Here is a 144,179-nt window from a genome sequence, read left to right as displayed (position 1 = left end):
GTGACGTCACGCGGAAGGGGAGGGGTGCGGGGGGGGGTCCGTGACGTCACACGGTTGCCCGCAACCACTCTCCCGCACCGTGACGTCACGCGTGTCTCATCCCCCCCCACCGTGACGTCACGAGCGCAGCTGCAGGGTGACGTCACCGAGCGTGTGGATTGCTGTGAGGTAAAAACAACACAAAACTATATATTTTTTTCTATATCTCACATTAAACACTTCGGGGTTCATATCAAGCAGAGGGCTGTTATTTTACGTTGCCGAGTAGTTTGATTATAAATACAATTTTACACGTCTTTTTTTTTAAGACTTTGGAGTTGCTACGTCTGAGGGGGTTTTTTTGTTCTTAATTTTTTTTCTCACCCCTTGAAGGTCACGAAACAAGCGATAAAAAGTGCGGGAATCCGAGTGTTTATAAACTACAAAAACAATATTACACGCTGGGGGGGAGGGGTTAACAGGTCCCTGCAGGGTGGGCTGGTAGGAACATTGGAATTTTGTCAAGTCTCTGCGCTGTCTATTGCTGATTTTACACCCCAACAGCACGAGATTTCACTTCGTTAAAGTATTGAAAGGGGACGGACGGACGGACACATTCATCTATTGCAGGCTGGTACACTCAGTTTACAATCTTCGCTACTACCAGTATAAAGGATGTCAGTGACAAGAGAGTGACTCTCAATGACGTCACTCACGTGGTTAAACAAAGGATGACAGTGACAAGAGAGTGACTCTCAATGACGTCACTCACGTGGTTAAATAAAGGATGACAGTCACACGAGATTTCACTTCGTTAGAGTATTGAAAGGGGACGGACGGACGGACACATTAATCTATTGCAGGCTGGTACACTCAGTTTACAATCTTCCTTCCTACCAGTAAAAGTCGCCTCATAGTAGTGATGAGACACCACGTCTGAGGGTTACCCTCAGACGTGGTGTCTCACTAAACACAAACAATAAAAAAAGCGCGGGAAACCCTCAAAAAGTTGTGAGGCGATGGATTTAATTCATTTATTTTATTTTTTATTTGGTATCGCCCTGTGAGCCACGACCCAGCGTCGCTTTCGTGAGGGCGAAACTTTCATCAGCCTCATGGGGTCCACAACATTTTACTTTGCTTGGAAATACGACGTTTTACACCCCCCCCTCCCATCCCCAGCGATTCGATTGCTGTGCAGGGTTTGGAATGTGCTAGGAGATGTTAACTACCTCGCCTGTTATCATCACGGTGACTAGGAGATGTTAACTACCTCGCCTGTCATCATCACGGTGACTAGGAGATGTTAACTACCTCGCCTGTCATCATCACGGTGACTAGGAGATGTTAACTACCTCGCCTGTCATCATCACAGTGACTAGGAGATGTTAACTACCTCGCCTGTCATCATCACGGTGACTAGGAGATGTTAACTACCTCGCCTGTTGTCATCACGGTGACTAGGAGATGTTAACTACCTCGCCCGTTATCATCACGGTGACTAAGATATGTTAACTACAACACCTGTTATCATCACGGTGACTAGGAGATGTTAACTACCTCGCCTGTCATAATCACGGTGACTAAGAGATGTTAACTACCTCGCCTGTTATCATCACGGTGACTAGGAGATGTTAACTACCTCGCCTGTCATCATCACGGTGACTAGGAGATGTTAACTACCTCACCTGTCATAATCACGGTGACTAGGAGATGTTAACTACCTCGCCTGTTATCATCACGGTAACTAGGAGATGTTAACTACCTCACCTGTTGTCATCAAGGTGACTAGGAGATGTTAACTACCTCGCCTGTCATCACGGTGACTAGGAGATGTTAACTACCTCGCCTGTTATCATCACGGTGACTAGGAGATGTTAACTACCTCGCCTGTTGTCATCAAGGTGACTAGGAGATGTTAACTACCTCGCCTGTTGTCATCACGGTGACTAGGAGATGTTAAATACCTCGCCTGTTATCATCATGGTGACTAGGAGATGTTATCTACCTCGCCTGTTGTCATCACGGTGACTAGGAGATGTTAACTACCTCGCCTGTTATCCTCACGGTGACTAGGAGATGTTAACTACCTCGCCCGTTATCATCACGGTGACTGGGAGATGTTAACTACCTCGCCTGTTGTCATCAAGGTGACTAGGAGATGTTAACTACCTCGCCTGTTATCATCACGGTGACTAGGAGATGTTACCTACCTCGCCTGTTATCATCACGGTGACTAGATGTTAACATCCTCGCCTGGCCTACAGGAGATCGTCGGTTCGCGCCCAGGCCCTGACCACGCTTGCTCCTGCTGCTGTATATTTGGAGTCTGCGTCTCTCTCCCCATGTTGATTGCGTGGATTTGTCTCAGGGTCCTCCGATTTTTCCCGATACGGGGCCATCCATTTAGTTCGTTGTCATGGAGGGGGATACCCAAAATGCGTACGCTTGCATATGGGGGGGTCTACTCACAATGTACGCATAGGAAATGGGGGGGGGGGGTTGAAGCCTCGATAATAATGCAGCCGGCGGTGGACTATCTGTTTGCTTAAACACGTTAATATTAATAATTGATCGTTTCTGCATGGATTACATATCGGCCGTTCTACAGGATTCTAGGGGGTGGGGGGGTGATGCGTCAGGCGAATGTACGTAGGCAGGTGGGGGGGGGTGTTTAAAAAGTCCGCGTGCGTACGGGGTCAGGTTTTGACAGATTTTTGCGTACGCACAAAAGGGATGGCCCCTACACATTTAGATACTGTACAGCACTGTACACGGAGTGATCCCAGCTGTCCGGCAATGGTTTGTGTGATCACTCTCTGTACTACAGAGTGGCATGTGTGTGATCTCCATTGGTTTCCTCCGAGTTTCCCTCCCATAGCTAAACCCACAAACAGAGTGAAACTGGTACTTGCCAGAACCACATCCCAAAGCTAACAGATTACCTGGAAATGACTCAGTGGGGGGATCACAGCAACATCGCCCCCTCTTGTGCAAACTTGGCAGGACCCCTCCTGAAGAAGAGTTGAGACTCAGTGGGGCTTTCCTGAGCAGCAGGCGTATTCATACATTAACAATACGGATGAATACAGACGGCACATTGAGTGTGGCATGCAGTCATTATCCTCTGCCATTGTCAATCGACTTCTGGAACGAAAGCCTCCCCAATTCGTCCCAATCTCAAGTGGTGAGGACTCAACACAGCCAGTCAGCCACTGACAAGCTCACTCACCCATTAACTCACTCACCCACCACACTGCAGGTCACAGCAGCACATTCGCGCAGCTAGTCAGCCACTGGCAAGCTCCCTCACCCACTAACTCACTCATCCAACCACCCACTCATCACATTGAAGGTTACGACAGCACGCTAAGCCAGCCAGCCACTGACAGGCTCACTCACCCACTAATTCACTTGCACCCACTCACCAAACTGCAAGCACAACAAGACACTCACTGAGCCAACCAGCCACTGACAAGTTCACTCACTCACCCACACACGCATCCACTTACCCACTCACCACATTGCAGGTCACGACAGCACTCTAAAGCCGGTCGGCCACTCACAGGCTCACTCACCCACTAACTCACCCACCCACTCACCAAACTGCAGGCACAACAAGACACTCACTGAACCAGTCAGCCACTGACAAGTTCACTCACCCAGAAACCCATCCACTCACCCCACCACCCTGCAGGTCACAACACACTCACCCTCGCAGAGGTTTTTGGGCAAGCGTTGCGCACTTTCAGATGCGCTTCTGCGTCCGTCTGGAACCATTTTCCTTCCGCTATTAGGAATCCACTGAAACTGTGCATTTTAAAATCATCTAGATTGAAAACTAATTTCTTTTGCACTGGTCTTTGTGTTTAGTTTCTTGTCCTCTACCCGTACCTCCGATTAGCACGGTTCGCTCTGTACGGTGTGAAATAAGTTCAACGTGCATACACCCAGCCCATCAGCCACTTACAAGTTCGCTCACTCACCCACAAACTCATCCACCCACTCACCAAACCGCAGGTCAGAACACTCCCCCTGCTCAGCAATTTAGCCTCTAAAACCGTCGCTCTCCCAACTGATTTCTGTTTGCTTCGCCATCGTACTTTACCTCACTTGCTTCCGTCATTACGCTGACCAAGATCTCTCGCCGCCCTTAACGAACGAGCACGCACCCCGGCGCTCTCTCTGGAGCTCTCAGCCGGTCAGTAAACGGCAGGAGCTCGCAAAAAAAAAAACGCGAACGCATTTCGCGCGCTCCATGCGAAAACGTGTTTCACCCGCGATTCGTTTCCCTCAACCAGAACGGCGGCGACTGGGAACAGAAGAACTGGCGGCCCCCCCGGGGCCAGTGGTCAGGCGGGGAGGAAATGTCGGCGCACGAAGAAATTCTGCTGTGCAACTTGAGGAAGTGCCGGCGCATTGTTGGCGACTTTGCCTGGGTCACCTCCTGCTCGCACCTCTTTTGCGACGAGGACGGCGAACGCGAGTTCAAGATGGGGGCGGCCGCCTGCCCGGCGTGCGGCGCCTTGCCGCGCGGCATCCTGGACATGGTGCGGGTCTGCTTGAACCCCCCCGAGGAGCACAAGTCCATGGTGCTGGCGGGCCTAGGGCCGGACGTCATCCAGGAGATATGTTCGCGGGCGCTTTCATTCTGGATTTTTCAGGTATCGGCGACGGATCGGTGACTTTTTAAAAATAAAAATTATTTTTAAAAAGTAACAAACTGAAATGTTTTATATTTTAGCGGATAAAGTCCCACTGAGCTACGTAACCTCTTTTTTTTGCAGAAGCGACCTGGCCATCACGAATGATAGCCAAACCCAAGCGGCTGTTATCATCACGTGGAAATTTACAGCAGTCAAATACTCTAAAACGCGTTAGATGTCGTTTCTAAACATTGGGAGGGAAAAACCAGAGGACCTGGAGAAAATCCACACGGCCACTGGGAGAACGTGCAAACTCCAAACATAAGTAGTGACTAACTCGGAGACAAAAAGACTTGGAGCCACTTCTTTATTTAGCGAGCACCATTGGAATGACGCAGTTAATATTTAGTCCGTCTATTATCGGTGGCACTACTTAGAACATGTACAGCGTTTAAGATGTCACTCTTGAATTAATTTGCGTGATTTATGAATATTTTTCTCCTGCTGGGTTCTTTCGGTAAAGTCACGTAGAATGGAGATAAAATAATAAAAATAATAACAGAATTTATTATGTTATTATTATTTTAATTTTTATTACAGAATAAATTCTGTTATTTTTTTATCTCAATTCTACGTGGTGACTTTACCGAAATAACCCAGAACATGAATCCCTGCAGTCACGAAAGCTTTAAATTGAAAATTATGAATATTTGTTTTTCATTCTTTCGATTTTTTTTTGGAGCTTCGTCATTCCCAGAGGCTTCGCTAACCGAGTTATTCTTCTACATGTAAGTCCCCTTGCGCGTATGGCTCTTTAACCGATTAAAAATACGTTTAATCAAATTTTCCATCTCGCAGGTGCACCAGGAGAGACTGTATCAGGAACACTTGGCCGCGAAATCAAAGAGGCTCAGGGTGCAGTCTGAGGACCGCTTCAAGCAGGAGATCCAGAACAAGGTCACGGAGGTTGCCACTCTGAAGCGGCAGTTCTCGCTTGCCAAGAGCGAGCTGGCCAAGTTCAAGAAGAGGTACAACGAGGCTGCCGAGAGAAACTGCTGGAGAGGGACCGGGAGCAGAAGAAACTGCAGGTCTCGTACGATCGCCTGCGCCTGCGATCCTCCGCTATCGACGAGGGGAGACGCGCTGAGGAGGAGGAGGCTCCGAACGGCGCGGCGTCCTCGCCATTCATAGTGAGATTCGGTAGGGCCGTTTGAACTTTAGTAATAGGTTTTTACCCTTTTAGCTGGCACAAAAACTGACACCTTTATTCAAGGCATCATGTTTGCAATAACCACAACACAAGCAGTCAAAATGCAAACAAAAGAGACAACTCTGATAATAATATGCACTGTCCTTGAATTTGATTGGTCCACACCCGAGATGGCTTTTCTTAGAGCCTAGTCTCCACTGGTGTTGGACCAGAAGACGCCAAAAGGCGTACAACTCAAAAACAGCGCACCATCAGGGAGTATTGAGGGCACGGGGTAAGCCTTTACATTATGAGACCTCCTTTGCCCAGTAACAAGATATAGGAATAGGTTTTTACCCTTTTGGCTGGCACAACAAAAACTGACACCTTTATACATGGGATCATGTTTGCAATAACCACAACACAAGCAGTCAAAAATGCAAACGAAAAGAAACAACTCTGATAATGATATGTTCGACCAAGCAGGGAAAATGGGGATAGGTTCATACGGTGACGTTTTGTACGTAATGTAATTTTTTCCCCCACCCCCCCCCCCCCCCCTGGTAGCAGCGACGTCGACCCCGCGAACGTCGCAAGGCGCGGAGGGAAACGCGTGGAGCTGGATGATGAAAACGCCTCCGCGTTGCCGCCCCGAGGAGGCGGAGTTTGCGCCGAGGCCGTTGTTTTTCAACGGCAGCCCCCCGGGCAGGTCGCCGCACTCCGACGGCTTCCTCCGCTTCCCCTTCCCCGCCAAAGCCGCGGTAACCGGAGCCAGGAAGTGACCTCCCCCCGGTAACAACGCGAGAGTCCTTCCCTTCGCGCCCGCCTCCCCGCCCTCCAATGCGGTCGCAAGGGGTTCCCCAAAAAAAAAACTCGTGGGGAAAAAAAACGACGCAGAAAGGACCTCGCCCACTGGCCTCACCGCGCATCAGATTCCTGTGGTCTTAACGCTGCCCGCAGGTCATCTGCCTACTCCCTGTGGCGCTTGGCAGGAGCCTCTCGTCGTTACCGCCAGTCGATTGCCTCCTCTGAGCGCAAACGGAATCCGAATCGGAAATATTTATTTACGCTGGAGGTAGGAATCCGACAAGCTGTGAAGCTCTTTTCCCACAGACTTGTGGTCGGGGGCACCGGGGTAAAAACGTTACAGCAACAAACAAATGCAAAAAAACCGCGTCGTGCACAAGCGTCACGGGGTCCACGCGTGCGAGCGCGTGGCTCATCGCCCCCGTCAGTTGTGTTCGGAGAGCCGCTCGCTGGAGATTTTCACGCACGACGACAACGCCGCGTCATTGAGCCATCGTTTGTGACGGCCGGTTCGCTTGTGAAAATAGCTGCGTAGGTCGGTGGGTCCTCGCCTGGTAAAATGAAAAATAAATTTGTTGAGTTTAATAGTTTCAATTCGTTACTACTTTAGCGCACACCAATTGTGTTCTGGGAGAGCAAACCCACAACGTTGACAGTGGAGTTTGACGTCCCGCTTGGTGATCACCACCAGCGGCAGTAACTAAACGACCGCACTCCGTTCAAGTGACAAACGTCTCCCATTGGCCGTGCCGGGTGGGGCTCACAGGGTTACGTCACTTTCACATCCATCAGAAACTTTTGTCTGTACTGGAGGAATCCGTGCAGCCCTACAGGAGGTTGTAGGTGCGATCCCAATTCTGACAGCTGCTGCCGTATATTTGGAGCTTGCGTCTCTCACTCTCTCATCATCATCATCACCACAGTGGCTATGAGATGTTAACTACCTCGCCTGGTCTACAGGAGGTCGTGGGTTCGATCCTGACTCTGACAGCTGCTGCTATAAACCGTGGCCGATGAGCGACCGCTTTCGACCCCGCCGCTTTGCGTGCTGGAGAGTAAACCCACGACATTTACCGCTTGAGCACCGTGAATTTTTTTCCGGCGGGTAGGTTGCCGGGTGTCGTCGTTGGCGTTCGGGGGAGGGGGGACAGGCCGGTGGTGGCGGCGCTCGTGACGGCACAGAGGGGTTTGCCGTTTAGAATCTCGCTGCGGCCGACCCGGGAGTTACCGTGGTGCGCGTTTTTTCTCGATGCTGTGTTGGAGTAAGTGCTGTTCACAAGAGGGAACCTGTTCCATTTGTTTTTCATTAAAAAGTTTAGGACTTTGCAGCCGCCAACAACCCTTCCTTTACATTACACAGACCACCCATACAGGTCGACACAACAACCGCCATTCGCCACTAAGTGGCAGTGACCTCACCACGTCGCTTGTGCCAGGCTATGTGCATGTTGAGGCCACGTGAAGTGTCGAAGGCCCGCTGGTAGGAGGTTATGGGGCAGACCCAGGTGCCAGGGGTCCACTGACTGAAATGAATGGCCGATGCACCACCTGTGCCCCGTACTGTGCCAACTTGCTGTGCTTCAGCCACCCAACTGCCCAGCAGCAGCATTCACGAGCCTCCTCCAATTAGGCTGATCTAGACACCACTGGTACCAGTCCACTCAGCTCCACATCCTCTTGTACCACATCACTCCATCTCTTCTCTAGCTCGTGCCGTGCTCGTTTAGCCCCCTCTATCTGGCCGAACAAAAGCTGTTTAGGCATGTGGGCTACATGACCCAACTAATGCAACCTTGCCTGCCAGAGGAGCTCACCGATGGGATTTTGTCCAGATCTTTCAAAGATCTGTGAGCTCCTCACACAATCCAGCCTGGTTAAACCCAGGATGGATCTTAGGCAGGCCAGCCTAAATGTTTCTAACCAGGGAAGATTTACCATTCGGGGGGTTTACATTTTGCAAGCGTAGAGAAGGGAGGGCATGACTGTGGCCGAGAAGACCCGAAGCTTCATGTGGAGTGACAGACCAGGTAGCTTTACGCAACTGATGAAAAGTTAATGCCGCTTGACTGATTCGGAATGAGACCTCTGTTGTCAAACCGGAGCTGGTCATGAGCACACTGCCCAGGAATGGAAAACTCTTCACTCTCTCCACAAACACAAAGATCCCCATATAGCCTTAACAGGCCGGCATGGCACATGAAGGGGTGAGTGGCATACACAATGCCACGTCAGAATTGGGTATTACAGATAGATAGCCTGCCGCCAACAAAAGAATAGCTCCAGCAGAATTGCTTCATTATTTAGTTCTATCCATGGCTGGGTGAGCACGTCCCTACTTATCAAGCATTGTGCTCACCATTGTACCGAGTCACTTAAACGCAGGCGAGCTGCTGCTTCTCTACTGCATGAAAGTAACATGGCATGTTATCTTGAAACACCTCTATAGGCTTATCTTCCAAAGCCTCCAATTGGTGTGGAAGCTTTAACCCGCATTACATCACCAATACTGACTAAAATAGCGCCTTCATCTACTAGCAGAAATTTAGTAACACGCTTTTCAACATGATTACAAATCAGAACCTCTGAGTGTGTGTGATCCAGCCACCGTTTAACGCACTAAAACATCACCTATTGATCATACTCATGTTTAGTTTCATATCGCATCATCATTCATTGCAAATTGCATCTCACCATCACTGAGGAACCTCAGGCATACAGGCTGTGAGCCAACACCAACAATTAGCCAAGCTCTGCAGTCCTCTGCAAATTAAGTTAATGAGTGTTGATACCTCCAATTAGCACAATTGGCTCCGTACCGTGCAAAAGAAGTTCAACATTCACGCATACAGAAGGGACCTACAATATTTAGTCTGCACTTTGCTGTACTGCCTTCTTCCGGCGTGCCGGGGAGTGGCACCTCCTCGACGTCCATGGGAAGGGATTTTCGCAAAACGTGTGCGGGTCCAGCCACCCTCACTGCCTCTGCGGTGCTGGATTAGAGGCTACGTACAGCATAGCCATCACCACCACGCTATCTGTGATCCCCGAGATGCCTTTGTCCGTCTCCGAATTACACGCACTTTGCCCGTCTGTTGTATATATAGGTGTTATGAAAATTGATGAAAATAATGAAAATTAAATGAAATTTGCATAATTTATCCGAAATTATGTTAATCAGTGTAATTATGCCCATAAATTATGCTGATTCGAGAAATAATCGTATTAATTTATGCGAGTGGGCGTGGTTATGATAATGCAGGTCGTTATGGATTATCAGGTCGAGCCTCGGTGACGAGGATTGTGTTATGAATTGGAATGACGCAATTAATCGTATGCAGTGACGCAGGCGTTGTGAGCGTGAATGAGAGTCGATTCGACTCTGCTCTTTAATTCCGTATTATCGATAAGGATACGATTACTCTCGATTGAACATTATGAATTATGTGTGTTATGGATTATGTGTGGTGATAGTGTGCTTATGATAGGTCCCCAGGATTCAGATCTCATACGCAGAACAATATTATGCAGAATTTCAGGAAGAATCACACACAAACCTTCTGCTTTAATCAATTTTATTTTCTAGCTAATTTAAATTTTTGGATAATATGAAAACTCAATCTCGGGATGTTGGAATTTCAACACAGCGTTAACATGATACCATCACGATTGCGTTGTTTCACCCCGATAGCGGCACCTGTGGTTAATCCCCGACGCGTAACGCAATCGATCGGTTGTTGAGAGAGGGATTAAAAACAAGCGAACTATTCTATCAAAACCTTAACCTTATAATATGCAAACTCGTATTCTTGAATGATTACACAACACGGCACTCGGTCTTTGATTTGTATCCAATCCTTAACACATTCTGATATGCGAAATTATTATGCTTGAAATCGTCAGCACAGTACCACGGCGATGTTCGTTCATTGATTCATCAACGATTATGCAATTAAAGTGTTCGACTGAAATAATTCTGATTGCCTCATCAACGTAACTCAATGGGTGGCGATGTTTTCGATATCAGCTAATAGTTGACGCAGTTATCATGAGTCTTGTATGTTTAATGGGAGGGTTGTTGATTTCTTGCGTTGAGCAAAAGCCTAGGTTGATTTCATTGTCAAAAAAAAAATGTTTGTTCGTTGTGTAGCGGTGGGGGAGTGAGGAGGGAGTGTGGGGGAGGGGCATACGAACGACTGCCAGTTTCTGTCCACTGCTGGCTGGAAGAGTCAGCACGACGCTCGCCGTCGTCGCGCCGATGGGTGTTGAGTGCGGGGCCGCTTCCCTCTCAGCCCTGGTGACGCGAAGTTGTGCGCTGTAGCACGCTGGGGGCACGCTGTTGGCACGCGCTGGTGCTGGTGGCACGCTGGTGGCGCGCTGTTGGCACGCGCTGGTGCTGATGCTGGTGCTGATGGCACGTTGCTGGCCGCGCTCTTTCTCCTTGAAGGTGCGCGAACGCGCCCGTGCTGGTTCGCTGATAGCAGTTTCTCTCTACTGCTGGCTGAGCTGCTGCACGCTCTTGCTTGGCGTTGCTGGCCACGCTCTTTCTCCTTGAAGATGCGCGAACGCGCCCGTGCTGGTTCGCTGACAGCAGGTTTCCTCCACTGCTGTATGACTCACTTTTGTTGATACATCGCGACTCGGCGATCCTCGCTACTCAGCGAGGCTCGGAGCCAGCCGCTCCATGCGACTGCTCGTCCTGTGGACGTCTTGACTCGCTGATCTGTCTTGACTCGCTGCTTCACTTTACTGACTTTTGAAAATGCGGCTGACCGTTATATTCAAAGACAATTCTCTCTGCGCAGTGGAAAAGGGGGGGGGGGTCTGTGTGTGTGAGTTCGTGTGTGTACAGATGGCTCCTGCGATAACGATCTGTTTGCCCTGGCGTGAAATTCCTCTCTCGCGCTCTTCGGGAGAGACAAAGGTGGTCGGGAGTACCTATCTCTTTATACTTTCGACTTTATATTTCTCAAATACAATTTGGTCCCATGTTCGCCAAGACTCGTGTTTGTAACTACGTCCTCCCGACACCCCTCTCGGGTTACCGAGGTTCGCATTGATATGATGGAGTTATTAGAAAGAAAAATAATTTTCATCCTGAGTTTAAGAGGTCCGTTTCCAGATTGTTGGAATCCATATCCCTTGGTTCTGTAAGGTTCTATAATGGAATATCGTTTAAGGTTAACACGTTATTATTAATGTTATATTGCAATTTTCTTTAAAACTTTGTTTGCCTGGTTGCCGTGTGTGGGGTGGGGTGTGTCCCCTCATCAAACGCGGCTGGCTTTTCCAGATGGCCCCTTGTGATAAGGTGTAATTCCTGCTTCTCCGCGCTGTGAGAGAGACAAAGGTGGTCGGGGTTGCTTGGGATATTGTTTAAACTCTTTCGTAAGTTTGCCTGTTCGCCTCATTCCTTCTCGATAACCTTTGATGTGACTCGGTATTTTGTCTCCAAGCTTTGTTTTAACAGTAAAAGTATTAAAGGTGAAAATCATTTGATAGCGAATTAATTTCGATTTAAAGCTTTCGTGACTGCAATGATTCATCTTCTTTGGTTCTTTCGGTAAAGTCACGTAGAATGAGAATAAAATAATAAATTGATAAAATTAAATAACACAATAATATTCTCACGACGTTTCGGCCACAACACAAGCGGCCTTCATCAGGTGAAGGGACGAGACTGTCTGGTAGGACAGCACTGGAGTGAAAGAGCCACGTTCAGATCACGGCCTTTAAACTGTGTGAGAGGAACAAAGCGCCTTGACAAAGGAATTAGCATATAATTTAGCATTTAAATGGCTGAATGATTAGTTTGTGACTGGTCACAGAAATAGCTATGTTAAAAGTTAAAGCATACACATCCGCAGAGGCACCCCTTGTTAAAGGAATTAGCATAGAATTTAGCATTGAAATAGCTAAGTTAAAGCATACACATCCGCAGAGGCACCCCTTGACAATGGAATTAGCATAGAATTTAGCATTGAAATAGCTGAGTGATTAGCTTGTAACTGCTCACAGAAATAGCTACGTTAAAGTCAGAGCATACACATTCACCGAGGCACTTAGTACAAATCAAACAGGAGAATTTAGCATTGAAATAACTAGGCGAATTTAGCACTGAAATAACTGAGTGATTAGCTAGTGACTGGTCACAGAAATGACTATGTTGAAGTCAAGGCCTACACATCTGAGCTATTCACAGTACTATATAGTGAACCAATAAAAAACTAAAATATAAATTACCTTAATGTTATCAATAAACTCTATATTCTCCAATCAGCTAAGCTACCAACAATAAGTCGTTATATATCACAATGCTATATGGCGAAAAAATGGGTGGATTCTTACCCTCAACTTTAGCACCACGGATAGCTACGGGCCCCGTTCAGACGGACGAGTTCGTTCATGGTCGGAACAGAGGAGAGGGAGAGAGACAGCTTAGAGTCGCGGCATCTCTTCAGAAAGGTAAGAGACTCGATTAGTTGAGCCTTCTTATCCCGGAGTCTGTTGAATGATCTTAAGGATGTGTGGAATCCCTCCCCGTAGAGGCGGTTAAATTTCGATTTAAAGCTTTCGTGACTGCAATGATTCATCTTCTTTGGTTCTTTCGGTAAAGTCACGTAGAATGAGAAAATAATAAATTGATAAAATAACACAAGCTAATCATTCAGCCATTTCAATGCTAAATTATATGCTAATTCCTTTGTCAAGGCGCTTTGTTCCTCTCACACAGCTTAAAGGCCGTGATCTGAACGTGGCTCTTTCACTCCAGCGCTGTCCTACCAGACAGTCTCATCCCTTCACCTGATGAAGGCCGCTTGTGTTGTGGCTGAAACGTCGTGAGAATATTATTGTGTTATTTTATTTTATCAATTTATTATTTTATTCTCATTCTACGTGACTTTACCGAAAGAACCAAAGAAAGCGAATTAATTATTGGATAATAATTCACTGATGTATCTGGTGGCCTGGTCTTGATTGGAGTGAGCGCGAGGACTGCTAACTTTAGCTTATTCTTGTTATTGCATTTTAAATTTGAACCGTTGTTTTAATGACAAAGGAAAAAATATATATGGTTTAACCCGTGGGTGTCCTCGTTTCTGGCTTGCGGAGGGCTTCCCTCTGCGTGACCTCCCTTAGGGCACATCAAACTCTTGTTCATCTGGAGATCTTCGCAGATAGCTGCTAACATCCTCGCCTCGAGAGTTTTATTATTTCTTTATTTTTTAATGGTCTGTTTATGATCGACATCTGGTTTTTCGTGTGCCTGGCTTACGAGTTTTATTGATTATTTTTTTTGTTTGTTAAAAAAAATATTATATATAACGCAAATATTTTTTTTTTATTTAAAGCTTTCGTGACTGCAGTAATTCATATTCTTAGTTTTTTTCGGTAAAGTCACGTTGAAGAGAAACAACAAAATAATAAAATATATATAAAACAATAAAAAATTCTCACGACGTTTCGACCATAACTCAAACGGTCATCTTCAGGTGTGTTGGTTTGCAACTAAGAATATGCAAATATTATTGTTAATATCAATTTTTGAAAAGGCTCAACACCAGGCAGCGCTCACAAGCAATGCAAAGTTACATTGTTTCCTCATAGGTTCATGTCATAAAGTTTATAATAAAAACAACAATGATAATTATTACATAATGCATTGGATTGATCCTAACTCTTAACAGAGTTAGTCTGTTGGCAGCAGTCAGTGTCCAGTGCAGTCCTGGCATCTGCTGCTCAGTTTCCTTCCCCGGCTGCGGTCCCAGTGGCACCTCCATCACCCCAACTGTGCGGTCGACCGGCCGCAACCAAACAGCATCATGCTGCGGAAGAGCGCGCGGATCGCGTTCGCCACACGAGCCAGGCCCTTTCGTTCCTGCACTACCACCGCCTCCTGCCACTCTGTCTCCTCCTCTGTCTCATCCTCTGTCTCCTTCCCCGTCGCCTCCTCTGTCTCCTCCGTCTTCTCTTTCTCCGTCTTTTCAACCTCCTGCATCACCATCTCTTCCACCAACACCACCACCATCTTCTCCTTTTCCTCCTCCACAGCCATCTTCTCCTCCATCTCCTTGTCGTCCTCTTTGTCCTCCACCGCTATCTCCTCATGTCTTCTCCAACTCCCTCTCCACCTCCATTTCCTCTTTCACCTCCTCCTTCACTTCCTCTTTCATCTTGTTCTCCACAACCTCTCTCTCCTCTTCAACGGCCTGCGAGGATTGCTGCGCTGGCTCCGCTCTGTGAAGAGACGCGCATGACACCGTTCAACCTTCCTGCTACGGCAGACATCGCAGTCGTCTCCTTACAATCTGTAGGTGGACTGTGTGGCGGATTAATTCGAATTTAATAACCACACAAAACATCACAATCAGTGAGTACGCTTGGCATTGCAGCTGTCATTCTCTCAATGCAAGGCAGCACGAAGAAAGGTGCTGCTGAATCTAACACAGACTGTTGTAGTTTCACAGTAGTGGCTGGCATTGCTGTGTAAATCCAATCGAATAACTTGCAGTGACATTTGTATATGTGTATTATAATTGATCCCTGGCACACAATGGCATACTCATTTCCAATGACATCAGGGGAGATTTTTAACGTCTGCTACGAAGGAGAGGGTGTGCGTGTCTTTGTGGTTTACGCAGCAGCAGTAATACCCAGGGCAGGACACCAGAGCTGAACTGTAAGCAGTGAGTGATGAACCCGCTATCGCTGGCCCGCTTCACGCATGCACGATTGTGGAAAAAATATCTATGGTGATTCGTGGTCGACTAAGTTGCCCCCTTTGACTTTGATGTCATCTCAGAGCGCTTTACAGGTGATGAGCCACTCACATCTTGCATTTCTCGTCTCAATGCATTTGAAAGGGGGCACCCCCCTCCTCCCAATGGCAGCTATCCTTGTGCAGTAAAAATACACTTGGTAGTTGGCCAGGAAGCGGGCATTAGTCTGGCAACAATATAGTGGATGTAGGGTTACATGGTGAATGTATGACCGCATTGTTACGTGGTCTCACCCAGAAACCAATTATGGAGAACATTTCTATCGCCGAATGTACATGTGGGGTTTGCATTGTCTGTGTGTTTGTGCGGGTGGCAGAGCTGGAACATCTTTGCCTCATAACTAGAGGGATCTGGGTTCGATTCCCAACTTGGGCCACTTTCTCTGTGCGGAGTTTGTTCTCTCCCCCTAGTTCTGGGTGGGCTCTGCAGCTTTCTCCCCATAACTGAACCCACATAAGCAATGCAAATCACTCAATTGGGATCGCAAACAACAGTCATTTTTATATTCTTAGTCCTTTCGGTAAAGTCACGTTGAAGGGAAACAACAACAAAATAATAAAATATATATAAAACAATAAAAATTCTCACGACGTTTCGACCATAACACAAACGGTCGTCTTCAGGTGTGTTGGTTTGCATAAATGTATTTTTAAACGGTGCATTTATTTATTTATAAAAAAAACGTTAGCGCCACGCGCAGCGATTTGGCAGTTTATTTAGGACTAGTCCATCTATGTTCTGAAAAGAGGAGGGGGGAGACGATTTTTTTTATTGTTTTATATATATTTTATTATTTTTTGTTGTTTCCCTTCAACATGACTTTACCGAAAGAACTAAGAATATGAATTACTGCAGTCACGAAAGCTTTAAATCAAAACAGTCATTTTGTTCCCGATTACTAACAAAACTTGGCAGGACCCTGCTGAAAAAAGGTCTTGAGACTCAGTGATGCTTATCCTGCGTAAACAATAATAATAAAAATAAATATACACAGGACACACGCAGCTGGTGGTGGTGCTGGTGGTGGTGCTGGCGGTGGTGCTGGCGGTGGTGCTGGCGGTGGTGCTGGCGGTGGTGCTGGCGGTGGTGCTGGTGGCGGTGCTGGTGGTGGTGCTGGTGGCGGTGCTGGTGGTGGTGCTGGTGGTGGTGCTGGTGGCCGTGGTCCAGAGGCAGTGGTGCTTCAATTTGGTGATGCGCTTCTCCTCCTCGAGACGTTTCACTTCCATGAAATGCTTTAACTGATCGAGGCGCTTCTCCATGAGGTGGTTCACATCTTTGAGGCGCTTTTCCACTAAGCGCTTCACTTCCTCGAGCCGCTCCTCTGCAAGCCGCTTCTCCTCTGCAAGCTGCTTCTCCTCTGCAAGGTGCTTCTCCTCTGCAAGGTGCTTCTCCTCTGCAAGGTGCTTCTCCTCTGCAAGGTGCTTCTCCTCTGCAAGGTGCTTCTCCTCTGCAAGGTGCTTCTCTTCCTCGAGACGCTTCACCTCGCCGAGGTTATTCACCTCCCGAATGCTCCTCTGGTTCTTGGGGCGCCTACACTTGAGCTGCTTCTATTCGTACATATGCGCAACGATAAGCACAAGAACATTCAGACATGCACACACATGCACAAAATCATACTCACACGCACGCAAACATGCATTTCCACCCATACACAAATGCATACTCACACACCTATGCATGGACGCAAATATGCATATTGACTCATGCAAATATGCTGAGCACACACATACATATACACAATCACCCGATGTTAAAACAAACCTTTACCAATCAGTAGTTTTGAACACAGAATTAATGTAGCCCTAACCCCTAATTCACCTAAACCCTACAAACTAATGATACATGTTACACCCTCATATATTCCCACAGACACCTATCGACCCCACAGACCTCATGAACCCCATTGAGGCCTTGATCAACTGCGATAATTTAATGGCGATTGTTATCAACATTCATCACGGGCAATAGGTGCCAGAGAATGTTCCATTGTAAGGATCTAGCTGCCCATAAGCTAGAAAAATCTAAAAGCAGCGCTCAGTGGGCAACTGGAATAGCACCTTCCAATGAGCTCACAGACTGAGGTCGCGTCACTGCCTGAAAAAAAGGCCAATTTATGTGCATGCACAAGTGGAATATGGCATGACATGGTGGCAAGATGGGGTGATGTCAGGAGATGATGTGGTGGTATTTAGATGTGATGTGTTGGAATTTTATGGAGAGATGGTGTCATGTGATGGTGTAGACTCATGGTGAGGTTCTATGATGGGTTATTGACTAGATGTTGGGGTGGTATGATGGGAAAGGTGGTGTGGAGAAATGGCTTGATGTGATGTGTAGTCATGTTGTAGTTTGATCGTGTGGTGGCATGGTGTGCTATCATGTAGAGACGGTGTCTTTGACCCTCACCGATCACATACACACCTTTTGGTCGCCATTGTTGTCACCTTGGTTCGGGAAAGGGTCAACTCTGTCCATAATGTCCCCCCACGTAGTCGTTTGGAGCTGCGACTTCCGGGCTACGGAGCACAGACATTTCATTCAAAGGATGAGTAATGGATTAGAGAACGAAGCACATGGAGATTTCACAGAACTCATTCTGAGATCCCTCTAGTTACCTCTTATCACACTACAGGCCCTGCTATTGAGAAATATTCATCACATGGCATTAACACTTTACATGTCATATTTTTGTGAGCATGTTGAGATCATTCATTCCATAAACTTGAGACCCTAGTATAATTATAGGTTGCTGAAACCCAGAGCTTAATCAACATTCTCTGCCATGCTGGATCAGTGTCTAATCCCTTACCCACCAAGCCAGTTCTACTGAATGTCATTATTAGGGAGTTCTCCTCTGCATTTCGTAGTAATTTGTGAAAAGTAAGTTTATAGCTCATCAGAATCCTCCAGAATATATAAATATTCTGATTCTAACAAACTATTTTATGTAGGTATATGTAACTTACTCTCATAGTGCTCCAAGATATCAGCCCACTTAAGTTGTCTGTCCATGGTGTCGGTGTTGTGTCTGTTTCATGGTGGTGGCCTGGAGGGGTTGGAACAAGGATCAAATTTATCAACTCAACGAATCACTCATCCTCTCAATGATTACCATTTCCCACTCACAGTACCAGTTCACTCGCTCTTGTGCATGTTGATTTACAAGCACCTTCATTTACTTGCTTACTGCCAACTCACTCACTTGTGCACCCGCTCACTCACTCATTCACTGACCCACTCACACATGTTTATTCCAATCCACTATTCCATTGAACATAATCATCAGACTTAACCATGTTCATGTAGAACCCATTTGTATTAATCCACTGGCTGATAAAGGCCTCTCAATGCCTCATGGATGATGAGGGTTATGTAACCATACTTTAAAACGCTGGTAAGTGTGGGTTGGTGAAGGTCGGGGAGACTGCAAAAGAAAATATATTTCTACACTGCCCTCCAATGCTCACAATGGCTATTACACCATTTATAGCACGTGGTGGCCACCCAATGCTAGGACATCCAATCACTCCCCAAGCTAGACCCTGCTTAGCTTCTGAGACCTGATGAAATCAGGAGCATAACGGGTACTCTATTCATAGGTCAACCAATCATAGTTCATAGTTTATAGTTCATTTATTTGGTATAGCCCTGTGAGCCATTCGGCTCTTGAATCGGGTGCAACCGCAACAAACAAAAAACATGAACAAGAAAACATCTTAAAGTGATTATGTGACTGTGCAAACAGAAAATACAGGAAAAAATATCAAAATATTCCTGAAATAGCACCGTACACCAACGCTGTGTGCAATCGAATAACCTGAGCAATATCCCTCGCCCAAACATCAAAATACTATTACTCAAGCATAACCCGAACACCTGATAGGCAACCCTAACCCGTCATACCGAACACTAACCCTTAATACACAAACCCTAATACACAACCGTAACTCTAACTCCTAAACCGTAACTGTATCACACTTGCCCGTATGGCAAACTCCAACCTGTAATTATAACTGTGAACTCTAACCCTTCACTCTATAAAGAAGACCTGTACCACCGTCGTCGCCTTGCTCTGCAGATGCACACGGACACAACGCACACACACATACACGGGGAAAGGTGATGCAAAAGTATACTGCACTGCAAGCAAGAACTAAAATTATTCGTATATTTGGTATTTTTTACCATTTGTTAGAAAGTAATGCTATCACCAAGGTGCACAAGACACGTGAAGGGATGGCAGCCAATGGTCAAGGATTGGAAAGCATCCTAGAGATGTTCAGAGATGGAGTGATTAAATCAGCTCGCGTACAGGTGCTCGGTGGATTTGTACGTTACGGGACCACGAGCGAGTTACGGGACCATGAGCGATTGCAATAGTTTGGCGAGGCCCTCAGCAGTGTGTTTGTATTAAATCTTTGCATATCCACAATTAGTCACAATGCAGCAATAAATTGGCCAAACAAAATCGTTTGGATGATTGTCTCAATTCTTGGCAACCGGAAACAGCAAACATTGTATAAAGATGCCAGGTTTTTTGTGCCAGCTAAAAGGGTAAAAACCTATTACTATGTCATGTTACTGTCAAAGGAGGTCTCATGATGTAAAGGCTTACCCCGAGCTCTCAATACTCTGATGGTGCGCTGTTTTTGAGTTGTACGCCTTATGGTGTCATCTGGTCCAACACCAGTGGAGACTAGGCTCTAAGAAAAGCCGTCTCGGCTGTGGACCAATCAAATTCAAGGACAGTGCCAATATTATTATCGGAGTTGTCTCTTTTTTGTTTGCATTTTGACTGCTTGTGTTGTGGTCATTGCAAACATGATGCCTTGAATAAAGGTGTCAGTTTTTGTGCCAGCCAAAAGGGTAAAAACCTATTACTATATCTTGTTACTGGCAAAGGTCTCATGATGTAAAGGCTTACCCCGAGTTCTCAATACTCCCTGATGGTGCGCTGTTTTTGAGTTGTACGCCTTATGGTGTCATCTGGTCCAACACCAGTGGAGACTAGGCTATAAGAAAAGCCGTCTCGGCTGTGGACCAATCAAATTCAAGGACAGTGCCAATATCATTATCAGAGTTGTTTCTTTTTGTTTGCATTTTTGACTGCTTGTGTTGTGGTTATTGCAAACATGATCCCTTGTATAAAGGTGTCAGATTTTTTGTGCCAGCTAAAAGGGTAAAAACCTATTACTATTGGTAAGTTAACTTATTATCGGAAAAAAGCAATATTTGACAATAAGTGAATGGGGGTTCAAAGCAAGTTGCTCAATGGTGAAAGTGTATGCAACTAAGAGAGGCCGCTCTCTCTACTTAGTGTTCACTCAAGTGGTACTCGTGTGATTGTTTCATTGATCCCAGGGGGATGACAAACTAAGTCTAGCGTCAACTGGAAAATTAAGTCACGACTTTCCATTTTGAATTGAGTGACCTATCACACAGTACCCTCCTCCCTGGCTGGATGCTCCATTATTAGGTATCGTTATTACTGAACACCCATGCCTGTTCTTATTTGGAAAAGGTCAATTGCAGCTCTGATGCTAAATTATAAACATGATGATAGCAGCAAGGCTTTGATATGCCAAGTAGGAAGGATTGCCGCCTGGTACTGTTGTTCATCTTGGATTGAACCTGTTCATGTTTTAATTCAAAACTGCTACAGTTTAAAATCATTGTAATTCCAATTTAAAGCCCCTGATAATCCTCATGCCTTTCTTACATGTAAGGGTCTCCAAGACAAAATAAATATCAATTGGACGTTCTAACTTCTGATGCTATTTCATTGAAAAGTTACGTTAACTTATAATACGTTTTAAATATATAAAGTTACCACTATTGAAATACAGCAATGTATGCCAAAATCCAACATGGTGGATAATTCAATCATCATCATCATATGTGAGACACCCAGCTGAACTTAAAACCCAGTGTACACCCAGTATTTTGTTTACTTTTATGTATGGGTATTTAAGTGTTACCTGCTGGTATAGGCAAAGTTTATCCCTGTACTCAGATTTCTTCTCACAAACAAACCTACAAGATGAGGAAATGGCCAAACATAAAATGTCTTCTTGAGATCTTGAGACTCGGTGAGACTTGTTTAGATAAATGAAGTGTTATACTGGTAGGAACGAAGTTGTAAACTGAGTGTACCAGCCTGCAATAGATTAATGTGTCCGTCCGTCCCCTTTCAATACTTTAACGAAGTGAAATCTCGTGCTGTTGGGTGTAAAAAAAATTCCAATGTTCCTACCAGCCCACCCTGCAAGGACCTGTTTGTTATAACTTGAATAATATACTTTTGAGTGTATTAGGGTACATGTATTATCATTGTCGTTACTATATAATGCACCTAAACTGACTTAACAATGTATTTGCATGAGATTTTGCAAAGGAGCAAAACATTTCTACACCATATATTTATTTTATTACAGGCGTAGTAACATCACGGATGTCACTGTGTGGTGCCGGCCCTAGCGAGGCACGGCGTGCGATGCATCGTCATCGCGAACACCCCGTAGGTGGGTGTAGTACCAGCCCTAGGGGGGCACGGCGTGCGATGCATCGTCATCGCGAACACCCCGTAGGTGGGTGTAGTACCAGCCCTAGGGGGGGCACGGCGTGCGATGCATCGTCATCGCGAACACCCCGTAGGTGGGTGTAGTACCAGCCCTAGGGGGGCACGGCGTGCGATGCATCGTCATCGCGAACACCCCGTAGGTGGGTGTAGTACCAGCCCTAGGGGGGCTAGGTGAGCGCTGGAATAGCGCAGTAGCACCACACGTGGCGCGCAGTGCTGACTCCTACAGGAGGGAGTGTGGGAGTGTCAGCCATGGGATGAGGTTACCCTCGGCCATGGCACTCTGGTTGACCCCGGAAGGCACGTGGCGGGTAAGATCTACACAGGGGCCTCAGGAGGGGGCTTGGGGGTGGTCACGTGTCAGGGTAAGCTCCTAGGGAAGGGCCGAGAAACAACAAGAGGTTTCTCGAAGGTGGTCTTGGCCAGCCGCGACCCAGCAGCATATAAACTGGGTCCGCACAGGGACCGAGGTTCAGCGTTGCTACCGTCATCTGAAGATCTACGTCCAAGAAGAAGTCACCAACACGTGGACGAGGACCCCAGCTAGGGAGGGTCCTGTCCGTTGTAGCTACTCCCGGTAACTAGCGTAGTTAGCCTGGTGGTCCACCACCATAGGTTATCTGGTAAAGGGACAGTAACCCCTTGTGTTATGTGTTGGTGTTAATAAATATGTTGCCTCCACGAAGAATATCTGCGACTCAGTTGAATCCACTACACAGGTATTACAAACTGAAAAGGCTCGGTAATAACTAAAAAACGCAATACATTGTATACACTCGAATGTAGCTGTATAATACTCAGGGAAAGGCTGGTAGAATGGTGCTCGAGAAATTATGTAAAATTAAAGCCGTACAAACAATTGCTATTAGGTTAACTGTCTAGAGTATCGGTCATTTTGTAATGACATTAATGTTTTTTTTTGTTACAGGCAGCGTAGAGAATTATGAAAATCTGGTTGCATGCAGGAGTCCTTGATGTGAATGACAATAACTTAGAGAGAAAGTATCACAATAGTCAACCCCCCTCACATGTTGTTATAAGCTGCAGTAACGACGACAGGGTGGGCAGCAGTTAGCAGTTTTGGCAAAAACCCAATGTTGTAATGTCTATGCTCTTCCATCTTTGCTCCATGCTTCCACCAGCCGACACTGAGCAGCAAGGTGCAAGGTTAAACAAAAACTCGGTGACCCGCAGTGTCAGAAGGCCCTTGTCCAGCAGTGTATTAAATTAGGGCTGTACACGTTTATCCTATCATTACATAACAGCCTTTACCTGTCCCACCGTATTTTCATCTTGACATTTAATCGTAAGAATGCGACTTGCTTACATTATCACAATACTATAGAAAAAAATATATATGTATTGCTGTGTTTAAAAGTTCATCCAGTTCCTTCTGACACATGCATTATATGGTGCCTCTAGGCGAGTTTAATTTCAAGCATAAAGTGTTATTTTAGTTACTGTTCAGGCATACGGCTCATCTGATCAACAACAAATGAGTCAACACCGATATAAACAAACCTGTTCACTGTATATTGGAATAAAGATTATGTGGCTGGTATTTTACAACAACTTTGTAGCGTGGTTATTTGCATGCAAAGCAACTATGCCTCACATTTAAATATTGACAGTCTCAAGCCAAGCAAAGTTACATCAGGAATTAAAAAAAAAAACTATATAGTATCTTTGACAAGCATGACAATGTTGCAGTACCAAAAACAGACTTATCACAGAGAAAATGTATAGTTAGACCAGTGGTTCTTAACCTTGTTGGAGGTACCGAACCCCACCAGTTTCATATGCGCATTCACCGAACCCCTCTTTAGTGAAAAATAAAATGTGATTTTTTTCAAATTCAAGACATAGATATGTTTTTTACTGGTACACAAAATGAGCCGTGCATGAACATTACCTTGTTCAAAGAATAAAACCAACACAATGCATAAACTCACAACAAATTACATACCTGGAAATCAATGTGACTTCTGCTGTTGCCTTTGAGAGATCAGTTCAGATATGCGTGGCTTCACCTTGGCAAGTGCCACTCTCATGTCATTTTCACAGCAAAGTCTGTTCCTTTTCTTCGTTTTTATGTACAGCATCCTCGAAAAGGATTGCTCACAAAGATATGTTGTAACAAATGGTATAAAAAAATCCAGGGCTTTCTTAGCAATAACTGGATACTTGTTCATTTGTCGACACCAAAACGTTGAGAGCGTTGTTGTTCTGAAGAGTTGCTGTTGAACCTGGCTCTGCTGAATTTCAATGATTTCGTCGAGGAATTCATCATTGACATCTGCTGTTTCAACAGCAAACGTGAACGGCTGTCTCACCCATGCTGGATATGACTCTCTTGTAGGGAAATATCTGTCGAGAGACTTTGTAAGCTCATCTAAGTGCGTGGCAATTGTTTGCTTCAGTTCCGTGGATACAGAAATATCTCCGATTCCAGACACATCTTCGATCTTACTTGCACAGTCGTCCAGAAGCGGGAAGTTTGCGAAGTTATTGTTCTCTGTTCGTCGTTTCCATAACGGTAGCTTTTTTTTAAAAGCCTTCAGGTGTTCTTCCGCTTCCATGATATTGACTCCACCACCCTGCATCTGCTGATTAAGATGATTGAGAGCTGCGAATATATCAGCCATGTACGCTAAAATTAGAATGAACTCAGGGTTTTTGAAGCAATCTGTATGTCAGTGTTGGTGCTCTTGCAAAAACAGGGCTAATTCCACACGCATGGCAAAAACACGATTCAGCACCTGTCCCCGGGATAACCACCGAATATTAGAATGGAGCAGAAGTACCTCAAATTCAGAGCCCATTTCTTTACACAGCTCACTGAAGATGCGGTGCCTCAGAGCACTTTTTCGCACATAGTTCACACATTCCACCACAGTTTTTAATACTTCTGCCATTTTTGGAGGTAAGGTTTTTGTTGCCAACGCATGCCTGTGCAGAATACAATGCGTCACAATGATGTGTGGTGCATCGGCCTTTACTAGCGCACCAAAACCAGACTTTCTTCCCAGCATGACTGGAGCTCCGTCCGTACAAACTGCAGAAACCATATCCCATGAAAGATTGTTGTCTCTGAAGAAGTCATCCACAAGCTTCTTCACATCGGCTGCCTTCGTTGTTGTTGTAAGAGGCTTACAAAATAAAAACTCTTCTTTTATCATGTCGTCTTTCACATAGCGTACAAAAACAGCAAGCTGGCTTAGATCAGAAACGTCTGTGGTTTCGTCGAGTTGAAGGCTGAATTTTGCCGGGCTTGAAATCAGATCCGCGACTACTTGAGCCAAGATGTCTTTACTCATGTCTTCTATTCTGTCACTGACGGTGTCATTTGAAAGGGGAATTTGGGATAATTTACCTTCGGCCGCTGTTCCGAGTATCAGATTCGCCATCTTTAATGCAGCTGGTTTCACAAGTGTTTCACCAATGGTGTGTGGCTTGCCCTGCTTTGCGATCAGGTAAGCAACTTCGTACGATGCTGTCAGGATCGGTTTGTTAACAGGTACAAATCCAAGAGCAGGCAGAGTGGCCCTTTCATCGAATCTGGCTCTCTTCACCCTGAATTCAGCAAGTGTTGTGTTCTTGTATTCCCCGTCTCCATGCAGCTTCAAGAAGTGTTCCTTTAGTTTTGCCGGTGCAAGACTAGAGTTGCTCAACTTGGCGTTGCAAATCATGCAGATAGGACGCTCACTCCCATCACGTTCCGTGATACATGAGAATCCATGTTGTACATATTCGTCCGACCACTTTCTTCTTTTGCCCGACATAGTTAGTATGGATAAAATATTAAAGAAATCACACGACGTACGACAACAACAGTCACACGTTGACTACTGAGTACGCACTAAATTCCCCGCAGCGCTGATTGGCCAAGCAGTGTAGCATGATCATCTGCAGCCAGTGATGGCCAAGCGGGCCGTGTGTGTCATCACAAATTTACACAATAATTCAAGTGTGTCCGGACCTCCGTGGCGGGGGCTCTGCCGAACCCCTGAGATCGACTCACCGAACCCCTGGGGTTCAATCGAACCCAGGTTAAGAACCACTGAGTTAGACAATTAGTATTCACATTTGATATATACTTAGCAAAGAGAACCAGTGGACGTTTTTAATGACACACAACCAACGCTGAATGTAAAGAATAACAATTACTAAATACACAAGTCCCCTTTCAGTTAAAATCGTTCAAATCAAACCACGCTACATCAAAGCACGGACCGGCGCTGCCCCCGGCCGGGGCTCGTCCCAGGGCGGCCTTCCGGCAGGGGCTAGGAAAGAGGGGTAAAGCCTCCGGCCTAATCACCAACTCACCGGACACCTGCGGCCCAGCACGTTGAAGATGATCTCATTCTCGCGCGGGGTGAGCACGGCCGGAGCCGGCACACGGCTGCTGCCGATTTTGCTGCCTTCCCGGCTGCGTAGGCATCGTCGTCAAGAGCGTGGGCCCGCATCGGCCGTGCGGGCACGCGGCCTCTCGGCGGAGTCTGAAGCCGCCTCGGGAGCCGCGTCCCAGCGCCGTCACCGCCGAGCAAAACTTCAATGACGTCACACACCCAGGGGGAGGAGGGGGGGAGGGGTCAGACACTTGTGTGACGATTTGAATTAGAAAGGGCAATATTTAACAATTTTAAATTAAACAGCGTGGTGTTTACACCATTGGAAACCTCATTTGCCAGTAACAAAATATGATAGTTGTTTTTTTTTTACCCTTTAATCTGGCAACAAAACATCGATATATCGGTGTGGTGTTTCTCTGTCGTGTTGCATTTCTCTCAATTAGTTTATTTAGAATTGTGACAATGTTGATTTCTGTATACTACACTGCTTTGAGTAGAGCTGTGGCTACGACTCCAGAGGACATGAGCTCGATTCCCGGCGACGGCTTAACGTCAGTGGCGAGTGACATCTGAACCGATACAGGCTCCTCTCTATCAACCCGCAATGTGCCTGTGTGTACCAGTGTAACTTCCAATTAAATGCTCCTATAAAATGACAAATTCCCCAGTACAAACAGAAAATCACAAGAAACAAGTTGTTGACAGTAGAACTCTGAAGCCCATACAAATGAAAAGAAAAAAATAATTGCCAAAAAAATTAAATAAACCGAAAAAGTTATCTATGTTGTGTTAAATAATTGGCAGAGTAAGAAGGCACTACGTTATATTGTCTGTACAAGATCTGCATTCAACCAAATTAATTTTAAATGTCTGTCCTACGGGCAGACTTGTTCACACAATGTGAATGTTGAATTTCCATCACGAGCTCAGGGCTGGTGACAGAGATGGGCACTGATCAACATTTTTTTGAGAAGTGAGGCCAATTGAAATGTATGTTAACAATGCGGCTATAGCTAAGGGCATTTTCTCCAACATCCCTATAAGGCTGTACAGGGGGGGGATCTTTATTTTGACGCGTGTGACTTGCATCCCACTGGGATTTTTGCACACAGCGTTGGTGTACGGTGTTTTTTCAAGGAACATTTTGATGTTTTTTTCCTGGATTTTCTGTTTGCACAGTCACACAAAGTCACTTTAAGATGTTTTTCTCGTTCGTGTTTTTGTTTTTTTAGTTTGTTGCGGTTGCACCCGATTCAAGAGCCGAATGGCTCACAGGGGGCTATACACCAAATTAATGGAACTGAAACTGAACGAGGGAATCCCGACGCAGGGCTACGTGGCTGCCGCCTCGTGGACGGCCTGAGTATCGCGCGTGAATTCCCTCGCACCGGCAGTCCCCGGCGGCAGCTTCCCCAACAGCCACGAGCCGCGTGCTGAGGTCACTCTGAGCAGAGCAGCGCTCAAGCTGCATTCTGGGCGATGTTGTCGGAGCCCTCAACGCAGCCGGGCAATTTACCTGCAGAACAGAACAGTCCGTTGCAATTATATACACAGAATGTAAACCTTTGACTCTAAACTTTTGTGACCGCAGAAACATTCAAATTCTTTTGTTTCTTTCGGTAAAGTCGCGTAGATAGAAACTATTAAAGTTTTTTTTCTTCACTTTATTTTTTTTTCTATCTACGTGACTTTACCGAAAGAACCAAATAATAAGAATGTAGTTGAATTAACGCTTAGGAGGCTTTCACGACCAATATCATCCACAACAGAGGTGTTTTTGTGGGTTAGAACGCGTAAATATACAAATGTGTCGTTAAACCCGCCACCACCCGACACAGCCAACCAGTAAGGGTGGTCACGTAAACAGAACGTGGCCAATTCGTGTATAGTACAGCACTAGTGTGTAGTGTGTAGTAGTGTATAGTGTAGTGTATATTGTAGTGTATAGTAGTGTATAGTGTAGTGTATAGTAGTGTATAGTGTAGTGTATAGTAGTGTATAGTGTAGTGTATAGTGTAGTGTCTAGTGTAGTGTATAGTGTATTGCATAGTAGTGTATAATGTAATGCATAGTAGTATAGTGCAGTGTAGTGTATAGTAGTGTATAGTGTAGTGTATAGTAATGTATAGTGTATAATGTAGTGTATAGTGTAGTGTATAGTGCAGTGTATAGTGTAGTGTATAGTGTAGTATACTAGTACAGCACACCAGTGTGTTGGAGAGCCAAGCCACAACATTTACAGTCTGAGTACCGTGACGTTTCGCCAGTAATTACAATTAGCTTCATCAGGCGACATCCAGATTTGGTGAAATATGCCAATTTTATTTTTGAGTCCACACACCAAGGCTATTTATTCAGTCAACAGAGGAGCTGCGCAGTGAGCTGCTGCCAAACGCATTCAGGTTCATCAGACCATTGCCCTGACACCAGTGTTGACTTGGTCGCTGTCAATAAGTATGATGGCAAGTCTTAATATGACTGCTGCTTGCACTGAAAAAAGTTTAACTTCTTAGTTTTCAAAACATAGGCGATGTGTGCGTCTTTTTTTGTCACCGTAAATCTAATATTGCATCTGTTCTCCCACAACAGAATTGTCTGGGCAAACGATTAGCAGCATGTGCCATTACCGGCAAATTGGACAGAGATTGATTCATCTGTCATCGCCTTTCCGAAAATGTCCATCGAGCAACGTGCAACGCAGCTATGGTCAGCACTCCACGCTATTTGTGGTTCCCCACCACTTATGTCATCCACCCGTGGTGCACTGTGTCTACCACGGGGTCAAACCGAGTGCTGGTCAGTCATCATTCGCCTCCTGTGGTCACGATGTTCACACGAATCCTCATCAGAGCACATCGTAAGGTCCAGCAGCTGCTGTAGTTAAAGTAGCTCTGACCATCGTGCTCATCTCTGACCTCTTGTGCAGTTCATTACGAATGTATCAACTAAGGTAATACCGATCACATTTAGACTCGCATCTGCCGCTGTCACTTCTCGTAAGCTAGCCTATCGCTAATATCAGAGAGGATAAGACTGCTCCGTTTTGAACTTGATAATTTAGACAAATGTCTCTTACAATCACACTTAGCATTAACAGATAAAATGTCCACATCTGATTGGGACCTTGTAGATAACATGACTGTTTTTTTTTTCTGCCGCGACAATGTCAACCAAATGTAAAGTTAACCTGATTGCTAAAGACAATGCACTATCAAAATAATGAGTGCATTGTCTTTGAGCTGTACGCCTTTTGGCATCATCTGGTCGAGCACCAATTGGGTCGAGGCTCAAAAGAAAGCCGTCCCTTGGTGTGGACCAATCAGTTTCAAGGACAATGCATATATTATCATAGTAGGTTTTTTGTTTGCATTTTGACTGCAGGTATTGCGGTTAATGCAGACATGAATCCTCGTAAAAAGGTTTCAGTTTTGTTGCCAGAAAAAAGGGGAAAAACCCTATCATTACATTTTGGTACTGGCAAAGGAGGTCTAATGATGAATAATAGCTTTCAAACACTGCACAAAATTAATGCAGAACTCCAGGTTATCCACTGTTGGCATAGCCAACACCTTAAACGCCTTTTGTTTTGTCAATATAAATCGGAGCAGGCTGTTACGGTATAATAACGACGTGCCCGCTAAACTCGGGCCCTCTTGTCCACTGATGAGTGAGGAAGTTTAACAAAAAATGACAACAGAAATTCACGCAAATTAAGAAGTAAGCTAAAGTAACAAAAATATTTGGGTTTCTTTAATCAAAACATACCTCCATATTGATTACAAACCCTCACGCAAACATTCCCCCCAACTCGTGCGTTTATACGTTGGCCGAATGCGAAAGCCACGATGTCACACAAAACGCGTTCTAAGGAGATTTGAACTCTAAATGCTCTGGGTTACAAACCCAGCGCCGTATCACCCGAGCCACGAGGCTGGGTGCTGGCGTGCCCCCCGTGCCGTCGCGAGCGCGTTAGCGGGGTGCCCGCGCTCTGCCGCTCGAATCTTAAAAGCGCAAACGGTCGCCTCCGATTGAATCTTGACGGAAGAATGTCAAGAAAACCTCCAAAGTCGAGACGATCAAAACGGCAGCGGGGCATTGGGGGGCCGAGTAAATGGAACGTGGGATGGCAAAAAGCGATTTGAGCGATAACCTACGCCCGAGAGTAAAACTATCCCGCTAAATCAAGACGTGCAGGTCGTGGGGCGCGTCCACGCCGTGGGAGGCGCCGCCAGCGGCGTCGCCCCCAGCTCCGTCTGAAGCTCCTTCAACTCGTCACGGAGCTGCCACAATTCCGATGGTGACGTCGCTCTGGGACCCGCCGTGGACTCCGGCTCGACAGCATCTGCCACCCTAGAAACGAGTCGAATTTCAATAAGAGTATTTTCATTAACAAAATATATATATACACTCTCCATGATAGAGGGTTTTTTGGTTATATCGCATGTATAGTGCAGTGTATAGTGTAGTATAAAGTGCAGTGTATAGTGTAATGTATAGTAGTATAAAGTGCAGTGTATAGTGTAGTGTATAGTAGTGTATAGTGTAGTGTATAGTGTAGTGTATAGCGTAGTGTATAGTAGTGTATAGTGCAGTGTATAGTGTAGTGTATAGTGTAGTGTATAGTGCAGTGTATAGTGTAGTGTATAGTGTAGTGTATAGTGCAGTGCATAATGTAGTGTATAGTGCAGTGGAAAGTAGTGTATAGTGTAGTGTATAGTTTACTGTAGTGTGTAGTGTAGTGTATAGTGTAGTGTATAGTGTAGTGTATAGTGCAATGTATAGTGCAGTGCATAGTGTAGTGTATAGTGCAGTGGATAGTAGTGTATAGTGTAGTTTATAGTGTACTGTAGTGTGTAGTGTAGTGTATAGTGTAGTGTATAGTGTAGTGTATAGCGCAGTGTATAGTGCAGTGTATAGTGTAGTGAATAGTGCAGTGTATAGTGTAGTGTATAGTGCAGTGTATAGTGTAGTGTATAGTGCAGTGCATAGTGCAGTGGATAGTGCAGTGTATAGTGCAGTGTATAGTGCAGTGTATTGTAGTGTATAGTGTAGTGTATAGTGCAGTGTATAGTGCAGTGTATAGTGTAGTGTATAGTGCAGTGTATAGTGCAGTGTATAGTGCACACAACATCTATATACATATTCTTAGCTCTTTCGGTAAAGTCACGTTGAAGGGAAACAATAAAATAATAAAATATATATAAAACAATAAAACCGGATTCCCACCACCATCCATCACAGAAGAATTATCTCATCAAGACTCTGTACCATACAGCCCAATGCATATCCGACCAGGAACACATAGTCAGTGAACTCAAGCACGTACACCAAGTTCTTAAGGCTAATGGTTACTCCAACTATACAATCCGCAAAGCTATCACTCAAACCATGAAGGACCCTCTTGAGGAGCCTTTCAAAACCATCACTTTACTCTACATTGCGGGGATCACAAAAAAGATCTCTAAAATCTTGAATAAACACAAGATCCAGGTCCGTTTCAACACATTACATAAAATCCGTGATCTGGTTCCGTCTGTAAAAGAAGTGATTCCGGACATACAGTACCCTGGTGTCTACAAACTAAGTTGCCTCTGTGGTAGTAGTTACATTGGAGAAACCAAACGCCACGTCTCGGACCGCATCCGTGAACACAAAGCAGACCTTAAACACGGTAGGACCAACACCTCGGCCGTGGCAGATCATTGTTATAATTCAGTAGGCTCACATGACATTGACTTTTCCAAGACAGAGGTTCTTTGTAAGCCATCTGGCTACCATGAGAGATTCGTTCATGAGGCTATCCACATATACAAGCACAGAGACAATTCCAACCGAGAAGATGGATTCTGGCTTAGCAATCATTGGAAAGATTTGATTAACCATTTCAGGTCTTAATTGATTGTTCACGCTTACAGTGGCTTTCAGACAGCATACATTAATTTTTCGTCTCCCCCCTCCTCTTTTCAGAACATAGATGGACTCGTCCTTCTAAATAAACTGCCAAATCGCTGCGCGTGGCGCTGACGTTTTTTAAAAATAAATAAAGACACCGTTTAAAAATAAATAAATTGATGCAAACCAACACACCTGATGACGACCGTTTGTGTTACGGTCGAAACGTCGTGAGAATTTTTATTGTTTTATATATATTTTATTATTTTATTGTTTCCCTTCAACGTGACTTTACCGAAAGAGCTAAGAATATTAATTACTGCAGTCACGAAAGCTTTAAATCAAAATCTATATACATAGCTATCAACACATACACTACACACACAACATCGATATACATAGCTATCAACACATATACTACACTATAAAATATACACAACATATATATAGCTATCAACACGTACACTACACTATACACTACAAACACAACATCTATATCCATAGCTATCAACACATACACTACATTGTACACTACACTATAAACTACACACAACATCTATATACATAGCTATCAACACATACACTACACTATACAGTATACACTACACACACAACAGCTATATACATAGCTATCAACACATACACTACACTACACACACATCTATATACATAGCTATCAACACATACACTACACTATACACAACATCTATATATATAACTATCAACACATACACTACATTATACACTATACTATAAACTATACACAACATCTATATACATAGCTATCAACACATACACTACACTATACACTACACACAACATCTATACATAGCTATCAACACATACACTACACTATAAACTACACACATCTATATACATCGCTATCAACACATACACTACACTATACATTACAAACACAACATCTATATACATAGCTATCAACACATACACTACACTATACACTACAAACACAACATCTATATACATACTATTAACACATACACTACATTGTACACTACACTATAAACTACCCACAACAGCTATATACATAGCTATCAAAACATACACTACGCTATACAGTATACACTACACACACAACATCTATATACATAGCTATCAACACATACACTATACACTACACACAACATATATATAGCTATCAACACATACACTACATTATACACTACACTATAAACTATACACAACATCTATATACATAGCTATCAACACATACACTACATTATACACTACACTATAAACTATACACAACATCTATATACATAGCTATCAACACATACACTACATTATACACTACACTATACAATACACACAACATCTATATACATAGCTATCAACACATACACTACATTATACACTATACACTACACACAACATCTATATACATAGCTATCAACACATACACTACATTATACACTACACTATAAACTATACACAACATCTATATACATAGCTATCAACACATACACTACATTATACACTACACTATAAACTATACACAACATCTATATATATAGCGGTTGGGAAGCTGACGGAACCGTTATTATTTCCCTTCCACGTGACTTTACCGAAAGAACCAAGAATAAGAGACAGCTTTGTTTAGAGCCTAGTCTCAAACAGTGTTAGATGAGAGGACAATGCCACTATGAAGACATTGACAGCTCGGGGTGAGACACACGAGGCTCTAAAGAAAGCTGTCTCTGGTGTCGAACAATCAGTTTCAAAGACAATGCATCATCATCATCTCGTAGACTACCAGAGCATGTTTTTTTTCTGTTTGCATGTTCATTACAAGTACCGTGTGCGTGGCCAATGCAGTGAGATGATTCCTTGCAAGAGGTTTACGTTTGGTGTTATCATGTTCACACAGCTGTTTTATTACTAGAAAGGGTAAAACCAATTCTTATATTTTGTTACTGGCAAGGGAGGTCCCATGATGTTTTTTTGCTGTTGTCATCATCGGCGAAACGTCACGGAAACTCGAATTGTCGGCGTAGTTGGGGGTCGCTCTCTGACACACAGCCGGCGAGTGTCGAGCCGGTAGCGACCCGGCACGTTTAGTTTACGTGACGCAATGCCAACCGCGCCGGCGAGGCTCCCCACCTGCTCCGTGGCCGGTGCCTCCCGCTCAGCGAGTCGTGGATGGCGCCCAGCCCCAGGTAGGCAATCTCGGACAGTTCGAGCAGGAGGCTGAGACCGGCGACTGCGTACATGACCAGAAGGAAGACGGTCTTCTCTGTGGGGCGCGACACAAAGCAGTCGACGCTATTCGGGCAGGGGTCACGGACGCACTTGAAGCGCGGGGCCACCTCCACGCCATACATCAGGTACTGCCCCACCAGGAAGCCAACCTCGGCCAGCGTGCGGGCCAGCAGCTGGAGGGTGTAGGCCACCATCAGGCCGTCCGTCTTGATCCTCCACCGCTCGTTGTGCTGCTTCCCCTCGCCGTCTTCTTCACCCTCCTCCTCCACCTCCTCTTCCACCTCCACCTCCTCCTCTTTCTCCGTGCATTCAATCACGCGGTCGGGGCTGCCGGTTCGCTTGGCTCGCTTGGTTTGTTCGTCTCGCTTGTACTCGATCCTACCACGACAGAGAGCGGCGGCGGCGTCGAAGTTTCACCCCTCGCTACGAGCGAGCCACCGTCGGGACTCGAGGTAAGTGAAAATATTTACCTTCCTTTAAAATTTGACGCTTTATTTACTACTAAGCGGGAAGCACCCGGCGTTGTCCGGGGGAAAACATATATTGAAACACTTCTCAAAACTTAAAAACATAACATATACAAGTGGAAAAAAAACTTTGATCATTGCCTCATTCGTAAAAACTAAAATGAAACCCAACGCGCGGCGTAAAAAAACGTACGCTCGCGCGCCAAGATTCGATTCTTTAGATCGCGCAAAGGAATCGAAGGTTGTAGATTTCTTTAGAATCAGCCTATTCCTGTTTAATCGATACCACAAAGCTCACCAGATATCGATTCTCGCCACACTTCATCGTCATTTCCCCACCCCCCCCCCAAAAAAAACAAGTGTATTTTTATGTTTGCATGGTGTACAGTATGGAAAGTACCCACATGGCAAATTTCAAGTTTGTTGCATGTCGGGAAGTACGCTAAACATTTTGAACAGACACATACTCACAACTTTGCCTTTTATACATATGCAATTATAATATCGCATGCAAATGTATATTTCTTATTGTTGAAGAGTTTAACAATGCTTCCCTTTTTGCTGTTGAATCGCAGAATATTTTACGACGCTGACCGTGTGCGTGTTTAAACACAGCGCACATTCGCCCTCCCGAACTGAACTAGCCGTTCGGACGTACCGACGGGGGGGCTCGGGAACGGAACTCCGTTCCTAAGTCAAGGGGAAACCTTGCCGGCACTTTCACCATTCAAACTCGTGACCAAATCGATGGCGCAACCTAATTAAAAAACAAATTAAAACATTTCCAACTGCGGGCAGCCATTCAAATTTCCACCGTAGCCCCCCCCCCCCCCACTGTGAAAACTCCCTCCGAGAACCTCGGTACCTGGTGATGCGATGCACTGCGAAGCCAAGGTACAGGATGGTGGGCGTGGCGACCGCGATGATCTGGAACACCCAGAAGCGGACGTGGGAGAGCGGGGCGAAGCTGTCGTAGCAGACGTTCTCGCAACCGGGCTGCGCCGTGTTGCACGAGAAGCGGCCCTGCTCGTCGTAGTAGATGGACTCGCCGGCGACCGTCGTGAGAACGACGCGAAAGATGACGAAGGTGGTGATCCACAGCTTGCTCAGGAAGGTGGAGTGCCGATGAACCTCCTCCAGCAGATGTGTGAGGTAGCCCCAGCTCATCGTGGCCGCCGGTCTAATTCAGCGACGCCGCTGCGGGGAAACGTTCACCCGTGTTTGTACAGGCACTACTCTGCTTACAAACATTCAACTTCAGGACTTTTAGAGATAATAAAAAAAAACCTATCCCGTTTGTCCAGTTGCCCATTTGGAATGAGAGTCGTAAGTTCAACCTCCACGCACAATAAATGGCAGTGGTGGCATCTACATTGGCAGAATGTGAAGAACCAGTGGCATCTACATCTGCAGAACATGAAGAACCGGTGGCATCTACATCTGCAGAACGTGAAGAACCAGTGGCATCTACATCTGCAGAATGTGAAGAACCAGTGGCATCTACATCTGTAGAACGTGAAGAACCAGTGGCATCTACATCTGCAGAACGAGAAGAACCAGTGGCATCTACATCTACAGAACGTGAAGAACCAGTGGCATCTACATCTGCAGAACGTGAAGAACCAGTGGCATCTACATCGACAGAACATGAAGAACCAGTGGCATCTACATCTGCAGAACGTGAAGAACCAGTGGCATCTACATCGACAGAACGTGAAGAACCAATGGCATCTACATCTGCAGAACGTGAAGAACCAGTGGCATCTACATCTACAGAAAGTGAAGAACCAGTGGCATCTACATCGACAGAACGTGAAGAACCAGTGGCATCTACATCTACAGAACGTGAAGAACGAGTGGCATCTACGTCTACAGAACGTGAAGAACCAATGGCATCTACATCTCCAGAACGTGAAGAACCAGTGGCATCTACATCTACAGAAAGTGAAGAACCTGTGGCATCTACATCGACAGAACGTGAAGAACCAGTGGCATCTACATCTACAGAACGTGAAGAACCAGTGGCATCTACATCTACAGCGCTGGTAGCGGCCATCGGCAAGTCCAATCAAGTTTCAAGTTTCATTTATTAGGTGTATAGCCCTGTGAGTCATGCGGCTCTTGAGTTCGGGTGCAACCGCAACAAACAAAATATGAACAGAGAAACATCTTAAAGCGACGACGCGTAACGGAAACATCCTGTGATAAAACAGCAAATCTTCCAGAAAAGAAAAAAACTTATTACAACTCTGTGTGCAAAAATCTCACAAACCCCTTCATGAATAAGAGCCTTGAGACTTGGCGAGGAATTCCCCCCCGGGTGAACTGAATCACATCGTTATTATCACTACTGCCCTCTGTTCGAACAGCGTTCATCTATTTTCGTTGTAAAATGTCAATCGGTCACTTGTTCGGAGGTCATGTCCATGAGGACGCATTTCCTAAGAAGGCCACGGCAGTTGCGTTGGTTCCTCGCGCGCTGCCGAGAGACGAGTTCTCGGTGGCACTCGAGAAAAAACAAACGCGCATCCGTCCCGTGCCCTCCTGGATAGCATCATCAATTGCGGTGTATAAGGGAGCAAAGATGCCGCCCTAATCGATTGCGGTGTATAAGGGAGCAAAGATGCCGCCCGAGAAGACGATTCGTAATTTGTTTTTTTTGGGATCAAGATCTCTTGTGGACGTGCGCGTGTGTGTGCGTTCGGGCCCTCCTCCACCCGACACAGCCAATCAATAAAATGTTGACTCCCTCGCCTGGTATACAGGAGGTCGTGGATTCGATCCCGAACCCGACGCCTGCTGTGTACTCCATCTCTTCTCTAGCTGTTTAGGCATCCGCTTGCACACAACAACAACCGCCATTCGCCACTAAGTGGCGGTGATGTCACCACGACGCTTGTACCAGGCTATGTGCACCCTGAGGCCACGTGAAGTGTCGAACGCCCGCTAGCAGGAGGTCACGGGGCAGACCCAGGCGCCACGGGTCGACTGACTGAGATGACTGGCTGATGCACCACCTGTGCCCCCTACTGTGCCAACCTGCTGTGCTTTAGCCACCCGGCGCTCCGCTCGTTGTTGTGAGCGTCGCTCCTCCGCCCTCCGTTGTTGTTGGAGGGCGACTGCCTCCAACTGCCCAGTAGCGTCCTTCACGAGCCTCCTCCACAGAGGCCGATCTTGACACCGCTGGTACCAGTCATCGGCAAGTCCACTCAGCTCCACGTCCTCCTGTACCACATCACTCCATCTCTTCTCTAGCCCGTGCCGCGCCCGTTTAGCCCCCTCGATCCGGCCGAACAAAAGCTGTTTCGGCATGCGGTGGCTGGGCATGCGGGCTACATGACCCAGCCAACGCAGCCTTGCCTGCCGGAGGAGCTCACCGATGGGACCTTGCCCAGATCTTTCAAGGATTTGTGAGCTCCTCACACAAACCAGTCTGGTTAAACCCAGGATGGATCGTAGGCAGGCCAGCCTAAATGTTTCTAACCGGTGAAGATGTTCCATTAGGGGGGTCCACGTTTCGCAAGCGTAGAGAAGTGAGGGAATGACTGTGGTCGAGAAGACCTGAAGCTTAGTGCGGAGCCACAGACCAGGTAGCTTCCACACAGCGTTACGCAACCGATGAAAAGATATTGCCGCTCGACTGATTCGGAGTGAGACCTCTGCTGTTAAACTGGAGCTGGTCATAAGCACACTGCCCAGGCATGGGAAACTCTCCACTCGCTCCACAACTGCCCCATCACCGATTGGCAGTTGTGGGGGTGTAGTGTCCGATGGTACAAAATACCCAGGCAGGTGCTTAGTTTTGGTGGGGCTGATGGTAAGGCCCCACCTCTTAGTGGCACGCTCCAGTCTCAGCAGCAGCGTCGACAACTCCTCCTCTGAATGAGCAGCTATTACCAAATCATCAGCATACATAACGTGGTTGAGCAATAGGGAGCCATCCCTTGACCGCACCCGGGCATCGATCAGCCTCCCATTATATCTGTACCATATGGAGATTCCCCCGGTACAGCTATTGAAGGCTTCACGAACTACGTGGTCAAAATAGATGTTAAATAATGTGGGAGCCAGAGGACATCCCTGTCGCACCCCAAGGTGTACAGGGAATGGCTCTGACTCCCGACCACATAGTTTTACCTGGGCCCGCTCACCATCATGAAGGTCCTTAATGATCGTGAGCAGAGGGTCAGGTACTCCAAAAGCACGAAGAACAACCCAGAGCCCTGGCCTATTGATGGTATCATATGCCTTGACCAGGTCAATAAAGCAGAGATGTAGGTCTTGTTGGAATTCCCTACACCTCTGCTGTAGCAGACGGACAGAAAATATGGCATCTGTGCAGGACCGCCCTTTCCTGAAACCGCATTGGGGCTCCGCAAGCCTCTCCTCAGCGTGCCTGGCAAGGCGATGCTGAATAATCCTTGCCAGGACCTTTCCCGGCACACTGAGTGAGATGCCCCTGTAGTTGTTACAGTCTGTGCGGTCCCCCTTCATAAAAAGGGGGACCACCATCATAAAAAGGGGGACCACCAGGGCATCCTTCCAATCCTGCGGAACCCGTCCAGTGGTCCAGACTGTTGTTATGATGTCATATAGGGCAGTCTGTGCACAAACGCCATCCTCCCTCAGCATTTCGCTTGGGAGATCATCTCTGCCCGCTGCCTTTCCTGATCTCAGACTCCTGATCGCCTTCAATACTTCCTCAACAAATGGCACCTCAGCCAGCCACTCACAGGGGGTGACTTCTTCCAATATTTGAGGCACCGCAGCCTCAGCAGGGTCATCCTCACTTTGTGCCACGATGTTTTCCTGGCTGAGGGATTTTCCCTCCCCCAGGACCTCACAGAAATGCTCAGCAAATCTGCAAACCTGTTCCTGGGGGTCGGAGATTGGATCACCGTTTTTTCTCCTAATGATTGTAATAGGTGTGGCGCTGCAGGTTACTTTTTGATGGAGTTAAATAGAGATTTGTGATCACGGGCCACTGAGGCAGCATCTATCTCCTCAGCAACCCGCGACCACCACCCATCCTTGCAGCGCCTCACGGCCCTCCGAACCTCCGAGCGAAGGCTGCGGTAAGCCTCCTCATTCTCTGACGTGGGATTCTGTAGCCGATGACAGTGGGCCTGTCGCTTTTTCTCAACCATCCTGAACACCTCCTCTGTCAGCCAGGGTCTCTGGGGAGGTCTGGACCGCATACCCAAAGCAGCCATTGCAGCTGCATGAGTCACAGTCCTAAACCTCGCCCATTTACCCTCGACATCAGGAGGAGTCGGGGACGATGCCAATCCCAGCCGCAAGCGATGATGAAATTCTCGCTTGCAACTTTCATCAGATAACTGAGACCAGGAAACTTTAGGTTGGAATGGGTCCTGGGTGTACACCCACCACCGGAGTGGAAGAATGGCAGGCGCATCTTACAGATGACAAGTCGCTGGTCAGAGGGCAGATCAGCTCCACGGTAGGTCCTGGTGTCAAGGACATGGGCTCGCATCCGCTGGTCCGTCACTATGTAGTCCAGCAGATGTTCTTGCTTGGACCCGGCATGCATCCATGATGTTGTGTGGATGTGCCGATGCCAGAACAGCGTGTTGGTAATTACAAGCCCATGGGCTGCACAAAATCTAGCAGCCTCCTACCGTTGTTATTGAGCTGATCTGGCCCATGCCCTCCAATCACTCCAGACCAGGTGCCAGCATCATGACCAACTCGGGCATTGAAGTCACCCAACATGATGACTCTTTTCCGAGGGGCCAATTTAGCCAGCACCTGTGACAGGAGGTCATAGAAGGCATCTGACTCATCGGCTTTGCCTGCATCCCTCCATGGATGTTCATCTTCGGTGGGGGCATAAGTAACCACGACCACCATTCCTCGCCTCCGGTTGATGGGAAGGCGAGCCCAAAGTAGCCTGGGGCTTACAGCTTCCCACACCTCACCGCCACGCTCCCACGCCCCCTTCATTCTTTTGTTCAAAAGAAGAGCCACACCCTGTTGTTTGGCAGTCTGCTGCCCCGAGTAGAGGACTGTCCACCCCTCATGGTGGCAGGAGCCAGAACCGGTCCACCGGACACACACACAGACACACACACAGACACACACACAGACACACACAGACACACACACACAGACACACACACACACTGACACAAACACAGACACACACACAGACACACACACAGACACACAACAACAACAACAACAACCGCCATTCGCCACTAAGTGGCGGTGACGTCACCACGACGCTTGTGCCAGGCTATGTGCACCCTGAGGCCACGTGAAGTGTCGAACGCCCGCTGGCAGGAGGTCACGGGGCAGACCCAGGTGCCACGGGTCGACTGACTGAGATGACTGGCTGATGCACCACCTGTGCCCCCTACTGTGCCAACCTGCTGTGCTTTAGCCACCCGGCGCTCCGCTCGCTGTTGTGAGCGTCGCTCCTCCGCCCTCCGTTGTTGTTGGAGGGCGACTGCCTCCAACTGCCCAGTAGCATCCTTCACGAGCCTCCTCCACAGAGGCCGATCTTGACACCGCTGGTACCAGTCATCGGCAAGTCCACTCAGCTCCACGTCCTCCTGTACCACATCACTCCATCTCTTCTCTAGCCCGTGCCGCGCCCGCTTAGCCCCCTCAATCCGGCCAAACAAAAGCTGTTTCGGCATGCGGTGGCTGGGCATGCGGGCTACATGACCCAGCCATCGCAGCCTTGCCTGCCGGAGGAGCTCACCGATGGGACCCTGCCCAGATCTTTCAAGGATTTGTGAGCTCCTCACACAATCCAGTCTGGTTAAACCCAGGATGGATCGTAGGCAGGCCAGCCTAAATGTTTCTAACCGGCGAAGATGTTCCATTAGGGGGGTCCACGTTTCGCAAGCATAGAGAAGGGAGGGAATGACCGTGGCCGAGAAGACCTGAAGCTTAGTGCGGAGCGACAGACCAGGTAGCTTCCACACAGCGTTACGCAACCGATGAAAAGATATTGCCGCTCGACTGATTCGGAGTGAGACCTCTGCTGTTAAACTGGAGCCAGTCATAAGCACACTGCCCAGGTATGGGAAACTCTCCACTCTCTCCACAACTGCCCCATCACCGATTGGGAGTTGTGGGGGTGGAGTGTCCGATGGTACAAAATACCCAGGCAGGTGCTTAGTTTTGGTGGGGCTGATGGTAAGGCCCCACCTCTTAGTGGCATGCTCCAGTCTCAGCAGCAGCGTCTCCAACTCCTCCTCTGACTGAGCAGCTATTACCAAGTCATCAGCATACATAACGTGGTTGAGCAATAGGGAGCCATCCCTTGACCGCACCCGGGCATCGATTAGCCTCCCATTATATCTGTACCATATGGAGATTCCCCCGGTACAGCTATTGAAGGCTTCACGAACTACGTGGTCAAAATAGATGTTAAATAATGTGGGAGCCAAAGGACATCCCTGTCGCACCCCAAGGTGTACAGGGAATGGCTCTGACTCCCGGCCACGTAGTTTTACCCGGGCCCGCTCACCATCATGAAGGTCCTTAATGATCGTGAGCAGAGGGTCAGGTACTCCAAAAGCACGAAGAACGACCCAGAGCCCAGGCCTACTGATGGTATCATAGGCCTTGACCAGGTCAATAAAGCAGAGATGTAGGTCTTGTTGGAATTCCCTACACCTCTGCTGTAGCAGACGGACAGAAAATATGGCATCTGTGCAGGACCGCCCTTTCCTGAAACCGCATTGGGGCTCCGCAAGCCTCTCCTCAGCGTGCCTGGCAAGGCGATGCTGAATAATCCTTGCCAGGACCTTTCCCGGCACACTGAGGAGTGAGATGCCCCTGTAGTTGTTACAGTCTGTGCGGTCCCCCTTCTTAAAAAGGGGGACCACCAGGGCATCCTTCCAATCCTGCGGAACCCGTCCAGTGGTCCAGACTGTTGTTATGATGTCATATAGGGCAGTCTGTGCACAAACGCCACCCTCCCTCAGCATTTCGCTAGGGAGATCATCTCTGCCCGCTGCCTTTCCTGGTCTCAGACTCCGGATCGCCTTCAATACTTCCTCAGCAGATGGCACCTCAGCCAGCCACTCACAGGGGGTGACTTCATCCAATATTTGAGGCACCGCAGCCTCAGCAGGGTCATCCTCACTTTGTGCCGCGATGTTTTCCTGGCTGAGGGATTTTCCCTCCCCCAGGACCTCACAGAAATGCTCAGCAAATCTGCGAACCTGTTCCTGGGGGTCGGAAATTGGATCACCGTTTTTTCCCCTAATGATGGTAATAGGTGTGGCGCTGCAGGTTACTTTTTTGATGGAGTTAAATAGAGATTTGTGATCACGGGCCACTGAGGCAGACTCCATCTCCTCAGCAACCCGCGACCACCACCCATCCTTGCAGTGCCTCACGGCTCTCCGAACCTCCGAGCGAAGGCTGCGGTAAGCCTCCTCATTCTCTGACGTGGGATTCTGTAGCCGATGACAGTGGGCCTGTCGCTTTTTCTCAACCATCCTGAACAACTCCTCTGTCATCCAGGGTGTCTGGGGAGGTCTGGACCGTGTACCCAAAGCAGCCATTGCAGCTGCATGAGTCACAGTCCTAAACCTCGCCCATTTACCCTCGACATCAGGAGGAGTCGGGGACGATGCCAATCCCAGCCGCAAGCGATGATGAAATTCTCGCTTGCAACTTTCATCAGATAACTGAGACCAGGCCACTTTAGGTTGGAATGGGGTCCTGGGTGTACACCCACCACCGGAGTGGAAGAATGGCAGGCGCATCTTACAGATGACTAGTCGATGGTCAGAGGGCAGATCAGCTCCACGGTAGGTCCTGGTGTCAAGGACATGGGCTCGCATTCGCTGGTCCGTCACTATGTAGTCCAGCAGATGTTCTTGCTTGGACCCGGCATGCATCCATGATGTTGTGTGGATGCGCCGATGCCGGAACAGCGTGTTGGTAATTACAAGCCCATGGGCTGCACAAAAATCTAGCAGCCTCCTACCGTTGTTATTGAGCTGATCTGGCCCATGCCCTCCAATCACTCCAGACCAGGTGCCAGTATCATGACCAACTCGGGCATTGAAGTCACAGACACACACACACACAGATACACACACAGACACACACACAGATACACACACAGACACACAGACACACACACAGACACAAACACACAGACACACACACAGACACACACACTGACACAAACACACACAGACACACACAGACACACACAGACAGACACACACAGACACACACACACACAGACACACACACAGGCACACACACTGACACAAACACAAACACACACAGACACACACAGACAGACACACACAGACACACACACACACAGACACACACACAGACACACACACTGACACAAACACACACAGACACACACAGACAGACACACACAGACACACACAGACACACACACTGACACAAACACAGACACACACACAGACACACACACAGACACACACACACAGATACACACACAGACACACACACACAGACACACACAGACAGACACACACAGACACACACACAGACACACACAGACACACAGACACACACACTGACACAAACACAGACACACACACAGACACACACAGACAGACACACACAGACACACACACAGACACACACAGACACACACACTGACACAAACACAGACACACACACAGACACATACACAGACACACACACGCAGATACACACACAGACACACACACACAGACACACACAGACAGACACACACAGACACACACACAGACACACACAGACACACAGACACACACACTGACACAAACACAGACACACACACAGACACACACACAGACACACACACACACAGATACACACACAGACACACACACACAGACACACACAGACACACACACAGACACACAGACACACACACTGACACAAACACACACACAGACACACACACAGACACACACACAGATACACACACAGACACACAGACACACACACAGACACAAACACACAGACACACACACAGACACACACACTGACACAAACACACACAGACACACACAGACACACACAGACAGACACACACAGACACACACACACACAGACACACACACAGACACACACACTGACACAAACACAAACACACACAGACACACACAGACAGACACACACAGACACACACACAGACACACACAGACACACACACTGACACAAACACAGACACACACACAGACACACACACAGACACACACACACAGATACACACACAGACACACACACACAGACACACACAGACAGACACACACAGACACACACACAGACACACACAGACACACACACACTGACACAAACACAGACACACACACAGACACACACAGACACACACACTGACACACACACACAGACACACAGACAGACACAGACACACACACAGACACACACTGACACAGATCTCGGGGCCGTGGCCACAGCAGCAAGGGGAGACAAAGACGGCAGCGGCTGCGTGGGAGACAGCGCAGAGAGAGAGGGAAGGAGGAGGAGGGTGGTGGAGTGGTGGAGTCAGACCTCTGTTGGAGCGCCCGGGAGCCCAGGAGACGTCCCGAGCAGCTGGGAGATGACGCAGAGAGATGAGAGACAGGGACAGCACCTGGCTAGGACGCCACCTTCCAGCCCCTCCCCCTCACTTCCAGCCCTTCCCCCTCACTTCACCCCCTCCACATCCGCCCCTCCTCCACATCCGGCCCCCCTCCACATCCGCCCCTCCCCCACATCCGGCCCCCCTCCACATCCGGCCCCTCTTTCGTCCTCTCTTTGGACCCTCCCCCCGGGCCCTCCCCTCACTTATGCCCCTCCCCCCTCGCTTCCGCCCTTCCCACCCTCCCCCCCTCGCTTCCGGCCCTCCTCTCCCCCGTCACCTCCCTCACCTCCGCCCCCCCCTCGCCCCTCACTTCAGACCCCGCCCCCCCTCACTTCCGGCTCCTCCCTTCTCATTCCCCTCCCTTCCCCCCCTGTTGTGGGCGAGGGGTTCGCACCATGAGTTGGAGAACCAAACAACCCGCAGACTGCCTGCTGCTGGATCTCCTCTCTGTTTCAAAGAACACATTTGAACAAATTTTGACCTCGTGTCTTTGCTCATCTACCAGCTTCACATTCCCTATTGCCCGTACAAAAACCCGGAGGAAGGGCCTTTGCTATTGATGCCCCCAGGGTCTGGAATGCTATTGCCAATAAACTGCAACTTGAATGGCTACCTATGAGATATTCACTCAAAACTGCTCTAGAGGAGTTGTACACCGCTAGCTTGCCACTGCTATTCAGTGGCCTAAAATAAAATAAAATGTTTCGCTCCGGATGACCGCTGCAAAGTATTATCTGTTTTGTGATTTAGCATGCTGATCTTAAAGGTGCATTGAAAAATTTGATACTCCGACCGATGCTCCTGTTGTTTGTGGAGTAACTCATGCAGCCAGCTGTGGCTCTAGGGTTTGGTGTTACATGGTTGTTTATGTAGTTTATTGTTAAAAATTCGGTCACAGTTCCTATGATCACTGTTACATTGCATTTATGGCTTTATTTTGGCGATTTCTAAAAGTTTTTTGGTTTGACCATGTTTTTGTTTATTGTTGTACGGAGTTAGACTGATGGCCTTAATACTCTTTGGTTCTATTCGGTAAAGTCACGTAGGTAAATAATAAAACAACAATTTACCTACGTGACTTTACCGAATAGAACCAAAGAGTATGGATCCTTGCAGTCACGAAAGCTTTAAATCTAGAATTGATGGCCTTAATCTTAGTTTTCTTGTTGTTGTTTGACTTGCATCCCAATGGGATTTTTGCACACAGCGTTGGTGTACGGTGCTATTTCAGGAATATTTTGATGTTTTTTCCCTGGATTTTCTGTTTGCACATGCACAAAGTCACTTTAAGATGTTTTCTTGTTCATGTTTTTTTGTTTGTTTGCGTTGCACCCGATTCAAGAGCCGAATGGCTCACAGGGCTATACCATATAAATGAAACTATGAAACTATGAGAAGGGATGGACTGATGCGGCACAGGAGTATTTGGAGCTGAGTGGACTTGCCGACCAGCGGTGCCAAGCTTGGCCTCTGTGGAGGAGTTTCCTGAAGAACGCTACTGGGCAGTAGAGGCAGTCGCCCTCCCAACAACAGCAGTGGTTGGAGAAGCGACGCTCACAACAACGAGCGTTGCACTGGGCGGATAAAATACAGCGAGTTGGCACAATGGGGAGCACAGGTGGTGAAACAGCCAGTCATCTCGGTCAGTCTGTCCCGTGACCGGCTCGCAGAGAGCCTTCGATACTTCACGTGGCCTCAAAGTGTGCACTTTAAGTGCACCTAACCTGGCACAAGCACTGTGGTCACGTCACCGCCACTTTATGGCAGTTCTGCATGGGTGCTAAAGAATCAACTAATGTCACCTGCTGGGTCTGTCCCGTGACCTCCTGCACCTAGTCTGGCACAGTGGTGCATCTGCCAGTCATCTCGGTGAGTCAACTAATGTCACCTGCTGGGTATATCCCGTGACCTCCTGCACCTAGCCTGGCACAGTGGTGCATCTGCCAGTCATCTCGGTCAGTAAACTAATGCCACCTGCTGGGCCTGTCCCGTGACCTCCTGCACCTAGCCTGGCACAGTGGTGCATCTGCCAGTCATCTCGGTGAGTCAACTAATGTCACCTGCTGGGTCTGTCCCGTGACCTCCTGCACCTAGCCTGGCACAGGTTCCAACGCGTTCTACCCTCCCGTCAATCCCCGCAGCTGCTACCGCTGCTGCTGCACAACAGCGACCTCTCTCAGATCTGCGTCACAGTCTCCCACCATGTGGCCTCGTCTCCTCTTCCCCTAGATCGCTGGAGAAACTCTCCATCCCATACAGGAGCTGTGTCCACAGTCCCCCCTCCCCGCCGCCTCCGCTATCACAGAAGGATTTTCTTTGTCCTTCCGCTGGCTAAAAACCTTTCAGAGGCGTCGTTCGGCGCTCAAAAGTATTTTGAAACTTTGACTTTATTTTCACAACTGTGGAACATTACATCTCTTGACCATTTACTGAAACTGGTAATACGATCAGAGGATTAGATATGCAACACCAACCGTGAAATGTTTTTATTAGATAAACTACATTATAAAAAAAAAACATTAACTTATACAAGTTGTGTTGCAGGCAAGGAAATTGCTGTTATGATGAAGACCATCCGTAAAGAATATAAGTGACGCAATTTTGCTAGAACACCTCGGTCAGACGTTTCAAAATCAATTTACCAACTCAGAAAATCCCTCTAAATATTTTCAGAAAGTTCTTCATAGCATCCTCAGCGTCCTCCGTTTGTTGTACGCTAAAATGTCGAACAACAACGACCAGCATTACAATTAGTGCGTCAATTTTAAAAAACCCTCACAGTAGGCCATATTATTCACCATATAGACTATAGTCACTATACTTATTAACCCAGGAAAACATCGGTCAAAAAATACATCACTCCAATAGGGGGCGCCAATTGCTATGAATACAGTAGAAAGGTTTTTGTTTGGGTTAGATCGCATAAATGTGTCGTTATCCCACCACCACCCAACACAGCCAATTAGTAAGGTTTGTCACGTAAACAAGACGTGCCAATTAGTTCATACTTAAGCCCACCGGTGTGTTGCAGAGTAAATGCACAGATCTGGCCGTCCGCCTGATGATGCTGGTTGTAATCACTGGCGAAACGTCGTGCTCAGATTAAAAATGTTGTGGATTTGCTCTCCGTTACATCAACGTGCTGTACTAGTAAGGTTTTTTTGGAGGGGGGGTTATATCACGCAAATATAAATGTGTGGTTAAACCCGCCACCACCCGACATAGCTGTGGCTCTAGGGTTTGGTGTTACATGTTATTTATGTAGTTTATTGTTAAAAATTCGGTCACAGTTCCTATGATCACTGTTACATTGCATTTATGGCTTTATTTTGGTGATTTCTAAAAGTTTTTGGGTTTGGTAATGTTTTTGTTTATTGTAGTACGGAGTTAGACTGATGCCCTAATCTAAGTTTTCTTGTTTTTGTTTGACTTGCATCCCACTGGGATTTTTGCACACAGCGTTGGTGTGCAGTGCTATTTCAGGAATATTTTTATGTTTTTTCCTGGATTTTCTGTTTGCACATGCACAAAATCACTTCAAGATGTTTTCTTGTTCATGTTTTTTGTTTGTTGCGGTTGCACCCGATTCAAGAGCCGAATGGCTCACAGGGCTATACCAAATAATGAAATTATGAAACTATGAAAACTATGACATCTGAACAGAACATGCCAACTCGTTACCTGCACAGCACACCGGGTGTGTTGTGGAGTAAACCCACAACATTTACAAACTGAGTACAACGTTTCGCCAGTAATTACAAACAGCATCATCAGGCGATAGCCAGATTTGTGGAGACAGGAGGACAGAACAAATCTGGCTGTCGCCTGATGATGCTGGTCGCGAACACTGGCGAAACGTCGTACTCAGATTGTTAATGTTGTGGATTTGCTCTGCAACACACCGGCGTGCTGTACTAGTAACGAATTGGCACGTTCTGTTTACATGACAAACCTTACTAGTTGGCTGTGTCGGGTGGTGGCGGGTTTAACGACACATTTACATTTTTGCGATCTAACCCAAGAAACCCATACCATTGATAAATGCACAACATTTACAAATTGCGTACTGTGACGCTTCGCTGGTAATTACACCCAGCTTCATGACTGGACTTGTGAGGGTTGCTCATGTTTAATATGGGAGGGTGGGTTGTTCTGATTCATTTTCTCTCACGTGCAATTCCCTCAATATTTTTTTTATAGGGCACCAACGCGGACGGATTCTTTAAACATGCTTCACGACGACAGACAGAAGGACGGTAACCCGATCTAGAATACAATAAATCCTAACATTTGGAATGTATAAACTATGCCTTGATTCCCTTCCTCACTATTGACACATTGCACAAGGTCACGAACCGACTGTGGCGGATGGCAATTTCTTGACAACCGAGTACAATCACTGTCTGAAGATTCAATGAACTCCCTGTTACACACTCGTAACAACAGCACCGTCACTAAGCGTTTCACTTCTTACCCCCACGGGAAATTCAACCTTTCAATATACGGCGTACAATAGTGCAGGACTGTCATTTGCAAATTTGACTCCGGCACGCAATGGCCAACTCATCTTAAAACAATGCCACGGGCTCTTCTAGCATCCTCTTCGAAGCAGACGGCGTGTCGTACTTAGCAGTTCATTGCCTGGCAGTAATATCCAGGACAGTCTGCTAGATTCTAACCCCGGGACCTTTACAACAAGCGGGGGAAAAAACCCACTACCGCTGGGGCAGGCACTGTATAAGAACGTTAAATACGATAATACTGCACCGGTGTTTGGGCCCGTTGTTTAAAGCACTGGTTTGTCTCACCTAGTGGAACTTGGAGAAAAAAACATGCGACTTTTGGAATCACCGTAGGATTTCACACCGCATGCCACCTGAGATGTCAAAAAAGAGTAAGCACTTAAACATCGCCCTCCAATCACAATCGTGTCAAAACACAAGATGTCATCGTGGCGACAGCCGTTGATACCACGAGACTTCTACAAGCGAGGGAAGAAGAAAGAAGCAAAGAGGGAGTTGTTGTGGTTAGCGCATGCAGAGCGTGGATGAGATGAAACAGTCCGGTAAACCGAGCGCTCAACATGTGTGTAGAGCATCTACATCCTTAGACTTCCTTTGCCAGTACCAAAATATAATAATAGGGTTTTTCCTCTTTTTTCTGGCAACAAAACTGAAACCTTTTTACGAGGATTCATGTCTGCATTAACCACAATACCTGCAGTCAAAATGCAAACAAAACACATACTATGATAATATATGCATTGTCCTTGAAACTGATTGGTCCACACCAAGGGACGGCTTTCTTTTGAGCCTTTTGATGTCATCTGGTCGAGCACCAATTGGGTAGAGGCTCAAAAGAAAGCCGTCCCCTGGTGTGGACCAATCAGTTTCAAGGACAATGCATCATATTATCATAGTATGTGTTTTGTTTGCATTTTGACTGCAAGTATTGTGGTTAATGCAGTAGACATGAATCCTTGTAAAAAGGTTTCAGTTTTGTTGCCAGAAAAAAGGGGGAAAACCCTATTATTATTATATGTGTAGAGTTCAATGGGTGAGGTTCAAGCGAAGAGTAGTCACAGCAGATACAGAACAGTGATAAGGAGGTAACTGTTGTTAAATTCTATGAATAATCATAATTGCATTGCTTTCTTTGGAACTAAACCTTAAACCGCGCGTGCGATCGTGGTTTATCATATTCTTACCAAACGTGCATATTAAATGTAGTATTTACATTTTCACGTTAAGTCTGTGATGCAATTTTACCTGCTCAGGATGTGCTGGCAAGGGTTGGTTGGCTTGTGTGACACACGGGGGAACAGCTGGATCACGCTGCTCCTGGTGACTCCACTGCCCATCCAGTCCTGAGCATCTGTCATAAGGTCTCTTCCTATGGTTGCCATGCCTCTTGTCGACTCTGCACAACCAGAATGTGGCCTATTTAGCAGTATTGGCAATCTACCTTTGTACTATTAACTATCACCAATTAATTTGTTTATATAACACGAATGATGTTATATAAATATCCAAATGGCCCTTGGCAGATAAAAAGGTTCCCCACCCCTGCCGTAGACCATGAAACCAGCTGGCCAGTAATGCCATTGAAATGTACTCCATAGGCATCGGCATCGCTGTGATCGTCAAGGAGGCTAAAATTCAACATTTCATTTGCGATTCCACCAGGCCGGCCACACCCAATGGGCCCTCCCATCTTGCCTGAATGCCACACTGTAATCAGGATGAAGTCAGGCTAATTATGTGAACTGTTTAAATAGGTATTCTAGTCCATACCTGTCATCTGGTATCGACTTGATACTAGTAAACCAGTATCAACCAGAATATTCTGATTGGCTGTTGCTTATTTCGACCCATAACTTGCATTACTCTCTTAAAGATCAAGCTATTTAATTTTCCAGGAAAACCTCACTGACTACTAAGACTGTGCTTCCAGAAGATCTTGGTTTGGGATGTTTGGCCATTTCCATTCATGAGAAAGTTAGCATGTTGTAGAAAACTGGAAAACTCGGAGACAACCCAGATCATAGTCCAAGCTATCAACATCTGGCATGTCCCGATGACCACCCATTGAATGCTTAATCAGACTTAAACCTGATTAGCTTTGGACTGGTAAGACCTGGTGGTGCATTTTGGATGATTTCGCTGAATAACGTTTGCATGTTGAATGTGTGTTGTGTGAAAGGTGATCTGGGAGACAGACCCACTGTCGTCTTGATTTCGAAATGCTGGAGCTGGAACATCAGTGACGCTCACGGGAGATCGGAGTTTGGCCACTCCACTTGGTAACTCTGTTGACCCCGACGTGCGATGATCCACAATCTTGTCACCAGCAAACACAGCTGCACACACCACGTTTCATAGAGAGCGGTATTACAAAGCTTCTTGATGTATATTGTTGCATGTTAAATGTTTGTCCCTATCCAGAGTGCATAAATATACAGTAGCAGCCCAAAAGTAAGGGCACAAAGAGTTATTATACTTATTTTTTACAAACCACATCGGGTTATTTGATTTATTTTAACAAACGTTCAAACTGACTCCCATTGACATTAATGGATGCTTGAATTCTCTTTTGAAATTCATTAAGGACTCTTTTGACTGCAGGTGTAATCTTTGAACATTCATCAATTATTTTGTCTCAATTCAATTCGGGTTCTTTGTCGAGGTGACCCCAGGGGCAGAAGAAAATAGGTATTAATAATAATAGATAAAATATTACCTTAAAGAATAAACACATTTTTTTAATGCCAGTGTTACATTAAATGAAATTACTCTAACTTTTGGGATACCCTGTATGTCGGAAACAGCTTTATATGCTTGGCCTTGTACTTTTGACATTTTTTAATCTGGAAAAGAAATCAAGGAATTACATTTTAATTGATTTTATCATCTATTATAATACATTCCCAAGCGAATTATGTTGAGCTCTTTTTAGAGTCTATGGCCGCATTTTAAAGCTATCCGACGTTGTGGCTCAGCACGAGATCGAATGCTTGCAAATTGGAAGATTACAAATTTAAATCCTCATTTGGGATTGACTCTGCCCATCAACCCTGCGTGGTCTGTAAGTACCAGTGTGTGTGAGAACAATTAATCTGTGGTTGTCCTATGCATAGGGTCTGCCCCTGCCGTCGGAAAGGTGAAATCCCACCGCTGGATCAGGGCTATAAACAGCAGTGTGTAACAATGCTCATTTGAGCAAGACAATTATTCTGACTTTTTTGACGACGGTATTTTAAGCCTCCATCTTTTCTTATCTCCTTTAATTTGCTTCCAGGTTTGCACAATTAAAATGTAGGGTTATAAACATATAAATACAACAGTGCCTTATTATTGTTCTGTATCGCAAGGTGAAAAAAGATGCATGATTACAAGAAAATCAGGGTGGCCTTTGATACTCCAAGATTTTACACTTTGGAAGCGGAAGGGACAGAGAGATAGATAAGACATGAAGGGCATGATGAAGCATGTCTCGTGGGACAGACACTCGACCAAAGGGCCCAGAGAGAGATAGGCAAAGAGACACATAGTCTCTCCTGCATCGCTTATTTTAAAATCAAACGTTGCAGTTAATTGTAGTCATTGCATTAGGAGGTTAAGAGCTCAGACGACACAGAGTTATCAAAATGACAAGTGTAGCATTTTAAGTTGAGCATATAGCTATTATCTACAGACATAACCAAATTACCCAACTGGCCTTGTGGGGACAGGAGCTCAGAAGGGCCACTGCATCTGCAATAAGACAAACACGTTTAAAATATCAAGCTTTGCCATGGCTATACAAGTACAACACACCTTAACACGGTATGACTCAGCATAATTAATGTATTAATCACCATATTCTTGGTTCTTTCGGTAAAGTCACCACGTAGAAGGGGAACAATTAAAAAATAAAAATATAAAACAATAACATTCTCACGACGTTTTGACTGCAACACAAGCAATCATCATCAGGTGTGAAAACCACAAATCTGTGGTTTTCACACCTGATGATGATTGCTGTGGTTTTCACACCTGATGATGATTGCTTGTGTTGCAGTCGAAACGTCGTGAAACAATAGGAGAGCAATAAAATAATAAAAATATTAAACAATCAAATGACTTTACCTAAATAACCAAAAATATGAATCCCTGCAGTCACGAAAGCTTTAAATCAAAAGTATTCATCACTGTTGCATTTTTAATTTTCAGCACACTTAATTTACCGTCAAACGTACCTATCATCATGCAGTCCACACTGAGGCTTAGGGACGTGAGCAAACTTGGATAAATTCACTGCGATTCCCCCCTTTACAGAGCAAACCTATGATGAATGTACTCAACACAAGACACGACAGGATGCTCACAACATGCTTAAGGTATATCAAGGGTTGACAATTATCGTGCTGAACGCAAATACAATCTGAAACGTTTTGTTTCGTATAACATGACAATTATTATAACAATGGCCTGTTACTAATGAAATCAAGTCAATAATGCCACGTTTAATCCTGATGCACTTTTAAATCTAAATTGAAAACTAATTATTTTTTAAACTGATTTTCGTGTTTAGTTTGTTGTCCTTCCCCCGCACCTCCGATATGGCACGGTTGGCTACGTACAGTGAGGGGAAAAAGTATTTGATCCCCTGCTGATTTTGTACGTTTGCCCACTTACAAAGAAATGATCAGTCGATAATTTTAATGGTAGGTTTGCTTGAACAGTGAGAGAAAGAATAACAAGAAAATCCAGAAAAACGCATGTCAAAAATGTTATAAATTGATTTGCATTTTAATGAGGGAAATAAGTATTTGACCCCCTCTCAGTCAGAAAGATTTCTGGCTCCCAGGTGTCTTTAATACAGGTAACGAGCTGAGATTAGGAGCACACTCTTAAAGGGAGTGCTCCTAATCTCAGCTTGTTACCTGTATAAAAGACACCTGTCCACAGAAGCAATCAATCAATCAGATTCCAAACTCTCCACCATGGCCAAGACCAAAGAGCTCTCCAAGGATGTCAGGGACAAGATTGTAGACCTACACAAGGCTGGAATGGGCTACAAGACCATTGCCAAGCAACTTGGTGAGAAGGTGACAACAGTTGGTGCGATTATTCGCAAATGGAAGAAACACAAAAGAACTGTCAATCTCCCTCGGTCTGGGGCTCCGTGCAAGATATCACCTCGTGGAGTTGCAATGATCATGAGAACGGTGAGGAATCAGCCCAGAACTACACGGGAGGATATAGTAATAGGTTTTACCCTTTTTAACTGGCATCAATGATCTCAAGGCAGCTGGGACCATAGTCACCAAGAAAACAATTGGTAACACACTATGCCGTGAAGGACTAAAATCCTGCAGCGCCCGCAAGGTCCCCCTGCTCAAGAAAGCACATATACATGCCCGTGTGAAGTTTGCCAATGAACATCTGAATGATTCAGAGGACAACTGGGTGAAAGTGTTGTGGTCAGATGAGACCAAAATGGAGCTCTTTGGCATCAACTCAACTCGCCGTGTTTGGAGGTGGAATGCTGCCTATGACCCCAAGAACACCATCCCCACCGTCAAACATGGAGGTGGAAACATTATTCTTTGGGGGTGTTTTTCTGATAAGGGGACCGGACAACTTCACCGCATCAAAGGGACGATGGACGGGGCCATGTACCGTCAAATCTTGGGTGAGAACCTCCTTCCCTCAGCCAGGGCATTGAAAATGGGTCGTTGATGGGTATTCCAGCATGACAATGACCCAAAACACACGGCCAAGGCAACAAAGGAGTGGCTCAAGAAGAAGCACATTAAGGTCCTGGAGTGGCCTAGCCAGTCTCCAGACCTTAATCCCATAGAAAATCTGTGGAGGGAGCTGAAGGTTCGAGTTGACAAACGTCAGCCTCGAAACCTTAATGACTTGGAGAAGATCTGCCAAGAGGAGTGGGACAAAATCCCTCCTGAGATGTGGCAAACCTGGTGGCCAACTACAAGAAACGTCTGACCTCTGTGATTGCCAACAAGGGTTTTGCCACCAAGTACTAAGTCGTGTTTTGCAGAGGGGTCAAATACTTATTTCCCTCATTAAAATGCAAATCAATTTATAAAAATTTTGACATGCGTTTTTCTGGATTTTGTTGTTGTTATTCTATCTCTCACTGTTCAAATAAACCTACCATTAAAATTATAGACTGATCATTTCTTTGTCAGTGGGCAAACGTACAAAATCAGCAGGGGATCAAATACTTTTTTTTCCCTCGCTGTACGGTGTGAAAGAACCTCAACATACATACATACAAATGCATCTCAGAATATTTCACAAAGCATGGGTGCTTATTGATACATGGGTGCTTATATTTTAAAATGTAGCAAAGGCTACAAAGAAACGCATTCAGACAAGGGCTGTGGTAATCCGTCACCATCCCTAGAGAGAAAACCGCAATGGGCACACTTCAGTTTCAGTTTCATTTATTAGGATTGACCCTGTGAGCCAATCGGCTATTGGTTTGGGTGCAACCGCCGCAACAAACAATAAAATTACAAGCTACACCTAAAATTAATTGTACACATATCTAAACATCACCACGTACATAATCAATAAAATCCTACAGAAAAAGCACTGCCCCGTTCATGCTGCGTACAAAAAGTGCAAAAAAAATCCGTTTCGATGTTTGATCCCAATAACAATCATAATACAATACAGATAAAACAAATTTAAGTATAAATCGATACTAAATAAAAAAAATCGGGCCAAACCAAGCCCCTCTAAAACTTACTGAAACAATGCTACCTAAACAACGTAACAGTTCTCCCAACAAATGTGATTAAAAGGTTACAATAGCGACACACACACACACAACACGCATCACTAAACCTAGCGTCCTTCGCTAGCTGCATAAGTCATAACAGCCGGATGAACAATAGCAGTAGTAGCGCACTATAATCAACATACAAAATAAGTTCATACGTCGGTCATCTAAAGCTAAATTTTTAAATTCAGGCCACAGGGGAGCAGTGGCAGCTTTGGTTGTGCGACTCCCCTAGAGCACTCTCGCTCCCAGAGCCACTTCAACATGAGACAATGCACAACTCTTACAGCATCTCGAGTGCAGTCCACATAGTGGAGCGGTGTGCACCACTGCATTGTGTATTCATTTGTACGTTGACAGGGTGCGGTACTCATTGTACAACACTCTGTCCGTTCTAAATGTTTGCATGCGTGTTTGCTACGCGCGTGCCAATTTACACAAAACAAAACGAGGTACAGTATGAACACAGGTGCGGTGACAGATATGAGGGCTGTCAAAATGTGTGATGTTTAACCGTGACATTTTCACTCATACCTTGAGCCTTTTGTGACTCGGAAAGCCTGTTACACTTACGGTCTTGCTTTTTAGTTCACTCAGGAAGCTACGCACGTCAGCGCTCGGGGTGCTGGGTGTTAGCGGCATTGACCTGGCCATATTCCCTTTGCCTACAAGTTAAAACAACAACGCAGGCGCTTAGACCTGAGTGACAACACTGCATTCATCAGGTGCTTTCGCCTTGCGGGTTCAGATCCTAGTGGGGGGGTTGGCTCAGCCTACATTCTCCAGGGTCAGTAAAATTTGTATCATATTGTGGGGAAGACAACAGAATCAAACTCCTGTGATTCACTCACCCCACCACAGGAATGCAGAATTAGCACCACTGGACTATGGCTGTCATCAGGAAATGAGTATCGCCAAATGCTCATTTGAGCGGCAAAACAAAGACTATACGAGTTATTTATTTAGCAGGCCTATGATGCGTGCAACCAATTGTGCATGAGAATGATCGATGACTGATGAAAATTATATGCAAATGTATCATTTTGGCTAACGTTCAAAATGAGACCGCACAAGACAGAATCTACGAGGCAGACCATACGAATGAGACAGAAGAAGCTTGATAACAAAAAATAATGCAGTCTTGAATGGAATCGTGTCAAATCACATTATTTTACACATTCCATTACCAGCCTGTAAACAAAATAAATACGCGCACAGCACGCATTCCACGTCTGTCCCTCCACATGAACATTAAAGTAATTGTATACATCCCATCTGTCAAACCTCCATTCTGGGAGTGCATAATTGCAGCAAAATGTGTTTAATACAATAAAACGCTGCACCAGTTTTGGAATTCAGTGTCTCATCAGCAATGTCAGATTTGCTTGGATCAACGCTGGTGAATGGCCAGAAGTGTATCGGTCTTCGTTTGATGAAATACGATATGATACCCAACCCAAAATAATCACAATTGCTCGTAGTAATAACTTTGTAAATACGTTGAATCACGATGAAGGTACTCACAGCACTCGTGTCCACACATTTGTTTATTTTTACAGTTGTGAAGACAGCTTCTCTTGGAATCTTCCAAGCCAGCAGAGTAACCTTCAGAAACAAACGAGAGCTCTGTGGAGAAGTCTTTTTCACTGTAAACGTGTTTTATAATGACACATTACACATCACGTGACAAATACAATCAAACGCTGAATGTTTATGAACATTACTTTCAGCATATTGTAGGTCGAGCGAAGAGTCGAGATGTGTAAGCCACTCTAGTGTGCAGAAGCATGTCTTAAAACGTTCCAAGGAGGGTGGGGGAGACAGTCCTGAAGATTTAATTAGATCCCTAAAGTCGTGATTTAAAGATTTCGTGACTGCAGTGATTCGTATTCTTGGTTCTTTCGGTAAAGTCACGTTGAAGGGAAACAATAAAATAAATATAAAACAATACAATTCTTACGACGTTTCGACTGCAACACAAGCAGCCATCATCAGGTGTGATGACTGCTTTGTGTTGCAGTCGAAACGTCGTGAGAATTTTATTGTTTTATATATTTTTTTTATTTTATTGTTTCCCTTCAACGTGACTTTACCGAAAGAACCAAGAATATATATCCCTAAAGTCGTATAAAATATATACAGTTCATGTATTTTCTCTGAGAATAAAATATTAATTTTCGGGGTCTCAAGGAAGAGGGGAGGGAGGGGTCCATCACCGCTGTGTCAGTTTGGAACTCTTGAGCACAAGAGAGATGATCTTTGCAGTAAAGTTGTATATGTACAGGTCAACTTCACAACAAAATATAATGCACCACACCTAACGTCCCCTATGTATATTGCCACATACTTGTCACAGCATGAGTTGGTGGGAACAATTGCACAATTTAAGGATTATATGAGTGTTGTAGATATGAAGATGCTGCATTCTAAATTGCTTCCATGGGATCAAATGCATAGAGTCTAAATAAACCAATTGATATAAAATGCATGTAGAAATGAGGCGACACAAACCATTGCCGGCTGCTTGTGCCGCTGCTGAGGCAAACGCCTTTGGTTTCTCACAGGTAGTAGCATGCAGGGATTGGGCCTGCTGATGTCTCCCATTCCCGTAGAGCCCAGAGGTGCGAGGGCTAGAGTAGAATGGTGTGAAGTTCTCATGGATGTCCATACCAACTGGGAAATGCATTAGAACCACATTTTTACCACGATAGCTTTAATCATCTTCACCACATTTTTTGTTCTGCCACATACACAGAGAGTGTGAGAAACCTTTCAGTTGTAATTGATCCTGAGCACGAGTTATCTCTCTACTGTCAACTCTGGAGAACCTCATACCTCCACCTGCACATTTTCCACGCCCACCATTTCCTTACCCCAGCTGCCATCCACACTTTCACATCTCCTCACATCCTCAAACTCCAGATGATGCAAGATGCCCCTGACAGGCTTCTCGTCCACATCCGTAAACAAAACATCACCATAATACTGAGATCCCTCCACTGGCTCTCAATGTAATCCCAGATCAATTTAAAAATAGCACTCACCGTCCTAAAGATACTCCATTGACTCGCCCATGCCTAAATCTCTCCTCTCATCTCACTCTACTCCCCTCCACATATTCTTCACTCCAGCAACCAAGGTTTTCTGTCAAATTCCCCCTGTAAACCTCGGTTCACTGGGAAGTTGCTAACTCTCGTTTGCTGCCCCCATAATCTGGACCTCCCTCCTCCCAGTCATAAGTTCTGTCGACGCCTTTCTCCTTGTATAAATGCAGCATCAATAGCTTCCTTTTTCCTCTGCCTATGGCCGACTGCCTCTCTAAAAATAATTTTTTGAAAATATGCCTTCTGATTTAAAGCTTTCGTGACTGCAGGGATTCATATTCTTGGTTCTATTCGGTAAAGTCACGTAGAAGGGAAACAATAAATTAATAAAAATATAAAACAATAAAATTCTCACGATGTTTCGACTGCAACACAAGCAATCATCATCTTGCTGTGGTTTTCACACCTGATGATGATTGCTTGTGTTGCAGTCGAAACGTCGTGATAATTTTATAGTTTTATATTTTTATTATTTTATTGTTTCCCTTCTACGTGACTTTACCGAAAGAACCAAGAATATAATATGCCTTCTGTTTGTGTACGGTGTCTTGAGATGCTGTCGCATTTAGATGTCATACGAATCCACATTGTATTGCAACCTTTGATAAATAACAAGTAAAATTGGACGAGAGGCTACATGGATGAAATAAAGTTTGTGTGTAACGTGTGCAAGATTGGCACTTGTTCGGGAATTGACATCTGTGCTCGGGTACCAGTAATTTATTTTTTACCTAGACCTGGTACCAGTATTGAGTTGAAATTTATTCCAGGACACTGCACAGTTTCGTTAGACCTTGCCCAGGGGTTGGCAACCAAAATAACAATAAGAGCCTTTTTTTCGAATTCGGTACAAAACTTGATATTTCAACAGCTGCCATACTTGTGAATACTGTACGTACATACATTACATCATGAAGCAGTCTGTATGAAGCTGAACGCGGCTCCGAAGCTGACTCCTGACCAAGGCTGACTGAGAAATATGTCCTGATGTAGTCTGTGGACAAGGTGGCAACCCTGAGACTTACCATATGTAGAGCTGAGGAGGTAAACGTTGAGCTCGTCACTCTTTTCCGGCCGAACAACTTCAATCTTCTTCATGAAACTCCCTGTTTTCAGCAGCATGTAATCTCTGTGAAGGTCATATCGGTTGTATATGTAGTTTCCGCAACTTACTATTACTGCAGGTGTCTTAATAATTAAATATGTGCGCTATGTTGCACTGACGTTAAAGATTTTTGACATTCAAAACGAGTAGACCAGTTCGACTCGTTGACAAATACGAATACAGAAATACGTAAAAAATTACTAAATTGGAATTACACACAGCAACCATCGCCCCCTACTGGCAACCTTATGCCCAATTGCAGGCCAGGTGCTAAATCTCCTTGTGTCCACAGGGACAGTTGTCACTGGGGGTGCCCATTTAAATGTTTCTGAGACGTGGTGTAAGTCGCTTATTGCGCGTCAAGCGCTCATAGACACCCCAGAGTAAAAGGCCCTATCAAAAACAGGTGATTATTATAAAAAAAAATTCCAGTAACAAGTGCATTTAAAATGTTGTTACATTTGTTTTTAGGAACAATGTTGTTTACATATAGGAAGGAGGCGTAATGCCTGCCTATTTATTTTGTTACATTTACTTCTATATGATGCTAATTATCATGCTCTATTCCTTTATATTGCTGTATGTTCAGGGGCTGAATGCCAATGTCGAGATCTGATAAACCACGAGAGCTTCAGGAGCGAGTTTGTGTCGTTTTTATACTGCTCGGTTGAAGGAGAGCAGAGACCACAGTGGTTTACTGTCTGGTCCATAGTTTGGGTTGCATGGCCACTGATCGCACTGCAGGAGACGTGCGCGTTGGCCTGTTTGATGTTGTGATGTGGTCGATGGTTCACCGGTGTCTTTGAGGTATGTCAAAGCAAGGAGGTGCGATGTCTGGGTCTCTAATTATCAGGCAAAACGATTATTTTGTTCGATTCAACATAGAAAAAAAACACGTGGCCTTGTCACAATTGCTGCGATGTGTAATTTAAGCGCACGTGATGATTTGCCGATGGACGAGGTTGTTGTCGGCGTTGCCCAGTAGTAGCGTGCAGCAGTGGTTGTTTGGAGCTGTGCGGTGAGACTGTAGGTCCGCACAGTTCTTTAGTATCACTGTAATTATCACCTCAGCCACACCTTTGTAGTACCGGTTACCCTGGAAAAAAAGCAACCAGTGTCATTCTGAATTGATGATATGCAAAGCTTACCAAGCCATTAATTTAAATTGAATATTACTAAGGTGAAGATAAACGTTAAATAGTCGATTCCTTCATTTAAAACCTAGTGAAAAAACATTTAACAAATGACAGCAACGGCCACTTGCCCCACTGTTGTCACCACGTCTATACCAAGATACTGGGTGGCATTACAAGTACTCTTTCTTTCTCAAATGAGCATTGAGGTGGTGACCATCTCTCATTTACAACCCCTGAGACAGTGGTGGAAACAATGCGTCTCTATATAACCCATCAAACAATCGCTGTTGACTTCCCCACAAATCGGTGCCTATTTTATCTACCACAGAGGGATGATGGAGTGAGTCAACTCCCAGCTACGACTTGAACTCGCAAACATTCCGATGGCGGGTCGCTCACTCCACTGCTGAGCCACATGGATAGTTTCACAGGTGCAGTATTATCAAAACACTAATTAATGTTTGTCTTCAGACTCATGCTGTTTCGAGTTCCGTATTTTCCCGCATATAACCCGCGGGTTATACCACTTTTTACAAAACAAAACAAGACCCCGTGGGGTATATGCAGATGCGGGCTGTCCCTAAAATATTTTACACGTGTGACATGTCATAACTCGTTTAATTTTTTCACTGCGCAACACTTCCAGTACCTTTGACTAAAGCACTGCTGAATAAACCACTCGCACTAAAATTGCACGCGTTAACATGTTTGAAATGATTCGAATTGCTTGCACAATGAAACGACAATGTTTCAAGTGGGCGCACTTTGTTTAACCGGGGTACATGCGTCTGCGGGTTATATGCGTATGCGGGCTATAGGCGGGGAAATTGAGCCACATAGATGGATGGTTTCACAGGTATTTGGCAAAGTCCTGATTGACGTTTGCCTTTGAAAGCCTGCTGCTTTGAGTACGTTGAAAGTAGCAACGCACTTAAAGGGAAATTGATTTTCACCCGAGCCATGTGACTGTGCATTAGTTTCTAGATTTGAAGCTTTCGTGACTGCAAGGATCCATACTTTTTGGTTCTATTCGGTGAAGTCACGTAGGTAAAAAAATAAAACAGCAAAAATCACAACGTTTCAACCACAACACAAGCGGCCTTCATCAGGTGAAGAAAAAAAAGGCCGCTTGTATTGTTGCCGAAACGTCGTGATTTTTGTTGTTTTATTTTTTACCTTCGTGACTTTACCGAATAGAACCAAAGAGTATGTGCATTAGTTGTTTTTAGCAATGTGAAATCTTTGATTGGAGTCGGGGTTCCGTCTCATGCACCTGCTCCACTCTGACTTGGTACTTGGGCAGATGCTGCACGGCTTCTTTGATCTGGTTCCCAAACGGAGGGTGTCTGTTCACTATCTGCACAACGGAGGAATGCACCGCCAGCAAAACGTCATTCGGTTTTGTTGCAATGTTGTTTACAAACAAGAAATACGCTCATCATTGGCGGGTGTTCCTATTATTAAGGAAGGGTGACGATTGTAATGTGTTTCCCAATTGAGCAATTTGCAAGTTACTTTTTACATTTTGCTAATTTGGACAATCACGCCGGTACACAACGGTCTTCTTGGCATGCCATCATGGGGGTCTGTGACGTCCATTTTGAAGAAGATGGCGTCGAGCATTTTACGGTGAATAAATCCGCAGTATAATTAACCAGAGCGGTCTGCCAGATTCGAACTGCGAGCTTCTGGAACAAGCGCTGCCACTGGGCCAATGTCATTTACGGTGTAGCTACCGTATAATTGTACTGGGAAGTGCGCTAAACACCGGCACAAACATAGGTACATGTTGTGGAGATTAACACTACACCCATTATCTCACCAACTCAATTTCCCGTCCATGAGTGTTTGCAATTTTCTCAAAAGATGTCAATCCAGCGTTGACCAGTGCGCTGGACATTGAGAAGCCTACAGCAGAAACACTGAGGTTAAGTAATGTTTAATTGAAGGGTCTTCTGAAAAGAATGCGTGGTTGTAAATAATTTGTATGTGTTGCTCTTATACCTGAAAGAGATTATAATTACCGATTTTTTCAAGTTGTTTCAAAACGGAAGGTGAATTTTCCCAAAGCTTTGCATGAAAACATTTAGCGAGGTGGACAGCATTCAGCACGGCCTGGAAATTATTCTGCTTATCCTTTTGCTGCAAAAATTCGGCAAGACCTACAACCACAAAACGGAGATATAACGGATGTAAATACTGTCATGCATTTAAACGTTAACTTCAGAAACAATGTACATTCGTTTAAATAGTGCAGTTTAAACTTACATTTTGTAAGACGGATTCCAGTCCTGAAGATTTTGGCAGTGTCCTGCATCAATGCAAAATCTTGCACCAGTACACATCCCAGCTGAGCTTGAATGAGACTACAAACAACGCGTCATTTCAATTATATTCTTAGCTCTTTTGGTAAAGTCACGTTGAAGGGAAACAATAAAATAATAATAATATATATAAAACAATGTTTTATATTCTTAGCTCTTTCGGTAAAGTCACGTTGAAGGGGAACAATAAAATAATAATATATATAAAACAATGTTTTATATTCTTAGCTCTTTCGGTAAAGTCACGTTGAAGGGGAACAATAAAATAATAATATATATAAAACAATGTTTTATAATCTTAGCTCTTTCGGTAAAGTCACGTTGAAGGGGAACAATTAAATAATAATAATATATAAAGCATTGTTTTATATTCTTAGCTCTTTCGGTAAAGTCACGTTGAAGGGGAACAATAAAATAATATATATAAAACAATGTTTTATATTCTTAGCTCTTTCGGTAAAGTCACGTTGAAGGGAAACAATAAAACAATAAAATACATATAAAACAATAAACATTCTCACGACGTTTCGACCATAACACAAACGGTCGTCATTAGGTGTGTCGGTTTGTAAATGAGTGTCAATACAAACCTACACACCTGATGACGACCGTTTGTGTTATGGTCGAAACGTCGTGAGAATTTGTATTGTTTATATATATTTTATTGTTTCCCTTCAACGTGACTTTACCGAAAGAGCTAAAAATATGAATTACTGCAGTCACGAAAGCTTTAAATCAAAATCATTTCAATTGTGTAGCAAAAGCTTAATTATCCACTTGAACAAACTGTTTTTGCAATATAGATGCAGTTTCGAGTGTTAAAATGAGTGTCATCTGTATGGTGATATCAAATGGATAATAATCTGCAAATGTGTAGAATATTAAAACCCTAAACACGAAGTTGCGTTGCTAACTATAAAGAAAGTTCATAACCAACTCCAAATGTACGTATGTGTCATCTTAACAGGAGCATTGAAATCATAGCTGTACTTACCAGTTTATTTTCATTTCACTGGTTTTTATTTTACCGGATATTGGAAATCTGAAATGACAGAAGCATTCAGATTCACTCATAATGGTTTGTCCAAATAACTAATACACACTGAATATACAATATACACTTAAAATGTGCTAATACAGACTTAAACCCCATTCGTTTATCCATACAATATTTTTAAATACGTAATACATTCACAACTACTATTGTCTCAAATATGTAAATGTTTTCACACTTGATGTTTCACTATCCGAGAAACCTTTTAAATTAGATAATTAGAATCAAAATTTTAGACCGATAAAAAATTTGATATGAAACTTTCAAGATTATTCCAGTGTAGGTTCTGGATTTTTATTCCAAAAAATGTAATGACATTAACACAGGATCTTAAAAAAAATACCTAACATTCTTCAAACTGGCCAAATATACCATGTAAAATTGCAATTAATTGTAATGTAACTTTACCAATACACAGTATGCATAATTGTATATTTACATATGGCAATTCACCTACATTGGTTTAAACAAAAGTGACTGCTGATGAGACACGGAATGTCAAAACCAGTCCAGAGTTTGGTTGTGTGATACCAAGTCTGCTGAAATGATGCACTCCCATAATTCCACGTGGTTGATAGGATGTGTAAAATATATAGATTATTTTATGTGGATGGACAGATATGTGAAGGAGGCATATTGTACGCTTATTATTTTTTTCTTCCATTTTTTACGACGATGCTAATGGTTATTTGGTGACGTGTCACTGATTGTTACCGTATCGTGTGCTTTTTGGCCAAGTTCAATGTGTTCAGGGTTTTCTTCTCATTAACGCGGAGCGTGATGTCTTTATACTCTCGACAGCTTGAGATAAGAGTCACCTGTAAAGAAGGTCAAAGATCAAGATGTCATCATCATGGCCAAAATCATTGATGCTACTACTACACAGAATTAAAAAGAATTCCACCCTCCGTCAGAATCCCGCAGCTGCTGCACAATAGACACACGGTGAGCTCCCAAATCTGCCCTGACACTAAACCCACATCCATTACGGGAACAAATCGGTATTTAACGGCAATTACAAACCTCCAAAACGTTTACAATACAAGGTGTCCTAAACCGAAAATGTGTTCAAAGAGATCAGGAGCAAAATGTATCAATTCAGCTAATTGCTAATCGCAAAAATACTCTCTTGTAAAATACACGCGGGAGTTATAACCTGGTGGCTCAACTAGTGTAAGTGAGTGGCTCACAGACGGCAGGCTCCAAGTTCAAATACTGCTGGTGAGTTGACTCAACCCACCTTCCCTCCGAGTTTGATAACATGAGCAGCACTCTGTTAGTAAGTCAACGGTGGTTGCGCTGCAGAGAGACCCCTGTCATAGGATTGTGGATTCTCCACGATAGTCTCAGGGCTGTCAACGGTAGATGGATAACCTCAGTGCTTATTTGGGCAGGAAATCACTTTGACTTGGTTCTGAATGCCGCTGTACAATGCATTGATTATGTCTTAAAACGTAGGTGTTAGTTGAACCTTGTGCCAGATGCACACCGATTGATAGAATTGTCAGCAACGATGTATGCAGTAATAAACTAAAAGTCTGTCTTTGTAAGTAAAACTAAAATGAGACGGTATCCTTACTCCAATAAGGTGCACTGTATAGATACAAACGATGATGATCGCCAAACATGGCTAAAAACTGCTCAATTATCTGCACAATTGTAAGTCCGCTTATTAATTTGTTTCTTACAAAATAATTCACGGCCTATTGTCAAACATCCAAAATGATAATTTACAGCCGCTTGTCAAATCCGCTGCTGTGAGTCGTTGTGGTTGTTTGCTATGTGTCACATAAACACACATATCCTTATCTGTTAACATCATTACAGTCACCACCTGTAATGCGTTGTCACGAACCCTTTCAGGGGTCTCGACCGTCTGCTAAGTAAGGGGACATTGCCGCAGCAAGCCTTGTTAACGTAAGTTGATGGTGATGTGGAACAATGAGAAACCAACCCTGTGACCTCACTTACCAGGTCTTGCACGGCTTCCGAGCCCTGTATTGTGCCAAACAGCTTGATGGTATCAAATGCCACGTAGTAGTAAGCCATCAATCTACCAACATCTGGACAATATCAAACCATTTTTTGTTAAAATAGCAAAACACATGAAAGCAAAGGCAAAGGAGGTCCCATGATATGTTAAAATAAACTGTAATTAAATGCCAGGGTGCTGGTGGCGGCTATACATCGTGCCTGTAATGCAGGGTTGTTGGATCAAACACAAATTGGTAAAACTCCCTTCCCAAGGTTGCCAAGATCGCCATATTCTCGGCTTGCCAGGGGTATGGCGGGAGAGCAAATTCATTATATCCGTACGCACGGATATTGAGTTACCACCCCTTGCACAGGTGGGGGTTTTTCCATGCACAGACACTCATCAATTAATGGAGTTGGCGACACATCCCAAAATAAGCAGCTCCAAGGCTCGGGCAATAGTTGGCGAAGGTTCTCACTGCCCCCCATTCTTGTCTGGGGGTCCCCCCCCCACCGTGCCTCCGTTAGGAACCTGCGCACGTGACAAATTCTACAGCACGTTCTGAAATGCCGATTTGCATTGACGACTGGACGCTACACACAACATGAAAATGCGAAATGACATTATGTTTTTTCGTCACAAATACAGCGAACAAACACGTCATGATATGCTGTTTCAGCAGAAGGATTATTTACCTGTTGGCTTAATATCCCCATTCTGCATACAAATTAGCTTGTAAGCTGCCAGCGAGTTCAAACTCTCTAAGCATAGTTCTGAAATAAATAATGCAAAAGAAACATGAACGTCGTTGTGGACAAGACAACAAATTAACTAAGCAGGTATTATGCCTTCCCATATTTGTCTCTCCACTAAAATCAAAAATCTGCTTGAAACATTCATAGCTAACAGAGTAGATCATTGCCTATTCATGTCTGGCAGGTCACGAGTATTGCTTCAAACAAGCCTGACTGCTTATACATTGAATGTCGAAACCGGTCCAGATTGTTTGTTGCTGCTGAAAATATTCACTCCCAGAAGGCCGTGTGGCTGATTGGATATGTTAAAAAACAATGATTCTACTTTTTATGCGGAGAGACAGCTATGGGAAGAAGGCATATTGTCAGCTTAATTATTTTGACATAACGATCGTTAAATCAATACAATTAAAGAAAAATCAATGCGTCTCATACTCATTGGTTCTTTCGGTGAAGTCACGTAGGCAGAAAAATTTAATTAAACTGACAAATAATAAATCACGAAGTTTCGATCGCAACACAACAAGCGGTCGCCCTCAGGTGGAAAAAAATCCTCCATCAGTGAAACAGCTGAACCAGCGAGAGAGCTGCGAGAGAGCTCATCTGATTGGTTCTTTCGGCAAAGTCACCACGTAGAATGGAAATACAATAACAAAAATAAAACATAATACAATAAAATTCTTGCGACGTTTCGGCCACAACACAAGTAGCCTTCCTGAGTCACGAAAGCTCTCTCGCTGGTTCAGCTGTTCACACTGCTGAATTATTATTTTTTACGCCCGAGGACGACCGCTTGTTGTGTTGCGATCGAAACGTCGTGATATTTATGATGTTTTGTTTTATTTTATTTTGTCTACTGAGTCTGGATTCCTGCAGTCACGAAAGCTTCAAATCAACGTTTAATTTGTCTCAATTTTAAATCATTGAAAATCATGCTGCTTGTAGTGGAAACACAAGGAACAACTTGAATTGACCAACTGGCTCTTTCAGAGGCTGCGTATATGGGTTTTATTCTCAGTGTTTCATCTTCTAACAAGTAGACAGGTTTCTTGAATTGAGCAAGGTTGTAAGAGCTTGAGAAGTGAGACCGTGGGAGGGAATTCACAAGGACTGGAAAGCATCAGTACCAGGGGGAAGAATCAAAGACAGAAGTGTGTTGACCTGTCGCGTGGTGGCTGAAGACAGTAACGTACGAAAAACACAAGCAAACAGTTGTATTTCTCTCAGTTTCAAATTGTCTACTATTATTCCAGTAAAATTACAGTTTGATGTTAGATTATGTTAATATCACTATACCTTGCAGAAGTTGCTTCTCAATGTCCTCTTTGTTCAGACCAGCGGCAAATTCTGTATCAGTGATTCGTACAGAGTACATTTATTTTTCAGTATGCTGCCTTTTTATGCATCGCTTGAGATGTACTTAAAATGGCTTTAACAGTTGAATATCTTGTCATAGTCAAAGTCAAAACTACGTAAACACTTGATGTCAATGAACAAACTCTAAATTGTCAGAATGTTTAATATTCACTCCTTACAAATATACCGTAATTGTGTCCTTTGTACTTAAGAACATTCAAACGTGTTATTTCCTCCAGTCAGCTCATAATATTTTTGAAAGCCCCAAACGTGAAATGTAATTACAGCTAAAATTACTGTTTTATATTACAATAGCTGATCTATGCAAAGGCATAATGGCTCAAAATACCCAAAGATGGTTTCACACAATGTTTTAGTGCATTGGTTCAACACAAGCAAAACTGTGGACCGGTTTTGCAATTCAGTGTCAAGTCAGGATTGTGTGAGCCAATGCAGGTGAACTGCCAGATCCATAATATAGTTTTTTTGGGTGAGATCGCGTAAATATAGAAATGTTGTGTCGTTAAAACCCGCCACCACCCGACACAGTCAACTAGTAAGGGTTGCCACGTAAACAGAACGTGCCAATTCATCACTAGTACAGCACTAGTGTGTAGTGTATAGTGTAGTGTATAGTAGTGTATAGTGTAGTGTATAGTAGTATATAGTGTAGTGTATAGTGTAGTGTATAGTGTAGTGTGTAGTGTGTAGTGTAGTGTATAGTGTAGTGTATAGTGTAGTGTATAGTAGTATATACTGTAGTGTATAGTGTAGTGTATAGTAGTGTAGTGTATAGTAGTGTATAGTAGTGCAGTGTATAGTGTAGTGTATAGTGTAGTGTATAATGTAGTATATAGTGTAGTGTATAGTGTAGTGTATAGTGTAGTGTATAGTAGTGTAGTGTATAGTAGTGTATAGTGTAGTGTATAGTAGTGTATAGTGTAGTGCATAGTGTAGTATATAATGTAGTGTATAGTGTAGTATACTAGTACAGCACACCGATGTGTTGCAGAGCCACAACATTTACAAACTGAGTACGACTTTTCGCCAGTAATTACAACTAGCTTCATCAGGGTGGTGGTGGGTTTATCAACACATTTATATACAGTATTAAAACAACTATTATGGATGATATTGGTCCCGAAAGCCTACGTGTTAAACGAACTGCCAGGTGTTTACAGGCAAGGGCCCTCTCTGTCTGATATGGGTCTTCGCTCAACACAAACCTACATAATGTACATCACGTTATTTTGTGTTTCATTCGAAAATTAATAGGACACGCATGTATATACATCCTTCCAAAATACCTACACGACTCAAGAACACATGTATGTTCTTGATAATTTTCTGAAATAAATGCTCGAATAGGTAACTCAACCTTTTCCAATACACCTACTCATGTTTATTGTTATTCCTTTTATATGCATCATTGTAACCTAGTGATTATACTATCGCACACATTGCGATAGTATAATCACGCGAATATTGTACGTTTTAATTTTGAATTGTAAATGCATTTCTTACTGTAATACTTTGGGTTTTTGAGTGCCCGAATGTACAGGAATGTGGATCGGATCCAATCCAATGCCACGTTGACATCTGTGATCGTGTGCAGTACAATCTCCGCATTGAGGTGCTCTGTTAAATTCATGTGCAAACTGCAGGAGACCGAAGGTGTTCACAAATTCACGGTAGCTACTTTATAGCAATGGGAACATGAAAGTTGCAGAGGGGAAGCTGATTGATGGAAATTCACAAAATGTAGGAAAAAAAACACATCATTCTGAACGTATCTTGAAATAAATTGAGAAAGTTTTCATTACAGCGTGAAATTGTGAAGATCATGAACAAGATAGTATAATACAAAATAAATGTTTATTTTGATGTGGTACTTCTCCTCAAAAGAACCAACGTGCTATTACATGTGACAATGTCAACATTTAATACTTTGCACTAAGTAATTGGTCTAGTGTTCCAAAGAAATAGTATGGGCGTCAGTTTTCAATCGTGACTTAATAACATCGACAATGCCCAAAATCACGAATATGGCTGGGGAGGGCATTCCACAGATGGGGAACCACACAGCAGAAGGCCCAATCGCCCTTGGAGTGCTGTCTCATCTTTGGGATGCAGAGAGGACTGGAATCCATGAAATGTAGATTGTGAGATAGAATACTGGGATTCAAAAAGTCCCAAAGGTAGGTGGGTGCTTTATAGGCCAGTAACACAATCTCAGAGTCGACTCTGAGATTCACCAAGAGCCAAAGTAGAGATTCCAGAACATGTGTGATATATTCGGATGGAGCGGTTATAGGCAGAAGTCAGGCAAGCTGCGTTGTGAAAACATTTCAGCCTATTATACTCTTTGGTTCTATTCGGTAAAGTCACGTAGGTAAAAAATCAAACAACAAAAAATCACGACGTTTCGGCCACAACACAAGCATCCTTCATCAGGTGAAGGGATCAGGCTGTCTCGAGGACAGCGCTGAAGTGAAACACAGCCACGCTCAGACCGCGACCTTTAAGCGTGGCTGTGTTCCACTTCAGCGCTGTCCTCGAGACAGCCTGATCCCTTCACCTGATGAAGGCTGCTTGTGTTGTGGCCGAAACGTCGTGATTTTTGTTGTTTTATTTTTTAGCTACGTGACTTTACCGAATAGAACCGAAGAGTATGGATCCTTGCAGTCACGAAAGCTTCAAATCTAGAATTTCAGCCTATTGAGAACTCTTGCAGGAGGCATGCCGAACAAGATGGCATGGCAATAATCGACAAGAGAGAAGAGACGCATTATCCAAATTATCTGCATAATAGTTTGACAAGCATGATGTCGTGCTGACAATACTTTGAAGGTGAAAAAAATCACTTCTGAATTTCACATTTCACTTTTCACTTTTCAAATAGGCCTCAAACTTCGGAGCAGGGTCACAGAAGCCACCAACGTTGTGTCTGTTACTGTGGGTGATGAGCTGAAGTTGAGTGCACGGAGCCGAGAAGCATAACCTCTGTGTTGTCACAGCATTTTTATGCATCAAAGACTTAAGGCGGAGGAGTCACTGGGGCCAAGATATCGGGGTAATGAGAGGGGAGGGAAGAGAGGGAGAAAGCATGAACAAGAAGAAGCAGCGTCTGTTTTTGATGACGTTTGAGGCATCAAAGCTATGAAGAAAAATAAGTAAGCTTGGGCAGGACATGTCACGAGTAGGAATGATGACCAGTGCTCAAAACTAACGATGGAGTGGTAGCCAAGGTAATGGAACACGTGGATTGTTGTATCACTGGACTGTGAAGGATGTTTACGGCTAAGAAGGCCTTCAGCGGGCAGTGTATGCCGATGCTGACTTTATACATAACGTTCACAAATATGTACATGTTCATGCCCAATATATACATATAATAACAAAACTGCCGTTAGTGTCCTACCTGCTTTCTAGTTTCTGGGTCCCACTTAGCATTTGTTCATATTTTTCTTTCAATTCATTTCTTGTCAATATCACCGCAGTGGCTGAAACATCAAACTGTAAACGATATCACGTATATTCTTAGTTTTTTCGGTAAAGTCACGTTGAAGAGAAACAACAGAATAACAAAATATATATAAAACAATAAAAATTCTCACGACGTTTCGACCATAACTCAAACGGTCATCATCAGGTGTGTGATGATGACCGTTTGAGTTATGGTCGAAACGTCGTGAGACTTTTTATTGTTTTATATATATTTTGTTATTCTGTTGTTTCTCTTCAACGTGACTTTACCGAAAAAACTAAGAATATGAATTACTGCAGTCACGAAAGCTTTAAATCAAGATATCACGTATGTTACTTCACATAAAAATAGATAAATAGCCATACTAATAATGAGCTAAATGCAGGAAAATCTTTAATGAGTCTCAGGAAATGCAGATGGATCCTTCATTGAAATATTTGCCTGATTTATTTGGATATGTTTTGTGTTTGGGAGGAAACGAAACTTCCTGGGGGAAACACAGGTTCACACATATGGGTTCATAACCAACTTTCTGTACTGCCATCTCTAGTGGGTATGACACACAAATATGCACAATCCACAAACCTTTCGGTAAAGTCAAACAAACAATATATATTGTTTCCCTTCAACGTGACTTTACCAAAAGAGCTAAGAATATGAATTACTGCAGTCACGAAAGCTTTAAATTAAAAAAAAATCCACAAACCCTTGCTACCACAGGTATATACTACTACAAAATACAAAGATCCCCCGTAGAGCCTTAACTGGCTGTTGGGGCGAGTGCCGTTAGCGAACACCTATGAAGGCAAGCACGGCACACGAGGGGGTGGGTGGCCAGCACCAGGTCCGGTTAAGATAATCGTCACTCGGGCTTTATAACGCAGCGCGCTCACCGCTACACTACCGCTCCCCACTTCCAGCATGGCGACACGCGTCTATGATCTATTACTTGTGCTTGTTAGCCTATTGGAATTGACGCTTTGCTATTTTGCTAAATAAAAGCACATGTATATGTTTTAACAAATGGTGAACATGCTATGACACATTCATAATTGAGCAAGAATAGTGCAACAGTTCACTTCATCCTGCAGCAGCAGCAGCCAGGTGGCTCAGAGGTAGAGCGGCCATCTTGCAATGGGAAGGTTGTGAGCGGCCATCTTGCAATCGGAAGGCCGCTCTACCTCTGCAGCAACAGCAGCAGCCAGGTGGCTCAGAGGTAGAGCGGCCATCTTGCAATGGGAAGGTTGTGAGTTCAACTCACGGTTAGAGGTCGACTCAGCCCATCATCCCTCTTTTGGTCGATAAAATAAATATCACTTTGTGAAAAAGTCAACATTGGTTGTCCTTTGGAAAGACTCTCCCATTCCATTGGAATTAAGGAGGTCCACCCCTGGCTTAGGGCTGTATATAGTAGATGGGCACCAACATCAATGCACAAATAAGCAAGAAATCTTTACCTCTTCAAAATAGATGCTATATTGTCCACATGATGGGTTTCAAGAGATGGGATCCAATAAACTAGAATACATTTGTGCACAATGCATTTAAGTTTTGAAAACGGATATTTAGTTCCGAAAAGTAAGGATGTATGAACCAATATAGTCAGAATATGTGCATCTACCTGTGGTCTTCCTGCCCTGCCAATCATCTGTAGAATATCTGTTTCCCCATATTCCTGCACCATGCCTCCCCCAGTGTAGTGCATGGTAGATTTGACAATGACCAGGTGTGCAGGAAGGTTTACACCCATAGCCAGTGTACTTGTAGAGACTGCAGACAAATCAAATAAAAACATTCGGTATTTGCACCATTCTTTTATCACAAGGCAATCACGAAAAAAAGCGCTGTGTGTGCACATATTCTGCAGAAGTTTCGCAGTAGGGGCAATGTTGCTATATGCTCCATAATATACGTTTTTGGGTTAGATATATATATAAATGTGTCGTTAAAACCCGCCACCACCCACCACAGCCAACTCGTAAGGGTTGTCACGTAAACAGAACGTGACCAATTCGTCACTAGTACAGCACTAGTGTAACGTGTAGTGTAGTGTGTAGTGTAGTGTATAGTAGTGTATAATGTAGTGTAGTGTATAGTAGTGTAGTGTATAATGTAGTGTATAGTGTAGTGTATAGTAGTGTAGTGTATAATGTAGTGTATAGTGTAGTGTACTAGTACAGCACACCGGTTGTGTGTTGGAGAGCCAAGCCACAGCATTTACAAACTGAGTACGACGTTTCACCAGTAATTACAACTAGCTTCATCAGGCGACAGCCATATTGCTATATGCTTCCTGATTGGATATTTTGTGGGAACATTTTCAAATCTGGACCTCGACACCAGCACACAACAGCCTACTCTCTTCAAATCATGCCACGGGATAATTAATGTCCACTCTTAAGCAGATGGCACAAAGTATGCTATGATTCATACGCTTGCAGTATTAACCATAACGGATTGCCACATTCCAAATGCGAACCTGTGTAACCTCTGTAACGATCGTCAAGCGCGCTGCCGCCCCAATGCGCAAAACATAGCGTAAGTAACTCGGTGAAGTTAATAAGTCATCATAAAAATATTGAACTCTACAAATTACTGTCATCATGTATCTGGCAGCAAATGTATCACATGCGGTTGGTCACAAGGCAGCTGTTAGTAACCACAATTTCAGCGGCATTGGTGCAACACACAAGCAGAACCCTGGATCAGTTTCAACGTTCAGTGTCTCAGCACCAGTCAGGTTTGCTTGAACCATTGATGGTGAACTGCCAGATGCTTACAGGCAAGGATACTCTGTTAGATATCAGTATGGGTTTGTAATCTTGAAATATGCACACATAACAGCCCCTACTAATTTCACAAAGCCACATGCAAACCTGATGCATGGACACATATATCAATTTACAATCTCTCCATGAACAAATAATATGCTCATATTTTACGTACACAGTACTGGCAGTTCTCCTTGCAAGAAAGCATCTTCAATGTTTCTTCTATCAGACGTTTCCATCCCTGCATGATGGTATGCAATTCCTTTCATCAGCAAATCTACAACAATAATAAAACAAATTACGCGAATGTGAATTTGATATTTTGATGCAATTATTTTAAATCATCGTTAAAAACAGTGAGGGCTTTACAAGCTTACCTCTCAACTTGATATCCTTTAGGCAAGAAGCATGCTTCTGCAGTCTGAAATTACAATAAATGACCAGTATATATGGTATAGTGGTGAGCACGCTAGACTTGTAATCAATTCCACCTTCGAGCGCGATCTTTTAAACCCCCCCCCCCCCACACTGCCCCTGTCCACCGAGCAGTGTATAAATACATAAATTGGTAGGTCGCACGTAGTGGGGTAAAGTGTGGGTACGCCTGCCTCTTCCAACACGTCTGGTCAATGTGAAAGAGTAGACCAATATCCCTCTAGAGTAGTGCTTCTCAGCATTTTTATTCCACGGCACAAACTTTTGAGCTTACTCCATCTTCACAGCACACTGAACAAAAAATATCAGTTGGCTTTTCATCCAGCAGTGGATTGATCATGGCTGATGATGATGTGTCTGCACGCTCATCTCTCTCTCAAGTGATATATTACTACGGACGGACTTGGTGCCATAGTGTAAGTATGGAATTTTCACAATCACATGTGTCAATCTCCCCTTGATCACCTTGTTCCCTGGGCCTTAGATGCATTATGATCAGGCCCAGATTAAACTTATGAGGGGCCTAAGGCAAATAAGAGCGAAGGGCCTCGGTACGTATTTCATATTGCAAAATAAATTATGAAGTCAGTTTAACACGTAGGCTTTCGCGACCAACATCATCGTGGATATTGGAGTCATTCAACATATTTTTTCTCTCAAGCGGAGGTTAACACCAGCAGTGGCTCGAACAAGGAACTTGAGGACGGCACCTTGACCGTTACTTTTACACCAATATCTTAATCACAGAACATTTGCGAAACACGAATATGTCTAGAGCCCAATTCCCACGCCTACCTCTGCCTGTGCTGGAAATCAATCATGAATTTAGCATCTTTAGCCAGTGTGGCTGCAGCCAGCTGAACACTTCTTCTCGTCGCACAGAACTGTAAAAGAATAACCACAAGGTGCCTTCAATGCACGCTATTAAAAAGTATGCCTGCTTCCAAAGGAATACACGTGAAATATCTAAGGCCTAAACCATTTTAATATTTATATATGTGCGCTTGACTAGGTGTGATATTCATTGTATAAATGCATACTTTTATAACGTTTTGTGTGCGCAAACGTATATGTGTATGGCCTCTACAGGTGCTCGCTAAATGTTTCTTGCCCAGACAGCGCGAGGCCGTCACCGCCACGGACGTGGTCTACGCCCTCAAGCGCCAGGGCCGCACTCTCTACGGCTTCATCTCTCGCGCACTCAACCAACCCAAAGGCTCTCTTCAGAGCCACCCACCTCTTCTAAACGGCTTGCGCGCCAGCGTTACCAAACCGTCCACGAAAGAAACACTTTCTAAATGGAGCACACAATTCTGGCTTAGCAATCATTGGAAGGATTTGATAAACCATTTCAGGTCTTAATTGATTGTTCACGCTTACGGTGGCTTTCAGACAGCATACATTAATTTTTCGTCTCCCCCCTCCTCTTTTCAGAACATAGATGGACTCGTCCTTCTAAATAAACTGCCAAATCGCTGCACGTGGCGCTGACGTTTTTTTTATAAATAAAAACACCGTTCAAAAATAAATTAATTAATGCGAACCGACACTTCTTTCAAATGTTTCTTGCCGTTGCTTTTCACACCTGATGACGACCGTTTGTGTTATGGTCGTGAGAATTTTTATTGTTATATATATTTTATTATTTTATTGTTTCCCTTCAACGTGACTTTACCGAAAGAGCTAAGAATAATCATGTTTTTCTTGTTCATGTTTTTGTTTGTTGCAGTTGCACCCGATTCAAGAGCCGGATGGCTCACAGGGCTCTACACCAAATAAATGAAACTGAGAAAACTGAAAGTGAGTCTTGTAAAGACTAAACAGGGGATATTGCCGTTGTGTGATTGTATATGCATGGTTATAGATATTCAAGTGGGGAGTGGTGGTTAGTGAACCGTGCTACAAACCCTGTTACCCGAGTTCGATTCCCGCTCATGATCAAAAGCGACGGTGAATATTTCAACCAATTCTGGGGCTTCCTTAGGTCTACTCAGCCTCAAATGAGTACCTGCTGTGATACTGAAACATCAGCATTGGGGAAACAAAGGCGGTCCGGCGTGGTGCTGCCCACCTACCCCCTCGTGTGCTCATGATGGTCTTCATAAGTGCTCGCTTACCAGCACTTCCACCAGCACTTCCCCCAAAAGTCTGTTAAGGCTACACATGAGATTTTTGTCCACATGGCATTTCCTGTTTGCTATGTATGTGTCAATGGAGGCCATATACACCTTAACATATTCCATATTTAAGGGCTATGCATGCAAAATATTTAAATTTAAAAAAATATGCAATTAAACTAATCATGCCATTTTGACTTGGAACAACAAATAAGACATGTACTCACAATGAGCGTTGGCTTTTGCTCAGAATATGTTTGTATAATTTTTGCGAGCTTGTAGTTGAGTATCAAGTCAAATTTAAAGGCAGTCTGTAGACGATAGAAAGGAAATCCCAACACGATTTTGCGGAGTTTCACAGGCCGATGCTTTTCATCCAATTTTACAAAGATTGCCGTTCCATCCCTATCAGACAACCACTCGGCAACCTAGAAAGAGAAAGGTGGATGCCTCAGCAATATTTGTAGAGGATATACAAATATTAATTTAAATGCATTGAGAGGTATTCATACCTCTCCATATTTTATATATATAAGTCAAAAAGAATGTCTGGGCATTTGCCCACGTGCAACTTGATTAAGATGACACAAATTCCTTTTAACAGTGGATGTTACAAATTAAATGCAACTAGTTTATAGTAGACGTGAAGGTTATTTTTTTTACTCAAATGAGCATTGAGGCGGTGCTCATATCCTGTTTACAGCCCTGAGCCAGCGGTGGACATTCTACATTCTTATAACGGGGGAGAGTCTATCCGTAGAACCAATATTGACTCCCCCACAAAGTGATACTGATTTTAATGACCCCCGAAGGACCATGGAACGAGTTAGCACCCCCAACGAGGACTTTAACTCGCAGCCTTCTGATTGCGAGCCGCTCGCTCTACCACTGAGCCACCTGGCTATTAATCAATGTTATAGCAATATATACTCTTTGGTTCTTTCGCTCAAGTCACATAGGTATAAAATAAATACAAATTATATATACGTGACTTCACCGAAATAACCCAAGTGTATGGATTTCTGCAGTCACGAAAGCTTCAAATCAAGATTGTAGCGATACAGTATATGTTTAAACAATGTATAATAAGTATGCCAACTCACATCTTCTATATTGGGAATGGTGGCTGACAGGGCGATGATCCGTACTCCCGCACAGGTATGCAGCGGTTGAAGCGCATCCTTTGTGGAGGTTGGAGGGACAAGGTTATAAAGCGTCTTCATTCTGCTGACCACAGCCTCCAAGGTGGCACCACGTGACTCATCCCCTACTGTGTGTACCTGCACCATGACCCACAGCATAACACGACGCAACTTCCATGATTTTTTTTTATCGAAGTATCCCACGATCTTGTCTCAGGTTCTTTTCCTTGAGTTGTCCAAACTCGTGGAGACCATTACAATGCCTGTATCGGCAATTGGCCCTTCCCCATCCTGCAAGCATGAACCACCCTGAAGTACTGAGCTGTCGTGTACTCTTCCAGACTTCTGCATTGCTTACAGTATTCTGTCTTGCCACGAAATTCCCAACATCTCAGACACCTGGGCACAAATGCCAGCAACTTCTTTATAAGTTGTTTGAATGGGTCCAACTTTATGATCGAAAAATTAACACATGGTACTCCCACTTCAATTCGATGACCATATATTCAAATTAGGTACTGTAACCGTATGCATGCAATCCTCGGTTTACCTGCTTTTGTGGTACGTCATTTTGGAATAACGCGCGCGTTGTATTTAGACTTTATATTGACATACGCTAGGCAATTTTCGGAATATCGTCATCCGCAACACGAGATGCGCCACCCTAGCCTGGCACCGCGACCCAACGGCGTTGCCAGCAACCAGTGCGGTACGATAACTCGTGCGCTATACTTGTACGGCATTCACTAACTCTAAGTCTGTCTCCCTCCTCGCCTCCATCCATCCCCTCCGCAACGCAACTCCGGCGTCTTAACAAGCAATACCGGATTTCTTTATTTTATAGGAAGTAAATTAGAGTTTACGTGATTTTCTTTTTAATGTAAAGTATTATATTGTGGGTACATGTATTGTATTGATATAGGCTGGGATAATAAAAGCGATTACGTCAGCGAGTGCGAGTGAAATCCCCGAACCACCTCCTGTACCATTATTTCTTCTGGGAAAATTGCTATTGAACATACGCGATTTTGAGATACGCGCACCTTTCCAGGCACATGTCTATCTCATAAGTCAAGGAGTCCCTGTATAACTATGTCACTTTATTGGATTGCAAATCCAGCGCGCTAACCATCACACCACTGTGGCCGCTTCCTATAAATTCAATACTGTGCACAGGAATAACCCGGTTTATGTCGGGGATGCGTTCCTGAAAGGTGCGACAACGAATATCCAAACAACATCAATCGAAGCAATTTACAGGGTAGGTGGAGGCGAAGGCTGAGGTGACGGACCCGAGAAAGGACGGATGCTGTCATCGACGTATGTGTGGGTGGAGGCGACGCAAAACAGGTCGCGGTATCCATGAAGTGACGACGTATTTGTGATATGTGAGGTGGCGGGGGGGGGGGGGGAGTAAATGGGGGTATCGCTGTATTTACAAAAGTATGCCGAGGAAAACCAAGAACAATACAGTCATGTACTCTACCTCATCAATCAGAAACAGCCTCACGACCTGCACGAGAGACCTGTCGTGCCACTGTCTTGTTGTGCTATCCCATTTTTCCTGCAAACAAATGAAGTCAGTGAGCCCAGTAGAGATATAACATTACAATGTACAAACAAAAGCCCCGTGACCCCAGGTTCACACTCTGGGAGCGTGCCACACCCGAGTATGGAATTATCGGTGGATATGAGAGATCCCGGTGGAGTGTACGGCTGAATCAACTTTGCGGAGTGTACGGTTGAATCGTTTCCTGGATGTGAGGTGCAGCAAGCCCATTGAAGGCCTTGAACACGAGTAGGAGAATGTTAAACTCAACGCGGGTGTGAACTGGGAGCCAATGAGAAACCTGAGCACAGGTGAGATATTACGTTGTGTTCCGTATTATGTAGGTCAGCATCAAACTAGGACCCATATCTAACAGAGTGGGTCCTCACCTATACACATCGAGCAATTCAGACAAATAGGCTTAAGAAAGCCTGACTCTGCTGATGAGACAGTGATAAGCAAAACCGGTCCAGAGTATTGCTTGTGTTGAACCAATACTGCTGAAATTATTATGATCCCAGAAGGTCGTGTGGTGGCTGATGGGATGTCTAAAAAATATACCCTTAATTTTAATGTGGAAGGACAGCTACGTGAAGGAGTATTGTCAGCATATTTATTTTTTCAACACTTACCGGTGTTGTCAATATTATTTGGGCATCTTGTGTCTCAAAATAGTCATCGACGTCCGTGTCTCCGGTAAGCTCTTTGCACTGAATGCCGAGTGCTCCAAACTTGTTCTGCCAGTCTTCGAATTTCTCCCGACACAGTGCCTTGATGGGGGCCACTAGGGGGTGCGTGTCACATTCATGCTCACACAGGTCTACATCAAGCGTGATTTCTGTTGTACGAATACAATACCGTGTGGGCAATTGCAACAATGTATAATGCAACAATTAAGAGACGTACTTACTATAAATAACTTTTGCATTGTAGGAGGGCCCTTGGCATTCCATTAAGAGTCGAATTATGGCCAGCTCAAAAATAACAGTCTTCCCAGAACCAGTTGGAGCACAAACCACTACAGGTCTGTTTGTGTACAGAATCTTAATTTTAAAAAAATGTAAGACAAAGTTTGTTAAACATCGTGTAAAGTCATCTCCAGCATTCATATGAGGTACTGTCATTGCCTCTTGGAAGTTGTGCAAGTGTTATTAATTCGGCAGAGTTAGTCACAATTAAGCATTGAGGCGGTGTTAAGTTGGGGATGAGTCTGTCTCTCCATTGGGTAATCACTGCAGACTCATCCACAAAGTGGTACCAATTATATCAAAACTGGTAGGATGATGGGGTGAGTTAACCCCCAACCTAGATTTGAAATCACAAATTTCAGAATGTGAGCCGCTCACTCTGCTGTTCAGTCACCTCATCATAGCATGCATATGCTTGCATGATATGCATGTATTCATAATAAAGGTTTTTGGGTTAGATCGCGTTATTTATAAATGTGTCGTAACCCTCCACCACCCGACACGGCCAATCAGCAAAAAAGTGTCACGTTGACAAAAGACAAATAGTTCACTACTATAGCCCACCAGTGTATTGAAGAGTGAATCCACAACATTTACAGTTTGAGTACGACGTTTTGCTGGTAATTACATCCAGCATCATCGGGCAATTCGCCAGAATGGTGAATAATATTGGTCGCGAAAGCCTACGTGTTAAATATGCCTGTATGATTACCTCTAGAAATCTTAAACGTTGTAACCTTATGATTGTTTCACTTAGAAATGACCATTAATATCAACCCTCTTGGTACATTCCACAGACATAGTTACCATCAGTAATGAAGATGTATAGTACCGAGCAAAACAAAACTGGTATCACTACATAGAAATCAAACCGTAAGTTACACGTTTGTTTAAGTGTAAAATGCCATATACTTACGTCATCCATGACGCGAGACTGAACCGAGTTAAAAAAAGGAAACTCCTTGAAAATATGTCTGTAAGGCAACGCTGAAGGTAAGTTTAGGATAACATATGTTTAGGATTATGAATTCCCATGGAGAATAACTGAAAAAGGAGACTTTTGTTACTTTATTCAAAGACAAACATGTGCTAACATTTATTATGAGGAAATTGTACATTCGCATTGTTTGGGGTTATTGTCGTTGTTACGCTTATTTATCAATGAGAGTCTCACTGAGTCTCAACACCTTTTTCAGAAAGCATAACTACATTTTTGCTCATAAAAACACACAATGTCACACAATCCAGCAAGTATTTTAATTATTGTGGTTTCATTGACGTTATTGTTTGTTATTTATATTCTGAAGGGTGCTCCAGATGTTTTGTGACCTCCAATTAATTGACTCGTAACATTTTCCCCCTTTGTGTATTCATTTCTGTTTTGAAGAAACTTTATTTTAAAAATATGAAGGTTTTGTGAATTAAATGGGGGGGGTCACAAAACATCTGGACCACTCTGAATATATAGATGACACAATGATAGAGCACCAGACTAAGACAGAAGAAGGTTACTTGTGTTGTGGCCGAAACGTCGTGAGAATTTTATATTATTGTTTTATTTTATTATTTTATTATTTCCCTTTAACGTGGGTGACTTTACCGAAAGAACCCAGAAGACAGACTAAGACACTTCTAAGGTAAACAAGGTAAACAAAAAAGTCGGTGATTTCCTGCTCAAATGAGCACTGAGGCGGTGCTAAACTCCTGTTTACAGCCCTGAACCAGTGGTGGAAATTCCACATTCTTATAGGACAACCAGTTGACTTCCCCAACAAAGTGGTAATAATTTTATATTAACCCCAGAGGGAAAATGGGCTGAGTCAACCTCCAATCAGGATTTGAATTTCACAACCTTGAGATTGTGAGCTGATCCCTCTACCGCTGAAGCCTACCTGGTTGGTTCTTACTTCGTTTCAAAAGCAACACAGCTGAAGGAAGTCCACTCATTAATTTCATATACATTTTGTTGAATGTTCACAAATGAACATAGTAAAAATAGCACAAAAACATCAAGCATGCAATACTCCTCTGTCACATACCTGTCCCTGCACATAATATAAAAAAATAAGGCGATGTATTACACATCCGAGCGGCCACACGTCTTTCTCGGAGTGAATAATTTCAGCAGCGTTGATGCAACAACAAAAAAGCAAAGTCTAGTCCGGTTGAAGCTCAATTCTGGTGAGTGAAATACCAATCTTACAGGCAAGGGCCCTCACTTGATATGATCGATTATTTTTTTGTTTTAAAGAGGCAATCTCAAAAAGGATACGAATTTCAGAAACTGATCGCATTTCACTGATACTAAAGTCTTCCGAGTTTTCTGGGGAAAAAAAGAGATATGTTTTCAGTTTCAAGGACAATGCATATATTATCATAGTATGTTTTTTGTTTGCATTTTGACTGCAATTATTGTGGTTTATGCAGTAACGTGAATCCTTGTTAAAAAGGTTTCAGTTTTGTTGCCAGAAAAAAGGGGAAAACCCCTATTATTACTACATAATTATACAATTAAAGAGAAATCTGAAAAGTCCCTTCGGAATATTAGGAAGAAGGTTGCAATGTACAGTTAACACAAACGTATAATGAGCACGATTGTGGAGAATACTATAGGTAACTACATAAATAAGCAGCTATGACCCCTTCCCATATATGCGCCTCCACGTAAAAAAATATAAAAGTATGATTTGCACATCCCATCAGCAGCATTGGTACAACACAGGAAAGCTCTGTATTGGTTTCGACATTGAGTATCTTCAAGCTTGCTTGCACCAATGCTGGTGAAGCGACTGATGCTTTACGCAACAATAAAACGAAACCATTTGAGACTACCCATCACATGTACTCATACACCAAGTCTCATTATCTCACCTCCAACGTTCTCTTTGGCTTCTCTACTTTCTGAGGAATCGCCGCATTTGAGATTTCCTTGAAAGTCATTGGTATACGCACCAGAATACTGGCCAAAGCCATCCATCGACTCCACGCCTTTGTGAACACTGTAACGACAACAACAAACATCACATTATTCTCGCATTATTCTTGCAAAACAAGAATTCCGTTTCTGTGTTAGGGAACTCATACATATAGCAACGCGCATGTTGGAAACTCTTCTTATCCACACCGATATGCGGGGTATTGTTGGTGGATCCAAATATCAATGCTTATCTCCGTCCACTTATCCTCGTGTAGAAGTGTGGACACACACGTACGCGTGTTCTGCCCCGTACGTAGCCAACCGTGCTAATCGGAGGTGCGGGTATTACGGTGTGTTTGATACTGGCAACATTTTATATCGAATGTGGAGATGTGGCTCCACGTGAATATGATGTTTAACTTCAAATAGAGCATCGTGTGAAAGGGTCTGGGCCACCTCATCATGCAACACACCAGCGATTCGTTTTCTGCGTATAGATGAGGGCACTACAGTGGATCGTCATCAGCCATGGTCGATCCACTGCTGGATAAAGGCCTCCGCAATAAGCCGCCGCTTTCTCTCACGGCCCTGCAAGCTAGCAGACCATCATTGCTACCACAATACGTATGTTGCAACAAATGTTTGTTGTCATGGCAATGGGAAATACGATAAAAAATGTACTCTAGTCAACCTTCATGAAGTACATTATTGTAGTAGCCATCATTACTACTGCTATGTATTTTGTACATATTCATATTACGCAACTGTGTTTTTCATTAATAATTAAATGTAAAACGTAGATTAATAATATAGAGTAAACATGCCCACCGCGTTGTTTGAGATGAGGTGCTATAAATAAGCCACATTAATCCAAATGCATTGCATAGAGCACCCAACTCCACAACTATGGGACAATGACGTTCAAGGGCTACAATCCATCTTCAAATCGGGTGCTAAAATGTAAAAAACATGTTTTGACCCATCAAAGGGCAAATGTTGTCCTCGAAATGTAGTACACTTAAGGCGTGCCATGCAAATATAAAAATGCTAACACTGTACGCAGTCATTTGCACATAGCGACGCGTGATTTCACTTTGTTTTTTTGTCGTATTTAGATGTTTTTAGACAGTGAAATACATGATACAAACATTAGTTGAAGGCATATGTCGATAGTTGTGAAAGATTATAAATGTATTCATATTGCACACACACTGTAACAAATGATCTGAGCGTCAGCTTCATTTTAGCCTAAGGGACCCCCTCATGACAGCTTGTCCTTGTGGAGCACAAGGTAAACACAACCCTGAGCCAAATGGAAATTCCACGTGCCTATGACATCCATAGAACAACCTAAACAGGTATTTGCCGGCAGGGGGTGATGTTGCCTTTGGTTATAGGACCCATATCTGATAGGGTCCTTGCCTGTGTTCTATGGTTCTTTCAGTAAAATCTAGATTTGAAGCTTTCGTGACTGCAGGAATCCATACTCTATATAAAATGTATACCTACGTGACTTTACCGAAAGAACCAAAGAGTATCTTTTAATTAAGCTACGTAGATCGAAAAAAAAGTTATTAAAAACATCACGACGTTTCGATACGCAAACACAAAGCGGTCCGTCATACGCTTGTGTTGCAACCGAAAGGTCGTGATATTTTTAATCGCTTTATTTGGATTATTATTTTTTTCTATGTACGTTAACTTTGTTTTACCGAAAGAACCGTTAGAATACGGACCGCTGCAGTCACGAAAGTTTAAATAAAAATGTCCTTCACCTGTAATGATCCATCTTGCAGTTCACCAGCATTGGTTGAAGCGAGCCAGACTGGTGAATGTTGAACGTGTGCGGAATGTTGCTTTGTGTTAAACCATTGCTGTTTATTTACTTTGAAATAACTGTTAGTAAGTTATCCCTGACTAGGTGAATCTCTAACGAGGTTAATCTCTAACGAGGTTAATCTCTAAGTTAATCTCTTATTAAGTTAATCTCTTACTAAGTTAATATCTTAATAAGTTAATATCTAAGTCAATATCTTACTAAGTTAATATCTAAGTTAATATCTTACTAAGTTAATATCTTACTAAGTTAATATCTTACTAAGTTAATCTCTAACTAGGTTCATCTCTAACTGAGTTAAAATAAAACTAAGTTAATCTCTAACTAAGTTAATATATAACTAAGTTAATCTCTAACTAAGTTAATATCTAACTAAGTTAATATCTTACTAAGTTAATATCTTACTAAGTTAATCTCTTACTAAGTTAATATCTTACTAAGTTAATCTCTAACTAAGTTAATCTATTACTAAGTTAATCTCTAACTAAGTTAATATCTTACTAAGTTAATCTCTTACTAAGTCAATATCGTACTAAGTTAATCTCTTACTAAGTTAATCTATTATTAAGTTAATATCTTACTAAGTTAATATTTACTAAGTTAATCTCTTACTAAGTTAATCTCTTACTAAGTTAATCTCTTACTAAGTTAATCTCTAACTAAGTTAATATCTTACTAAGTTAATATCTTACTAAGTTAATCTCTAAGTTAATATCTTACTAAGTTAATCTCTTACTAAGTTAATCTCTTACTAAGTTAATATCTTACTAAGTTAATATCTTACTAAGTTAATCTCTTACTAAGTTAATATCTAACTAAGTTAATATATAACTAAGTTAATATCTTACTAAGTTAATCTATAACTAAGTTAATCTCTAAGTTAATCTCTTACTAAGTTAATATATTACTAAGTTAATATCTAACTAAGTTAATCTCTTACTAAGTTAATCTCTTACTAAGTTAATCTATTATTAAGTTAATATCTTACTAAGTTAATATCTTACTGAATTAATCTCTAACTAAGTTAATATCTTACTAAGTTAATCTCTTACTAAGTTAATATCTTACTAAGTTAATATCTAACTAAGTTAATCTCTTACTAAGTTAATCTCTTACTAAGTTAATATCTAAGTTAATATCTATCTAAGTTAATATCTTACTAAGTTAATCTCTAACTAAGTTAATATCTTACTAAGTTAATATCTTACTAAGTTAATATCTTACTAAGTTAATCTCTAACTAAGTTAATATCTTACTAAGTTAATCTCTTACTAAGTTAATCTCTTACTAAGTTAATATCTTACTAAGTTAATATCTTACTAAGTTAATATCTAACTAAGTTAATCTCTTGCTAAGTTAATATCTTACTAAGTTAATCTCTAACTAAGTTAATATCTTACTAAGTTAATCTCTTACTAAGTTAATATCTTACTAAGTTAATCTCTAAGTTAATCTATTACTAAGTTAATATCTTACTAAGATAATCTCTTACTAAGTTAATCTCTTACTAAGTTAATATCTTACTAAGTTAATCTTTAAGTTAATCTCTTACTAAGTTAATCTCTAACTAAGTTAATATCTTACTAAGTTAATCTCTTACTAAGTTAATCTCTTACTAAGTTAATCTCTAACTAAGTTAATATCTTACTAAGTTAATATCTTACTAAGTTAATCTCTAACTAAGTTAATATCTTACTAAGTTAATCTCTTACTAAGTTAATCTCTCACTAAGTTAATATCTTACTAAGTTAATATCTAACTAAGTTAATCTCTTGCTAAGTTAATATCTTACTAAGTTAATCTCTAACTAAGTTAATATCTTACTAAGTTAATCTCTTACTAAGTTAATATCTTACTAAGTTAATCTCTAAGTTAATCTATTACTAAGTTAATATCTTACTAAGATAATCTCTTACTAAGTTAATCTCTTACTAAGTTAATATCTTACTAAGTTAATCTCTAAGTTAATATATTACTAAGTTAATATCTCACTAAGTTAATCTCTTACTAAGTTAATCTCTTACTAAGTTAATATCTAACTAAGTTAATATCTAACTAAGTTAATCTCTTACTAAGTTAATCTCTTACTAAGTTAATCTCTAACTAAGTTAATCTCTAACTAAGCTAATATCTTACTAAGTTAATCTCTAACTAAGTTAATATCTTACTAAGTTAATCTCTTACTAAGTTGATATCTAAATAAGTTAATATCTATAACTAAGTTAATCTCTAACTAAGTTAATCTCTAACTAAGTTAATATCTTACTAAGTTAATCTCTTATTAAGTTAATATCTTACTAAGTTAATATCTTACTAAGTTAATCTATAACTAAGTTAATCTCTTACTAAGATAATCTCTTACTAAGTTAATATCTAACTAAGTTAATCTCTAAGTTAATCTATTACTAAGTTAATATCTTACTAAGTTAATCTCTTACTAAGTTAATATCTAACTAAGTTAATCTCTAAGTTAATCTATTACTAAGTTAATATCTTACTAAGTTAATCTCTTACTAAGTTAATATCTTACTAAGTTAATCTCTTAATAAGTTAATATCTTACTAAGTTAATCTCTAACTAAGTTAATATCTTACTAAGTTAATCACTAACTAAGTTAATATCTTACTAAGTTAATCTCTTACTAAGTTAATATCTTACTAAGTTAATCTCTAAGTTAATCTATTACTAAGTTAATATCTTACTAAGATAATCTCTTACTAAGTTAATCTCTTACTAAGTTAATATCTTACTAAGTTAATCTTTAAGTTAATCTCTTACTAAGTTAATCTCTAACTAAGTTAATATCTTACTAAGATAATCTCTTACTAAGTTAATCTCTTACTAAGTTAATATCTTACTAAGTTAATCTCTAAGTTAATATATTACTAAGTTAATATCTCACTAAGTTAATCTCTTACTAAGTTAATCTCTTACTAAGTTAATATCTAACTAAGTTAATATCTAACTAAGTTAATCTCTTACTAAGTTAATCTCTTACTAAGTTAATCTCTAACTAAGTTAATCTCTAACTAAGCTAATATCTTACTAAGTTATTCTCTAACTAAGTTAATATCTTACTAAGTTAATCTCTTACTAAGTTGATATCTAAATAAGTTAATATCTATAACTAAGTTAATCTCTAACTAAGTTAATCTCTAACTAAGTTAATATCTTACTAAGTTAATCTCTTATTAAGTTAATATCTTACTAAGTTAATATCTTACTAAGTTAATCTATAACTAAGTTAATCTCTTACTAAGATAATCTCTTACTAAGTTAATATCTAACTAAGTTAATCTCTAAGTTAATCTATTACTAAGTTAATATCTTACTAAGTTAATCTCTTACTAAGTTAATATCTAACTAAGTTAATCTCTAAGTTAATCTATTACTAAGTTAATATCTTACTAAGTTAATCTCTTACTAAGTTAATATCTTACTAAGTTAATCTCTTAATAAGTTAATATCTTACTAAGTTAATCTCTAACTAAGTTAATATCTTACTAAGTTAATCTCTAACTAAGTTAATCTCTAACTAAGTTAATATCTTACTAAGTTAATATCTTACTAAGTTAATATCTTACTAAGTTAATCTCTTACTAAGTTAATATCTTACTAAGTTAATTTCTAATTAAGTTAATATCTAAATAAGTTAATATCTATAACTAAGTTAATCTCTAACTAAGTTAATCTCTAACTAAGTTAATATCTTACTAAGTTAATCTCTAAGTTAATCTATTACTAAGTTAATATCTTACTAAGTTAATCTCTTACTAAGTTAATATCTAACTAAGTTAATCTCTAAGTTAATCTATTACTAAGTTAATATCTTACTAAGTTAATCTCTTAATAAGTTAATATCTTACTAAGTTAATCTCTAACTAAGTTAATATCTTACTAAGTTAATCTCTAACTAAGTTAATCTCTAACTAAGTTAATCTCTTACTAAGTTAATCTCTAAGTTAATCTCTTACTAAGTTAATCTCTAATTAAGTTAATATCTTACTAAGTTAATAACTAAGTTAATCTCTTACTAAGTTAATCTCTTACTAAGTTAATCTTTAAGTTAATCTCTTACTAAGTTAATCTCTAACTAAGTTAATATCTTACTAAGTTAATCTCTTACTAAGTTAATCTCTTACTAAGTTAATCTCTAAGTTAATCTCTAACTAAGTTAATATATTACTAAGTTAATATCCAACTAAGTTAATATCTAACTAAGTTAATCTCTTACTAAGTGAATATCTTACTAAGTTAATATCTTACTAAGTTAATATCTTACTAAGTTAATATATTACTAAGTTAATATCTTACTAGGTTAATATTTACTAAGTTAATATCTAACTAAGTTAATATTTACTAAGTTAATCTCTTACTAAGTTAATATCTTACTAAGTTAATCTCTTACTAAGTTAATATCTTACTAAGTTAATATCTTACTTAGTTAATATTTACTAAGTTAATCTCTTACTAAGTTAATATCTTACTAAGTTAATCTCTTACTAAGTTAATATCTAACTAAGTTAATATGCAACTAAGTTAATCTCTAACTAGGTTAATCTCTTACTAAGTTAATCTCTTACTCAGTTAATCTCTAACTAAGTTAATATCTAACTAAGTTAATATCTTACTAAGTTAATATCTAACTAAGTTAATATTTACTAAGTTAATCTCTAAGTTAATCTCTAACTAAGTTACTCTCTTACTAAGTTAATCTCTAACTAAGTTAATATCTTACTAAGTTAATCTCTTACTAAGTTCATCTCTAACTAAGTTAATCTCTAACTAAGTTAATCTCTTACTAAGTTAATATCTTACTAAGTTAATATATAACTAAGTTAATCTTTAACTAAGTTAATATCTAACTAAGTTAAATCTCTTACTAAGTTAATCTCTAACTAGGTTAATATCTTACTAAGTTAATCTCTTACTAAGTTAATATCTTACTAAGTTAATCTCTTACTAAGTTAATCTCTACTAAGTTAATATCTTACTAAGTTAATCTCTTTACTAAGTTAATATCTAACTAAGTTAATATATTACTAAGTTAACATCTTACTAAGTTAATCTCTTACTAAGTTAATATCTTACTAAGTTAATATCTTAATAAGTTAATATCTTACTAAGTTAATCTCTAACTAAGTTAATATCTTACTAAGTTAATCTCTAACTAAGTTAATATCTTACTAAGTTAATATCTTACTAAGTTAATATCTTACTAAGTTAATATCTAAATAAGTTAATATCTAACTAAGTTAATCTCTAACTCAGTTAATCTCTAACTAAGTTAATCTCTTACTAAGTTAATATCTTACTAAGTTAATATCTTACTAAGTTAATCTATAACTAAGTTAATCTCTAACTAAGTTAATCTCTAAGTTAATCTATTACTAAGTTAATATCTTACTAAGTTAATCTCTTACTAAGTTAATATCTAACTAAGTTAATCTCTAAGGTAATCTATTACTAAGTTAATATCTTACTAAGTTAATCTCTTAATAAGTTAATATCTTACTAAGTTAATCTCTAACTAAGTTAATATCTTACTAAGTTAATCTCTAACTAAGTTAATCTCTAACTAAGTTAATCTCTTACTAAGTTAATCTCTAAGTTAATCTCTTACTAAGTTAATCTCTAACTAAGTTAATATCTTACTAAGTTAATAACTAAGTTAATCTCTCACTAAGTTAATCTCTTACTAAGTTAATCTTTAAGTTAATCTCTTACTAAGTTAATCTCTAACTAAGTTAATATCTTACTAAGTTAATCTCTTACTAAGTTAATCTCTTACTAAGTTAATCTCTAACTAAGTTAATCTCTTACTAAGTTAATATCTTACTAAGTTAATCTCTTACTAAGTTAATCTCTAACTAGGTTAATCTCTAACTGAGTTAAAATAAAACTAAGTTAATCTCTAACTAAGTTAATATCTTACTAATTTAATCTCTAACTAAGTTAATATATTACTAAGTTAATATCTAACTAAGTTAATATCTAACTAAGTTAATCTCTTACTAAGTGAATATCTTACTAAGTTAATATCTTACTAAGTTAATATCTTACTAAGTTAATATATCACTAAGTTAATTTCTTACTAAGTTAATATTTACTAAGTTAATATCTAACTAAGTTAATATTTACTAAGTTAATCTCTTACTAAGTTAATATCTTACTAAGTTAATATTTACTAAGTTAATCTCTTACTAAGTTAATCTCTTACTAAGTTAATCTCTTACTAAGTTAATATCTAACTAAGTTAATATGCAACTAAGTTAATCTCTAACTAAGTTAATCTCTTACTAAGTTAATCTCTTACTCAGTTAATCTCTAACTAAGTTAATATCTAACTAAGTTAATATCTTACTAAGTTAATATCTAACTAAGTTAATATTTACTAAGTTAATCTCTAAGTTAATCTCTAACTAAGTTAATATCTTACTAAGTTAATCTCTAACTAAGTTAATCTCTTACTAAGTTAATCTCTAAGTAAGTTAATCTCTAACTAAGTTAATCTCTAACTAAGTTAATCTCTTACTAAGTTAATATCTTACTAAGTTAATCTCTAACTAAGTTAATATATTACTAAGTTAATATCTAACTAAGTTAATATCTAACTAAGTTAATCTCTTACTAAGTGAATATCTTACTAAGTTAATATCTTACTAAGTTAATATCTTACTAAGTTAATATATTACTAAGTTAATTTCTTACTAAGTTAATATTTACTAAGTTAATATCTAACTAAGTTAATATTTACTAAGTTAATCTCTTACTAAGTTAATATCTTACTAAGTTAATATCTTACTAAGTTAATCTCTTACTAAGTTAATATCTTACTAAGTTAATCTCTAACTAAGTTAATATCTAACTAAGTTAATATCTTACTAAGTTAATATCTAACTAAGTTAATATTTACTAAGTTAATCTCTAAGTTAATCTCTAACTAAGTTAATATCTTACTAAGTTAATCTCTAACTAAGTTAATATCTTACTAAGTTAATCTCTAACTAAGTTAATCTCTAACTAAGTTAATCTCTAACTAAGTTAATCTCTTACTAAGTTAATAACTAACTAAGTTAATATCTAACTAAGTTAACATATAACTAAGTTAATCTCTAACTAAGTTAATATCTAACTAAGTTAATATCTTACAAAGTTAATCTCTTACTAAGTTAATCTCTTACTAAGTTAATATCTTACTAAGTTAATATCTTACTAAGTTAATATCTTACTAAGTTAATCTCTAACTAAGTTAATATTTACTAAGTTAATCTCTTACTAAGTTAATCTCTAACTAAGTTAATATTTACTAAGTTAATCTCTTACTAAGTTAATCTCTTACTAAGTTAATATCTAACTAAGTTAATCTCTTACTAAGTTAATATCTAACTAAGTTAATCTCTTACTCTTACTAAGTTAATATGTAACTAAGTTAATCTCTTACTAAGTTAATATTTACTAAGTTAATCTCTTACTAAGTTAATCTCTAACTAAGTTAATATTTACTAAGTTAATCTCTTACTAAGTTAATCTCTAACTAAGTTAATATTTACTAAGTTAATCTCTTACTAAGTTAATCTCTTACTAAGTTAATATCTAACTAAGTTAATCTCTTACTAAGTTAATCTCTTACTAAGTTAATCTCTTACTAAGTTAATATCTAACTAAGTTAATCTCTTACTAAGTTAATCTCTTACTAAGTTAATCTCTAACGAGTCTCACTGAGGCGCCGATGACTCCATGACGACTGCCGACTGGGGGCGTTGCCCTGGCAACGGCGTCTCCCGCCAACGGCCACCGACCGTCACGTGACGCCCCCTTCCCCCCCTCCCCGCTCGCGCTGCAGTTTCCCGCCAAAAGCGCACGCGGCGCTCGTTATGTTAATGAGGATGACGTCGTGACCTGCCGCGCCAATCAGTGCCCACAGCGCCCGTAGAACACCACGTGCCTGGACTGTGAGGGTGACCCACGAATGATGTGTGCAGGGCAAGGCCGTACTAATTATAATATATTGCTATAAACAATATTTTTTAAAATATATATAATTGCTATGCCGTGTAAATAAAAACTACAACTTGCTAAACCTTGGCCACGATATCTGGACTTGTCTTCATGTAACAATGCATAGATTTCAGTTCACGTGATTGTGGTTATGGTTGTACTGTTTAAATCCCTAATCTCTGCCATTACATACGATGAAACAAGCAAAGGTCATAAATAAATAAATAAAAACAGAGCGATGTAATAATACAACACCACTATTAGACATTATTGTAATAAACAAATAAAAACGTCCGTCCCATGTGTTCGTGAATTTTTTTTTTATATTTAAGGCAGGAAATTAGTTTTCAAATTTAGATTTATTTTTTCTGGGGGGTGGGAGACCTCTTAAGATTTGGTGCCCCCCCCAAATGTTGACTCCGTGGCCACGGCCATGGCGCTGGGTCAGCTAGTTCCTACCTCGCGGCACTTGTAAAGCATCTTCTTTGGTTCTTTCGGTAAAGTCACCACGTAGAATGAGAATAAAATAATAAATTAATGAAATAACACAATTAAAATCTCACGACGTTTCGGCCACAACACAAGTGGCCTTCTTCAGGTGAAAGGAACAAACCTGTCGGGACGACAGAGCTTCAATGAACGCTGTTAAGATTCGTAGCGTCTTTTTAAGCTGGTTTAGAGAAGTGAGGCACCTTGACAAAGGGGTTTACATATCAAACAGGAGAATTTATCATTGAAATAGCTGAGTGATTAGCTTGTGACTGGTCATAGAAATAGCTATGTTAAAGTCAAAGCCTACACATCCACAGAGGCACCTAGTACAAATCAAACAGGATAATTTAGCATTGAAATAACTGAGTGATTAGCTTGAGACTGGTCATAGAAATAGCTATGTTAAAGTCAAAGCTTACACATCCACAGAGGCACCTAGTACAAATCAAACAGGATAATTTAGCATTGAAATAGCTGAGTGATTAGCTTGTGACTGGTCACAGTCGTTCTGTGCTGTCAAGAAGGGACATCCTCGACTTCATGCGGGATATTTTCCTTTGAAGGGCGCACAGCGGTTAGTGACGCGTGTTGAGTGTTTTTATTTGTGTGAAGCAATCATCGTGATTCATGATTCTCCACTGTTGCTCCTGGCACTCGCTTACCGATGGTCAACCTCCTCATCGCCCTCCTATCGCTACTTACCGTGGTTACTTGTTATCGTGAACTTCACTCCTTGATTCTTTCACCCAAAAGTATATGATCCTCTGCTGATTTTGTACGTTTGCCCACTGACAAAGAAATGATCAGTCTATCATTTTAATGGTAGGTTTATTTGAACGGTGAGAGACAGAATAACAAGAAAATCCAGAAAAACGCATTTCAAAAATTGTATACGTTGATTTGCATTTTAATGAGGTAATGTATCACAGCCAAATAAAGTACCCTAAACGCACGTTGATTTCCAATGTGGAGGGAAAAAACGGAAGACCTGGAGAAAAATCCACTGCGACTACGGGGAGGGAGACATGTACACTCCAAATATACAGCAGCAGCAGGCGTCAGGGTCTAACTCACGACCTCCTGTATACCAGGTGAGGTAGTCAACATCTCCTAGCCACCGTGATGATGATGATGATGAAAGAGAGACATGTACACTCTAAAAATAGTGCAGCAGCAGGCGTCAGGGTCTAACTCACAACCTCCTGTATACCAGGCGAGGTAATTCACATCTCCTAGCCACCGTGATGATGAGAGAGAGACATGTACACTCCAAATATACAGCAGCAGGCGTCAGGGTCTAACTCACGACCTCCTGTATACCTGGTGAGGTAGTCAGCATCTCCTAGCCACCATGATGATGATGAGAGAGAGACACGCAGACTCTAAATATACAGCAGCAGCAGGCGTCAGGGTCTAACCCACAACCTCCTGTATACCAGGCGAGGTAATTCACATCTCCTAGCCACCGTGGTGATGATGATGATGAGAGAGAGACGCAGACTCCAAATATACAGCAGCAGCAGCAGGCGTCAGGTCAACATCTCCTAGCCACCGTGATGATGATGAGAGACATGTACACTCCAAATATACAGCAGCAGCAGGCGTCAGGGTCTAACTCACGACCTCCTGTATACCAGATGAGGTAGTCAACATCTCCTAGCCACCGTGGCACCGGCGGTATTCGGTTTCTGAACCTGACTGGGACCTCTCCTAGGTCGACTCAGTCTTAAATGAGTCGCCGAGGCAGTGCGTCAATATAAAGAATGGCATCCTCTGTGCAACCAACTTGAGTGCTTTGCTGGCCTCTATGCCCAACGAACGTTGCTTTTGTGACCAGGACTTGATGTAAAGGAATGACACAAATGCACACCACGTTTTCCCATTGAAAGTAGATACATTTCAAAATATCACCGTCCTGTTCACAAAAGCAAAGTTTGTGTGGAATAATAGCAATTTTCTGTACTTTTGAGGTATAAGCAACTAGGAAATAACACTTATTACCCAGGAACAAGAACATAATAAATTTGTTAAACAGTGTTATTAATGGGAGTGGATTATTAACTTTGCTTTTGTGTCCTGGTCACAAAAGCAAAGTTTGTGGGGAATAATAATAATAATAGCCATTTTATATACTTTTGAGGCGTAAGCAATTGTAAAATAACACATCACCCAGGAACCAAAAAAATATATTTTTTCGTTACACAGTGAATTATTGTTTCACGTTTTTAGCAAAACATTTTGTAAAAATATAAAATTTACCCTCATGCACCGTCCAACCATTCTGGTTGATATGGTTAAACATTTGTTGTGCTGTTGCGGGGGAACTCTGGGTCATAAATCGTGACAAAACATCGTCTGGTTGTTTTGTGCTGACAGGGCCTCATCATTTTATTTGAGGGAGCGCATCACGACAATGCGAACCACAAAGCCAGCAGCGCGTGTTGAGCGAGCGTGACGCTTCTGATCAGCCCCAGAAGGGCCGAGACCTTAAAAACAAACACACTGCTGGTTGATGAAAGTTTCGGAATGGCCGATAGCCTGCCCAGACTAAAATTACACTGTATTCATATTTCCCCATGAGTGACATTGCAGGTCGGTGAAGGTGGGAGCCCAGGGCCAGTTCAGATATCCCTCGCCACCGATGTTAGCCGTGACCTGGACTCGAACTCAGGCCACGAGGTTCGTAGTGAAGTGCCGCAAACGGACCGTTCCCCGGTCGTGATTTATTGCAAGGCGTAGTAGTTGTGCATCATCTGATCAGCGTGCAATATGTTGGACAATGCAATCAGTTTAAACTTATTTCTGATATTGATGAAACCATATACAATGAGTGTCTATTCAAGAATTTGAAAGTGAATCAATATCAATCAAATATTTGCAAACTGTCATTTGGTACTTTATTGAATTTGTAAACGTGAATTATTTAACGTAATTACGCATTATTTGCAATAGTTACCACCCCTTGCTTGGTTAATGCAAAATGTGCATTTGTACGCAATTACCAATATTAACTGCGCAATGCAGGACACACGACATAATGCAGTGAGGTAGTGCACATTATATACATAAACGATTATATATAAATAGAAGACATTATTCCCAACGTTCTGAATATTCTTCACGTACAATCACGTACAACGTGTCCCGTAACGACGCACACACGTCTGCATTAGTAAATGCGTCGTTTGCGTAACGTCACCGGTGAATCATCAGCGCGAGACATTTACGCGTCCCCTGCCGCCGCCCTCCGCCTAGCGTAGAGCTCGGCCGCCTGGCGCGGTGCGAGCAGGGGAAAGTAGGAGGAGGAGGAGGGAGGACGTCCTCCCTGGCGACGATCGCCGAGGGCGGAGGCGGGGGCGGAGGGGAAGCCCGCGCCAGCGAGCGCGTCCGTCTGTCACGGCGGCGGCGGCGGCGGAGTGCCCGAGCCGGGGCAGAGGGATCCGGATCGGGCTGCCAACACGGCCGCCGCCACGGCCGCCGATGTCGACGTCGACCCTCGTCGGCTCGCTTGCTTTCACCCCCTCGGCTTTGGCATACCTTCCTCCTCCGACGCCTCCTCCTCGTCGTCCTCCTCCTTCTCGGCTTGGCGTCGCCGCCTGAGCGGCCGCGAAGTCGCGGCCGCTCAGGCGGAAGTGGCCGCCGCCGCCGCCGCGGGCGACGCCGTTGTGCGGCGCGATCGCCAGGGCGCCGGCGTCTCTCGGGCCCGTCGCCAGACGATCTGGGGGGGAGATAAAAAAATAAAAGTAACGGGGTATTTGGCTGCCGCTATAAACGTCCACGTGATAGGCGATAAGCAGCTTAGTTGAACCATCGTTTGTGATGGACAGGCTTCTTCTGCGAAAGAGCTGAAACGGCTCAGTGGGCCTTACCTGGTAAAATAAAATAAATTACGTTCTTGGTTCTTTCAGTAAAATCACGTTGAAGGGAAACAACAAAATAATAAAATATATATAAAACAATAAAATTCTCATGACGTTTCGACTGTAACACAAACAGTCATCATCAGTCACCTGATGATGACTGTTTGTATTTTATTATTTTGTTGTTTCCCTTCAACGTGACTTTACCGAAAGAACCAAGAATATGAATCACTGCAGTCACGAAAGCTTTAAATCAAAATTTAAAATAATTTAGTTTAGTTTCTAACATTAACCCTAAACCTAACTCCAGTCGGATACTAACTCTAACCCCAACACGAACCGTTACTTTAACCATAACCAACTACAACTCGAACCCTAACCCTAAACGCCAACCATAACACCACAACCCTAAACTCTAGCCCTGACTTGAACTCTGACCCTGTCTCTGACCCTTTTGTTAGACTTAGCAATACACCCGGACATCCGCAACAACCAACAAAATCGCTGCCACGTCACTGTATAATACGCTCGCATATGCTGTTGGGAATGTAATCCACATTTATAATGTGTGTGCCTCACTCTCCGTTGTACACGCGTTATCCACAATTACGGAGTTAATATCAAAGGAAAGCTCTTGATCTTTCTCCGTCGCTCCCTTGACCGCACGTGGGAATTCACGACGACAGCGCGCTTAATTTTATCTTTTTGTTTATAGGAAATACAGGTTTAAACAAGAATCACAATTTCACAGTAATATCAACAACGGCGGGAGGGGGAAAGTGTGCGAGCGCAATCTTGAGTAGGCGCACGGGATCGGTGTGGGATGCGTCAAGCCGGAACCACTCAGTCCACGGTATATCATCATAGTAATGCTCACAATAATAACAACAACAACAATCACACCTCCGTTGATAACAAGTTTCGACAAAAAACAGTGGGCAGAATATCATCGCAAAGCCGCCGTGATTGATTTTTCAAGGGGGTCGGATCGCCGCACGTGTAACGCGTTGCGCCACACACCCTCCCTCCACTCGGAACGACAGGCAATTTAACAAAACCTCTCTCTTGTAGTGAACAAACGCCGCCAATTTATCGCTGCCTCGGCAGCACCGCCGGTGATCTCGTCGCCGTTGGCGAGCGATCCACGCAAGACGCCGAATAAAAACGGGCAGCAGACGTGCCGCGGGTAGCTGCGCGCAACCGGCGCTGTCGGTCAGTTGCTAACAGTGAATCGGCTTCACAACAACAACGACGGTGGGTTGCCACAAGTTGTGAACTATTTATCATGTTAGCGAGCACCTATGAAGGCCGGCATGGGGGTGGGGTGGCCCGCATCACGCCCGGTGCCTTCGTCTCCCCAGTGGCGATGTTTAGACGACACCGCGACAAATACTCGCCTGAGGCCGAGTCGAGCTAAAAGGAGGCCCAGATGTCACTCGCTACTGATGTTGGCCGAGACCAGGAATCAAACTCAGGTCACTGGGTTCGTAGGCCGGTGTGCATAGAGGGATCGAGGAATTGAGGGTTAGGGAGATCGATACACGAACCGACATCCAACTGACACACAGACGGACACGTTGTGTTAGTTTGTTGTCCTTCCCCCGCACCTCCGATTAGTACGGTTGGATACATACGGTGCGAAAAAACTTCAACGCACTGTACATACAACACATGAACCAAAACAAACAGGGCCAAAACAACAACCACTATTCGCAGTTAGAGGCAGTCGCCCTCCAACAACAACGAAGGGGGGAGGAGCGACGCTCACAACAACGAGCGGAGCGCCGGGCGGCTAAAGCACAGCAAATGGCACAGTAGGGGGGTACAGCTGGTGGTGCATCAGCCACTCATCTCAGTCAGTCGACCTGTGGCACCTGGGTCTACCCCGTGACCTCCTGCCGGCGGGCGTTTGACACTTCACGTGGCCTCAAGGTGCACAAAGCCTGGCACAAAGCGCCGTGGTGACGTCACCGCCACCTAGTGGCGAACGGCGGTTGTTGTTGTTGCTGCAGTGTGCGTAGTGTGTGTATGGTGTGTAGTGCGTGTAGCGTGCGTGCGTACCTGCGCGTTGGGAGAGCAGCGGTTGTTGTTGTTGTTGCAGTGTGCGTAGTGTGTGTATGGTGTGTAGTGCATGCAGCGTGCGTGCGTACCTGCGCGTTGGAAGAGCAGCGTTTGCTGCTGGAGAGCCACGAGTCGTAAGAGAAGTGGTCGCCCCAGGTTCGGCAGCACTCGGCGTGCCCCAAGCACTTTCTGTACTCCTTGCACACCTTGCACGGGTAAGAGGCGAGGGGTTGGGGGTCAGAGTTCAAGCCAGGCCTAGAGTTAGGGTTATACGGTGTTGAAGCTTGCGTTTTAGAGTCAGGGGTTACGGTCAGGGTTCGATCCAGACCTTGCCAACGCTTCTGCTGCTGCTGCTGTATATTTGGAGTCTGCATCTCTCTCTCATCATCATCACGGTGGCTATGAGATGTTAACTACCTCGCCTGGTCCGCAGGAGGTCGTGGGTTCGATCCAGACCCTGACGATGCCTGCTGCTGCTGTATATTTGGAGTTTTTTGTGTCTCTCTCATCATCATCACGGTGGCTATGAGATGTTAACTACCTCGCCTGGTATACAGGAGGTCGTGAGTTCTATCCAGACCTTGACGACGCTTGCTGCTGTATATTTGGAGTTTTTTGTGTCTCTCTCATCATTATCACAATGGCTATGAGATGTTAACTACCTCGCCTGGTCTACAGGAGGTCGTGAGTTCGATCTCGACCTTGACGACGCCTGCTGCTGCTGCATATTTGGAGTTTGCGTTGTCATGCTCTGACCCCGTGCCATGACTGGACATCTGCGAGAAAGAGCTTTGTGGCTCTTTGGATTCCGCCTCCAGTTTAAAATTGTTTAAGATTTTGAAAAAGAGCCACAGAGCTCAGTGGGCCTCACGAGTTGTCAAGATTTCTGGGCGCACTTCCACGTCGAAGCAAAAAAAAAACGGCGTGACGGGAAGAGGGGGTTGGGCACCTTCATCTGCAGAGCGCAGTGGAAGATGAAGATGAACATGCCCTGGAAGGAGTTGAAGATGATGAAGAGGTAGGCCATGACCAGAGTGGCCTTGTCGATGAAGAGGAACCCGAACACCCAGGTGAGGCCGAGGAGGCACAGCAGCGCCACGCCCCCCAGCGCGCAGGACCTGTGGGCAAGGAAGAACAAAAACGAACGATAACAACGGCCGGCAAAAAAGCGAGCGCCGTGGTAAATATTTGCCATCGCGTAGCGTTGTCGTCATCGTCGTTATTATCGTCGTCGTCGTGAACTTACCGACCCACGCGACACGTTACGTGCGTATCGACGTACAGTAAAACCTTGGGATTGCGAGCACAATTCGTTCCGGAAACGTGTTTGTAATCCAAAGCACTCGTACGTCAGTTGTGATCACGTGACGCTCGGCAGTACGAAGCGTCTACATGTGCTGCCGCTCGTATTGCTAAGACCCTCGCTCGTTCATCAAGTGAATATTTATATTTAAACAATGTGTTGCTCGTCTTGCAAAACACTCGCAGACCAAGTTACTCGCAATCCAAGGTTTCGCTCTGAACGTTGAACTTCGTTCGCGCCGTACGTAGCCAACAGTGCTCATCGGAGGTGCGGGGGAAGGACTAACTAACTAACTAAAAACACAAAAATGCAGTTCTGAAGAAGTGAGATTAGAATCAAAATTTAAAAGTCCATGAGTAAGACAAGCCAATTGGTAAGGTTTGTCACATGAGCAAAACGTGGACATTTATAGCGGCCAAACGCTCTAAGCACACGCTTCTTAATGTGAAGGGAAAAGACACGGAGGACCCCGAGAAAAAAATTCACGCAACCACGGGGAGAACATTCAAGCTCCAAATATACAGCAGCAGCAGCAGGCAATGTCAGGGTCGGGTTCGAACCCATGACCTCCTGTATACCAGCCGAGGGAGTTAACATCTCCTAGCCACCGTGCTGATGATGATGATGATGAGACAGAGGGAGAACATTCAAGCTCCAAATATACAACAGCAGCAACAGGCAATGTCAGGGTCGGGTTCGAACCCATGACCTCCTGTATACCAGCCGAGGGAGTTAACATCTCCTAGCCACCACGATGGATGGACAGACAGATTGACGTTTTGGGAGGTGGATCAGACTGACAGTTAAATGGACGGATCGCCGGATGAACGAGCAGACAAACGGACAGATGCATGGCTGGAGAGACGAACGCATACGGAGCGATTAAACCATCTGCCCCACAGACACGGGAGTCACACCGCCAGTGGGAATGCCAGCGCTGTCAGTCGGTGTCACCGAACGCGAGCACTTTTGAGAGGGCATCATCTATGGGCACCGAGGGCCCACTCCGACATCGCCACTGCGTGGAGTTCTGTTGCTGTGCAGGAAAGCTCATTTGCTACATGGGACGGGTTGGATGATGAGTCAGACGGATTGGATGGACAAAGGGATGGATGGTGGGAGCAACGGTCTCGATAAAGTTATTTTATTTTAGTTTTTCTTTCGGTTTCGTTTTGACGACACACACGTAGGTCATGGGAACGGAATCGGAAGAAAAACCGGATGACGTTACACCTACGTACATCACCGGAACGGGAAAGGTTTAAACTAATGCAAGCAGGCGCGTGATTTATAAATCCCTTGCAAAGGGCGATCGTTACACGGTGGGTCAAAGCGAACTGATGGTCCCCCGAGAGCTGGACGGAGCTCGTTAAAAGCGAAACCCGAATTTTAAACGACAATTACATTTTTGCGCAGGGGTCATTGGCAACCGCGGCTGAGAACCACCAACATTCGCTCGCGACACCGGAACACTCCAGGTGCAATCACGGGTGGCTGGGGCCCAGTTGGTCAAACGAAAAGGCAAGGGAGGGCCCTAATGTGAAGAGTGGGCTGGCGCGGGAACAGCCAGCTTCACCCACCGTGTGTCCCGGCTGAACCTCACAGAAAATGCGGTCGCTTTAAGTGATGAACCCCCCCCTCGCCCCTCTCCCCCCTAACCCCCCCCCCCCCCACACCCGGCCACCTCACTCACTTAATGCTCTCGGGCTTGAGTGGCGCCGAATGCTGCACCATCTTGTACAGAGTCATCAGCAGGAACACGAAGTTCACCTGTGACACCACACACGCACCGCGCATACGAGTCAACAAGTCCATAAGACGTTGTTTTTTGTTGGGTTAGATTACGTGTCGTTAAGCCCGTCACCACCCCCACCCGACCACGGACAATCAGTAAGCTTTGTCGCGTAAACAGAACCTGACAATTCGTCGCTAGTTCAGCGCACCGGTGTGTTCGAGAGTAAACCCACAGCAACATTTACAATTCGAGCAGGGTGACGTTTCGCCAGTAATTACAACAACAACAGCCACCATCGTCAGGCGATAGCCAGAATTGCGGAGGATTCCTCCTGCTGTTTTGGTCTTAAACGGAGGCGTAGAGGTGATGTCGTCACTGAGCATATCAGGTGCGAATATCAGAGGGGGGTGAATTTAATGATGTAAATATCAGTGGATGCCTCTACCTACAATAATCATGTCTGCCGGTAACGCTCGTGACGTCACTCCACGTTGACCAGCCCCCCCTCATTAATAATCATGAACAGTCACGTAGAAGGGTAACAATAAAATAATAAAAATACAAAACAATAAAATTCTCACGACGTTTCGACCGCAACACAAGCAATCATCGTCAAGTGCGGAAACCACGGCAGGAAAATTTGCTGTGGTTTTCACGTTCTGCAGATGTAGAGTGCAAGTGGATTGAATCCACCCGTGTGGCGTTGAGTTTTGTTGTTGTTGCAGCATCATCCCCTCGTCGTATACAAGGTGGGTTTTTCTCCGGGTTCTCTGGTTCCCTACCCGCACGGAGCGACGTTGCATCCTCGAAACACCCCCACAGGCACGAAAGCTGCTGGCACGTCTGCAACTCGTCCCCCAACGATACGCTCACGTCACAATTTTAGAACCGGCAGGGAGGCATCAACATGGGGACAAATGGGACGGGAAACAGACACGCGCACGAAGCAGAGCGCGCGCGCACGTGCGCCGGACTGTTGCAGGCGGGCTAGCGCCTCCGACTAGCACGGTTGGCTACGTACGGTGGGAAAGAAGTTCAACGCACGTACGTACGTACTGGCGTTAGCGTGGCAATCGGAGGTGCCCGCCTGCAATTTGGGCACGAGACGGGATTTTGGCACGAGACGATTTCGAGAATTCACGCTCAAGACGAACGTGGGAATCGCATCAGATTCATCGCGGGACCCGTCACGCTATGCGCATGTCGAGCAGCAGACACGGCGACCCGCCCGCCCATCTCCCACCCCCGGCACGACGCGCACGCACGGAACTCACGAGGATGATGGTGGCCACGGGCGCAAGGAAACTCCAGATGAAATGATTGTCGGTCCGGAGCCAACAGCTGCAGGCGGAACAGAGGACAAACGATCGCCTGGTTAGCCTGACAGGCCGGGATAGCGCGTCCATGCATCCGGTTTCATTTGCCGGCATCTGGTAACATTTGCCACCGTTCAGTTGCACTTGAGCACCCATCTGGTAACATTGGGGGACATTTGTGTCATTTGTTGTATGCGAGGACACCTGGTGAGACCGGGCGCCAGCCGGCAAGGCCGGGCACCGGTTAGTAAGCCCGGGCGCCAGGTGGCAACACCAGGCGTGAACCGGCGACACCGCGCTCCGGTTAGTAAGCCCGGCGCGCCGGCCGGCCCGGCGGCGAAGAGGGACGACAGGGGGCTCACGCTCGCTCGGTGCCGTAGCCCGTGCGGTCGACGGCGAGGCAGACCCCGACGACGGCGAGCGGCAGGCCGTAGCCCAGGAGGTAGAAGTACTTGCGGCGAGAGCGGCGCCCCTCGAACACCTCCACCAGCATGAGGTAGAGCTGCACGCCCTCCAGGAACATCCACGCAAACGCCGCCAGGAAGAGCAGGTGCAGCAGCGCCGCCAGCACGGGGCACGCCACCTGCGGAGCCGGCGCGGTGGCGGGGGGCAGCCGGGCGGGCGGGCGGCGGTGGCGTTACACTGAATCTGAATCTTTATTTGGATGTGGAGGGAGGAATCCGATGAGCCAAGAAGCTCTTTTCTGACAGACGTCCACCGGTTAGGGGGGGTCACAGGTGTCAGCGAGTTTACTTAAAGCAACACAATGCGGTAGGAGTGCAAAGTAGAGGAAAGGTAAACAAATCATGAACAAAAATGAACTATTTTTTTATTTTCCCAGGCAAAGCCCCCCCCCCCCCCCGAGCTGTTAAACAATTTGTTTCAGGAGCGAGTGCAAAATAGAGAAAGTGGTAAGCAAGTGACTAAACGTGAGCGGGGGGCGGGCGGGCGCACCGTGTACTGAGTCTTGTCGATGCCCACAAGGAACAGCAGCTGGGCGAGTAGCAGGTTGAGGCATAAGTTTTTGTGAACGGTGTTGCGGTCACTCTGGAGGCCGCGGAAGAAGCAGAAGGTGAACGTGGCCACGGCGAGGCACACGAGGGACACCAGCACGCCCACCCACGTGATCACCAGCAGCAGCAGCTCGTGGGCGCGGTGCCCGTACTGGCACGCACGGGCAATACGCGGGCACGGGACACACGGAGGGGTGTGAGGGTGCCGTGGGCAGCCGTACGCACGCATCGGGAACTTCTTTGGCCAAGTACCGTAGCCGGCCGTGCTCGTGGGGGGTGCGGGGGAAGGAAACTAAACGGAAAAAAGTGTCAATTGAGATTTCAAATATAGCCCTTAACAGACTGCAGGGGCAAGTGCTGTTAGCGACTAGCAGCTATGAAGGCCGGAACGGCACACGAGGGGGTGGGTGGCCAGCACCACGCCCGGCCGCCTTTGTCTCCCAAGTGGCGATGTTTACACACCGCAATAGTTACTGATTTGAGGCCGAGTCGATTGAGATAATTAGTTAGTGGTCGTGAGTGGGAATTGAACTCGGGTCGCTGGGTTCGTAGCGCAGCGCCCTAACCGCCAGGCCACCGCTCCCCCACAACATAAACATTACCACTATCAAGTCAACTACCACCACCTCCTCATCCAAACTTGACCACCACCAACATCACCATCATCACCTCCAATCACCACCGTCATCACCCTCACCACCACCATCACCACCATCACCTCCAATCACCACCCTCACCACACTCATCACCACTTCTTTACCACCAACATCACCACCATCACCTCCAATCACCACCCTCAACACCCTCATCACCACCTCTTTACCACCAACATCACCACCACCATCACCTCCAATCACCACCCTCACCACCCTCATCACCACCTCTTTACTACCACTTTACCACCACCATCACCATCATCACCATCATCACCTCCAATCACCACCCTCATCACCACCTCTTTACCACCACCATCACCCTCATCACCTCCAATCACCACCCTCACCACCCTCATCACCACCTCTTTACCACCACCATCATCACCATCACCTCCAATCACCACCCTCATCACCACCTCTTTACCACCACCATCACCACCATCACCTCCAATCACCACCCTCACCACCCTCACCACCACATCTAAACTTTACCACCACCATCACCATCACCACCGCCACCACCAGCGGGCCGAGGGGCACCACCATCACCCCCCCCCTCCCGAATCTCTGGGCACCTCGACGTGGCCCCTCGCCACGAGCACCGCCAAGTTGTTGAGGTGGCCGCAGGAGCAGGCGGCGTGCGCGCTGCTGCTGTTGCTGGGCAGCGGCTCGCAGCCGTGGCTCGACCAGTTGCCCCTCGTGGTGTGGGACGAGTAGCTCCAGAAGGAGCAGCTGGGGCTCAAGTGGGCCAACGTCTGGGGGGGGGGGGGGGCGGTGTACAGGGAGGAGGACGGCACCCAACTTGTCATTCAACGACGACCCCCCGTGCCCCCGGAACGGGGGGGGGGGGCACGGAGGGGGGAGGGCACGGGGTGTGCAGTGCATTGCTCAACAACACGGCACGGAGCGTGCTTGACGGAACATGGAGCGGAGCCCTGTGTTGTGCAGTGCATTGCTCAACAACACGGCACGGAGCGTGCTTGACGGAACATGGAGCGGAGCCCTGTGGTGTGCAGTGCATTGCTGCACAACACGGCACGGAGCGTGATTGACGGAACATGGAGCGTGATTGACGGAACACCGTGACGTGCACCCGGGTGCACGTCACGGTGTTCTCAGCCTTGTCTAGACCACCAGCTCAGAGTGAAGCTGAACGCGGTGGCTGTATCAGGTTTACCATCCCCTATAGTTTAGCCGGCTCAGACAGTTTTTCTTCTCTTTTGATTCACTTTCTCATCATTCACGGAAGGCGTCCGATTTCGATTTGGAGTGGACGAACGGGCTCGCTGACGGACGCCATCCCCGTGACGGAACGACGCCCGGCGGCAGCCGAAGGCGACGGACGAGGCGGGGGGCGAAGACCGCCGAGCAGACGGAGCGGAGGAGACGAGATGGTGGGTGGGGGGGGGGCGTTGCGGGCATTGCGACGGCCGTGACGACGACGACAACTCGATTGGTGTCTCACATGAGGGGAAGGGAGAGGCAGGGAGGGAGGGAGGTGAGGCAGGGAGGAGAGGCAGGGCAGTGAAGGAGGCAGCAGGGGAGTTGACGGCTCACCCATTTCGCGATTCGGTTCACCCAGGCGGAAGTGCAGTTGCTCAAATCGGGCCCTCGGGCAGACCAGGCTCCAGCGACGGCATCGCAGGTGTAGAGCGCCGTGCCTGAAGCGTGCGCGCGCACAGATACAAAGTTCCCCCCGTGCGGCCCTTGACAGACGCCGCTGGGCCGAGTGCCGTTAGCGAACGCCTCTGAGCGACGGCACGGCACACGATGGGGTGGGCGGCCGGTCGCCTTTGCATCTCCGGTGCTGCTGTTTACAAAGCGCGCCGCGTTACCGCCAACAACGTCTGCAGCAGTCCGCCGGGCAAGGCCCACTGAGCTGCACAGCCCCTTTGTTTCAGGAGTCACCTGGCGAACGAATTTGACGGCTCTGGCGAAAGTGGATCACCGCGCGGGAATTTGTAGCGGCGGCCAAACACCCCCAAAACGACGAGTGGCCATTCTCAAATGTGGAGGGGAAAACCGGAGGACCCGGGGAAAAATCCACGCGACCACGGGGAGCGAAACTTGCAAAACTTCAATCCGCAATGCGTCAGCGTTGGGATCGAACCCACGACCACCGGGCGAGGTGGTTAACGTCTAGACCACGGGGGAGAGCCCAGGGTAGGTTCGTATGTTCGGAACCAATATTGGCCACGAGCGGGAATCAAACTCAGTTCAATGGGTTCATAGCCCACCAACACATACGAATATACGATCACGCATACACACACTCTCACACATAATCAATATACAATCACACATACACACACTCTCACACATAATCAATATACAATCACACATACACACACTCTCACACGTAATCAACATACGATCACACATACACACATTCTCACACATAATCAATATGCGATCACACATACACACACTCTCACACATAATCAATATACGATCACACATACACACACTCTCACACATAATCAACATACAATCACACATACACACACTCTCACACGTAATCAACATACAATCACACATACACACACTCTCACACATAATCAATATGCGATCACACATACACACACTCTCACACATAATCAATATACGATCACACATACACACACTCTCACACATAATCAACATACGATCACACATACACACACTCTCACACATAATCAGTATGCAATCACACATACACACACTCTCACACATAATCAATATACGATCACACATACACACACTCTCACACATAATCAATATGTGATCACACATACACACACTCTCACACATAGTCAATATACAATCATACATACACACACTCTCACACGTAATCAATAAACAATCACACATACACACACTCTCACACGTAATCAATATGCGATCACACATACACACACTCTCACACATAATCAACATACAATCACACATACACACACTCTCACACATAATCAACATACAATCACACATACACACACTCTCACACGTAATCAATATGCAATCACACATACACACACTCTCACACGTAATCAATATACAATCACACATACACACACTCTCACACGTAATCAATATGCGATCACACATACACACACTCTCACACATAATCAATATGCAATCACACATACACACACTCTCACACGTAATCAATATGCAATCACACATACACACACTCTCACACATAATCAATATGCAATCACACATACACACACTCTCACACATAATCAATATGCAATCACACATACACACACTCTCACACATGATCAATATGCAATCACGCACATTTACATATAAAAGAAGGCACACACATTTACACGCACAATACGCAATCGTACACATTTGCACATATAGGAAATTCATCGATTTAGTCTGAGTTCACCTAAGGGATGCCCAAGACTCTGGTCAGATATCAATCGCCACCGATGCTGCGGCTGGAAAATCCAATTCAGATCGCCGGGTTCGAAGCGCAGTGCGCCAACAGTGGAGTCGCCGCTCCCCACCTCACGTGATTGATCCACGCACACACACGGCGTGTGCACAAACACCCACACACGCACGCGTTCACACACACACACAAAGATCCCACTGTAGCCTACATAGACCATTGTCTCCCCAGTACACACACACACACAGATCCCTCTGTAGCCTACATAGACCATTGTCTCCCCAGTACACACACACAGATCCCACTGTAGCCTACATAGACCATTGTCTCCCCAGTACACACACACACAAAGATCCCTCTGTAGCCTACATAGACCATTGTCTCCCCAGTACACACACACACAAAGATCCCTCTGTAGCCTACATAGACCATTGTCTCCCTAGTACACACACACAAAGATCCCCCTGTAGCCTACATAGACCATTGTCTCCCTAGTACACACACACACACAGATCCCTCTGTAGCCTACATAGACCATTGTCTCCCTAAGTACACACACACAGATCCCTCTGTAGCCTACATAGACCATTGTCTCCCTAGTACACACACACACAGATCCCTCTGTAGCCTACATAGACCATTGTCTCCCTAGTACACACACACACACAGATCCCTCTGTAGCCTACATAGACCATTGTCTCCCTAGTACACACACACACACAGATCCCTCTGTAGCCTACATAGACCATTGTCTCCCCAGTACACACACACAAAGATCCCTCTGTAGCCTACATAGACCATTGTTTCCCTAGTACACACACACAGATCCCTCTGTAGCCTACATAGACCATTGTCTCCCTAGTACACACACATACAGATCCCTCTGTAGCCTACATAGACCATTGTTTCCCTAGTACACACACACACAGCTCCCTCTGTAGCCTACATAGACCATTGTCTCCCTAGTACACACACCCACACACAGATCCCTCTGTAACCTACATAGACCATTGTCTCCCCAGTACACACACACACACACACAGATCCCTCTGTAGCCTACATACACCATTGTCTCCCTAGAACACACACACAGATCCCTCTGTAGCCTACATAGACCATTGTCTCCCTAGTACACACACACAGATCCCTCTGTAGCCTACATAGACCATTGTCTCCCTAAGTACACACACACAGATCCCTCTGTAGCCTACATAGACCATTGTCTCCCTAGTACACACACACACAGATCCCTCTGTAGCCTACATAGACCATTGTCTCCCTAGTACACACACACACAGATCCCTCTGTAGCCTACATAGACCATTGTCTCCCTAGTACACACACACACACAGATCCCTCTGTAGCCTACATAGACCATTGTCTCCCTAGTACACACACACACACAGATCCCTCTGTAGCCTACATAGACCATTGTCTCCCCAGTACACACACACAAAGATCCCTCTGTAGCCTACATAGACCATTGTTTCCCTAGTACACACACACAGATCCCTCTGTAGCCTACATAGACCATTGTCTCCCTAGTACACACACATACAGATCCCTCTGTAGCCTACATAGACCATTGTTTCCCTAGTACACACACACACAGCTCCCTCTGTAGCCTACATAGACCATTGTCTCCCTAGTACACACACCCACACACAGATCCCTCTGTAACCTACATAGACCATTGTCTCCCCAGTACACACACACACACACAGATCCCTCTGTAGCCTACATACACCATTGTCTCCCTAGAACACACACACAGATCCCTCTGTAGCCTACATAGACCATTGTCTCCCTAGTACACACACACAGATCCCTCTGTAGCCTACATAGACCATTGTCTCCCTAAGTACACACACACAGATCCCTCTGTAGCCTACATAGACCATTGTCTCCCTAGTACACACACACACAGATCCCTCTGTAGCCTACATAGACCATTGTCTCCCTAGTACACACACACACAGATCCATCTGTAGCCTACATAGACCATTGTCTCTCCAGTACACACACACACAGATCCCTCTGTAGCCTACATAGACCATTGTCTCCCTAGTACAACAACAACAACAACCGCCATTCGCCACTAAGTGGCGGTGACGTCACCACGACGCTTGTGCCAGGCTATGTGCACCGTGAGGCCACGTGAAGTGTTGAACGCCCGCTGGCAGGAGGTCACTGGGCAGACCCAGGTGCCACGGGTCGACTGACTGAGATGACTGGCTGATGCACCACCTGTGCCCCCTACTGTGCCAACCTGCTGTGCTTTAGCCACCCGGCGCTCCGCTCGTTGTTGTGAGCGTCGCTCCTCCGCCCTCCGTTGTTGTTGGAGGGCGACTGCCTCCAACTGCCCAGTAGCATCCTTCACGAGCCTCCTCCACAGAGGCCGATCTTGACACCGCTGGTACCAGTCATCAGCAAGTCCACTCAGCTCCACGTCCTCCTGTACCACATCACTCCATCTCTTCTCTAGCCCGTGCCGCGCCCGCTTAGCCCCCTCAATCCGGCCAAACAAAAGCTGTTTCGGCATGCGGTAGCTGGGCATGCGGGCTACATGACCCAGCCATCGCAGCCTTGCCTGCCGGAGGAGCTCACCGATGGGACCCTGCCCAGATCTTTCAAGGATTTGTGAGCTCCTCACACAATCCAGTCTGGTTAAACCCAGGATGGATCGTAGGCAGGCCAGCCTAAATGTTTCTAACCGGCGAAGATGTTCCATTAGGGGGGTCCACGTTTCGCAAGCGTAGAGAAGGGAGGGAATGACCGTGGCCGAGAAGACCTGAAGCTTAGTGCGGAGCGACAGACCAGGTAGCTTCCACACAGCGTTACGCAACCGAAGAAAAGATATTGCCGCTCGACTGATTAGGAGTGAGACCTCTGCTGTTAAACTGGAGCCAGTCATAAGCACACTGCCCAGGTATGGGAAACTCTCCACTCTCTCCACAACTGCCCCATCACCGATTGGGAGTTATGGGGGTGGAGTCTCCGATGGTACAAAATACCCAGGCAGGTGCTTAGTTTTGGTGGGGCTGATGGTAAGGCCCCACCTCTTAGTGGCACGCTCCAGTCTCAGCAGCAGCGTCTCCAACTCCTCCTCTGACTGAGCAGCTATTACCAAATCATCAGCATACACAGATACACACACAGACACACACACACAGATAAATAGAAAGAAAGATGGAGATAGGGAGATGTGAGAGAAACAGACACGCAGATAGAGACACTGATACAGAGGAAGATTTGGGAGACAGAGACACGGAGATAGAGGGAGACGTGAGAGACAGAGACGCAGATAGAGACTCGGAGACAGGGGGAGACAGAGGGAGACGTGAGAGATAGAGACGCAGGTAGAGACCCGGAGACAGAGGGAGACAGAGGGAGACGTGAGAGATAGAGACACAGATAGAGACTCGGACACAGGGGGAGACAGAGGGAGACGTGAGAGACAGAGACGCAGCTAGAGACCAGGAGACAGGGGGAGACAGGGGGAGACAGAGGGAGACGTGAGAGATAGAGACACAGATAGAGACTCGGAGACAGGGGGAGACAGAGGGAGACGTGAGAGACAGAGACGCAGCTAGAGACCCGGAGACAGGGGGAGACAGAGGGAGACGTGAGAGACAGAGACGCAGATAGAGACTCGGACACAGGGGGAGACAGAGGGAGACGTGAGAGACAGAGACGCAGCTAGAGACCTGGAGACAGGGGGAGACAGAGGGAGACGTGAGAGACAGAGACGCAGATAGAGACTCGGAGACAGGGGGAGACAGAGGGAGACGTGAGAGATAGAGACGCAGATAGAGACTCGGAGACAGAGGGAGACAGAGGGAGACGGGCGGAGGCGGAGGGTGGGCGGACTCACCGACGGCACCTGCAGGACAGGGCCTCTCCGCCGTCTTGCCCGGCGGCAGTTGGGGCCACTGGACGGCGTGGGCGAGCGTGGGGGGACAGAATGCGGGCTCGCGGGTGCCGCCCTCGCCGCCGTCAGCGGGCGCCGCGTCTCCCGGTTTCACGTCGGTCGTGTCCTGCGGTGGCGTTAAAGAGTGGAGCGCAGCGTTGCAAGTGTTGAACCTCTTTCGCCAACCGTGCAGAGCCAACCGTGCTAATCGGAGGTGCGGTGCGCCAACCGCCACCGCTCACCACCACTACCATCAGCAACAACAACGCCACCACCACAGTCGCCACTACCACTGCCAACAAATATAAAGATCCCCCACCCCCCCGTATAGCCTTTAACAGACTGTAGGGGCAAGTGCTGTTCGCGAGCAGCTATGAAGGCCGGCACGGCACGCAAGGGGATGGGTGGCCAGCACCATGCCCGACCGCCTGCGGTGATGTTTTTACGCACCGCACCAGCTAATTATTTGAGGCTGAGTCGACCTAGGAGAGGAGTCCCAGGACCGGTTCAGATAATCGTCACCGGTGTTGGCCGTGAGCGGGAATCGAACTCGGGGTCGCCGGGTTCGTAGCGCGGCGTAGCGCTAATCGCCGCACCACCGCTCCCCACCACTATCACCACCACCACCACTACTGCCAACACTCTTGCTGCTACCACCACCATCACCACCACCGTCACCTGCGGCAGTTGCGCAGGGATGGGCGGCACCGTCGCCACGCGGCTCCGCGGAGGACTTGCGGTGCCGCCTCCGCTGGAAGGCCCCGACGTCGAAATCTCGTGCACTGCATTGTGGGAAACGCAAAGAACAAAACGACCGCATTGATGACACGGGCGCGACCGGCTAACATTTACACAGTCGACGGCGGCAAGAGCAGCGACGGCCGGCCGCTCCATTCGACACCGCCTATTGGCACGATCGGCTACGTACGGCGCGGAAAAAGTTCAACGTGCAAACATTCACAACCCAAGCGCAGCGGCGCAGGGCTACCAAACGTCCTGCACTGGCCGAACGTTCCCCGGTTTCAGGAAGGCCATCCCCGGTGTCCCAAAGAGTTCAAAGCTTGAGCCGCTTCAAAGTTTTCTGGCCTCATGCTCGACCCGTGGGGGGGGGGGGGGGGGGGCAGCTGGCGAGCGCAACGTCAGAGACAAAAGCCAAGGAGGAGGCCTCCTCACGCACCTCCGATTAGCGCAGTCGGCCACGCGGGGCGCGAGAGAAAGTTCCAACGTACCGCCCCGATCGCTACCGTCGAACAAAGTCGATCACCGTGTGAAAAACAAGAATAGGCTTGACCCCTTTCTGGCACTAAAACAGGAGGTGTTAAGATGCTCAAACACTAAAACAGACGAAACCTCACACAAGCAATCACGTCCGCAATAACCACGCACATACTTGTGGTGAACTTGCAAACGGAAACATAACGCTCTGGTAGTATGTGATGCACTGTCTTTGAAACGTATTGGCCTGCACCAGAGACAGCCGTCTTAATGGCCCAGTCCCATCAGTGTCTCACCAGAGAATGCCGAAAGGTGACCAGGACAAGGACAACGGCACTATCGGAGCCTTGATAGCTCGGGGGTGAGCAGCTACACCATCGGGAAATATTGTTTTGCCAGTATCAAAAGTATTGAAAGATAAGAATAGGTTTTAGCCCTTTCTGCCAATAACACAGGAGGTTTGATTCAAAGCTTCCGTGACTGCAGGGATTCATATTCTTGGTTCTTTTGGTAAAGTCACCACCATGTAGAAGGGAAACAATAAAATAATAAAAATATAAAACAATAAAATTCTCACGACGTTTCGACTGCAACACAAAGCAATCATCATCAGGTGTGAAAACCACAGCAAGAAAAAAACACAGCAAGAACATTTTCTTGCTCTGGTTTTCACACCTGATGACGATTGCTTGGTGTTGCAGTCGAAACGTCGTGAGAATTGTATTGTTTTTTATATTTTTATAATTTTATTCTTTCCCTTCTACGTGGTGACTTTACCAAAAGAACCAAGAATATGAATCCCTGCAGTCACGAAAGCTTTAAATAAAGCCTCCTGTGTTATTGGCAGAAATGGCTAAAACCTATTCTTATCTTTCAATACTTTTGATACTGGCAAAACAATATTTCCCGATGGTGTTGCTGTTCACCTCCGAGCTATCAACGCTCCGATAGTGCCGTTGTCCTTGTCCTGGTCACCTTTCGGCATTCTCTGGCCAGACACTGATGGGACTGGGCCATAAAGACGGCTGTCTCTGGTGTAGGCCAATACGTTTCAAAGACAGTGCATCACATACTACCGGAGCGTGATGTTTCCGTTTGCAAGTTCACCGCAAGTATGTGCGCGGTTATTGCAGACGTCTGTTGAGTACACGTCAACAACAGACGGAGCGAGTTCAATAAAAATGTCAAACAGACGAGGCGGTGATGGGAGAGCGACTTGAGACCCCTGCGCCGTTTAGTCGATGAGTGCCTCCCGGCGATGGATAACAATCACCCGTGGCAGTCCTCATGCGGCTGTGGGCCTCTGTGAAGCAAAGCCGTAGGGCCATGGATGGGGTCCTACCTCTGGTTTTAAAAGGTCAGTTTGGTACGAGCGGCTGGATTTAATCACTCGCTCTGAATGTAATGACATTGTCCTGTGAGCAAACTTGGCCCCGCCATAGGAAGGTGGAATTCCCACGCTGGCTCAGGGTTGTAAGCGGGAGATGAGAGCCAAATGCCTCGAGACGCTCTTCTTTAGCAGGAAAATCAGTTTTGAGTCGTCGTCGAATGCGACGGCGAGTGTCTGTTGACAACCAACTCCTCAACTTGGGCACCGCAGTGGCATAGATGTTGACTACCTCGCCTGGTGTACAGGAAGTCGTGGGTTCGATCCTGACCCTGATGCCTGCTGCTGTATATTTGGAGTTTGCGTGTCTCTCTCCGTTGTGAGATGTTAACTACCTCGCCTGGTATACAGGATGTCGTGGGTTCGATCCCGAACCTGACGCCTGCTGCTGCTGTATATTTGGAGTTTGCGTGTCTCTCTCTCTCTCCGTGGTGAGATGTTAACCGCCTCGCCTGGTATTCGATGGGTAGGTCGCTATGGTGGGCCAAAGTGTGTCCCCGTACTCCCGCCTCTCAAAGAAGTCTGGCCAGCGTGGAAGAGTAGGCCAAGTACCCTCTCTAGAGCTCACTCGAGTAGAATCCCTTCCACCAGCAGCGGCATGAAGCAAGCAAATTAATTTTTATCGTCACTGTTATTATTATTGTCATAATGCCATCGAACTGCAAGACAAAGAGGACATTTCGATTTAAAGCTTTCATGACTGCAAGGATTCATCTTCTTTGGTTTTTCGGTAAAGTCACGTAGAATGAGAATAAAATAATAAATTGATAAAATAAAATAACACAATAATATTCTCACGACGTTTCGGCCACAACACAAGCGGCCTTCATCAGGTGAAGGGACGAGACTGTCTGGTAGGACAGCGCTGGAGTGAAAAAAAGCCACGTTCAGATCACGACCTTTAAGCTGTGTCAGAAGAAACAAAGCGCCTTGACAAAGGAATTAGCATATAATTTAGCATTGAAATGGCCGAGTGATTAGCTTGTGACTGGTCACAGAAATGGCTATGTTAAAGTTAAAGCATACACATCCGCAGAGGCACCCCTTGACAAAGGAATTAGCATAGAATTTAGCATTGAAATAGCTAAGTTAAAGCATACACATCTGCAGAGGCACCCCTTGACAAAGGATGAGGCATAGAATTTAGCATTGAAATAGCTGAGTGATTAGCTTGTAACTGGTCACAGAAATAGCTATGTTTAAAGTCAGAGCATACACATTCACCGAGGCACCTAGTACAAATCAAACAGGAGAATTTAGCATTGAAATAACTAGGCGAATTTAGCATTGAAATAACTGAGTGATTAGCTAGTGACTGGTCACAGAAATGGCTATGTTGAAGTCAAGGTCTACACATCTGAGCTATTCACAGTAACTGGGTATACAATACAATGTATAATGAATACTACATAGTGAACCAATAAAAAACTAAAATATAAATTACCTTAATGTTATCAATAAACTCTATATTCTCCAATCAGCTAAGCTACCAACAATAAGTCGTTATATATCACAATGCTATATGGCGAAAAAATGGGTGGATTCTTACCCTCAACTTTAGCAACACGGATAGCTACGGGCCCCGTTCAGACGGACGAGTCCATCCAAGGTCGGAACAGAGGAGGGGGAGAGAGACAGCTGCGAGGCGCTATTATACTCCATGTTGTAAACCATACCATTAACCGTGGTGTGAGAGGTATTAAGAGTCAATGCTGGTGAAAGAGCTGCGGTCTGAAGGTCATCGTAAAATACAATTAATTAAGAACGGAAATGGTTTAAAACATCTTTCCAATGGTTACTAAGCCAGAATCCATCTTCTCGGTTGAAATTGTCTCTGTGCTTGTATATGTGAATGGCCTCATGAACGAATCTCTCATGGTAGCCGGTTGGTTTGCAAAGAACCTCCGTCTTGGAGAAGTCAATGTCATGTGAGCCCACTGAATTATAACAGTGATCTGCCACGGCAGAGGAGTTCGTCCTACCGTGTTTCAAGTCTGCTTTATGTTCACGGATGCGGTCCGAGATATGTCGTTTGGTTTCTCCAATGTAGCTACTACCACAGAGGCACTTTAGTTTGTAAACGCCCGGGTACTGTATGTCTGGAACAGCATCTTTTACAGATGGAACTAGATCACGGATTTTATGTATTGTGTTGAATCGGACCTGGATCTTGTGTTTATTCAGGATTTTGGAGATCTTTTTAGTGACCCCTGCAATGTAGGGTAAGGTGATGGTTTTGAGTGGCTCCACAAGAGAATCCTTCTTCATGAATGGAGTGATGGCTTTGCGGATTGTGTAGTCGGAGTAACCATTCACCCTGAGAGCCTGGTGTACGTGCTTGAGTTCATTGGTAATGTGTTCCTGGTCGGAAATGCATTGGGCTCTATGGTATGGAGTCTTGATGAGGGAGTTCTTCTGGGATGGATGGTGGTGGGAATCCGGTTTCAAGAAAGCATCTGTATGGGTGGCTTTCCTGTAGACAGAGTGGCTCATTGAACCATCATGTCTCCTTTTAATTAAGACATCCAAAAAGGGTAGTTTGCCATCTTTTTCGACCTCCATGGTAAATCTGATGGCTGGGTGTATGGAATTGATGTGGTCGCGGAATTGGTCTAGAGCAGGCTGGCCATGTGGCCAGATGACAAAGGTGTCATCCACGTACCTCTTCCATAAGGTCGGGCGTAGAGTGGCAGTCTGGATGGCGTCAGTTTCAATTTTTTCCATGAATACGTTGGCTACAACCGGAGATAGGGGGGGGGGGCCCATTGGGGTGCCCTCATTTTGTTTGTAGAAAGTTTCATTCCAGGTGAAGTATGTGTTGGTTAAGCAATGTCTCACAAGGGGGGGTACACCCACGCACCGAAAAGATAGACGTCAACAAAGTCGTAATTAATCGCAGTAACAGTTCCATTTCTGATGGTCTGAAATCCGTTTTAGCTAAAGGTCTAAACTTTGCTGTCACACCGAGACACTTACCGGTTAATGATATCATTGCCCATGTCGACGTTGCACTCAAGGGCTTGAGTCCCATCGCTGCAGATGTAGCAAGATCTGAAATCGCTGCAACCCTCAAAAACGCTAAGTTGCCACCCAGCAACATCAGCAAAGACGAACGTTTTGAATTATCTCAATTAAAAAGAGGGATGATATTGTCGTCCTCTCAGCCGACAAGGGCAATGCCACTGTCATCATGGACAAAATAGAATATAACAACAAAATTCAAGAACTACTCAACGATGGCAGCTATACAAAAATAAAAAGAGATCCCACCAACAGCCTGGTTACCAAAACGAACAAAATCATCTCTGATTCAACAGCATTAATTGATGAGACCAAACAGTTCTCGTTGAAACCCTCTGCTGCCAGACCACCAAGATTATATGGCCTTCCAAAGATACACAGAGAAGATACACCCCTTCGTCCCATTGTCTCTACTATCAACTCCCCCACCTATAAACTGGCACGTTTTCTTGCTGATATACTGCGACCTTTCACTGGAAAAACCACCTCTGCGGTACTAAATTCTACTCACCTGGTATCGACAATCAAAGGCATTTCCCTGTCTCCAGACGACCTGCTTGTCAGTTTTGATGTGGTGTCCTTGTTCACCAAAGTCCCGGTACCTGACACCATCGCTATCATTGAAGACCTGGTTCATCAAGGACTGCACACTGATGTACCCCCCCTGGTGAGACATTGCTTAACCAACACATACTTCACCTGGAATGGAACTTTCTACAAACAAACTGAGGGCACCCCAATGGGCTCCCCCCTATCTCCGGTTGTAGCCAACGTATTCATGGAAAATTTTGAAACTGACGCCATCCAGACTGCCACTCTACGCCCGACCTTATGGAAGAGGTACGAAGATGACACCTTTGTCATCTGGCCACATGGCCAGCCTGCTCTAGACCAATTCCGCGACCACATCAATTCCATACACCCAGCCATCAGATTTACCATGGAGGTCGAAAAAGATGGCAAACTACCCTTTTTGGATGTCTTAATTAAAAGGAGATATGATGGTTCAATGAGCCACTCTGTCTACAGGAAAGCCACCCATACAGATGCTCACTTGAAACCGGATTCCCACCACCATCCATCCCAGAAGAACTCCCTCATCAAGACTCTATACCATAGAGCCCAATGCATTTCCGACCAGGAACACATTACCAGTGAACTCAAGCACGTACACCAGGCTCTCAGGGCTAATGGTTACTCCGACTACACAATCCGCAAAGCCATCACTCCAGTCATGAAGAAGGATTCTCTTGTGGAGCCACTCAAAACCATCACCTTACCCTACATTGCAGGGGTCACTAAAAAGATCTCCAAAATCCTGAATAAACACAAGATCCAGGTCCGATTCAACACAATACATAAAATCCGTGATCTAGTTCCATCTGTAAAAGATGCTGTTCCAGACATACAGGACCCGGGCGTTTACAAACTAAAGTGCCTCTGTGGTAGTAGCTACATTGGAGAAACCAAACGACATATCTCGGACCGCATCCGTGAACATAAAGCAGACTTGAAACACGGTAGGACGAACTCCTCTGCCGTGGCAGAACACTGTTATAATTCAGTGGGCTCACATGACATTGACTTCTCCAAGACGGAGGTTCTTTGCAAACCAACCGGCTACCATGAGAGATTCGTTCATGAGGCCATTCACATATACAAGCACAGAGACAATTTCAACCGAGAAGATGGATTCTGGCTTAATAACCATTGGAAAGATGTTTTAAACCTTTTCCGTTCTTAATTAATTGTATTTTACGATGACCTTCAGACCGCAGCTCTTTCACCAGCATTGACTCTTAATACCTCTCACACCACGGTTAATGGTATGGTTTACAACATGGAGTATAATAGCGCCTCGTAGCTGTCTCTCTCCCCCTCCTCTGTTCCGACCTTGGATGAACTCGTCCGTCTGAACGGGGCCCGTAGCTATCCGTGTTACTAAAGTTGAGGGTAAGAATCCACCCATTTTTTCGCCATATAGCATTGTGATATATAACGACTTATTGTTGGTAGCTTAGCTGATTGGAGAATATAGAGTTTATTGATAACATTAAGGTAATTTATATTTTAGTTTTTTATTGGTTCACTATATAGTATTCATTATACATTGTATTGTATACCCAGTTACTGTGAATAGCTCAGATGTGTAGACCTTGACTTCAACATAGCCATTTCTGTGACCAGTCACAAGCTAATCACTCGGCCATTTTAATGCTAAATTATATGCTAATTCCTTTGTCAAGGCGCTTTGTTTCTTCTGACACAGCTTAAAGGTCGTGATCTGAACGTGGCTTTTTTTCACTCCAGCGCTGTCCTACCAGACAGTCTCGTCCCTTCACCTGATGAAGGCCGCTTGTGTTGTGGCCGAAACGTCGTGAGAATATTATTGTGTTATTTTATTTTATCAATTTATTATTTTATTCTCATTCTACGTGACTTTACCGAAAGAACCAAAGAAGACAAAGCGGACTTTCAAACTCCAATCCAACCGCTCCCCACCGCCCCACTCTTCCACCCCCCCGCTCCCCCCAACCCACAACCAACCCCACCGACACCCTCCCGCTCACCCGCAGCAGGGTCCCGCGTGCCGAAGCGCAGCGCGTAGCGCAGCGCGTGGTGGTTGTTCCACACGTAGAGGGCGCGGTCGCGCGCGTTGTACTGCACCGACGTGATGAACCGGAACGGGTTGGGGAACGGGACGGAGACGCGAGCGTCCCGCCGCGAGTCGGTGTCGTACACGTAGTCGATGCGGTCGCTCGTCCCCCCACCTCCCCCTCCTCCTCCTCCCACAGCGTCCGCCCCTCCGTCGCCGTCGTCCTCGTAAGTCGAGCGCAGGACGTGGAGGACGCCGCACGCCATGAAGGCGTCGGAGGCCGAGCGCTTGACGTAGGCCGTCTCGAAGGAGGCCTCGACGCGCATCGCGCGCGGATTTAAGCGGCTCACCACCATGCGCCCGTGGTTCTGCTCCGTGGCGTAGACGACCCAGAGGCCGCGCTCGTCGGCCGCCAGGTCGATGTCGGACTTGCCGCCCCAGCGGTAGGGCGAAGTGTCGTGGTAGTTGGCGTTGGGGATGAACGCCTCGCCGCCCTTGACGCGCGTGCGCAGGTCGAACTTGACGACGCTGCGCGTTCGCTCCTGCGACGGCGCGCAGCGTGGGTGGCAGGGAGATGTTAAGTGAGTGAGTGAGTGTGTGGTGAGGTGAGTGAGTGTGTGGTGAGGTGAGTGAGTGTGGTGTGTGTGTGGTGGAGAGGTGAGTGTGGGTGTAAGAGGTGAGTGAGTGAGTGAGTGTGGTGTGTGGTGGAGAGGTGAGTGAGTGAGTGAGTGTGAGAGGTGAGTGAGTGAGTGAGTGTGTGGTGAGTTGGGTGAGTGTGAGTGTGAGAGGTGAGTGTGTGTGTGGTGGAGAGGTGAGTGTGGGTGTAAGAGGTGAGTGAGTGAGTGAGTGTGGTGTGTGGTGGAGAGGTGAGTGAGTGAGTGTGAGAGTTGAGTGAGTGAGTGTGTGGTGAGGTGGGTGAGTGTGAGTGTGAGAGGTGAGTGAGTGTGTGTGTGTGGTGTAGTGGTGGGTGAGTGTGAGAGGTGAGTATGTGTGTGTGGTGGAGAGGTGAGTGAGTGTGGGTGTGAGAGGTGAGTGTGTGTGTGGTCGAGAGGTGGGTGTGTGTGTGGTGGAGAGGTGAGTGAGTGAGTGTGGGTGTGAGAGGTGAGTGTGTGTGGTGGAGAGGTGGGTGAGTGTGGGTGTGAGAGGTGAGTGTGTGTGTGTGGTGGAGAGGTGAGTGAGTGTGGGTGTGAGAGGTGAGTGAGTGAGTGTGTGGTGGAGAGGTGAGTGAGTGTGGGTGTGAGAGGTGAGTGAGTGTGTGTGTGGTGGAGAGGTGGGTGAGTGTGTGTGTGGTGGAGAGGTGGGTGAGTGTGTGTGGTTGTGAGAGGTGAGTGTGTGTGTGTGGTGGAGAGGTGAGTGAGTGTGGGTGTGAGAGGTGAGTGAGTGTGTGTGTGGTGGAGAGGTGGGTGAGTGTGGGTGTGAGAGGTGAGTGTGTGTGTGTGGTGAGGTGAGTGTGAGTGTGTGTGGTGGAGAGGTGGGTGAGTGTGGGTGTGAGGGGTGAGTGAGTGAGTGTGTGGTGGAGAGGTGAGTGAGTGTGGGTGTGAGAGGTGAGTGAGTGTGTGTGTGGTGGAGAGGTGAGTGAGTGTGGGTGTGAGAGGTGAGTGTGGGCGTGTGTGGTGGAGAGGTGGGTGAGTGTGGGTGTGAGGGGTGAGTGAGTGAGTGTGTGGTGGAGAGGTGAGTGAGTGTGGGTGTGAGAGGTGAGTGAGTGCGTGTGTGTGTGTGGGGAGAGGTGAGTGAGTGTGTGTGTGGTGGAGAGGTGAGTGAGTGTGGGTGTGAGAGGTGAGTGTGGGCGTGTGTGGTGGAGAGGTGGGTGAGTGTGGGTGTGAGGGGTGAGTGAGTGTGTGGTGGAGAGGTGAGTGAGTGTGGGTGTGAGTGAGTGCGTGTGTGTGTGTGGGGAGAGGTGAGTGAGTGTGGATGTGTGTGGGGAGAGGTGGGTGAGTGTGTGGGAAGAGGTGAGTGAGTGCATGAGGGAGAGGGAGGGAGGGAGAGGGGGTGGGGAGAGGGAAGGTGAGAGTGAGAGGGGGGGTGAGTGTGTGTGTGTGGTGGAGAGGTGAGTGTGGGTGTGACAGGTGAGTAAGTGAGTGTGTGGGGAGAGGTGAGTGAGTGAGTGTGTGAGGGAGAGGGGGTGGGGAGAGAAAAGGTGAGCGTGAGAGGAGAGTGTGAGTGTGTGTGCATGTATGAGTGGGTGAAGGTGTGACCATGAAAGATCCGGGCGTGGTGGTGGTGGTGTTGGCCACGCCAGCCCCTCGTACGCTGCGCCTGCCCATCAGAGGTGCTGCTCGCTAACAGCGCTTGCCCCAACAGTCTGTTGAAGGCTTTACAGGGGATCTTGGTCTTTGATGAGCACAAGTGAAGTGCGTGGGGGCGCTCCTCACAGTGTGTGAGGGAGAGCGGAGGTGAAGGTACAAAGGTGTTTGAGTGCGAGTGTCTGAGTGTGTGTGTATGTGTGTATGTATGTGTGTGTGCGTGTGTGTGGGAGCGGTAGTGTAGCGGTTAGTGCTACGCTGCGCTACGAACCCGGCGACCCGGGTTCGATTCCCGCTCACGGCCAACACCGTCAGTGACGATTATCTGAACCGGTCTTGGGCCTCCCCTAGGTCGACTCAGCCTCAAATGAGTACCTGGTGCGGTGGACAAAAACATTGCCACTGGGGAGACAAAGGCGGTCGGGCGTGGTGCTGGCCACCCACCCCCTCGTGTACCGTTCCGACCTTCATAGGTGCTCGCTAACAGCACTTGCCCCTACAGTCTGTTAAGGCTATATGGGGGATCTTTATCTTTGTGTGTGTGTATGGCTGCTTTGGGTACGCGGTCCAGACCTCCCCAGAGACCCTGGCTGACAGAGGAGGTGTTCAGGATGGTTGAGAAAAAGCGACAGGCCCACGCTCATCGGCTACAGCATCCCACGTCGGAGAATGAGGAGGCTTACCTCAGCCTTCGCTCGGAGGTTCGGAGAGCCGTGAGGCGCTGCAAGGATGGGTGGTGGTCGCGGGTTGCTGTGGAGATGGAGTCTGCCTCAATGGCCCGCGATCACAAATCTCTATTTAACTCCATCAAAAAAGTAACCTGCAGCGCCACACCTATTACCATCATTAGGGGAAAGAACGGTGATCCGATCTCCGACCCCCAGGAACAGGTTTGCAGATTTGCTTAGCATTTCTGTGAGGTCCTGGGGGAGGGGGAATCCCTCAGCCTGGAAAACATCATGGGACAAAGTGGGGATGACCCTGCTGAGGCTGCGGTGCCTCAAATATTGGAGGAAGAAGTCACCCCCTGTGAGTGGCTGGCTGAGGTGCCATCCATTGAGGAAGTACTGAAGGCGATCCAGAGCCTGAAACCAGGAAAGGCACCGGGCAGAAATGATCTCCCAAGCGAAATGCTGAGGGATTGTGGCGTTTGTGCACAGACTGCCCTACATGACATCATAACAACAGTCTGGACCACTGGATGGGTTCTGCAGGATTGGAAGAAGGGGGACCGCACAGACTGTAACAACTACAGGGGAATCTCAAGGATTATTCAACATCGCCTTGCTAGGCACACTGAGGAGAGGCTGGCGGAGCTCCAATACGGTTTCAGGAAAGGGCGGTCCTGAACAGATGCCATATATTCTGCCCGTGTGCTACAGCAGAAGTGTAGGGAATTCCAACAAGACCTACATCTCTGCTCCATTGACCTGGTCAAGGCCTATGATACCATCAATAGGCCTGGGCTCTGGGTTGTTCTTCGTATTTTCGGAATCCCTGAGCCTCTGCTCATGATCATTAAGGACCTTCATGATACTGAGCGGGCCCGGGTAAAACTATGTGGCCGGGAGTCAGAGCCATTCCCTGTACACCTTGGGGTGCAACAGGGATGTCCTCTGGCTCCAACATTATTTAACATCTATTTCGACCACGTAGTTCGTGAAGCCTTCAGTAGCTGTACCCGAGGAATTTCCATCTGGTACAGGTAGAATGGGAGGCTGATCGATGCCCGGGTGCGGTCAAGGGATGGCTCCCTATTGGTCAACCACGTTATGTATGCGGACGACCTGGTAATAGCAGCTCACTCAGAGGAGAAATTGGAGGTGCTGCTGCTGAAACTTGAGTGTGCCACGGAGTGGTGGGGCCTTACCATCAGCCCCACCAAAACTAAGCACCTGCCTGGGTATTTTATACCATCGGACACTCCACCCCCACAACTCCCAATCGGTGATGGGGCAGTTGTGGAGAGAGTGGAGAGTTTCCCATACCTGGGCAGTGTGCTCATGACAGGCTCCGGTTTAACAGCAGAGGTCTCACTCCGAATCAGTCGAGCGGCATCATCTTTTCATCGTTGCATAAAGCTGTGTGGAAGCTACCTGGTCTGTCACTCCGCAAGAAGCTTCAGGTCTTCTCTGCCACAGTCATTCCCTCCCTTCTCTATGCTTGCGAAACGTGGACACCCCTAATGGAACACCTTCGCCAGTTAGAAACATTTAGGCTGGCCTGCCTACAATCCATCCTGGGTTTAACCAGACTGGATTGTGTGAGGAGTTCACAATTCCTCGAAAGATCTGGACAAAGTCCCATCGGTGAGCTCCTCCGGCAGGCAAGGCTGCGTTGGCTGGGCCATGTAGCCCGCATGCCCAATCACCGCATGCCCAAATCGCTTTTGTTCGGCCGGATCGAGGTGGCTAAACGGGCGCGGCACGGGCTAGAGAAGAGATGGAGTGACGTGGTACAGGAGGATGTGGAGCTGAGTGGACTTGCCAATGACTGGTACCAGCGGTGTCAAGATCGGCCTCTGTGGAGGAGGCTTGTGAAGGATGCTACTGGGCAGTTGTAGGCAGTCACCCTCCAACAACAACAGAGGGTTGAGGAGCGACGCTCACAACAACGAGCGGAGCGCCGGGTGGCTAAAACACAGCAAGTTGGCACAGTAGGGGGCACAGGTGGTGCATCAGCCGGTTATCTCGGTCATCTCAGTCAGTCGACCCATGGCACCTGGGTCTGCCCCGTGACCTCCTGCCAGCGGGCATTCGACACTTCACGTGGCCTCAAGGTGCACATGGCCTGGCACAAGCGTCGTGGTGACGTCACCGCCACTTAGTGGCGAAAGGCGGTTGTTGTTGTATATACAGCTCACAACTGGAGGGCTCTCGCTCCCCAGTTAATGCATTCAGCAACTGCAATGTTTACTGGAGTTCTGAGCTCAGTCTACAAACTATAAAACTATTAACTATTTTTATCTTACAGGTCAGGACCACTGAGCCGGGATAGCTCTTTTTCAGAAGCGACCTGGCCACTAAATGATGGCTCAACGGAGTGGAAATGTACAGCAGCCAAATACTCTTAACGCGTGACGTCGATTCTCAACGTGGAGGGAAAAAAACGGAAGATCCAGAGGAAAAATCCACGAGGAGAACACGCAAACTCCAAATATACAGCAGCAGGCGTCAGGGTCGGGATTGAACCCACGAGCTTATGTATACCAGGCGAGGTCGTAAACATCTCTCCACCATATTCTTGGTTCTTTCGGTAAAGTCACGTAGAAGGGAAACAATAAAATAATAAAAATATCTCTCCACCAGTCATTGCAACAGTCCCTAGCCTGATAAAAGTTTAGTGTCAGCGTATGTGTGGGTGCCCCCACCTGGAAAGAGAAATCAAAGTTCTATCCGGCCCTCTGGCAAAAGCTCTCTCCCCACCGCCGTCCTATACTTCGGGTAATGAACACGATTAATAATTCAACACATTTGGTATTCGCGCCAATCTGAGAACCGCAGGGGCCATCACGAATGAAGGCGCCATTTCACAGACGGGTATACGCTGCCAGTAGGGGGAAGGGGCGACATTGCCAAGTGGTTTCACCCACGGCCTCTTGTATACCAGGCGAGGTAGTGAACATCTCTCCACCGCGCTGCCCCTATGGCCCCTATCGTCATCATCATTATCATCACGGCTCTGTCGTACCAGGCAAGGTCCACCAAGCCATACAGCTCTTTTGCAGAAGCGAGCTGGCCACACAAAATGACAGCTCAACCAAGCGGCTTCTCACGTGGCAAAGTAATAGCGGCCAATTACTCTAAAAGCGTGTGGATTCTAAACGAGGTAGTTAACATCTCTCCACCGGGGCGCCCCGACCGCCCCTACCGCCCCTACCACCCCTACCGCCATCTGCCGTCCATCATCCCACTGGTGCTCACGCGGAAACCCTTCCCCCCCCCCGGCGCCGGGCACCGACCCTGTTGAAGAACACAGCTCCGTCGTACACCACGAAGCCCGTGCCATCGACGCGGTGCGGCAGCTTGTAGTTGGTGAGCGGTCGCCTGGCCAGGATGTCCTGGAGGGAGGCGTACTCCACGAGTCTGTCGGTGCGGAACGGCGTCCACGGCATGACGTACACCTTGTCGGTGGCCTGCAGCGGGTCGCGGCACCACGAGCCGGCCTGCTGCTTCGCCTCCAGGAGGTGCGAAGCCTCGCCAACGAGGAGGACGCTGCCCGGACACGGGAAGACTGCCCAGGGAAAACGAGGGACAGACGAATGAACGAACGGTCGGGTCAGGGATTCGCGGCTGCTCCCTAAGTTGATATTCTATCAACTGAAAACGTTTTTTTTATTCTTGGTTCTTTCGGTAAAGTCACTACCACGTAGAAAGGAAACAATTAAATAATAAAAATCTAAAACAATTACATTCTCACGACGTTTCGACTGCAACACAAGCAATCATCATCAGGTGTGAAAACCACAGCAAGAAAATTTGAAAAAAAAATAACCGCCACTTTTTTCAAATTTTCTTGCTGTGGTTTTCACACCTGATGATGATTGCTTCTTGTGTTGCAGTCGAAACGTCGTGAGAAGTTTATTGTTTTATATTTTTATTATTTTATTGTTTCCCTTCTATGTGGTGACTTTACCGAAAGAACCAAGAATATTAATCCCTGCAGTCACAAAAGCTTTAAATAAAAAAATTAAAACTTTTTTTAATATTTGAGCAGGTAAGGCCCACTGAGCCACGAAACTCTTTCGCCGAAGCAACTTGGCCACACAATTGACAGATCAACGAAAGTTTCTTATCATGTGGAAATGCACAGCAGTGTCCAAATACTCGCAATGCGTGACGTTGATTCTACACGCGGAGGGAGAAACTGGAGGACCCGGCGAGACCTCCACATGACCACAGGGTTAACGTGCAAGCTTCCAAGTATACAAGCCTCAGGGTTGGGATCGAACCCACGACCTCCTGTATACCAGGCGAGGAAGTTGACACCCCGCCACCGTTTGCATGCGTGTACTGATGGGCGTATGTTAACATGGGTGCCGTCTGCATCGCAGCAGAGCCTGATGAAGCCGAATTTGAGCAGGTAAGGCCCACTGAGCCACGAAACTCTTTCGCCGAAGCAACTTGGCCACACAATTGACAGATCAACGAAAGTTTCTAATCATGTGGAAATGCACAGCAGTGTCCAAATACTCGCAATGCGTGACGTTGATTCTACACGCGGAGGGAGAAACTGGAGGACCCGGCGAGAACTCCACATGACCACAGGGTTAACGTGCAAGCTTCCAAGTATACAAGCCTCAGGGTTGGGATCGAACCCACGACCTCCTGTATACCAGGCGAGGAAGTTGACACCCCGCCACCGTTTGCATGCGTGTACTGATGGGCGTATGTTAACATGGGTGCCGTCTGCATCGCAGCAGAGCCTGATGAAGCCGAATGTCCACAGGGAACGATCGCGTTTCTTAAACATGCACATGTGGCATGTGCATCGGGAGCTTAGCGTGTGGCATACATCGACTGATTCATCGTCGCACGTCGGTTACAGTGAGGGAAAAAAAGCATTTGATCCCCTGTTGATTTTGTACGTTTGACCACTGACAAAGAAATGATCAGTCAATAATTTTAATGGTAGGTTTATTTGAACAGTGGGAGACAGAATAACAACAAAATCCAGAAAAACGCATGTCAAAAATGTTATAAATTGATTTGCATTTTAATGAGGGAAATAAGTATTTGACCCCCTCTCAATCAGAAAGATGTCTGGCTCCCAGGTGTCTTTTATACAGGTAACGAGCAGAGATTAGGAGCACACTCTTAAAGGGAGTGCTCCTAATCTCAGCTTGTTACCTGTATAAAAGACACCTGTCCTCAGAAGCAATCAATCAATCAGATTCCAAACTCTCCACCATGGCCAAGACCAAAGAGCTCTCCAAGGATGCCAGGGACAAGATTGTAGACCTACACAAGGCTGGAATGGGCTACAAGACCATTGCCAAGCAACTTGGTGAGAAGGTGACAACAGTTGGTGCGATTATTCGCAAATGGAAGAAACACAAAAGAACTGTCAATCTCCCTCGGTCTGGGGCTCCGTGCAAGATCTCACCTCGTGGAGTTGCAATGATCATGAGAACGGTGAGGATTCAGCCCAGAACTACACGGGAGGATATAGTAATAGGTTTTACCCTTTTTAACTGGCATCAATGATCTCAAGGCAGCTGGGACCATAGTCACCAAGAAAACAATTGGTAACACACTACGCCGTGAAGGACTAAAATCCTGCAGCGCCCGCAAGGTCCCCCTGCTCAAGAAAGCACATATACATGCCCGTGTGAAAGTTTGCCAATGAACATCTGAATGATTCAGAGGACAACTGTGTGAAAGTGTTGTGGTCAGATGAGACCAAAATGGAGCTCTTTGGAATAAACTCAACTCGCCGTGTTTGGAGGAGGAGGAATGCTGCCTATGACCCCAAGAACACCATCCCCACTGTCAAACATGGATGTGGAAACATTATGCTTTGGGGGTGTTTTTCTGCTAAGGGGACAGGACAACTTCACCGCATCAAAGGGACGATGGACGGGGCCATGTACCGTCAAATCTTGGGTGAGAACCTCCTTCCCTCAGCCAGGGCATTGAAAATGGGTCGTGGATGGGAATTCCAGCATGACAATGACCCAAAACACATGGCCAAGGCAACAAAGGAGTGGCTCAAGAAGTTTCCAGACCTTAATTCCATAGAAAATCTGTGAAGGGAGCTGAAGGTTCGAGTTGCCAAACGTCAGCCTCGAAACCTTAATGACTTGGAGAAGATCTGCAAAGAGGAGTGGGACAAAATCCCTCCTGAGATGTGTGCAAACCTGGTGGCCAACTACAAGAAACGTCTGACCTCTGTGATTGCCAACAAGGGTTTTGCCACCAAGTACTAAGTCATGTTTTGCAGAGGGGTCAAATACTCATTTCCCTAGTAAAAATGAAAATCAATTTATAACATTTTTGACATGCGTTTTTCCGGATTTTATTGTTGTTATTCTGTCTCTCACTATTCAAAAAAACCGACCATTAAAATTATAGACTGATCATTTCTTTGTCAGTGGGCAAACGTACAAAATCTGCAGGGGATCAAATACTTTTTTTTCCCTCACTGTAAATACTCGGGTGAAATAAAACCCGTCGTGGACACAGGCAATTCAGCTGTTGCAACAGAAACAGCTGGCATGCAGAGAATTGTGGGGTTTCCCAGGACGCGCCGAGGCTTAGCCTAAACGAATTTCGACTGAAGGTGTTGTTACTGGGATTGCCGCAAAATATTTTTTCGCGATACGCCATCAAATTTCACAACGGGACGATTTCCCAATATTCGTTGAGGCGCTCGTACTTAGCACGGCGTTAGTTCCGGTTGCAATCAATGCAGTCTCCGAGGCTTATGAACGCACGGCGCAGACGGCCACGTCAGAAACGCGGTCGGCAATTACGCGAACCGTGGCAACGACGATGTCACATAGTCGCCACGCCGTCAATGAACCCCGGAAAATTGTTGGGAACCCGTCGGTTCGATTTTATAATAACTTTTGGTGAGCGCACGCGCAGTTGAATTGTTTGGTTTTGACAGCCGTTACCTCAAGCTCGGCGTGGTACGGGCGTGCGTTTGTGCGCTTGTGCGTTTCGTAATCACGCCGAACATCTTCCAGTCCGCAAGGCGGAATGGAAAAGGCACCCGGATTAGTTTGCCTCTGTGGATGTGTAGGTTTTGACTTTAACATAGCCATTCCTGTGACCAGTCACAAGCTAATCACTCAGCTCTTTCAATGCTAAATTCTCCTGTTTGATTTGTACTAGGTGCCTCTGTGGATGTGTAGGCTTTGACTTTAACATAGCTATTTCTATAACCAGTCACAAGCTAATCACTCAGCTATTTCAATGCTAAATTCTCCTGTTTGATTTATACTAGGTGCCTCTGTGGATGTGTAGGTTTTGACTTTAACATTGCCATTCCTGTGACCAGTCACAAGCTAATCCCTCAGCTATTTGATATGTAAACCCCTTTGTCAAGGTGCCTCACTTTAAAAGTCGCTACGAATCTTAACACCGTTCATTGAAGCTCTGTCGTCCCAACAGGTCTGTACCTTTCACCCTGAAGACGGCCCGCTTGCGTTGTGGCCGAAACGTCGTGAGAATTTTATTGTGTTATTTTATTATTTTATTCTCATTCTACGTGGTGACTTTTACCGAAAGAACCAAAGAAGATGATGAATCCTTGCAGTCACGAAAGCTTTAAATCGAAGAAAAAAATGCACCCGGATTAAGTTGCCGATAGCCGCAGCGAGATAGAGTAACGGATGCGGAGTGCCAGGTGCACACAATAAAAAAGTGTATGGGGTCAGTGGTGGACTGCAAGCGATTAGCACGCCGACCTTTGAACCCGGTAACCCCAAACTAAATTCGTGCTTACGTGAGCCCAACAGCAGCGGCGATTATTATTTAAACCCGTCACGGGCCTCCACCCTTTGGTTTGACCGGTGCGGTGTGCAGTAGTAAAACATCGCTGGCAACTGGGGAAGACAAAGGCGGCCGGGCGTGGTGGTGCCGCCCGCCCGCTCCACCCACGCCCCCTCGTGTACGCCGTAGCGGCCTTCACGTCGTGCCGCTCGCTACGAGCACTTGCCCCCCACAGCCTGTTGAAGGCTGTGGGGGGCATCGCGAGGTGTCCCCGTGAACCCCCGGTGACGACGAGCTCGAATATCTCTCTCGCTCGCGGCCAAAATCGGCAACGATTAACCTCGACCGGTACCCGTGCCTGCCCCTAGGTCGACTCGGCATTTAGTTCGTAGCTGGATGCAGTGTACGAACACGGCCGCTGGGGGAGACAAAGGCGGCCGGGCGTGGTGCTGCCCGCTCACCCACGCCCACCACGTGTACCACAGTAGCGGCCTTCACGTGGTGCTGCTCACCCACCACGTGTACCACAGTAGCGGCCTTCACGTGGTGCTGCTGCTGCTGCTGCTCGTGGACGGCGCTCGCCACGGCAGCCTGTCAAAGGGCGTCACGTGGTGGTGGTGATCTTTGTGTGCGTGTGTGTGTACGTGTGTGTGTACGTGCGTGTGTGTGTACGTGTGTGTGTGTACGTGCGTGTGCGTGCGTGTGTGCACACGCGTGTGCGTGTGTATGAGTGGGGAGCGGTAGTGTACCGGTTAGCGCTACGCTGTGCTATGAACCTGGCGACCCGGGTTCAATTCTCGCTCACGGCCAACACCAGTAACGATTATCTGAACCGGTCCCGGGCCTCTCCTAGGTCGACTCAACCTCAAATGAGTACCTGGTGCGGTGTGTAAACATCGCCACTAGGGAGACAAAGGCGGTCGGGCGTGGTGCTGGCCACCCACCCCCTCGTGTACCGTGCCGGCCTTCATAGGTGCTGCTCGCTAACAGCACTTGCCCCTACAGTCTGTTACAGGCTACACGGGGGATCTTTGTCTGTGTGTGTGCGTGTGCGTGCGTGTGGATGCGGCGTGCCAGGTGCAAACAGAGAGCTACAATATATATTAAACAAAAAACATCTCAGTGGGCGCCTTAACTGGTTTAAATAAAATAAAAATAGTGAAGAGCCTCGTTACCGGTTGCGGGAGGCCAACCGCTCGCTCCCGGCAGCTTCAGCAGCAGCAGCTGGGCTTGAAGCAGCTGCAGCAGCTGGGCTTGAAGCAGTCTCCAGCTGCCCATCGTGAACGTCCGCGGGACGTCGTCAGCGTGAGACGGAGCGACCTCTGACCTCTACCGGCAAGGACTAAAATTTTAACACACTTCCCCAATGTCGTATCGACTACTGTAAAACTTGCTATACGTACGTCACACTCGTGACAATACTAGATTCTATCGTTGACAATAAAAAAAATATATATTAATATTTGTAAACAATATTTATTTATATACAAGTTACGTTTTTTGGCTTGGTTCTCATTGTCCACGCTCAAGTCGAGTTGAGCCGCAAATCACCGCGGTCCCTTAGGTCGCGGCAAGCCTCGAGGGGGGCGGCCACTTCCTGGGGTCGCGTGGAGCTCAGAAACTGACATTGAGCCGCAAATCACCGCGGTCCCTTAGCCTCGAGGGGGGGGGGGCACTTCCTGGGGTCGCGTGTTGTCCAGCAACTGACGCTGAGCCGCAAATCACCGCGGTCCCTTAGGTCGCATGTAGTTCAGCATTGCGGTGAAGTTCACGGCGGTGGTGGTGGCGGTGGTGGCGGAGTTGTTACAACAAAGTTTGTTTAAATATAAACGCATTAACTTTCTCCCAAACCCCCCTCCCCGACACACATTCAGCTAACGTCTGCGTTTTTTGCTCCCACCTCGTCACTGTTTGTTGTAGTTAGACTGATGGCCTTAATCTAAAGTTGTCTTGTGGTTGTTGTGGTTGTTGTCAGCACGGTGGCTATGAGATGTTAACTACCTCGCCTGGTGTACAGGAGGTCGTGGGTTCGATCCAGACCCTGACGATGCCTGCTGCTGCTACTGTATATTTGTAGTCTGTGTCTCTCTCATCATCATCATGGTGGCTATGAGATGTTGACTACCTCGCCTGGTATACAGGAGGTCGTGAGTTTTATCCAGACCCTGACGATGCTTGCTGCTGCTGTATATTTGTAGTCTGTGTCTCTCATCATCATCACGGTGGCTATGAGATGTTAACTACCTCGCCTGGTCTACAGGAGGTCGTGGGTTCGATCCAGACCCTGACGATGCCTGCTGCTGCTGTATATTTGTAGTCTGTGTCTCTCATCATCATGGTGGCTAGGAGATGTTGACTACCTCGCCTGGTATTCAGGAGGTCGTGGGTTCGATCCAGACCCTGACGATGCCTGCTACTGTATATTTGTAGTCTGTCTCTCTCATCATCATCACGGTGGCTAGGAGATGTTGACTACCTTGCCTGGTATACAGGAGGTCGTGGGTTCGATCCAGACCCTGACGATGCCTGCTGCTGCTGTATATTTGTAGTCTGTGTCTCTCATCATCATCACGGTGGCTATGAGATGTTGACTACCTCGCCTGGTATACAGGAGGTCGTGGGCTCGATCCAGACCCTGACGATGCCTGATGCTGCTGTATATTTGTGGTCTGTGTGTCTCTCTTTCATCATCATCATCACGGTGGCTATGAGATGTTAACTACCTCGGCTGGTATACAGGAGGTCGTGGGTTCTATCCAGACCCTGACGATGCCTGCTGCTGCTGTATATTTGTAGTCTGTGTGTCTCTCTCATCATCACGGTGGCTATGAGATGTTGACCACCTCGCATGGTCTACAGGAGGTCGTGGGTTCTATCCAGACCCTGACGATGCCTGCTGCTGCTGTTTATTTGTAGTCTGTGTGTGTCTCTCATCATCTTCACGGTGGCTATGAGATGTTGACTATCTCGCCAGACCCTGACGATGCCTGCTGCTGCTGCTGTATATTTTTGACGTCTGATTCAGCTCCTACCTTTGCCATCAATCCGGGCTCCCCCCCGACCCCCCAACTCCTTGAGCTACTTGGGGCGCCTTCAGCTGTCGCTGCTCGGATTCCGCTCGCTCCGAGCGCCCCGCCGCCACTCTCTGTGGCCGCTCACGACATCGTTGTTGTTGATGTTGTTGTTGACGATGTTGTTGTTGTTGATGACGTTGTTGTTGTTGACGATGTTGTTGTTGACGACATTGTTGTTGACGATGTTGTTGACGATGATGTTGTTGTTGACGATGATGTTGTTGACGTTGTTGACGATGTTGTTGTTGACGATGTTGTTGTTGACGATGTTGTTGACGATGTTGATGATGTTGTTGACGATGTTGTTGACGACGTTGTTGTTGACGATGTTGTTGTTGACGACGTTGTTGTTGACGACGATGTTGTTGACGACGTTGTTGACGATGTTGTTGTTGACGTTGTTGTTGACGATGTTGTTGACGTTGTTGTTGACGATGTTGTTGTTGACGACGTTGTTATTGACGATGTTGTTGCGGTCGGGGTTGTAGTGTTTGCACCGCGGCAATCTCGCCGCCGCCGTGCGTTTATTTGTGAGTGTCAATGGCGGCGTTGTTCCGCCTCCTGCGTCCTCCCTCGCCGCTCGCGGTCTCCACCGCGTTCGCGATGTCGCGGAGCCTGTCGCCAAAGCTGCGTTCCTGTTCCTGTTCATCCCTCCCGGTCATTAGTCCCATTCGTTCCTGTTCCTGTTCGTCTCGTTCATCCCTCCCGGTCATTAGTCCCATTCGTTCCTGTTCCTGTTCGTCTCGTTCATCCGTCTCGTTCATTAGTCACATTCGTTCCTGTTCCTGTTCGTCCCGTTCATCCGTCTCGTTCATTAGTCCCATTCGTTCCTGTTCCTGTTCGTCGCGTTCATCCGTCTCGTTCATTAGTCCCATTCGTTCCTGTTCCTGTTCGTCCCGTTCATCCGTCTCGTTCATTAGTCCCATTCGTTCCTGTTCCTGTTCGTCTCGTTCATCCGTCTCGTTCATTAGTCCGATTCGTTCCTGTTCCTGTTCGTCTCGTTCATCCCTCCCGGTCATTAGTCCCATTCGTTCCTGTTCGTCTCGTTCATCCGTCTCGTTCATTAGTCCCATTCGTTCCTGTTCCTGTTCGTCCCGTTCATCCGTCTCGTTCATTAGTCCCATTCGTTCGTGTTCCTGTTCGTCTCGTTCATCCGTCTCGTTCATTAGTCCCATTCGTTCCTGTTCCTGTTCGTCCCGTTCATCCGTCTTGTTCATTAGTCCCATTCGTTCCTGTTCCTGTTCGTCTCGTTCATCCCTCCCGGTCATTAGTCCCATTCGCTCCTGTTCCTGTTCGTCTCGTTCATCCCTCTTGGTCATTAGTCCCATTCGTTCCTGTTCCTGTTCGTCCCGTTCATCCGTCTCGTTCATTAGTCCCATTCGTTCGTGTTCCTGTTCGTCTCGTTCATCCGTCTCGTTCATTAGTCCCATTCGTTCCTGTTCCTGTTCGTCCCGTTCATCCGTCTTGTTCATTAGTCCCATTCGTTCCTGTTCCTGTTCGTCTCGTTCATCCGTCTCGTTCATTAGTCCCATTCATTCCTGTTCCTGTTCGTCTCGTTCATCCCTCCCGGTCATTAGTCCCATTCGCTCCTGTTCCTGTTCGTCTCGTTCATCCGTCCCTGTCATTAGTCACATTCGTTCCCGTTCCTGTTCCTGTTCGTCTCGTTCATCCCTCCCGGTCATTAGTCCCATTCATTCCTGTTCCTGTTCGTCTCGTTCATCCCTCCCGGTCATTAGTCCCATTCGTTCCTGTTCCTGTTCGTCTCGTTCATCCCTCCCGGTCATTAGTCACATTCGTTCCTGTTCCTGTTCGTCTCGTTCATCCCTCCCGGTCATTAGTCCCATTCGTTCCTGTTCCTGTTCGTCTCGTTCATCCCTCCCGGTCATTAGTCCCATTCGTTCCTGTTCCTGTTCGTCCCGTTCATCCGTCTTGTTCATTAGTCCCATTCGTTCCTGTTCCTGTTCGTTCGTCTCATTCATCCATCTCGTTCATTAGTCCCATTCGTTCCTGTTCCTGTTCGTCTCGTTCATCCATCTCGTTCATTAGTCCCATTCGTTCCTGTTCCTGTTCGTCTCGTTCATCCCTCCCGGTCATTAGTCCCATTCGTTCCTGTTCCTGTTCGTCTCGTTCATCTGTCTCGTTCATTAGTCCCATTCGTTCCTGTTCCTGTTCGTCTCGTTCATCCCTCCCGGTCATTAGTCCCATTCATTCCTGTTCCTGTTCGTCTCGTTCATCCCTCCCGGTCATTAGTCCCATTCGTTCCTGTTCCTGTTCGTCTCGTTCATCCCTCCCGGTCATTAGTCACATTCGTTCCTGTTCCTGTTCGTCTCGTTCATCCCTCCCGGTCATTAGTCCCATTCGTTCCTGTTCCTGTTCGTCTCGTTCATCCCTCCCGGTCATTAGTCCCATTCGTTCCTGTTCCTGTTCGTCCCGTTCATCCGTCTTGTTCATTAGTCCCATTCGTTCCTGTTCCTGTTCGTCTCGTTCATCCATCTCGTTCATTAGTCCCATTCGTTCCTGTTCCTGTTCGTCCCGTTCATCCGTCTCGTTCATTAGTCCCATTCGTTCCTGTTCCTGTTCGTCTCGTTCATCCATCTCGTTCATTAGTCCCATTCGTTCCTGTTCCTGTTCATCCGTCCCGGTCATCCGCTCCGTGTCCTCGGGCAACCGTACGACCAACGCAGGCTGCGAATTGGCCGCGACTCAGCAGGGGGCCTGCAGTGAGCAGCAGCAGCAGCAGCACGAGATGTCGTCCCCCACGTGTCGCGCGTTCGCTGGGGAGAGACGCACCGGCTGATCGTCGTGAGCAGGCGGTGCGGCAGGCCGGCTTCTTGCCCATCTGTACATCGCCCGGAGGCAGGCGATAACCCCGCTCAGGTCTTGGGCCTTTCTCTACCGCCGTGGCTGACGACTTGATTTGTCGAGGAATTATTTCATCACGGGTCGCCGCTGGTGGCGGCAGCCCGCGGTCGGGATGCATGCGCTCCTCGTGAATGCCGAACTGATGTTGCACCGTGCCTGGTAGCCAAGGGGTGCTAATCGGAGACAGGACCATCGCGAGCGGGGTAATGGATGATGATGATGATGATGCTGATCACGATGGCAACAGCCACGTGCACGGTAACGTCTCTCTCTCTACCTCCCTCTTCTCTCACCACCATCACCACCACCACCACAGGATTCACCTGACCATGACCTGAGACAGAAAACGACCTCGCCCTCTCCAGCAATGTCCTTGGGAGAAAGTCCTTGCCGGAGAGGTCAGAGGTCAGCGGTTCAGAGGTCGCGCGCTTCGGGCAGTGGGCGCGGACTTCACTCCGCGCTCTGCCCGACTGCTCCGTCTCCTCCCGCTGACGACGTCCCACGGAGGTTCACGATGGGCAGCTGGAGACTGCTTCAAGCCCAGCTGCTGCTGCTGCTGCAGCTGCTGCCGGGCGCTAGCGGTTGGCCTCCCGCAACCGGTACGAGGCTCTGTGTTGTTTAAAAAAAAACTATTCACTATTTTTATTTTATTTAAGCCAGTTAAGGCGCCCACTGAGATGTTTTTATATATATTGTAGCTCTTTGTCAGGAGCGACCTGGGGATCGCAGATTGTAGCTGGGCAAAGTGGCTTGTTGGCACTGTGTGAGGGTGTGGGGAGAGTGGTGGTCCAGTGGTAAGGTCACAATGAGTGCCGTTTGCCCATATCCCCAGCTCCACCTTCCCCAATGAATGTTCGCGTGCAGTCTCGAGACCTGCTGTCAACCCTGTGTTGGGAGGATGGAGGGGATACCACAGGGAATATTCCCCCACTGGTTCAGCCTTCAACCATCGACTTCTACAACACTACCAGCAGCTCAAAGCTCCTGAACGTTACCTACAGAGTGGAGTATAAACTGTGAGATGCTCGCTCACTCACTCACCCCCACACTCACTCACTCACCCACTCACCCACCCACTCACTCATCCACTCACTCACTCACCCACTCACTCACCCACCCACCCACTCACTCACTCACCCACCCACTCATTCACCCACTCACTCACCCACTCACTCACTCACCCACTCACTCACCCACCCACCCACCCACTCACTCACTCACTCACCCACTCACTCACCCACTCACTCACTCACTCATCCACCCACTCACTCACCCACCCACCCACCCACTCATTCACCCACTCACTCACCCACTCACTCACTCACCCACTCACCCACCCACCCACCCACTCACTCACTCACTCACCCACTCACTCACTCACTCATCCACCCACTCACTCACCCACCCACCCACTCACTCACTCACCCACTCACTCACTCATCCACCCACTCACTCACCCACTCACTCATTCACTCACCCACTCACTCACCCACCGACTCACTCACCCACTCACTCACCCACTCACTCACTCACTCACCCACTCACTCACTCACTCATTCACTCACCCACCCACCCACCCACTCACTCACTCACCCACTCACTCACTCACTCACCCACCCACCCACCCACTCACTCACCCACCCACTCACTCACCCACTCACTCACCCACTCACACACTCATCCACTCACACATTCGCCCACTTACTCACTCACTCACCCACTCACTCACTCACCCACCCACCCACTCACTCACCCACCCACCCACCCACTCACCCACCCACCCACTCACCCACCCACTCACTCACTCACTCACCCACCCACCCACCCACTCACTCACCCACTCACTCACTCACTCACCCACCCACTCACTCACCCACTCACTCACTCACTCACCCACTCACTCACCCACTCATTCACCCACTCACTCACTCACCCACCCACTCACTCACCCACCCACTCACTCACCCACTCATTCACTCACCCACTCACCCACTCATCCACTCATCCACCCACTCACCCACGCACTCACCCACCCACCCACCCACCCCTCACGTGTCTCCGTCTGCACAGCTACGGAGAAGCCCGCTGGCGGAGTGTCTGCGCTGTGACCGCAGAGACTCGGTGCGATGTCTCCTCAGCGCTGCGACTTCCCGGCCACCGCTATTACCTCCGCGTGAGATCCACCATCTCATCTTCACCATCGCCGCAGTCCTCACCGCTCTCCTCACCCTGGGTTGTGCTTGAGCTCTTGCCCTTGAAGACCAGTGAGTGGCCTTGTCTGTCTCTCTCTCTCTTTGTGTGTCTCTGTGTGTGTGTGTCTCTGTGTATGTCTGTGTGTGTGTGTCTCTCTCTCTCTCTGTGTCTCTGTGTGTGTCTGTGTGTCTCTGTGTATGTCTGTGTGTCTCTGTGTGTATGAGTGTATCTGTGTATGTGTGTCTCTGTGTATGTCTGTGTGTCTCTGTGTATGTCTGTGTGTCTGTGTGTGTCTGTATGTGTGTCTATGTGTGTCTGTGTGTGACTGTGTGTGACTGTGTGTGTGTCTGTGTGTGTCTGTGTGTGTGTGTCTGTGTGTGTGTCTCTCTCTCTGTGTGTCTATGTGTATGTGTCTGTGTGTGTGTGTCTCTCTCTCTCTCTGTGTCTCTGTGTGTGTCTGTGTGTCTCTGTGTATGTCTGTGTGTCTCTGTGTGTATGAGTGTATCTGTGTATGTGTGTCTCTGTGTATGTCTGTGTGTCTCTGTGTATGTCTGTGTGTCTGTGTGTGTCTGTATGTGTGTCTATGTGTGTCTGTGTGTGACTGTGTGTGACTGTGTGTGTGTCTGTGTGTGTCTGTGTGTGTGTGTCTGTGTGTGTGTCTCTCTCTCTGTGTGTCTATGTGTATGTGTCTGTGTGTGTGTGTCTCTGTGTGTATGTCTGTGTGTGTCTGTGTGTATGAGTCCGGCAAAACAACCCCCTACCTCCTCGCGGTGCCGGATGGGCAACTCTGTCGTGGACAGTGCTGTGGGGGGAGGTCCAATTTTGATTGGCTCCTCCCCTCATGGCATATGTGTCCACCACAGGGGCTAAACGGGGGCTCTGGACGGGTGCGAGGGGCTGGTAACCCCTCCACCTTCAATTAATTACCACTAAACCACAAGTTAAACTGAAATATGTAACTAATAAGCTTGTGCCGGAGGCCCCGGGGGGCCAGGCATCTATGACGTCTCCTGGCCAAACCCCAATTGGCGGAGCCAGGAGATTGAATATCTACCCTCGGGGCTCCTCCAGAAACAACGAAAAGCCACTACGGGTGGCCACGTGGAATGTTCGAACGCTCACTGCGGAGGAGAGGCTGCCACTCCTCTGTTGGGAGCTGGACCGGTACCGCCTGGATCTGTGTGGCATTCAGGAGGTCCGGTGGACCGGCTCTGGCTCCTGCCACCATGAGGGGTGGACAGTCCTCTACTCGGGGCAGCAGACTGCCAAACAACAGGGTGTGGCTCTTCTTTTGAACAAAAGAATGAAGGGGGCGTGGGAGCGTGGCGGTGAGGTGTGGGAAGCTGTAAGTCCCAGGCTACTTTGGGCTCGCCTTCCCATCAACCGGAGGCGAGGAATGGTGGTCGTGGTTACTTATGCCCCCACCGAAGATGAATATCCGTGGAGGGATGCAGGCAAAGCCGATGAGTCAGATGCCTTCTATGACCTCCTGTCACAGGTGCTGGCTAAAGTGGCCCCTCGGGATAGAGTCATCATGTTGGGTGACTTCAATGCCCGAGTTGGTCATGATACTGGCACCTAGTCTGGAGTGATTGGAGGGCATGGGCCATATCAGCTCAATAACAACGGTAGGAGGCTGCTAGATTTTTGTGCAGCCCATGGGCTTGTAATTACCAACACGCTGTTCCGGCATCGGCGCATCCACACAACATCATGGATGCATGCCGGGTCCAAGCAAGAACATCTGCTAGACTACATAGTGACGGACCAGCGGGTGCGAGCCCATGTCCTTGACACCAGGACCTACCGTGGAGCTGATCTGCCCTCTGACCATCGACTAGTCATCTGTAAGATGCGCCTGCCATTCTTCCACTCCGGTGGTGGGTGTACACCCAGGACCCCATTCCAACCTAAAGTGGCCTGGTCTCAGTTATCTGTTGAAAGTTGCAAGCGAGAATTTCATTATCGCTTGCGGCTAGGATTGGCATCGTCCCCGACTAGTCCTGATGTCGAGGGTAAATGGGCGAGGTTTAGGACTGTGACTCATGCAGCTGCAATGGCTGCTTTGGGTACGCGGTCCAGACCTCCCCAGAGACCCTGGCTGACAGAGGAGGTGTTCAGGATGGTTGAGAAAAAGCGATAGGCCCACTGTCATCGGCTACAGAATCCCACGTCAGAGAGTGAGGAGGCTTACCGCAGCCTTCGCTCGGAGGTTCGGAGAGCCGTGAGGCGCTGCAAGGTTGGGTGGTGGTCGCGGGTTGCTGAGGAGATGGAGTCTGCCTCAGTGGCCCGTGATCACAAATCTCTATTTAACTCCATCAAAAAAGTAATCTGCAGCGCCACACCTATTACCATCATTAGGGGAAAAAACGGTGACCCCATCTCCGACCCCCAGGAACAGGTTTACAGATTTGCTGAGCATTTCTGTGAGGTCCTGGGGGAGGGAAAATCCCTCAGCCAGGAAAACATCGTGGCACAAAGTGAGGATGACCCTGCTGAGGCTGCAGTGCCTCAAATATTGGAAGAAGTCATCCCCTGTGAGTGGCTGGCTGAGGTGCCATCTGTTGAGGAAGTAC

The 144,179-nt window shown here is 45.7% G+C and overlaps 3 protein-coding genes and 4 long non-coding RNA genes across 8 annotated transcripts in view; 3 read left to right on the top strand and 4 right to left on the bottom strand.

The window, feature by feature from the left end:
• The window catches only part of LOC142915852 (uncharacterized), an 8,292-nt gene extending 3,663 nt beyond the window's left edge, over positions 1–4,629 (top strand). The window contains exons 2-3 of the long non-coding RNA XR_012936136.1: positions 1–168; positions 4,281–4,629. The exon at positions 1–168 is cut by the window's left edge and continues 16 nt beyond it. This is a non-coding gene — a long non-coding RNA (uncharacterized LOC142915852). The remainder of the gene's footprint in view (positions 169–4,280) is intronic.
• Positions 4,630–5,473: 844 nt separating this feature from the next.
• On the top strand, positions 5,474–7,947 carry LOC142915891 (uncharacterized). The gene is made up of 2 exons (XR_012936145.1): positions 5,474–5,825; positions 6,382–7,947. It is a non-coding gene; the product is annotated as an uncharacterized LOC142915891 (long non-coding RNA).
• Positions 7,948–16,840: 8,893 nt separating this feature from the next.
• Positions 16,841–18,444, bottom strand: LOC142915851 (uncharacterized). Its single transcript, XR_012936135.1, has 3 exons — positions 18,365–18,444; positions 17,820–17,914; positions 16,841–16,945 (listed from the first exon to the last, which is right to left on the bottom strand). It is a non-coding gene; the product is annotated as an uncharacterized LOC142915851 (long non-coding RNA).
• Positions 18,445–30,058: 11,614 nt separating this feature from the next.
• Positions 30,059–45,554, bottom strand: LOC142915890 (gap junction gamma-1 protein-like). The gene is made up of 4 exons (XM_076061528.1): positions 45,446–45,554; positions 35,775–36,106; positions 34,344–34,820; positions 30,059–30,680 (listed from the first exon to the last, which is right to left on the bottom strand). The coding sequence occupies exons 2-4, from the start codon at positions 36,074–36,076 to the stop codon at positions 30,512–30,514; spliced, it is 948 nt and encodes a 315-aa protein (XP_075917643.1). The 5' UTR covers positions 36,077–36,106; positions 45,446–45,554; the 3' UTR covers positions 30,059–30,511.
• Positions 45,555–47,887: 2,333 nt separating this feature from the next.
• LOC142915889 (putative ATP-dependent DNA helicase HFM1) lies at positions 47,888–94,631 on the bottom strand. Its single transcript, XM_076061527.1, has 36 exons — positions 94,568–94,631; positions 86,784–86,833; positions 84,963–85,090; positions 84,364–84,414; positions 83,008–83,078; positions 82,034–82,166; positions 81,756–81,907; positions 81,061–81,138; positions 79,536–79,712; positions 78,660–78,860; positions 77,111–77,199; positions 76,258–76,301; positions 76,056–76,157; positions 74,731–74,879; positions 73,044–73,138; positions 71,147–71,280; positions 69,563–69,613; positions 68,207–68,284; positions 67,508–67,599; positions 66,251–66,354; positions 65,477–65,524; positions 64,427–64,524; positions 64,183–64,320; positions 63,981–64,066; positions 63,432–63,515; positions 61,961–62,118; positions 60,943–61,046; positions 59,325–59,486; positions 58,338–58,418; positions 57,348–57,478; positions 54,256–54,341; positions 53,727–53,770; positions 52,239–52,377; positions 51,287–51,437; positions 50,327–50,394; positions 47,888–48,234 (listed from the first exon to the last, which is right to left on the bottom strand). The coding sequence occupies exons 2-36, from the start codon at positions 86,813–86,815 to the stop codon at positions 48,165–48,167; spliced, it is 3,609 nt and encodes a 1,202-aa protein (XP_075917642.1). The 5' UTR covers positions 86,816–86,833; positions 94,568–94,631; the 3' UTR covers positions 47,888–48,164.
• A 13,233-nt stretch (positions 94,632–107,864) lies between these two features.
• Positions 107,865–114,598, bottom strand: LOC142915888 (uncharacterized). The gene is made up of 3 exons (XR_012936144.1): positions 114,539–114,598; positions 108,840–108,943; positions 107,865–108,037 (listed from the first exon to the last, which is right to left on the bottom strand). It is a non-coding gene; the product is annotated as an uncharacterized LOC142915888 (long non-coding RNA).
• Positions 114,599–135,189: 20,591 nt separating this feature from the next.
• LOC142915887 (uncharacterized) overlaps positions 135,190–144,179 on the top strand; it is a 20,929-nt gene continuing 11,939 nt past the window's right edge. For both annotated transcript variants that reach the window (XM_076061525.1, XM_076061526.1), the window contains exons 1-4: positions 135,190–135,287; positions 139,727–140,009; positions 140,243–140,426; positions 141,481–141,674. In XM_076061525.1, coding sequence (XP_075917640.1) covers positions 139,778–140,009; positions 140,243–140,426; positions 141,481–141,674 — 610 coding nt within the window. In that variant the 5' untranslated portion in view covers positions 135,190–135,287; positions 139,727–139,777. The remainder of the gene's footprint in view (positions 135,288–139,726; positions 140,010–140,242; positions 140,427–141,480; positions 141,675–144,179) is intronic.

Source organism: Petromyzon marinus, unplaced genomic scaffold, assembly GCF_048934315.1.
Source record: "Petromyzon marinus isolate PM22_M1 ecotype Great Lakes invasive population unplaced genomic scaffold, UKy_Petmar_22M1.pri1.0 PM_G_Scaffold_36, whole genome shotgun sequence".
Lineage (NCBI taxonomy): Eukaryota > Metazoa > Chordata > Hyperoartia > Petromyzontiformes > Petromyzontidae > Petromyzon > Petromyzon marinus.
Note: the sequence above shows the minus strand (reverse complement) of the source record. Positions and strands in the feature narration are given on the sequence as shown.

Coding starts and splice junctions, on each gene's coding strand:
- LOC142915890 (XM_076061528.1), bottom strand. CDS start 36,076: ATGAGCTGGGGCTACCTCACACATCTGCTGGAGGAGGTTCATCGGCAC. Junction 34,821..35,774: donor GCAGTGCATCGCATCACCAG/GTACCGAGGTTC, acceptor CTGTCGTGGTAG/GATCGAGTACAAGCGAGACG. Junction 30,681..34,343: donor AGGCACCGGCCACGGAGCAG/GTGGGGAGCCTC, acceptor ACTCGTTTCTAG/GGTGGCAGATGCTGTCGAGC.
- LOC142915889 (XM_076061527.1), bottom strand. CDS start 86,815: ATGCTGGTGAACTGCAAGATGGATCATTACAG. Junction 84,415..84,962: donor AGCCAAAGAGAACGTTGGAG/GTGAGATAATGA, acceptor TTTTTTCCCCAG/AAAACTCGGAAGACTTTAGT. Junction 61,047..61,960: donor GTCCATCGGCAAATCATCAC/GTGCGCTTAAAT, acceptor TGACCTTCACAG/AGATTACATGCTGCTGAAAA.